This window comes from Oryza brachyantha, chromosome 1, assembly GCF_000231095.2.
Source record: "Oryza brachyantha chromosome 1, ObraRS2, whole genome shotgun sequence".
NCBI classification, from domain to species: domain Eukaryota; kingdom Viridiplantae; phylum Streptophyta; class Magnoliopsida; order Poales; family Poaceae; genus Oryza; species Oryza brachyantha.
In genome coordinates, this window is record NC_023163.2 from 24,658,866 (window position 1) to 24,794,865 (window position 136,000).

General features: G+C 41.3%; 15 protein-coding genes and 2 non-coding genes across 20 annotated transcripts; 11 read left to right on the forward strand and 6 right to left on the reverse strand.

The window, feature by feature from the left end:
• Window positions 1-4,756: 4,756 nt before the first annotated feature.
• LOC121053283 lies at window positions 4,757-5,621 on the reverse strand. Its single transcript, XM_040520012.1, has one exon. It carries the CDS (start codon window positions 5,450-5,452, stop codon window positions 4,874-4,876), a length of 579 nt encoding a protein of 192 aa, XP_040375946.1. The 5' UTR covers window positions 5,453-5,621; the 3' UTR covers window positions 4,757-4,873.
• Window positions 5,622-10,459: 4,838 nt separating this feature from the next.
• Window positions 10,460-12,197, forward strand: LOC102710349. Its single transcript, XM_015840275.2, has 5 exons — window positions 10,460-10,770; window positions 10,888-10,983; window positions 11,077-11,202; window positions 11,326-11,365; window positions 11,447-12,197. Exons 1-5 carry the CDS (start codon window positions 10,627-10,629, stop codon window positions 11,497-11,499), a joined length of 459 nt encoding a protein of 152 aa, XP_015695761.2. The 5' UTR covers window positions 10,460-10,626; the 3' UTR covers window positions 11,500-12,197.
• A 2,383-nt stretch (window positions 12,198-14,580) lies between these two features.
• On the forward strand, window positions 14,581-18,421 carry LOC102710638. Its single transcript, XM_040520241.1, has 3 exons — window positions 14,581-15,207; window positions 16,640-16,827; window positions 17,549-18,421. Exons 1-3 carry the CDS (start codon window positions 14,661-14,663, stop codon window positions 17,993-17,995), a joined length of 1,182 nt encoding a protein of 393 aa, XP_040376175.1. The 5' UTR covers window positions 14,581-14,660; the 3' UTR covers window positions 17,996-18,421.
• A 1,759-nt stretch (window positions 18,422-20,180) lies between these two features.
• On the forward strand, window positions 20,181-24,351 carry LOC102700111 (RNA-binding protein 1-like). The gene is made up of 2 exons (XM_006646295.1): window positions 20,181-20,471; window positions 23,704-24,351. The coding sequence occupies exons 1-2, from the start codon at window positions 20,181-20,183 to the stop codon at window positions 24,349-24,351; spliced, it is 939 nt and encodes a 312-aa protein (XP_006646358.1).
• Window positions 24,352-28,048: 3,697 nt separating this feature from the next.
• LOC102700396 (probable xyloglucan glycosyltransferase 1) lies at window positions 28,049-32,453 on the reverse strand. Its single transcript, XM_006646296.3, has 5 exons — window positions 31,722-32,453; window positions 30,694-31,002; window positions 30,305-30,595; window positions 30,097-30,210; window positions 28,049-29,482 (listed from the first exon to the last, which is right to left on the reverse strand). Exons 1-5 carry the CDS (start codon window positions 32,451-32,453, stop codon window positions 28,862-28,864), a joined length of 2,067 nt encoding a protein of 688 aa, XP_006646359.2. The 3' UTR covers window positions 28,049-28,861.
• Window positions 32,454-38,866: 6,413 nt separating this feature from the next.
• On the reverse strand, window positions 38,867-44,658 carry LOC102710923 (protein CROWDED NUCLEI 4). Its single transcript, XM_006644704.3, has 8 exons — window positions 44,242-44,658; window positions 42,970-43,179; window positions 42,089-42,342; window positions 41,627-41,897; window positions 41,460-41,543; window positions 39,772-41,381; window positions 39,448-39,661; window positions 38,867-39,352 (listed from the first exon to the last, which is right to left on the reverse strand). Exons 1-8 carry the CDS (start codon window positions 44,416-44,418, stop codon window positions 39,233-39,235), a joined length of 2,940 nt encoding a protein of 979 aa, XP_006644767.1. The 5' UTR covers window positions 44,419-44,658; the 3' UTR covers window positions 38,867-39,232.
• Window positions 44,659-46,371: 1,713 nt separating this feature from the next.
• On the reverse strand, window positions 46,372-50,266 carry LOC102700675 (lysosomal Pro-X carboxypeptidase). 2 transcript variants are annotated; one of them, XR_001550081.2, is made up of 11 exons: window positions 49,836-50,266; window positions 49,536-49,722; window positions 49,241-49,374; window positions 49,049-49,161; window positions 48,842-48,965; window positions 48,483-48,632; window positions 48,225-48,380; window positions 47,895-47,974; window positions 47,719-47,768; window positions 46,627-46,850; window positions 46,372-46,528 (listed from the first exon to the last, which is right to left on the reverse strand). XR_001550081.2 is itself a non-coding variant. In XM_015836438.2 (10 exons), the coding sequence occupies exons 1-10, from the start codon at window positions 50,232-50,234 to the stop codon at window positions 46,681-46,683; spliced, it is 1,563 nt and encodes a 520-aa protein (XP_015691924.2). In that variant the 5' UTR covers window positions 50,235-50,266; the 3' UTR covers window positions 46,372-46,680. The 2 variants fall into 2 exon arrangements, 1 of the variants encoding a protein (XP_015691924.2); XM_015836438.2 differs by having other exon boundaries at window positions 46,372-46,850.
• A 2,837-nt stretch (window positions 50,267-53,103) lies between these two features.
• TRNAT-AGU lies at window positions 53,104-53,177 on the forward strand. The gene has a single exon. It is a non-coding gene; the product is annotated as a tRNA-Thr (tRNA).
• Window positions 53,178-53,239: 62 nt separating this feature from the next.
• TRNAQ-CUG lies at window positions 53,240-53,311 on the forward strand. Its single transcript has one exon. It is a non-coding gene; the product is annotated as a tRNA-Gln (tRNA).
• A 3,683-nt stretch (window positions 53,312-56,994) lies between these two features.
• Window positions 56,995-60,537, forward strand: LOC102711202. Its single transcript, XM_006644705.3, has 3 exons — window positions 56,995-57,248; window positions 57,405-57,755; window positions 59,464-60,537. The coding sequence occupies exons 1-3, from the start codon at window positions 57,117-57,119 to the stop codon at window positions 60,259-60,261; spliced, it is 1,281 nt and encodes a 426-aa protein (XP_006644768.1). The 5' UTR covers window positions 56,995-57,116; the 3' UTR covers window positions 60,262-60,537.
• A 737-nt stretch (window positions 60,538-61,274) lies between these two features.
• On the forward strand, window positions 61,275-73,568 carry LOC102700953 (DExH-box ATP-dependent RNA helicase DExH6). The gene is given in 16 exon segments (XM_015834520.2): window positions 61,275-61,313; window positions 61,315-61,654; window positions 62,870-62,960; window positions 63,124-63,433; window positions 63,637-63,711; window positions 63,997-64,041; window positions 66,754-66,844; window positions 66,935-66,993; window positions 67,138-67,299; window positions 68,349-68,401; window positions 68,488-68,521; window positions 69,041-69,130; window positions 69,214-70,215; window positions 70,356-70,914; window positions 71,631-72,112; window positions 72,508-73,568. Coding segments are annotated over 16 exon segments (3,819 nt in total). The 3' UTR covers window positions 72,895-73,568.
• A 7,131-nt stretch (window positions 73,569-80,699) lies between these two features.
• Window positions 80,700-84,531, forward strand: LOC102711481 (BTB/POZ domain and ankyrin repeat-containing protein NPR2). The gene is made up of 4 exons (XM_006644706.3): window positions 80,700-81,569; window positions 82,128-82,878; window positions 83,076-83,270; window positions 83,839-84,531. The coding sequence occupies exons 1-4, from the start codon at window positions 80,910-80,912 to the stop codon at window positions 84,096-84,098; spliced, it is 1,866 nt and encodes a 621-aa protein (XP_006644769.2). The 5' UTR covers window positions 80,700-80,909; the 3' UTR covers window positions 84,099-84,531.
• Window positions 84,532-85,059: 528 nt separating this feature from the next.
• On the reverse strand, window positions 85,060-89,764 carry LOC102711751 (TLC domain-containing protein 4-like). Its single transcript, XM_006644707.3, has 9 exons — window positions 89,501-89,764; window positions 87,972-88,134; window positions 86,882-86,970; window positions 86,669-86,804; window positions 86,497-86,571; window positions 86,271-86,392; window positions 86,107-86,182; window positions 85,670-85,729; window positions 85,060-85,580 (listed from the first exon to the last, which is right to left on the reverse strand). The coding sequence occupies exons 2-9, from the start codon at window positions 88,110-88,112 to the stop codon at window positions 85,452-85,454; spliced, it is 828 nt and encodes a 275-aa protein (XP_006644770.1). The 5' UTR covers window positions 88,113-88,134; window positions 89,501-89,764; the 3' UTR covers window positions 85,060-85,451.
• Window positions 89,765-90,562: 798 nt separating this feature from the next.
• Window positions 90,563-93,020, reverse strand: LOC102701228 (uncharacterized protein At4g15545-like). Its single transcript, XM_015834526.2, has 9 exons — window positions 92,730-93,020; window positions 92,514-92,582; window positions 92,346-92,399; window positions 92,169-92,232; window positions 91,977-92,057; window positions 91,601-91,849; window positions 91,271-91,316; window positions 91,085-91,163; window positions 90,563-90,978 (listed from the first exon to the last, which is right to left on the reverse strand). Exons 1-9 carry the CDS (start codon window positions 93,018-93,020, stop codon window positions 90,886-90,888), a joined length of 1,026 nt encoding a protein of 341 aa, XP_015690012.2. The 3' UTR covers window positions 90,563-90,885.
• A 5,051-nt stretch (window positions 93,021-98,071) lies between these two features.
• Window positions 98,072-106,293, forward strand: LOC102712032. Of its 3 annotated transcripts, XR_005811935.1 has the most exons (9): window positions 98,072-98,221; window positions 98,331-98,445; window positions 99,035-100,083; window positions 100,886-102,534; window positions 102,635-102,741; window positions 103,393-104,189; window positions 104,606-104,718; window positions 105,102-105,507; window positions 105,641-106,293. XR_005811935.1 is itself a non-coding variant. In XM_006644708.3 (8 exons), exons 1-8 carry the CDS (start codon window positions 98,114-98,116, stop codon window positions 105,382-105,384), a joined length of 4,221 nt encoding a protein of 1,406 aa, XP_006644771.3. In that variant the 5' UTR covers window positions 98,072-98,113; the 3' UTR covers window positions 105,385-106,293. The 3 variants fall into 3 exon arrangements, 2 of the variants coding, with proteins under 2 accessions (XP_006644771.3, XP_040380540.1); XM_006644708.3 differs by having other exon boundaries at window positions 105,102-106,293; XM_040524606.1 differs by lacking the exon at window positions 105,641-106,293 and having other exon boundaries at window positions 104,606-104,669; window positions 105,102-105,253.
• An 8,812-nt stretch (window positions 106,294-115,105) lies between these two features.
• On the forward strand, window positions 115,106-121,932 carry LOC102701783 (protein PAT1 homolog 1-like). The gene is made up of 5 exons (XM_006646301.3): window positions 115,106-115,542; window positions 116,172-116,326; window positions 117,650-117,706; window positions 118,395-118,464; window positions 119,139-121,932. The coding sequence occupies exons 1-5, from the start codon at window positions 115,479-115,481 to the stop codon at window positions 121,220-121,222; spliced, it is 2,430 nt and encodes an 809-aa protein (XP_006646364.2). The 5' UTR covers window positions 115,106-115,478; the 3' UTR covers window positions 121,223-121,932.
• Window positions 121,933-123,621: 1,689 nt separating this feature from the next.
• On the forward strand, window positions 123,622-126,825 carry LOC102702064 (lipoyl synthase 1, chloroplastic). Its single transcript, XM_040521531.1, has 7 exons — window positions 123,622-124,027; window positions 124,185-124,366; window positions 124,565-124,655; window positions 124,750-124,907; window positions 125,780-125,951; window positions 126,033-126,143; window positions 126,440-126,825. The coding sequence occupies exons 1-7, from the start codon at window positions 123,734-123,736 to the stop codon at window positions 126,524-126,526; spliced, it is 1,095 nt and encodes a 364-aa protein (XP_040377465.1). The 5' UTR covers window positions 123,622-123,733; the 3' UTR covers window positions 126,527-126,825.
• The last annotated feature ends 9,175 nt before the right edge of the window (window positions 126,826-136,000 follow it).

A 136,000-nucleotide genomic window follows, 5' to 3' on the forward strand; every position in this document is an offset into this window, starting at 1 on the left:
GAAGGCGCGCAAGTCATTGTCTTTGCTTATTTCCTACTCCTCTAAACGACGAGAAGAAACAAAGAAACAGACATTCTAGATTGACAATTATTCAAATGGTTTATGTTAATTAATCCGAGACTCGTCCAGTACGGTACAACGACACGAAGACGAACGGGCGGCCGGCCGCTGGTTTTGAGTAGTACGTCGGACAGGGACCCTAGTGATGACTGGACGATCAATCATGGACAGATGCAGGTTTAGGCCGCTTGAGTCAATGAAAATTTATTGGAGTTCTATAGAATTTTATTTCTATAAAAATTTTTTCTATAAAGTCCTTTAAAATATAGGAATTAACCCCATAAAATCCTATTAAATTTCTACTAAATGTTTTTTTCTATACAAGTTTTGGAGGAAATTTAATAAAAGGCAGAAACTCATGAAAAAAAAAACTTTTGAGTCTTTATCTCTTCTCAAATTCCTGTGTTTTTCCTGTGGTCTAGTTAAACGGTTATTCCTATATTTTTTTTATTTTATAATTCTCGGTTTTACAGTTACATTCTGGTCAGAATTCTTTTATTTTATTTTTTTATTTTTTTATTCATACGATTCAAAAGGATCTGACGAGCACTTGAAAAAGAAAACAGCTAGCGCAAAGATGGTACCATTTCAACCGAAAATTATCCGAGTTAGCTAGGGGTGGTACGGTACGCAGCGGCGAGAAATGTCGACCACGTGCCAAGAAAAATGGAGCAGATAAGATGCCTACGTTCCGTTCATTTTGAGTTGATCCATTCGTCTCTCCTGACTGTCTGTCAGAAGAAATGTAACCCATGATTGTTTGCCATCGATCGAAATTGTTTCAATATCCGTCGCTTCCAGAATCATGGGCGCCTTGTATTAGATATATAATTAGAGTAGAACGCTTCACGTTGAAAGGGAAAAAAAATGCAAGTCGTCTCCAAGTCTTCGCCCCATCACCGTAGTGATCGTTTATTCTAGCACCGTAGTAAATCAATCAATCACAATTTAATGGTAATTACATACTACCTCCATTCCAAAATAAAATCATTTTTCAGTTTTTTGATACAATAATGTTTTGACTCTTCGTCTTATTTAAATTTTTTACGATTAATATTTTTATTTTAACTAGATGATAAAACATGAATAATACTTTATGCGTGACTAACTTTTTTATGTTTTTTTTTATAAATTTTCCAAATAAAACGAATGCTCAAACGTTGGACATGGAAAAACGAAAAATAAAGTTAGTATGAGACGGAGGTAGTAAATTTTTCAATAATACAAACAAATAAGCATGTGTAAATGACGATATCTATTGAAATATACATCTATTTAAATACGGATGGAGGAGTACACAGTCATTTATCATATGTGCAATGATTTTACACTTAGATTCAGTTGTACCAATTATTTACATGCTACATAAAAATAGTTATAGATTTTTTTAAAAAAAGGTGGCAATGATTAAGCCTATATAGAAACATGCCAGATTAAATTTGATCTATAACTAGAGAATTAAATTTGATCTATAACTAGAGAATCAAATACCATAAACCTGATTGCAAATACTAGCATAATGCAAATAAAAATTATTATTTTTGTTTTTTGACACATAGATCGAATTGTATGAAACTTTTACACAACCACTTAAGTTACACGCATCTGGTGAAAAACTTTCTGTGTATGATAGGCCGAGGCAAGGGGATAAATTGGCATGTTCCTATCCATACTTTGACTGATAATGACTAGTAAATTTGAGCACCAAGGTTAGTGTTCATCTAACATTCTGCGCCTGGTTTAGGGGGAATAATTAATTTTTTTGCCAGTCTTAGAAATGGTGTTAACATATTTGCCATTGGGTCCACATGTCATAGACATATGAGGACCCACATGTCATAGACAGCAGATGGCAAATATGTTAGGTACAATTTTTAATAGTGGCAAAAAGTTAAATGCTCCGGTTTAGGTGTTTTTTCAGATAACACAGTAAATGTGAATCAAGATTAAACTCTGCACTCGTTTTTTTCAAAAATTAGGGTTGTACTCGGGAATATGCGGTGGATTGAGCGCATGGCAGGGTCCATAGAGGTCCATGGGACCGGACCATACTGAATATGCATAATTTTACAAGAACACAAAGAAATTTCTGTCGATTTGTTTCTTACAGTATCACAAATCGCAGAATTTGAATTATCACAACCGAATGGTTAGTACTTCTGGTACCATTAGTACTACAAGTATACGGAGAACAAGTTTAGAAATCGCAAGATCCGTGGCCGTACAAGCAGTTCAACTAAGTGCGAGAGCATGACACCATTTCCCTTGTACCGCCGCTTCAACCTTGCTTCTTTTCTCTTCCTTCCCGAAGTCTCATCGAGTACTTTTCCAGTTGCAAATTGCAATGAACTTCTCTATCACATTTCGTGGCCTACAAACAGCTTCTTCCCTGCGGTTTTCCAGACACAATATAAATTTTCAGCTGACGGTACTAGTGGACTACTTGCTGGTCAACTAGTCTAGGAAATACCCACACCATTAAAAAAAAGGGTTTATTTATCATCCTTAAAAAGTATCTGAAGGTTTCAAGAATTTTAGTACAAATTTTTAGTAGCACAATATTTTTTACAATAAAAAAGGTGGTATCTTAAGATACCTTTCAAGAACAGTAAAAAAACTCTTAAAAAAAGTGTAGGATTGTACCTCTAATTCAGGAGTGTCTAGATTAAGGGAGCGTTTGTTTCCCCAAGACTTATTTTAGTCTCTGTCACATCGAATGTTTGGATACTAATTAGAAATATTAAATATAGACTATTAATAAAACTTACCTCATACTCTGGACTATTTCACGAGACGAATATATTGAGCCTAATTAGTCCATGATTAGTAAATATGATGCTACAGTAAACATTTGTTAATCGTGACTTAATTAGGCTTAAAAAATTATCTAATGAAATAGCCTTTATTTATGCAATTAGTTTTGTTATCAGTCTATATTTAATACTCTTAATTAACGTAATGTGACAAAGTACTTAAGAAAAATCACTGGGTCCAAACAGCCTCTTATTGTTTATAAGAAGACTCGTAGTTTTTTTTTATAGAGAGAGTAAGGCAATATACTTCCTCCTGGCCTCCATAGCCAATAGAATGTTGGAAGGTGTTAAACTAATTGACAACATGATTAAGCTTAACACTTGATGCAGCCTTCAGTGACCCTTCCTCCTTTAGGGCTTCTTTTCCTCATATGATGTTAGTAGACATTGAACAGATAATTCTCGATGGCTTGATATGGTTGGGCATTGATACCCACCGACATTGAACGGTGGTGAACGAGCCGGTATATATGTTGAAAAAAAGGCTCTTCGACAAAATTCGCCCCAGCTGCTTCATGCCCATACCGTGAAGCGGATGAGCTTTGGTTTGTCAGCAAGCTAGGGTGATAGCTTTGGTTTTGAATTGGTGATTTGGTTGTGCATCTTTGCCGGCAGAAAAAGCCATGGGCTCTTTTTTTCCTTTTTTCAAGGGTATAACTCGGAACGGACATGAATACACACTATAATCACACTATAACATACGCGTGTGTGTCCCTATCACACGTTTAGAATTTTAGGGTGAGCACGCGTGTGAGGGAAAAATCCTGGGGTGAGACGTGCAAGTTGCGATCCCAGGATCGAACTCGCGTGGACTGCTCGCGTACCCACGCGGCTAGCCATCCGAGCAGCTCGGTTCTCTTTTTTTCTCTCTTAAATCATATTAGCGGGTATGTGTGTGCTCAACGAGAATGCTGTGATCTCCTTTATTTCCTCTTGGCTACATTCTGTTCTTATTTTGGATTTTAGATTTTTATAGGTACGTTTCCCTAACTCTTGATCGGTTTTTATGTAATAATTTTCAACATAAAGTTTCTTATCTGGCATTTGAAGTAAGATTTTCACCATACAGTAGTTGAGCCTCATCTGACATCTTTAAAGTAAGATTTTCACTCTATAGATTTCAGCTAGCACATAAATTAGATAAAAACTCGTTCCTAAAATCTTAGTTATCGCAAATACCCTAAGTAGTCTATAATCTAACCATCCTATATGGCAATCGCTCACCCTGGGTAATCACCTTTGAAGGGAGTACTTCAAGTTAGGCTATGTTTAGTTCCCAAAATTTTTCCTAAAAACATTACATTGAATTTTTGGACATCTAAATAAAAAATTAAATATATATAAATATTAAAACTAATTACACAGTTATGGAGGAAATAGTGAGACAAATCTTTTGAGCCTAATTAGAACGTGATTAGCCATAAGTGCTACAGTAACCAATATGTGCTAATGACAGATTAATTAGACTCAAAAGATTCGTCTCGTGGTTTCCGGACGAAATCTAAAATTTATTTTATAATTAGACTACGTTTAATATTTCAAATATGTGTTAAAATTTTGATGTAATGTTTTTGTAAATTTTTTTACAAACTAAACACGGCCTTATCCTCCACAGTCTAACTTCAATTTTATCGATTGAGATCAGCTGCGGCTGTTACTATCACTTCACCTGGGACATCCACATTTTGATGGGAGGGTTCATATTCAATTTATAAGACAAATGAAATAACATTCTTGTTGCTTCCGTTTTATATTTGGAAACTTTTAGCTTTGGCTAGATTAATCCATTAATCGAAATATAAATTTCTATATATATATATATATATATAGATTCACTGATATATATTTGAATATATATAAATCTAGAAAGTAAAGGTTTTTGTATGCACACATATCCATTTACACTCATCGTCGGATCTCAAAGTTAATTATACATTGATACGAAAACAGAGAGAATCTTCGGATATATGGGTGTTCAAAAGCTGACTATACATCATCGCTCAGCGCGCGAAGGCCTCGGTCCCCACCTTGATGGCGCCAAACCCGCCGGCGCGAGCGGCCAGGCCGTCGGCCGTGGCGCCCCGCCTCACCGGCGCCGTTGCCTTCGTCATGCCGTCCGCCGCAAACTCGCACGGCGCGTCCTCAGCGATCGTCCCCATCGCCACGCTCTTCTTCCGCGGCGCCGGGACGGCGGGCGGCGTCTCGATCGAGGGCCCATTCTTCCTCGCCACCTGGACGGCCGCCGGTGCCCCGCGGTAGTGGCCCTTCTTGCCTGCCCCTGCGCCCTTCCCCGCCGGCGGCGGCTCGGCCGCCACGCGCCGCTGCCTCGACGCGGCGCGGACGAGCTCCTCGACGTCGCGGCGGGTGGCGGCGTCCGAGCTCACCCGCAGGTGCATCGTCGTCGTCGTCGTCGACCTGCCGAACCCGCGGCCGACCGCCGCGGCCGACATCGCCGTCGGCACGCGGCCCACGCACCCGGACATGCCGCGCACGTACAGGTCGCAGGCCGAGCCGCACGCCCGCGACAGCGCCCGGAACGGCGCGCAGAGGCACCCGCCCTTGTTGCCCTTCCTCTTCATCTCGCCCTCCGCTCCGGCCGTCGAATCGGCTTCTCTCGCTGGCACGAGGAAGAGTGGCTCGTCGTCCTACTACTAGTACTAGCCTGCTCGGCTGCAGCGTCGAGGCTTCCCGTTTTATAGAGCAATGTCAACGGGGTGGCGTGACGTCGGCGAGGGAGACGAAGGCGCCGCGCCATCTCCTTCCTTGGCGTCTCCACTCTCCACCTGGTTGCAGCGCTTTGAATTGGCAATCCGCCCCGCGATTAGTCGGTGGGGCCATGGCGGATTTCTCGCGGAAGCGGTCGGATTTCGCATGTTTTTTTTGCTGGGACGCCGAGCGATTTTTTTGTCCACGGTTTTGGGATAGGATTGCGATGCCAAACTTTGAGCTGGGCAACGGCAACCCCGTCGCGTGCTTCGTTCGATGGCTCGTTCGCTTCGTGTGCGTCGGATACTTGATTATTTTATTATTCAGCCGCGTCTTAAGCTAATATTTAAATTTTTAATTTTATATCTAAATTTTATTTTAGATTTTTTAATCGTAGTTTATTTTTTTAGCATTCGTTCTTAAATAAAAGTTTTATTTTTAAATTACTTTTGTTTGTAAATACGACGTCTCGCTCTTTCTCAAGAAAAATAAAAAGATGATCTCCATTGTGTTTGGCTCGGCCGTCGCATTTGCTTGTTTCAGCGCAGCAAAGTGCAGAGGGTAAAAAGGAGGCATCAAATCGCTTGGAAAAAATAGCAAAGATATTAGCTTTTTATGCTGGTGATCTTTGGCCCGTGAGAGAAGTTACCGTGATCTGGCCTTTAATCTTGGAATTGCAAAGGCCTACGACGAAAATTGGCAGAAAAAACACACTGCCGTCACATCATGTTAGAGCGAAGAAGCGTTAAGCGCGTTAAGAAACGGACTATGGAGCTACTAAGTGATAAAGTGAAGCTTGCTTTGCCAGGGCAGTTTCATTTTGTGCATGTTTTGTGAAGACATTTTGCTTCGATGATACAGACAGTTCTAGTTTTGAGCATCGAATCCCTTCTGGCACTTGATATCTGAGAGCATTTATAGTAGCTCATCTAAATTTGATTATTTATATTACAATTTGATGGACATCTTAAATAAATTCTCTTTTCGTATTGGTTATCGTTTTAACAGAATATTCATATTACATCATCTCTATATATTTTATTAATATTTTATAATCAACTAATCTCGTGAGATTGGATGTTAAAGTATGAAATGAGTTGAGAGAAACTCTAAATATATATTTTCTCTTTTTATATAGAGAATGCTCGGTTTTTAATGATAAGATGAATACTCTATTTTAGGATCAAGAATATGATGGAGTATTTGTATGAATGTTCTAACATTTTACACCAAAAAATCATCGCAATTGTGCTAGTTAAGTTTCCCCCACATAGAGAGAGCGAGACTACGTAGATTGAGAAAACATCTGAACTCCTATCCAAATGAGTTGTCTATCGTTAACTCTATAGCTATAATTCACAATCAAAATTTAATTTTAAAGTTGTTTTGGTTTTTTTAATCTTCATTTTTAACATTTGTTTTCAGATAGTCAATTAACACATATAAAAAAATAAAATGTTTACCCACAACCTACTCTACCATTGTGCCTTTCTTTCTCACTGTCTGCCCGGCGGTTGTATCAGAGGGCATGTGTTCCTCGTCAGATTTCCCATGTATTTTTGCCTGGACGCCACCGAGCGATTTTGTCCATGGTTTTGGGATAGGATTGTGATGCCAAACTTTGAGCTGGGCAACCGCCACGTGCTTCATTTGATGGCTCGTTCGCTTCGTGTGCGTCGGATACTTGGATTATCTCGATCAATCTCACCTTTTTCACTTTCTTTATGCATGTAATTTAAAATTTAAATTTTTAACCTTAAATTTAGAATTAATTTTAGAATTTTTCGGTCTTTGTTTTTATATCTCTAAGAAATCCTTCATATCTATATATAAACTTTTATTTATAAATTATTTTGGTTTGTAAATAATACATTTGGCTTTTTATTAAGAAAAACAAAAGCATGACCTCCACTATGTTTGGCTCAGCCGTCGCATTTGTTTGTTTCAGCGCTGCAAAGTGCAGAGGACAAAAAGGAGGCATCAAACCGCTTGGAAAAATAGTGAAGATATTAGGTTTTTCCTGCTGATGATCTTTGGCCCGTGAGAGAAGTTACCGTGATCTGGCCTTTAATCTTGGAATTGGAAAGACCTACGACGAAAATTGGCAGAAAAAACACACTGCCGTCGCATCATGTTAGAGCGAAGAAGTGTTAAGCGCGTTAAGAAATGGACTATGGAACTACTAGTGATAAAGTGAAGCTTGCCTTGCCAGGGCAGTGTCATTTTGTGCATGTTTTGTGAAGACATTTTGCTTTGATGATACAGACGGTTCTAGTTTTGAGCACCTGACCTCTTTTAGCACTTGATCTCTTGCAACATTCTCAGCAGCTAATTTAAATTTAATCATCCATATTATCATTTAGATGGTCATCTAAAATATATCTCTCTTCATATCAGTTATCACTTCAATAGAATATTTATATTACATTATCCTTATATTTTATTAATATTACATAAGCACCTACTCTCATATTATTCTTGTTCTTTTTTCTTGAGATTGGATATTAAGATATAGAGTGGAGAAAGAAAAACTCTATAAAGCTTCTTCTTTTTAATATGGAGGATACTCTATTTTTTAAGGATGGGCTTGCCACTATGCATGAGCTCGCCTAGTTGCTGTTGTTGTATGGCACGTGGGCCATGGATTAATATGTAAACGTATAGATGATGATTTTTACTTATTAATAGTTAAAGCCTTGTCTTAATCATTGTAAATGTAATTGGCAATTTTGAATCTTTTTTACAAATATTTGCTTCATCGTTTACAATTTCGAAATTTTTAGGCAATATAATGTCAAAATTTTGTAAAAAAACAAACAAAACTATGTCAATTTTGTTTACCAATTTTTTTTAAAAAAATTTGTTTAAATTTTAATCAAATGTATTTAAAATCTTAAATTTATCAAACTTCAGTCAAATATCAATCAAAACCGACTCAAATCTGTTAAATACAACTTAAATATTACAAATATTTCTTAGACTATACACATGTAAAAACAGGACAAAAATACAAATAATACTAATAAAACAGGATCAAATATGCAAGGGTAAAGACGTCCATTTTTTTCTCACTTAACACCGTTAACCTAGTTTAACGGAGTAGAGTCAAACGGAAGCTTCAATTTCAAAAATCGGAGCTAAATATACAAAGTGAAAAAAACAGGGCTAAATCCACAGTTAGATTCTAGAGTAGGCTTATTTATGCAATTGCCGTTTGAAAAATTACCAATCGAAGGAAATGGAAATAGTTGGCAAAACAATAAGAAATGGTAAATAATACATGAATGATTTTGCTATTTACCAACCGTTTTATTGGTAAACGGTATTATTCCGATAATTATCATTTACAAATATAGAAAGGTACATTTTTTTCGCAAGGCCCATACCAACCCAAAACCAATTGCTCAACTATGATTTCTCCTAACACAATGTGATAACGGCACAGTCCATAAGCCCACATGCCATAACTTAAATATCTTTTTTTTATTTACGTGCTTTTACTTGCATAATTTTCTATTCTTGTTTTATTATGGTTAATGGACCTACCTCTACCTATTGTTTAATTCTTGAATCCTCAAATTTATTAACAATTTAATATGAATGTAGTTCAATTTCCGAAATGAGTTACGATTTGGAGTTTTCCAACCGTTACTCCGATAAAATAATTGCATTTCCGATATACCGACATTTTCGATACCGTTTTTATTCCCGTTTTATCTTTTTTTATTCCGTTTCCAAAAATCGATTATATATATAAAGTAATAAAAAAAAGGAGGCTTCAGCGTTGTCTCTCACGGTCTAGAAATTCTGAGATTAATCGGAGGAAAATAGGAGAAAAAAAGAAAAGATATTTTTTAGAGTTAAGAACGAAAAAAATTGAATCGGGCAATGAGAAAGAAAAAGGAAAGAACGGCAAACTTGAATCGGATAACGAGGAGAAAAATATTTCTTAAGAGATTAATTGAAGAAACATAAAAGAGAAAAAAATATCAACCAAGAGATAAAAATAGAAGTGCACTGGGCGCATGTGACCTCCGAGAAAAAAGAAAAAAATATTTTTTAGAATAAGACCAGGAAAGAAAAAGATCATTTAAAATAAATAAAAACAATAATAATAACAAGACTCCATGTGTATTCAATTTTAGAAAAATCCAAATCTCGAATATAAAGAAAAGGGTCCATGTGTAAATATACTTTAGAAAAATCATCTTGAATTAAAAGTTTTAAAACAGTTGATACTGAGGGAAGAGCACATCTATAAATGCAATTTAGAAAGATCCAAAATTTTGGTTAAAAATAGAAAAATTAAATAAAGATAAATAATAAAAAAAGAATCCATGTGTAAATAAATCTCGGATTCAAAAGTTTAAAATAATTGATATTAAGGAAATGGTCCATCTATAAATACAATTTTAAGTCATCTAAAATTTCAGTAAAAAAATCAGATTAAAAATACAATTTCAGAATTAAAAATAAAGAAAATAATAAAAAGAGTCCAGGTGTAAATACAGTTTAGAAAAATTAAATCTTTAAATTAAAATTTTTAAAATAATTATAATTTAGGAACATTTAAATTCAAATTAAAAATTAAAAAGTAATTATTATGTAAATAAGAGATGTCAATTTATAACGGCTAGCTGCGCAATATGCGCGGGCATCCGTGCTAGTTTATATGGATATGAAAATGATTTACCTATTTACCAGCCATTTTCATCCCTAAAAGTACCTTTCCGGAATGCTAATAATGTTTGCGGTACCGATTTGGTCTGTTTAGCATCCGACGGCGCTCCGCTTCCTAACCCGCTCGATACTGGGCGGTGGGCCCTTTCAGTCAGTCACCTCCACCTTCGTCTCCCTTTTCCTCTTCCGGTCTTCCGGTCCCAAATTTGAACTCCACCGCCGCCATCGAGGTCGCCCTTGCCAATCTCCACATTCGGCCGTCGCGGGGGGTCGTCTACGCCGGATTGCCGCCTCCGTCGCCGCCGCAAGGTCGTCCGCACAGGGCTCCGGGGCTCCTCTGCTGTCGCTGGGCCGATCTGCGCGCACGATGGCTGCGGATCTGAGCGGCCGGCTGCCGAGACACCACCCGGCGGTGAGCGATCTGCTCTCGACTCTTGCCGCCGCCAACAGCACCCTCGCCGACGTGCAGCGCCGCCTCGACGTCGAGTTCCGCGCCGCCTACCCGGATCACGTCAGTATGCTAACCCCCTGTCACCCCCACCCCTTCTCCTTGGAGGATTCTTCCGCCGCGCTAGGCTGACGCGTTTCGCGGTCTCCGCGCGTCGCGTGCTGTGCCGTGATGTTTCAGGCGAACCCGGCGAAGCTGGTGGCGCGGCTGAAGCGGATCCAGGAGGAGGTGGCGGCGCTCAAGGGCCTCTGCCGTGACCTGCTCGCCCAGAAGCAGGTCGCCGAAATTCTCCACAATTTCTCCCGATCGCCAAACGCACTGTTCCGCCTTTGTTTCCGCGACTGACGCCTAGTGCTGCTGTGTGCACAGGAGCTGATCGACACAATGCGGACGAGCCTAGCGGCGCAGCGCCGCGCCACGCAGCGGCTGCTCGCCTCCTCCGGGCTGCCCCCCATGTCTGACAAGGAGGAGGCTGCCTACGCCAGTCTCAACCAGGTGACCTCATCCCACCGTCCTCCACTCCTCCCCCACCCCCTGCGCTTGGTCGCCTCGCCTCTCCTCTTCTCTCCTCTCATCAAGATAAGCTAAGAGATCTGACCAAATTGTGTGCCGATGCAGATCATCGATGAGTGGACGGCGCATGTTGGGCCAGCCACAGGTCGTCTTCTACCCCTCGCTGCTGTTCGTTGCAACGCTTGTTACTGCTCGCAAAACTGACTGTAACCGGTCGTTTTTACAGGAGACGGGAAGGATGTAGACACCAACCAGATCTTCTTCTCCGCTGTCGTTTAAAGCGAATCAAGAGTGGCCGCAACCTGAGCCAGGATGTCTCCCGTGCTGCCGTGGCGCCGTTCATGCCATTGTTTTGTGTCTTGGCGAGAATAGTTGCTTGCGATGTATCGTACGGTCATAATATCGTGTGGTAGATCCATTTCTGCGTGAGGATCACCGTTTGGAGTTTGGAGCTGGTTGCACTGGAGATTCTAATTCACACGATCACGCACCAGCTGCTGCTGTGGAGAGGATGAATTAGAAAGTTTTCTGAACAAGTTGTAGGCTTTGGTTGAATTGAGGTGTGCTTACTGCTTAGGAGAGTTTGTGCAGCTATAAGCTCCCTCATGCTCATTTTCGTGTTATCTTACTTCCCTCATGCTCAACATCTGTAGAGTCTTCATTGCTGCAATGAAGATCATCATTCTGTAGCTGGTTGCGTTGGTGATTCTACTTCACACACCTGATTCTGTTGTGGGGAGAATGGATTACAGAGTTCTCTGCCTCTCTGAAAATGTTGATGGCTTTGGTTGAATCGCAGCGTGCTTAGCGGGAGAGTTTCAGAAAGTAGAAAACGGACATCTTGTTTCTCCATGCTCTGTAACTACACGCTCCCATTATCTTGCTTTCATTTTCATTCTATGAAGAATCTGCTTTCGAATAATACAGAGTGAGGGAGACATTTTGCTTAAGAATTAAAAATAAACTTTCCAGGCTTCGTATAAGTGGGTCGACGATGAATATTTTTCCTTTTTATGGGGGTAACGATTGGTGATGAGTTTGTCCACAAGGAATTGCGCTGTTGAGTAGTACATATGAAAAGTTCAGTAACGATTTATTGGTTTCGATGTTATCACAAGGGTTGTTTGGTTAATTTCAACTAACTTGATAGTTATTTGGTTGTAGCACAGATTTGGCTCGAAAAATTGTGGCAAGATCTTTTAGACTTGTCAATTGTCATGATGTGATGAAGATTTGATAACCTTAATTTATGCAAGTGTGATAAATTGATCCAAACAGTCCTTGTGTGCTTGTCATCTATTTTCAGTTCTCGCTTGTCTTATGAATAAACCAACTGGGCAAAAACTATAAAATAATCGCATTAGCTTGAATTGATAGAATACACTAGAACACTTCTTTTTTAGAAAAAAGAGAAAAACAAATGCGATACACGAGAATGTGTGGCTCCTTTGTTAGTATGCATATCCTTTATGTTTACTGCACAATACTAACAACAATTGCACGTGGGCATACCGGATGCTCTCATCTTTTCAGTTATGCTTATATTTATAAGATAAAATTTAAATTATCGACTTTAATGTAGAGTTGATTTTGGGGTTTTTTTCACCGAACTTTATTTTTCAGTCTTAGCTTTTGGATCGCTAAGAATACGTATACAAAATTTTTATTCACGTATTATTTTTTCATTTGTAAATATATCGTTTATCTTTTCCACAAAATACCAAACAATCACCCTTCAAGTTGATTTTGAAGTTTTTATTATAGTTTATTTCTCAGCTTTTAGATCGCTAATAATATGTATATATAAGTTTTACACAAATTACTTTTTAATCGTTAATAAGCGGTTTCGCTTATGCTTTCAAAAAGCATAATGATGAGGCTGGTATGTCCTTTTTTCCTGCAGTGTATTAGTACCACTCTACTAAAGGCTATCAACAGCATTCTCAACCCGAACAACATAAAATTCTGATGAAAAATTGGTTACAGAATAAATGTAAGTTATAACAGTAATTTATCGTCAAGAGCCCGTCACAGACTCACAGTATAAAAATGCCATGAGAATTGACATGCATTCGTGGGCTCTTTTCTTCAAGAATCGTGATTCAGTTTTCTAACAGGGAACATAATCATTGAGTACCCTAGAATCATTATCCAGCTTACCTCATGCTGTCACTCAAATAATTCAAACAGAGTGAATAAACTACAAGTTTCAGAACTGCATTTTGCTATGGCAATTAGAAGAAAGTCAAAGGTAAACAATCATTTACGTAATAACCGCTGGCACTCAGTTGTTTTCAACCCTTGAAGCAGCACTTTAGTACACCACCACCGTTGTTTACATCAGATGTTCAGAGACAATGTAAGGGAGCTGCAGCAAAGAGTTCACAGCAGCAGAAGGCAATTGAAATGCATGGAGCAGCAAAGGTTGGATGGATCAACAAGGCCAAGATTACAGTTTGCAGCGTCAGCGTCCAGTGGCCAGCAGGCACAGATCCTAAGACCTGATCAGACTCCTCGTGCGGTACCATGGCCTGGGAGGAAGGGGAGGCAGCACTAGCAAGGGAGAGAAGAGGGACGGCGCCGGTTCGCCGGAGCGGGAGGAGATGGTGTACTGTTAGGAGACGATGCGGCATGGGCCGGCGGTGTGACCGTGTCGACCACGGTCACCGGGCCGTGCTCTGATGGCAACAATTTGGTATAATAAACATTTAAGGGATTATTCGCTTTGAAGCAATAAGAATGGATAATCATACTAATTTATAAAATTCTTCTAAGAGGTTAGAGCGGACGTAACTGTTTATTTTCTCTCTACATTTTTTATGAAAGAAAAAAATTCCTTTCGTTGTTTCTTTTGTACTTCATTCGTACCAACAGAATAATTTTTATATAAAATTATTTCTTAGGAATTTGCACAATATCTTTTCGCTTATGCTTACATTAATAAAACATAATTCAATTTTTTAACATTAAATTTAGAATTAGTTTTTGAGGTTTCTTATTGAAGCTTATTTTCCAGTTTTGATGGTTAGATTACTAAGAATTCGTATATAAATTTTTTATTTACAACTAATTTTTTTTACAGATATGCTATTTGGCTTCACCCCTTTAAATTCTTTGTTTTTCCTCTACCCAAACCATTTGTTTTTTAACTGATAGCTGCGCCGGTTTGCCTACACCCCCTGTTCCTGATTTTTTTTAAAGAAAAAACTATTTATTCGCATGATCCAGAGTTTAATCCTGTTTTTGATAAAAAAAAAACCCCTTATTTTGCATCGCTAATTCGCTGTCAATTATCCAATTCTAGCGAATTTTCAGAAAGACCCTTGATAGCGATCTGCTATGCGATGTTCATCCTTCCCGAGTCCCGACTCTCTTGACTCCTGAGCACGCACTCTCGCCGCCGCACTTCACCGCCACCGCCGCAGCACGAGCTCCCAGCGATGTCATGGCTCGCGCGCTCCATCGCGGCCACCCTCTCGGCTCAATCCGACGATGACGACAGCGACGACCGCGAGGCCAGCCCCGGCGGCGACCATAAGGACGAGCAGCTGGGCACCCCGGGCGGCGGCGGAGTCAAGGGCGACCTATCGGAGCTGACCGACTCGCTCGCCCGCAGCCTCTGGGGCGTCGCCTCCTTCCTTGCACCGCCGCCTCCGCCCGCCGAAGCCGAGGAGACTTCGGCGGTGGCCGAGGGTGATGATGGGGAAGGGGCTCAGTCACCACGGATCGCCGGGATCCGGAGCGACCTGGCGGAGATCGGGGGCAGGGTGAGGAGCGGCATCTCGATGCTCTCGAATGCCAACGCCGTGGCTGAGATCTCCAAGATCGCCTCGTCCTTGCTGCCTTTCGGGCCCAGGGAGGAGGAAGACGACGGCGCCGAGGCTGTGGGTTTGACCGAGGAGGTGGTGGTGTTCGTGAGGCACATCTCGGCCCATCCCGAGACGTGGCTCGATTTCCCCTTGTTCGACGACGACCGGCATGCGGATGGTAAGAGGCAGTAGCATGAAACTTCTCTGCTGGATTTCGTCAGAGCTTGTAGTGCTTCGGTTTGCATGGGATTGGTTTTCTTGGTCTATTATGGATTGATACACTCATTTATTGGTTCCAGTTGCTTCAATGCTTTGGCTTGTATTGTTGGCTCTGAGACTAAGATTGCTGGATGAAAATTAGGTTTTTATTATAAATTTAGCAGTTTGGCTCCAGTCATGTTTGCTTTCTAAGGTTTAATGGGGGGACAGTAGTTGCTTACAACTGATAGTGGCACTCAATGCTTAAGATTATGACAGTACTTTGAAATTGGGTGCATCTTTTTTACATTTATAAAGGTTTGACAAGGAATCAATCCATGTTAATGCAAACTTTTATTACTCTATGTGGTTGCATTTGCTGGTTTTAGTTAGACAGAGTAGATACATGAACTTTTTATGGGTTAATCGTTCATTTTAGTTATTACTCTATGTGGGTTAATCGTTCATTTTAGTTATTACTCTATGTGGGTTAATCGTTCATTTTAGTGTAGTTAGACAGAGTAGATACATGAACTTTATGTGGGTTTAATCGTTCATTTTAGTTATTACTCTATGTGGGTTAATCGTTCATTTTAGTGTAGTTAGACAGAGTAGATGCATGAACTTTATGTGGGTTAATCATTCATTTTAGTTATTACTCTATGTGGGTTAATCGTTCATTTTAGTGTAGTCTTGCTAAGGCTTTAGTTCAAATTTCGACGTTTTGATTGTATTAATTCTGATGGATAATTAGCAAATAAAGAGTCTGTTCGCCAACATGAAAGAAAGAGTAGGATGGGCTTGTAACAGAGGAAGGTTTTAAAGTATCAAACACAAACTCCAATGACTCCTTCCAGTAATCTTTATTGTTCTAATAATTTCTAATAAAACTTTCATCGCTTGACATGTAAGAACTATATGAAGTCATTGTTTCTGCTGCCTCAGTGTTATGAACTTTATGGTTGTGTTACCTTGATGTAATTGGCTGAGTTCAATAAAACTTCCATTATCTAAAGAAAACATTTATAATAGTAGCTATATCCATGGAATCAACATCACTAATGGTGTAATTACATGTGCAAAATGTAATGGGACCAACTATATTCCATCCAACATATTTGTTATGCATTACCCTTGTACATGTATTTAATATATGAGTTGCTAATGTCCTGTCGTTTATGGCATGATCACTTCTTTCCCCTGCCTCCTAAAGATGTAGATTGTGTTTTCCTACATTTGTTGTAGTACTTTTTGGTCCTAACTTACCTCATACTAGTTGGTAACAACTTTTTGGAAATTACTGGTTACTGGTGGCCATTCATGTATCCTGTTCCATCATGTTAGTCAGACCTTACTTGTCATACCTGACTGATTTCCTCAATTCCTTTGCTTATTTCTATGCTTCTGTGTAGATTTTGAACTGTCAGACACACAATATGGACATGCATTGGCTATAGAGCATGTTGTTCCAAGCTTGTCATATCTCAGGACTGAGCTTTGCTCTACCAATATGAGTGAAGCATGCTTTTGGAAGATCTATTTTGTGCTTCTTCACTCAAAACTCAGGAAGCAAGATGCTGAACTACTTTCAACGCCACAAGTATATTCCCTGCTCTTCAGCGTATTATTTGTTTATATAGGAAAAAAACTTAACTAATTATGGATTATCATTTCAATTTGTTGCAATCCATGCTAACCTACATGTAGCCAGATATCCCCTTTTTTCTGAGCAAAGTGTTTTAAGTGTCTATGCGTATATGTCACCAATGGTATAGCTTGTTTCCAAGTTACCAACTATTAAAAGTCCTTGTTGATATTTCTATTGTGGAAACATTTGGCAGTGCTGAAAAACCAGAACCTTCCAAAGGGAAATGTTAGTTACACTGTATAACTTCTAACCAGACACAGCAGGAGGATATGTTTTAGAGTTTCTGTGGGTTGCCATTTTGAACTGCTTTTATATTTTTGTAATTATGCATCTAAGCATGGAGATCTTCATTGCCAATTTAATGCTGTATGGCTGTGTGCCACCAGCACATGTGAAGGCTGTGAAACATTACACTGCATAATATCATTATAGTCAATATATGCACACCCATATAGCTTATATTGAGAATACTATCACATGTGACAGACGTACAGATTGTGGATCAAATTGTACAGTTCTTTGTTATGTTACTATTAGCATATACACACTAGCAATTTTCTTGTAATAATAATTGAACATAAACTCCTTGTTACATCATTTTTACTCCATTGGGAAGTTCCATTGTGCACGCATTTTGCTTGATTTCACTTTCTTTATCTTTTATTCCAAGCAGATCTTGAAAGCAAGAGAACAATTGCTGCAAAGTTCGCCGAAACAGAAAAGGCTAGGGTCTGAGGAACCTAATGGTTCATCACTAAACATGAATGTTCCCGCTACCGAAGGTGACAGCAATGGAATGTCTGAAGCACCTTCATTCGAAGAACCAACTCCTGAACCGATCTGTGTTATTGAAGCTGACAAACATCCTGTTTTAACCACTGAGGTGGAAATAATTGACAAGCCCGTAATTGAAGAAGAGTTGGTTGTGAAAAATGAGATCAAGAGTATACCCTCTGACTCTGAGAAGACTCTGCATACCACCACGGAGGATGATGACAAAGAAGTGGAGGACTGGCTGAAGGATGTGGATCCTGTGTCCAGCAAAGCAGGCAACGTCAATTCAGCAGGGCAGGAAGAAGATATATCCTTCAGTGATCTGGAGGATGACGACGACGATTGAGATTGAGAGGCGGTACTGGTAAGCAAGCACGGACGGTACTAGTAGACGTGTTTACATGACACAAAACACAAAGACAGTGGCTTCATTCCATGGAGAGCATCCGCTGTTGCTTACGGTTACTGATCAAACTCTGCAGCTGCAACGAAGGCAGGTAGGGACCGTGGTGTTACGGAGGGAAGGATTCATTCCATGGCAAGTGAGCATGTCTCTGGGGTTAGCGTTGTGTTGATCCTAATTTCATCGTGATGTGAATGTATTTATCTTCGCTCCATTTTTTGTACATAGATACAGCATGCCACCGTGTGTATAGCCACAGTCGCGTGCAGCACTCTCATACGTACTACCTGACTCTGAAAAGTAAGATATCCACTCGCTTATGCTGTCGGATACTCGATCGGATGGGAATGTATTGCTATGAAAGATTTTTTTTATAGTTATTTAATAGTGTAAATGATGAAATTAGCTACTATAAACTTAAAAATCTATTTTAGATAGGTAAGATGATGGATTTTTATATATAAATATTTTGTTAAAAGTACACCGTAAAAGTTGAGAAAAATACGAGAGAAATGGGAAGCGTCCTCCTCGTTTCTATCCTCGTGAGGCCCGTTTAGTTTGTGAAAAATAAAATTTTTGGATGTCAGTTCGGATATTCGAACAGATAGCAGTTTAGTTTGTGAAAAATAAAATTTTTGGATGTCAGTTCGGATGTTCGAACAGATAGCAGATTGGGTTTTTGATATGAATGAAAAAAAAACGGATCACCATGAGACGAATCTTTTAAACTTGATTAATCCATCAATATCACATGTTTATTACTTAGCATTATGGCTAATTATGGATTACATAATCACAATTCCCCTCTTAATTATATAATTAATTTATTTTCATTTATGTTTAATACTTTATTAAGTTATCTAAAGATTTAATGTGATGTTTTGGGAGGGACTTGGAAACTGAATGGCCCCATGTTCAAAGTTCATCCCTCTTCCGTGCGTGTTTTCCCTGAGTTTGGAAAACCGCGCCATGAAGCTGATGCAACCCGAAAGCTCAAAACAGTTTTTAGCAAACGAGTATACGTATACCCGTGTGCTTACATGTCATGTAAATAGTTATCAAAAAATATAAAAAAATTTAACAAAATAGATTAATATGAGTTATATCACTTCACAAACATGCAAGTTTAAATTCAACTTCTACAAGTTGTAGCAAAAAAAAACTAACAAAACTGAAACTAAGTATACGCATATTTATAATTGTTTTTGTTATTTTTACTACCACTTGTAGAAGTAAAATTTAAATTTGCATGTTGGTAAAGTGATATAACTCATATCAAACTATCTTATCAATTTTTTTTATATTTTTTGATGATTATTTAGATACATATGTGCTAAAAAACTTCTTCGTATGACCTCTACCACAAAATTTGAAACTGGTGCTTATCTACGCGTCTTCTGTCTGTAGTTTCTAATAGAAAAAAAATACTCTTTTATCTCTGAGACTTTGACTATACGTTTCGTCATCTTCAGTTTCTAAACGATAATAAAACTCTTGCTATACATACAGGTTGCCATCTACGGCTCAAACAGGCAGCCTAATCAACTCGACCCCAATCCACTGGCTACTGCAGTCAGCCAGCCACTCAGTACTGCCATGGCGCGCGGTTGACCAGAAATCGCTCGAGGGGCCGGAGCCGGACGACCGACGAGCCCACGGCTCACGATTCTCGCCCCGCTGCCGCTGCATGCATGCATGCACGCAGCACCGCCGCGCGGACGGCATGACGCCACCGGCGCTATGCTATCAAACCGCCGAAACGGCTCTAGACGACGCGCCGGCGCTGACCCTGGTCCCCCCCCCCCCACCCCCTCGCGTTTCGCGTTCGCCCCCAGAACGCCGGCCCCACCCGTCATACTCAGGCGCGCGGGGGAGGTGGGGGGGGGGGGTGGCGCTAGCTGCGTGCGTCGTGTGCGCGCGTCAGCGCCGCGGGCTGCTGGTGCAATCCTCTCTCTCTCTCTCTCTCTCTCTCTCCTCTCTTTATTACTGCCACTGCAAAACTTGTCTCTAGCTGCATTTGCCTCCCCCTCGCGCTTCCACAATCGGGGTCACACACCCTCGGTTTCTGGCCACCGTCACGGACCCCGCGCGCGCGTACGTTTCGTTCGACCAGCCGCCGGTGACGGAGATGGAGACGGCGGTGAAAGAGCAGAAGGGGGCAGCCGGGCGGGAGGTGATCGCGAGGACGAAGCTGGCGAGCCACGGGAAGCTGTTCGTGGGCGGGGTGCCGCTGGGCACCAGCGAGTCGGAGCTCCGCGCCCACTTCTCGCGGTTCGGCAAGGTGGCGTTCGTCGGGACGCCCAAGGACAAGCAGACGGGCGCGTCGCGCGGGTTCGCCTTCGTGCAGTTCGTGAGCCCCGACGACGCCGCCGCCGCGCTCGCCGCGGGCCACCAACGCCACGTCCTCCACGGCACCACGGTATACATACGTAACACGCTCTCTCATCCTCGGAGATCCCTCCGATCGATCACACGCTCGATCTCTCTCGCCGATGGATCGCTCCTCGAACGGACGAACGATCTCTCTCTCCCCGGCCGCTCTCTCGATCGATCGGGCGGATCATATCTCACTATGGCCTCGATTTTACATGTCTTTTACTCCTCTTGCATGCTACCTTTGCTTCCCTGCCGGGTGCAAGTGCAAGCTAGAGCTCGCGGTGATATTAGCTTTTTTTTTTTTCTGGTTGTTGTTCTGCTCTGTGTCATGGTGTTATTGCGTGGTTTTGGCTTCTTGCATGCCGTGCTAGCTCGAACGCATGGTTTTGCTTTGTGCCATCGGCGTCGTTGCGGAACAAAATTTATACCTCTTGATTGAATGGTGGTTAAAGCTTGCAATCATATATGTTGAAGTGTGGTATAGTGATCGATAGAAGTGTGGTTTGATTTGTTATGAACTGAATTGAAATCATATATTTAAGTCGTTCTTAAATTCTTTTTATCCTAACTATAACTCTAATTAGTTCTTATACTATAAGTCTCGATCCATTAGTGACTTACTGCCTATGTGTTTTCCGTCCACAGCAGTACATGTGCCTCCTATAGAGATTATTAGCAAACTAGATGACAGTCCACGCATTGCTACAGGAACTTTAGGGGAAAATGGGGATGAAATGTTTTTTTGTAAACAAATCAGAAAGAATAATCAGCAATGACTACATTTATTGGGCATTAAATAAGCCAGATTGGAGATTTATAACAATTAATATGGGACAATAATTACACATAATGTATCAATGGTTAAGATTGAGCGCATGGGAAAAATCTAATGGCTCATGCTGTGGCTTGACGCATGTTGAGCTTTTGGTTATAAAAAGAAAGGATTGGAAATTTGAATTGGTTTAATTTTCATGTGCTGTTTGTGTTAAGATGAACCGCATTCTACTTTCATGCTGTACCGGAGTATAGATCGATCATATCATGATAGGGAGTTAGGGTGCATGAAAACGTAAGGGCTAGGGTATTCTAAATCCCAAGATCATGCAAGAGAGTGCATGCATGGCTGACAGCGGGTGCCTGGGCAAAAATTAGGTCTAAATTATACATCGAGCATAGACCATCTCCAACCTCTTGTAATCCTGTTCTAGATCAGGAGGTGCGAGGCTGGCAATTTCATGTGTGTGCACCGAAATCTCATTTTCGCCATCGAGAGCAAGTTAGCAGACTACCGTTATCTTCAAACTAATTAAGATAAAGGTTAGACGTGTAGTAGCATTTTTTTTGCGGGGTATAACCGTATAAGAGAGATTTATTGATTAAGCATGAAAGTTCACTGCCATTTTTCACTTTTTTTTGGTCAAATAAATTAAATTATGATATTTTTGGTGCATATAGATATATACATAATACAACCATACTGCAGCAGTGTCTTGGTGTCTTTCATTATTTTTAATTTAAAATTAGCTTGTAGATGCATGTGCACTATTTAAATTACAAGTCATATATCATCCTCATCTTTTCACTTCCGCTTATGCTTACAAGCCAAAATTTGAAAATTTTCAACCTTAAAATTAGAGTTGATTTGAGAGTTTTCTCATCCTAGTTTATTTCTTAGTCTTTGCTTTTAGATTACTAAGAATACATATATAAAATTTTTATTCATAAATTGTCTTTCATTTTCAATTTACCAAAAAAAAACAAACAATCACACCCTATATTTAAATCCTAATGTTGTAAGAAAAGTTGAATATGCAGTATCTGATTTCATTTCAACTAGCTATTATTTGTTCTGAAAGAAGGTATATATTTCATTTTCATACTAATATGTTGGTAAGTCAATGTATATAATAACCGGACGCGTAAGACTTCTTAAATTTGGCTCAGCCAAACTGAGGCCAGTTTTTCTGTGAAGCTTTCTGACATATTCTCTCTTTCTTAGCAGAACTAAACTATAGTATGAGCTTGCATTGTGTATTAATTAGATTTCTATTATGATAGTCAAATACAAGCTGATGTTGCAATCCCAGCCCATGCTTGGCAGCGCTTGATATAGAGGCAGCTGGGTCTAAGTGGATCTTGATATTGCTCATTTCATTATCCCATTCTAAGCGCACCTTATATTTTCTATTGTTATTAAGTTAATGTATAATGTGTATTTCTCCCCTGTTACTGAAACATCATATTTCAATATTGTTCTTGCATAATAAATAGATCTAATTTGGTATAACCAATTCTGGTCTTTGCTGCAGGATCTGGTACATTTTTTAAAGTATTTTCTGAAAAATGTGGACATGAACTGCTAATCATGTTATGATGGCTTATAGGGGTTGATACCAATATGATACCTAGTTATATAAACTTTTTCTTAAGAGATATGTTTTCTTTTATATCATCTAGACAACTATCAAAATTTTCGGTTAGTAGCTAGCCTAGCTTGAGCAACACACACACCTAACTATCAAAATGGTGCACATGAATACTATTTTTTACAAAAGTTAAATAATTGAAATACTACCAACGTCCTTAAATATAAATTGATTCTGAAGATGAACTTAGATGTGCACTTGTCTAGATTCATTCTTAGAATCTCTTATATTCAGACGGAGGGATACTACAGAAAGTTTTGTTCCACCCAAAATGGACCTTCAATTTGATATATAGCCTGCTTGCATAGTTGCAATTCAGGATTGGCGACTCATACGATTACAACAGGATCATCAACCCTCACACATGTCATTCAGATATAATTAAGTTGGCAAAACTAAATCTTATGTTTCAAGAGGAGCAGCGAACTCTAATCCGTTTTCCTTCTCTATTTGGTAGAGGGTATGTGAAAGTTTCGCCATCAGATAACAACTAAACTTAGGGATAGAAGTACAGAGAGCAATGTACTTCTTATATATATTCCTATATTTCCTCTTGCATATTGTAAGTTATATTTTGGATTTGTACTAAGTCAAACTTTCTCAAATCTAACAACTTTATAGAAAAAATGTACTAACATTTACAAGATCAAATTAGTTTATTAAATTCACCGTCAAATATATTTCTATACTATATTTATTTATATTCAAAATATCGTTATATTTTCCCATAAATTTGATCAAATTTGAAGATGTTTGATTTAAGACAAACCCAAACCCAAAGTGAGCTGTAATATAAAACGGAGTGAGACTACAGTCAACGTAGCTTTGCTGTTTTTTGTGTTTTCACAGATGGATGTCAAAATAGCCGAACCGAAGTCCTGGGATGGTGTCCCACCACTACTCTCCTGCAACAAGAAGAAGATCTTCATAGGCGGCCTGGCTCCGTTCGTCGGCGAACAGCAGCTCACGGAGTACTTCAGCGCGTTCGGCGAGGTCAGCCGCGCGATCGTGGTCACCGAGATTTTCACAAACATGCCCAGGGGCTTCGGCTTCATCGAGTTCGCGCTGGAGTCGTCGGCGGCGAGAGCGCTGCGGAGGGAAAGGCACCGCCTGTGCGGCCAGTGGGTGGAGGTGAGGCTCGCCATGCCCAAGCACCTGCTTGCGGCTGGGGCGCCGGATCAGCAGGATGCCGCTGGTTCTAGCAGGCTGTCGGTTCTGGCTCCCCCATTTTATCCGGCTAGATCAGCAGCTGGTTTTTCCTCTTCTTCTGCTGCTGCTGCTGCTAATTATTCCACCAAGAACGCTCCTGTGATAGAACCTGTGACGTACGTCGTCGGTGATAGCAGTAACCCTAATATCGGCTACGAGATACCTGGGGTACTGATGAGCCCGGACGTGGCTGAAGCTGTTGCTATGGCTAATTACCTGCGAGGTGGCAGCTGGGCTCCGCCTCTAGTGGCAGCATATTATGGTGGTGGAAATGTGAAGCTGTTCTAAGCTGTGACTAGCAGCTAATTAACTATCAAGTCACATTAGGTATGCGGTTACTCCATTCTTGCTTGTTTGTTTAATAGTTTCAGCTATTTGCTCTGATATACGCACTCACAGTCTCACACTTTCTCTGAATTTTTCGGGCTTGTAATAGTGAGGTAGCTGGTCAGGAATTTGATTTCTTAGCTGTGCTAGCTGTTTGGTGTTTTTGTCCCCAAAGCTCATATATGCACCTTTAGTTTAGTTGTTTGCTGTACATATATCATGTTCAGCTAATTAATCAGCTAATATTTTAGAACTTAATTAATTTTTAATTTTGAAAATCATGTGCTTTTATTTTCATTCATTTTTTCAAAAGTTCTTGAGATTTTTTTAAAAGAAAATTAAAGTTGCTGCGGTACATCCATACATATTTGTAGGTTCGTAAGAGTGATGTCCCTGATGACGAGGTACAAATCACTTCGGTAAACAGAAAAGGGTGGCATTTTATGTTCTCCGTAGACTATAGTTTATATGCAGCAAGGTTTTCATTAATCTGAATAGTACACAGTGCATGCTATAATTGATTTAATGCAGATTCAATGTGTTTTTTCTTGTGCACATCTTCATTAATAATATTTTTTCTGTTGCAGCATATATTAAGATCAGCATTGAACCGTACATCTTGATATAAATTGTTCTTATACAATGTTCTCAACATGTTGATTAACTTCTGGCCACTACACCAGAAACTATGGATGTTCATATCTTTTAACTGATTAAGATATACGTTTTCAATGCATAACCCATGCCCATTGGTCTACGTACTCCTGATGATCAAGTCTCATAAAAACTAGCTACCTCTATTAGGTGCTTGTAACTTTGGAATTGGAACTGGAATATCCTATACAGTAGGAATCATTTTCTTATATGCTGCTTAAAAAGTAATGGTCAAATTAGATTTCATATTTCTGTTGGTCAAAATGGACAAATATATAATGTGTCAAATGAGCAGCTGTTTTCTGGCCTCCACGATCACTTATTAGCATTTGTTTATATTAATTAATAACGCATTTGACTAAATTCAATTGTTGAACAGGTATCAAGATGATTGTGGGCTCTCTCTTTTCTCCATTGATTGGCTGTGAAGACTGTTCTCTTCCAAAACAAGAGAAGGAAAAGAAAAATAGAAACGATTTGACTAGCTGTTCGAAGACTAGTTGAGTTCATCGTACTGTTAAAGTTGGCTCCCCTTCTTATTTTCTTTACATCATCATCATCATCTATCTCGACTACTGATTAAAGTTGGCTAGCAACTTGCTGTGGTCTGTTCGTTCAAAAAAAAACTTGCTGTGGTCTGGGAGAACCAATTAGTTCTTCAAAAAAAAATGTTGAGAGGAACCTAAGTTATATCTGGTGGTGTCTGCTTTGTACAGCTCGCTGGATATATATGTTCATGCAGAACTTATTAACCTGGGTTAAATTAATTAGAGAAAACATTTGCATCTAATAGATATATGATACATTTTGAACCTGTTCTTCTTAAGTGTTATCGTTGTGTGTGTGTCAGTGTGTGGTTACCCAGGAGATAGCCAGCTAGCAGGTGGGGGCATTGCTTCTGAAGAAATGGTGATATGCCGACAGAGCAGCTTGTTTGGATAAATTCGATCCATGTCGTTCCAGCTACCTAGCATTGCTCCTGATCCTGCAACGACCCATCTGCAGGTAACTAACTGTCAACTACCATCAGGCGTCGATCATGTGCTTGATGAACCAGCTGTAAGTTCAATTAGTGCAGCCATCTAGCTCCTTTAATCCACTGCACTAGCTAGCTTCATGATATGATCGCATGATCGATCGATCAATCAAGCCATTTTCGTTGATAATCTCTGCTAGCTAGCTAACAGACCGATGTCCTTTCCCCTCTTTCTGCTTCACGGACAGTTAACATGCAGTGTGTTCGATCTATCATGTCCATGGCTATGCATGTCCCGATCGGTGCTTGCTAGATGGCATGCACACGGGAGCCAGATCGATGTGATCGATATGATCCATGGCATGGTGGCGATCGATCGATCGGCGCGCGCGCATGTGCTCGATCGGCTAGCTAAACCCTCGAGCTTATCTGAATCCGGCCGCCATGTGAGCTTTGGCAGAAAGAGGCTCGCATCGAATCTCACGTGCATATGGCCCCGACTGCTGCTGCTGCTGCTTCTGTAGGATTGTTGTCGTTTCATCAGCAGTACGTTCGGCTGTCAACCATGAAAATGCTTTGCCTGCTCTGGTTGGAACGCAAGATCAATTTCACCACCCCTCCCCCCCCCCCCCCCGGCCCCCGCACCCCCAAAAAAAACCCAGAATTTTACAGGAATTTCGTGGGCTGCTGCTGCTGAATGTACTGACTGCGGTTACGAATGATGAAAGCTCTATGTACTGATCCCGTGTAGAAAATCACGAGAAAGATATATACTGAAGCCAAATAAGGCGACGACGACGACGACAGGAGTCCTACCTCCGTTTATGTAACGTAAGATGTATAACTTTTTTAATTAGACCATTCGTCTTATTCAAAAAGTTAATGTGAATATAAAAAATAACAAGTCATGCTTAAAGTTCTTTTTTATAATAAAGTAAGCCAGAAAATAAATGATATTTTCATAATTTTTTAGATAAAACAAATGATCAAACATTATAAAAAAAATGGTTAAATATCTTACGCTATGAAACAGAGTAAGTACGTACTAAGATGTAGCACGACGCTTTCAGCTCACTTTCTGTCGGTTTCGCACCCTGCGAGTACGAGCGCGACGGCGCAAACGAACGCCAAGACAGACGTACGTACGGCACGCACCACGCAGACGCAGGCAGCACAGCAGCAACCCAACCGGCAGGCAGGCAGATGAGACATCGCTGTCCAGTTGTACACATACTACAACGGGAGGATACGCAGTTACGTACGCAGGCCAAGGCCACGATGTGATTTCTCCCGGGGAAACAAGGAGAGGGCCCTTTGAGACCTGTGACAGATCAACTAGAGCAACGAGCTCGATCTCTCGAGCTGGATCATTTGGATCAACAAGTTGTACCACGTTTGTGGTTACTGCCATATATCTCAAAGGTGTCATCAAACACGATCGGCTGGCCAGCTTTACAGGATTTTCAGAAGAGATTTGAGGAACTAGTGCACAACTAGTATCGTTATAAATTGAATTATATATGGATTTTTATCTTGATATTGATTATTTTTATTTTTTAATTTGAATTTAAGATTTTTTTAAATTATATTCTATGTATATAGCCTTATTTTTTAATTTTTACTTGTATTCTTAAAATGCACTCATCCATAAAATCTTTTTTACATAATATTTATTTCTAATCCAAATTTTAGATTCTAAATGTATTTATACGTCGACTCGTTCTCTTAATTTTACTTATTTTAATGGATTTTTTGAAACAATTTTAGGTATTTCCAAATTACAATTATAAATGGACTACTAGGTACTTCTAAATTTTTGTATTTATAAGTCGATTCTTTCGCTTAGTATTACTTATTTTTACACGTGGACTCTTTTTTGCTTTTCTTTATTTTTAATCCTGAACTTGTATTTCTAATCTGATTCTATTTTTTGTTTTCCGTGACTAATTTTTGTGAACGGTGACTGATAGATTAGGGTATAAATCTCATTTGCGGAATACTTGATTAACAGAAGTATAATATCGCACTGCAAGTGGAGGACACGTTAATTACCATTAGTACAATATCATAACATACAGCAAGTGGAAGGCCACAGCATATGTCATATCTGCATCAAGATGATGCAGGACAATAATCATGCAGTAAATACCCCTATTTGCATCCACATGGACTGTTGCAAATGCAAGAGACAAACCCCAGTATTTAAGCTTAGTTGTCCTCGTCAGGACAGTGACACAACAGAACTCAAACAGAACTTCGACACTGAAAGTCTGAATGTAGATTACAGGGGTAGAAGTACTGAATTATAGTAACCCAGCCATACAGCTTTCATGCGTATCAGGCACATGATACTCCTCGAATCCCATGCATACTTCATACTTGCAACATTGCATTCACAAAAATACATGCATACAGTGATACAGAACACATTTTTCATTGCTGGGTTCTCAATACTATATTTCATCCAAAGGTTTCCAAAGGTGTACTGTTGAACAAGTACCACAGTATGCATTCGTAGTAATAGGGCAGAGTACATTTAAAATAACAGTGTCTCCATTTGAAGGTAAACTGTCAGGTAAGTAGAAAGAACCCATTCTAACCACTGAAAATTCTTACAAAAGAATGAGACCACCATCATTGCAGGCCGAGTCCAAAGCCATATATCTACACCCCAATAATTCAGTGTCCCCGATGAACTGTAACCCGCCCCCCCTACTAATGGGAGCAGAGCTTCTTGTGTTTGCATCAAATTGTGTATCATTTTCCCTTTACCAGAAGTGATCTTTGATTCCATATCACCCACCAAAGAAAAAAGAAACCGATTATACCCCTTGTATTCTATCACTCGACTTGCTCGCCAATCAAATCAAGACCAACAACCAAGAATGAGACCCCTTGGAACAGAAGGAAGTAGAAATGTATGCCCTGCACTGAGAGCAGGCTTCGAGCAGCTGCTGTTAATAGAAGGAAGGAGAGTGCTAGTTCCTTCTGGTATATCCTATTGTGTTTTTTCTTTTTCGAATCCTTTTTAGGACGAGACTCCTTCGCTAGGGAATCAAGATTGGGTGCAGACCCAACTCTCTGTTGCTTAGGCTGCTTCTCAACAAGAGCAACAAGATCACCCTCGGAAGAACGGCCTGATTTCTTGGTGACAACCCACTCGTAGGCGCTCCCAAGCTGGAACAGGCCAGAAATCATGGCGTTGAATTTCGTCACCGACATGGTATTCTCAAACAGAAGGTAGGGAACAATGAATGGAAAAGATTTGGGGGCTGGGAGGATGTTCAGCAAGGACATGGTTGCTGGAATGTAGCACACAACCCATGCAGGGAGCTCAGCTTCAGGAACAAACATTGTCATGGGAAGGATGATGCAGAAAAGTGTGAAGGAATAGAAGGGTAAAATGAGTTTGCGGAGGAGAAAGAAAAGGAAGATGAGGTTGAACTTCTTCCATACTCCAATCTGCAATTGAGGTAAGTAAAGTTAGCAACCAAACAATAATTTTAAAAAAAATAGATTTGTACAGTTTCATCGACCAGACATGTGAAAACATTGATAAAAGCTTTGTTAGTGTAAAATTTCAAAGTCCATTGTTGCTGCCTTGATACAAATGGAGTTACTCTACAGCATCAACGATCTGCAGGTAGCCAATTTACTTGCAGAGTACTTCTATTTATACCCAGTCCTTATTTTCCCAAATGAAGCTATTTAGTCTTAATGTTGATGTCATGAGACATTTGACTAGATGAGCTGCAGGTCCATTTTACTAGTGAAGCAATAAGTAGCCTATGAAGTTTATGCTCTATAATTATTTTATAAAACTTCAAGTAGAACAAAGGTTCATGTAAATAACTGTTTGGTGTTTTCCCATGTAAATACGCATGCACTGGTAATACGTATGCATCTTTCTGATGCTTCTTGGCAAAACAACTAATTGTGCTAGTTATCCTACTGAATGCAGCCAAAATCTTATCAACAGAAAACAAGGAATGAACCTAACAATGTGGGAAATGGGATCCTCACAGTTTGCTGTCAAAAATAGCTTTTGGAATATACCTATAAAAAAAGGTCCATACCTTTGATTTAATGATGTCAACAAAACAGAGTCTAAACAACTGCATGGGACCAGAATGCCATCGATGCTGCTGCTTCCTGTATGCTTCATATGACTCTGGCAATTCACACTGGCACTGAAAGGATAATTGTGTGCAACAATTTGGATCGTCAGTACAAATTTCAACACAAAAGAATGCCCAAAAGCCACGAGGAAATGCAGGCAAGTACCTCAACATCATTAATGTACAGAAACTTCCACCCCTTGAGATGTGCTCGGACAGCAATATCCATATCCTCCACAGTTGTCCTCTCCATCCATCCTCCAGAGTCCTCAAGTGCCTTAATTCTCCACACGCCTGCAGTTCCGTTGAACCCAAAGAAATTGAGGAAAACCCCATTAACCTGCTGTTCCACCTCAAAGTGGAAGCACAGATTAATGTTTTGCAGCCTAGTTAGCAAGTTCTCATCTTTGTTTACAAAAGACCACCTTGCTTGAACTAATCCAACATCTTCATTGCCCTGGAGGTCCAACACACAACTAGTCAGGAAATGGGATTTTCATAGCTTTAGACCCAGATAGAGAATGTACCACAGCATCAGAAATATTTCAGCTATACCTTGAAATGGGGAACAGTTCGCTTTAGGAAGTCTGCCTGTGGTTGGAAATCAGCATCAAAGATAACAACAAACTCATAATCTTTGACATAACTGCAGTTCATGGCTGACTTGAGATTTCCAGCCTTGTAGCCATCACGGATCACCCGGTGTCGGTACAATATGCGGACACCTTCTCGCTGCCATTTCTCCACCTCCTCCTTAATAAGAGAAGAGGTGGCAGCATCGTCAGAGTCATCTAGTACTTGTACCAGGAAGTTTGACCTTGGCCAATCCAGGTTGCAGACAGCACCAATGGATTGCTGGTACACCTGCAAAGATAGAAATTAAAAGGAATAAGCTAAATTTAATTGAGGTTTTACAGTAATTGTTCAGATTAGTAAAAAAATACTTGGTTTAGTACTATTTAACATGAGTATTCTGTTAATGTTATCCCCAAGCTTACATCAATATAAAATCTGATATCTGTTATGTACTATAACATTATTCCTTTTTATGTTTTGATGACAAGAGCTGAACTTTGGAAAGGAAAAGGTACAAAACTTTGAACACATAAAAGTGTGATCTAAAAACACTACAAACCCTCATTCCCCCAACAAAGGAATCTAAACATTTTTCTTTTTCAAATATTCAAATTCCAAAATCAAATCTACAACCGACCAAACACTTCATATCAGGAATACCCATCCCAGAATGTAGATTATGTAGTGATGATCTACTCTTGGAGTTGTGGACAAGAATCAAAAGGGGCACCCAACATGTAACCATCATCCCAATCCCAACACTCTAGTATAGCAGACAAGTTTTGCCTCAGTGGCACTACGACCAAGATACCCTAATCTAATCTTAGAATTATTCCTATCCACTTGTTGAGTTTCCCCAATTACAGTTCAAAAACCGAATCTTTCGGTCACTGCAACCACATGCGGCCATGGCACTCAACGCCCAATCCTAAAAATGCAACCTTGCGCAAATGCCGAAGCAACAAATCACGCAAACAATTGGAATTATGTTTGTTCTCGCAGCTCACCTCCTTCTCGTTGCACATTGGAATCTGCACGAGGACCATTGGGAACTCGTCGGCGCCGGCCTCGACGTCGTCCGACCCTTTGCCGCCGCCGGCCTTAGGCACGGGTTTGATTCCCTTGAGCTTGATCCATAAGCAGCCGAGGCACAGGATGAGGCGGTCGGCGCTCTGGATCAAGAAGAGCACGACGCAGGCGTTGGCGAGGAACTGCAGCCCCGGCGCGAGGTACTCGAGGCGGACGCGCATCCAGGACGCGTACGCCGCGGCGAAGAACCCCTCGACGGCGAGAAGGTCGGGGACGGCGCCTCCGAGGTGCCAGCCCTGGATGTGCGCCGCGACGTCGACGGCGAGGAGGAGCATGGACAGGAGGAGGAAGGCGCGGAGGAAGCCGTTGAACCTCGTGCGCAGCGTGGGGCTCTCCCCGGGCGGCGCGGCGGCGGCGTCGTCGGAGTCGGTCCTCCCAGCCGCCACCCGCCTCCGCGCTGCCGCGGCCACGGACAGCGCCGCCGATGCCGCGCCCGTCAGCTTCCCCGCCGCCCGGTGCGCCTTGAGCAGCAGCACCCACGTGATCTGCCGCGCGTTCTTGCCCCGCCCCGCCTTCCCCCCGGCCGCGGGCGACCCCGGCGCCGCCGCCGCCGCCGACACCTCAGATATCGCCCACTCCGGGCTCTCCATCTTCACCACCACCGGCGTCCCGCTCCCTCCCCTCCCCTCCCCTCCCCACCACCTCGCCATTGCCACCACCCCACCCAAACCCAAATGCCACCTCTTCTTCCTTCCTCACCCCCACCTCACCTCCTCATCAAACACACCCCCACCCACGACGACGATCCCTTCCCCCACGGACGCGGCGGCGGCGGCGGCGGCGGCGAGCCCAAGAGGAAACAAACAAACAAACAAACAAACAGCTCACCACGTCGTCGCGGAGGGGATCCAACTCTCCTCAGCTCCAGACAAACCTGCTCTTTATACACTCCCCTATGATTACCGCCACCTCCACCCTCACACAAAAAAAGAGAGAAAATTAAAAATCCAATCTTTCCCTCTCCTCTTTCCTTTTCCTCCTCGCGCTCCCTCCAGCTGGAGTAGCAAGTACGGGACGACGGCCTTTATGCTGCTCTGCTGCTGCTCAGCTTAATTAACTAATCCGCCGGAGCAGTCTTAGCGAACAGCAACACAATTAATTAAGCGAGGGAACACAGTGGAGCTCTCGGGATCGGGCCAATTGGCGGTTCCGATGCTTCGGCTTTCTTGGCGGGTTACTGCTCCATTTAAGCAACAGATAAACGCGGGCTTAATCAGCCGAGCGAATGCAACGGGACACGTGAGGTGCGGGCGGGCACGTCGGGGGCCGGCTGATTGATTCGTTGCGTGGAGCGGAGCCGGCCGGGCGCTGTCGGTGGCGACCGGGGTCCCCGCCCCCGGGGGGTTGGTTTCGTTACTGCTCTGCCACCACGTTGCCCTTGCTTGCTCCACCATTGCTCATCCTTCCTACCGCATCATCATCAAGATCTTGGTACTGCTTCTACTCTCATTTTAGTTTAGTTTGTGCATTGCTGGTGAATGCAAATCACTCGCTCACCTCGCGTTCTTGGTGCAAACGAACGTTTTCTTGATGATGTTGCAGGCAAATTAAAGCCGGTGAGCCAGTGACTTCTGAGAATGTTCTTCGGTTTTTTTTCCTGTTGCACCCGAACAGTAGTTATACTGTTCTCCCCTACATGACGATACTAAAGAAACGTCAAAAAGAATAAATTTTTTTTGGGGGGGGGGGGGGAGAACATGGAATTCTGACGTGCCCACCACACTGCCCCCCCAACCGTTTAGCCAGCACTTATACCGACCCCAAAACACGTAGTAGGAGGCACAGTAAAAGTGGGTTATTACTCTCATCATCAGTGCTGCATGCAGCATGAGACGTTTTCAGAATGTGGTTTCTCCCGGCTACCATCTGTCTGAATCTGTAGGATTGTACTCTGTCTGATCCAATAATTAATGAGGTAGAAAGGAGTATGTGGCAAGGCCAGGAAAACAGGAAAGGAAATGCCAAACTTTGGACAGAGAGGCAAAATAATTACTCTCTCTAACCTAAAAATACAATCATTTCTAACTATAAATCGAGATAAGTGCTTATCCAAAAAGTTTGGGCAGACAAGCAAATTTATTACTCCTCTATCTCAATACATAAGCATTTCTAATTATGAATCTAGAGAAAATGCTTTTGCAGATTCACAACTTATAAGTTGTTCTATTTTGGTATAATAAAGTTAGAGATATTGACAAAACTTATAAGTTGCTATTTTTTGGTATGGACGTAGTAATAAAGGCAGAGATATATCCTAAGGTAAAACAATTCCAAAAAGGAAATGCCAAACTTTTGACAGAAAGGCAAACAAGACAGAAAGCTGGAGATGGTAAGACAAAACAAAAAAACCTCCCAAAATTAGCTTTTCGGGGAGAAATGCAAGTATAAAAAAAATACTTTTGTGAGGTCTGGTCCGAGCAGAAGAGGAATAACAAACTGAAGAGATCCAGTCAGAAGAAAACAAGATCAAACAAAGGATCTGTGACAGTACCTGTTTTCAGCAAAATTATTTGAGAGAGAAGAAAGCACTGAAGGGGAGATTAGATCTGAGTATGCTGGCCACTTGGTTTTGCTTGGAGATTTCATGATTATATATGATTAACATGCTTAAGGAATTTATAGAAGATATATAGTGGGATCATGTTTGGTAGGATATGTGCAACAACATCGTCTTGTTTAGTCAAACTTGGATTGCACATTGCTGGATCCATGTGGCACGGTTACTGAATGTTTGAGACCTTCCATATTGTATACTAAAGTCTACATATTGCAGGTAGATTTCATATTCGATTTTGTTATGAGAAGAGGACCGTCGCCATGAAAAGCAGATGAGTTATTTACCCATTTTCAGAACAGTTCATTTCAGCTGTTACAAAGAAGTCAAAAGATCAATACAGCCAAAAAGGAAATATTTCAACACAAAGAAAGCTATGCTATTCTGGTTGCCAAACCCATGTAGATCAATGGGTATACTCCCTACGTCCAGAAAAAAAAATGAACTTTTTGGGATAACCTGAACACCCACCCAATTATCAATATTCATTCTCGAAAGTTGATCCTTTGGAGACAGAGCGTCGCCCACATTTTTTCGTTTTTGTTTATACTTATAAGTTAATATTTGAATTTTTAACTTTTAATTTAAAGTTGATTTTTGGGGGGTCACCGAAGTTTATTTTTCAGTCTAGACTTTATATCGCTAAGAATACACATATAAATGTTTTGTTTACAAATTATGTTTCTTTTATAAATATATCGTTTGTTTTTTCATGAAAAAGGCAAACAATCGTCCTATTTGAAACATGGGCAGATCATTAGGATTTATAAAAAAACTGAAAATATAAGACAGAAAAGAACAGAAAAATCACATTATGCTTCCTTGTTACGAAGCACTAGACGCACATTCTATTTTTGCTATCAAACCCGTATGGCTGCAGCACTCTCCTCTCTTCTGGTTTCTGAACAATGCATTGTCAGGGACATCTGTAGAAAGGAGCAGGCAGAGGCCACCCATGAAAGACAGAACACATGATCAGGAAAAAAACCAATATAGAAACAAACCAAGATCAGATCTGAAAGTGCCCAACTTGCCACAGGTGGGGACAAGTTTCGTTTACGACATCCATCCATGATAGCTGAATGAAAATAAATAAAGAAGAAAGGCAAAATGCCAATCGAATCTCTACGCACGTTACAGAACCTGGGAAGCTCGAGCTGTTACTCCGAAGCTGCACCTTGCTAATCATGCAATTTGCTTCTACTGAACTGGTGTGATGTGACGGGCCCCCTCTCTTCTCTGTATTTCTGTTTGCTGGTGCATCATCAACTTGGCCCTTGTGAGATGCAGGAAAGCTATCGAGCTCGTGTACCAGTACAGCTGCACGAGCTACACTGACCTGGCTGAGATGGAATACGATGATAAGAAGAGTCAATCTCCTCCATTGCATCCGAGTAACCGGGGCAATTTGTTTCCCCTTTGGAGTGTCTACAAGTCTATTGAGATTCAGTAAATCCCTACTTAGTACCATCATGTCACCACTTGGTCAGTAAATCCTGAACAATTATGCTGATCATACAGTGCTACGGCATTGGTAGTAGATTCTTAGTTATTACTAGTACATGCCCATTGCCCACGCGATTCACATGAGGATTAGAGATAACCTTTGATTAACCCTTCTCATGTCTGAAGATATCCATGCGTGGTTTCCCCCTCTTCCCTTGTTATTTCTTCAGATTTCAGAGCTCAGACTTGGGATTTTTTTTTCACTGTCTATCCAGACGATATAATTAATCTCTTTGATGGCTTGGTTTGCTCACTTCACTGACAGATCCAGCATTTAGCATCTCAGAGAGGAACAAGAACACGCATCGCATCGAATCGGGACTAGCATACAGGAGGGCAGCATCGAGCATCGTCAGATTCAGATGTGCTCACGTTCAATGCTGCTTCCTGCTGTACCTTGCTTGGACACAGCAGCGAGGGTCCAGCCATTATTAACTCCTGCTCGGGCTTCACAAAAAAAAATATATAAACTCCTGTTGCTCCAATAGTACGCACGAGTAGGAGAATCATACGCTACGATGCTGCTTGTTATTTAATCCGTTCTTCAGCTGCCATGGCCGGGGAGGAGTGGAGGACGTAAGGAACCATTCCCAATCTGCAGCTCGATCGATCGGTTCCCCCCCATGCTGCCTTGTTCTGATTGATTCCTACTCTTTGATCTGCAAACTCGCGATGCACTATATAGCATTACTCACTGCACAAGTAGGGAAAAGCTATAATTTTTCGTATGGAAATTTACTGGGATTTTGTAGGGATTAGCTCAGTTCGTACGAAAATACTCTAAAATTCCTTCATGACAAGAAAAAGGAGTAATTACATGATAGTATCAGATATTCAGATCTCGGTGGTTTTAGATGGATGTGCCCTGTTCAGTCTGTCGCTGCCAACCTGATGATACAAGGGAAGGGCGCCTGACAGCCGACATTGTCATTCGATCTGTCAACCAACCAACAAAATGGATCACTAAGATGGTGTTTATATGGAGAAATTTTTTAGAAGAAGTATCACATCAAATATTTAATCGGATGTCGGAAGGAGTTTTCGGATACGAATGAAAAAACAAATTTCACGGCTAGCATAGAAACCGCGAGACGAATCTTTTGAGCCTAATTAATCCGTCATTAGCACATGTTGTTTACTGTAGCACTTATAGCTAATTATGAGCTAATTAGGCTTAAAAGATTTGTCTTAAGATTTCTTCCATAACTGTGCGATTAGTTTTTTGGTTCATCTATGTTTAATGCTTTATTTAGGTGTCCAAAAATTTGATGTGATGTTTTTGGAAAAAAAATTTTGGGAACTAAACAAGGCCTGATTCGCTACACAACCGGGCAACGGAAACTTCCCTGCAGCACTAAAAAAATTATACTCCGCGTGTGCTCAGTTTGCAAAATAATTTTGTAAAAACATCGTACCGGATTTTTATCACACATTTAAAGTATTAAACGTAGTCTAATTGTAAAACAAATTTCAGATTCCGGCTAAAAACTGCGAGATAAATCTTTTAAGTCTAATTAATTCATCATTAGCATATGTTGGTACTGTAGCACTTATGGCTAATTAAGTACTGATTAGACTCAAAACATTCTTCTCATGATTTTCTTCATAACTATGTAATTAGTTTTAATGTTCATGTATATTTAAAATTTTATTTAGGTGTCAAAAATTCGACAGGATATTTTTGGGAAAAGTTTTTAGCCCTTAGCCACGGTGTGCTCATCCCAAGAACCGGGAGTGTTTTGTTGTTGCCGCGCCACGAATTCCCCCACACGCATGACTAACAGCCGATTGTTTATCGGTTAATCGTGGGGATTTGTAAGCTGGTTGCAGACTGTTCATGATGACACGTTTGCTCCCTGGTGAGAGGAGAGCATGGAAGAAGAAGAAGGCGAGAATTAACGAGTCGATCTGATTGATTGTTCTAACGGCAAAGTCCAGCAGGAGCTCCCCCGTGATCATCAGCGTACGTGCTTTTGCGTTCAGGCGCACATCTTTATGTAAATAATAATTGGCAGAAGTTCATCGATCTCACTCATCTTAGTATATGTTTGACTAACTAACCTTGAGGTTTTGTTTAAGACGCAAACGGCAACTAATGAATTTCGGTCGTGGGATGCACAAATAGATCGTCTGAACGTTTTCTGCGTGCGTAGACGACCTTACATTGATCAGTAACTTGGTACTAAAAAGTTTAGTAGAATTTTTAGCACATTTTGCTAAAAAATATATATATTGATCTGTAAAGAGAAATCGTACAAAAATTATAGTTATAATAGCGTCTACTTATGCAGTTTACCTAACAGTAAATGGGAAATGGGCAATTGACAATTGACAATTTGGCCAAGGGGGTAACCACTCTCCTGAGCAATCATTTCTAATCTTATGGCAGATGGATAATTGTAAGGGTAAACTGTATTTTGTACTAGGTAAAATACCGGCTTTCACTTTACACTAGGTTGAGCATATACTTCCCCAGAGTTTGTTATAATTCCAATAGAAATTTCTTGAAATTTTGTAAATATAAATTAATCTTCATAAAGCATGGTCTAAATTCGAGAATTTATCAAATTTCAATCATATTGTATAAGATTTTGCTTCGAAATTATGATGCAACTTGGACACTTGGTGCAAAGCAAAATTTATTTCAATATACCTAATACAAAGTGAAACTATATGCTCAACCAATGAAAGATTATGCTTTTCCACCCGTCCCAGGTGGAATTTACTCTAAATGTAATGTGAGCCTCAATTAATCCTCAATTGAAAAAAGATATACTGAAAGCTAGACTGGACAAACCGAGGAATTTGGCACAGCGTTTACATACACTATTGTGCTACTCTGTGTGTTTTTCAAAAAAGTTTTATATAGAGGTTTCCTTTATCTAGAATATATTTTAAATTTTATAATAGTTGTTTCCTTCATTTATATCATTATATAACTATAAAAAGATCATATAATCTTTCATCTATAAAACAAACACAGCCTAAAAACCAATAAGACGATTTAAACGAATAGCAAATAATCTACGTTAACTTTGCTTCCACTTCGCACAATAGCCAAGCGATGCTAACCACGCGAGCATCACAGTGCTTCATTTTTGTTCACAACCACTTTACAAATTACACGTCGAAGAAGCCATAGGGCCAAGAAAATTGAAAAAAACACAGTGGGGGGATTCTTCAACGGCTTCCAAAACTGCCGCTGCTCAGCAACACCACATGCACATTAAGTAGACACAAGCTTCCCCCTTTCAACCCGAGAGGGGGCAAATGCTAAAAGCAGTACAGCTACAGTGATATCTTTATAAGAGAGGTAACTGTCAGCCTACAGTTAGCTCTGTATTATCTATCACAGGTGAAAATAATCCATCAAGTTATTAGGAAACGCCACAGCTTCTTCGCTGACGATGTTTTCTCTTCCTCTTCCTCTTCATCGTCAGAGTCATCGTTGTCCTCAGGCCCATCTACAATAGATGGTTCAGTTGCAGACTGCAAAGCAAAAAACAAAGTAGTAAGTTTTAGGACCAAGGTGCACGCACACTAAAAGCATATAATGAGCATAGTGCAACAGAAAGAGGAATTACCACTGTAGCGTCCACCGAAGGTTCCTCATCCTCAACAGAATCGGAATTATCCACTATCCCATTCACGTAAGGAGCGTCATCAGATGAAGCTGGGTCTCCTGGTGTTGTAAGGTTCTCTGGCCCTTTATCGCCATATTCCTTGCAGGTGCCCGATAAACCAAGTGGGGCTTCATCATGTTCATTCTTCGAGAACTTCTCTTCCAGGGCTGATGGACTGCCACAACATAAGATGATAATTCAATGAAGGGCATGAAGAAAGTTAATATAGCTATGCTACTTTCAAAAATTGAAAACTTGAAATAGTAGTGTAAAAAAAAATCATACCAGTTGGAAGTGATCTCCCCTCCATTAACTTTCTGTATAGTGCTCCTTCGGTGCTTTCGTTTTGGCTCTAAAACTTCAGTTTGATCACAAGAAACCAAATGATTAAGCCTCTTTTGGCCAACTTTTGCGCTGTTAATAGCATGAGCTAGCTCTCCAGCACCATTTCCTAACTGATCAAATTCAACACAAGCAGCACTCTTCTCAGGAGATCGTTTGAATATCACCTGAGCACATTTACGAACCCAAGAAATCGGTGTTGATACTGCTGGTGACAACTCTAGTTTTCTTCCAACAAGCTGCTTTTGTGAAGAATGGTGCTTTTGTGAAGAATCCTGAGCAAAGTCTATCACCTTTATGTTGCTACCAAGCTTTGACTTGTTATATTCAATCAAAGATAGTTGCTTATTCTCAGAATCAATTTTCAATTCTTCCAACACGTTAAGTTGTTGAATTTGCTCTGTAATTGCTTCTCGATCTGAATGTAACAATTTTCTTTGCTCTTGCAGCTTCTCTCGTTGATTATTTAGGGCTTCAATAGTGCTTTTTATCTCAGACAGCTCTTGCTCCCTCCTCTCCCGCTCCAAAGTAGCTTCTTTCCTCTCATCCTCAAGTTTTTGTAATTCAATTGCAACATGCTCCAATTTTGTGTTGATCATCTCCTTCTGTGAATTGATTTGCTCAAGTTCCTTGGCCTTTTTCTGCTCAAACTCTTCCTCCCTTTCCCTCAAATGAGAATCTATTTCCATCTGCCTTGCCTTGGCAGAATTCAGCAATTCCATCCTCTGGATATCGATGTCTCTCTTAAGATCTTCCCTTTCTTGTTGAATCTTACTCAACCAACTCGCATGCTCTTGCTGCATCTTACTCATGAACTCTTTATGTTCACGAGAGAGTGTTTCTGAATTATTTTTGAACAGAGCACGCAGATTATCCTTCTCCTGTTTGATGATATCAGATTCATTCTTGAGATACTCGGTTATTGCTCTTCGTTCTTCAGCAATTCTGATTGCTTCCTTTTGTAGCTCCTCATTCTTTTCATCAATCAGTTCCCATTCAATCTCAAACCTTTCTTTTTCTGCTTGCAGCCTATCAGCATCAGCCATGAGTTCCCTTTTTTGGACTCTGAGGTTGTCAATTTCTTCTTTAAGTTTCATCTGCAGAGTAAGCAACTCATCTCTATCTGCTTGTGTGATTGCTAGATCTTGTTGGGCTTGAATTGCTTCCCGTTTCCCCTCTTCAAAGAAAACCTTTTCTTTCTCCAAATCTGATTTCATCTTCTGTATTTCTTCCCTTTCTTTTTGAAGTTCATTATGTATAGCCTCTCTATGTAGAAAGAGCTTTTCCTCTTCCTCTTTCAACTCATCTGATTTCCCTGCCAACGTATTTTCCTTGCTTGTTAACTCCGCAAGCTGAAGATCAACACTCTTGAATCTTTCTGCAACTGCAGACTCCTGCTCACTGAGAGCTTGTTCTCTCTCATCCAGCGCTCTTCTTTTTGCCTCCATTTCTGTGTCAAAAGACATTTGTTTATTTGCCATCTCAGATTCAAATTCTTGCTTTCTCCTCTCCAAGGCTATTTCTTGTTCCTGGTTCAACCTTTCAATCTCAACCTGCAGTACCAATTCAAGATGATTTAGAAGAGGCCAAGTCACAACACACATTGTCAATAGTGAAATTGGAGACCTTACCCGTTCTTTACATGCAATTGTTTCTTGCAAAATCAATAATTCACTCTCCCTTTTGTCGAGCAGGGATTCCTTCTGAATCAGAGCCTGCAAAAGAAATCAGTTTCTTTAGATAGACAACTTTGGCAATGATATATAGATGCTGATAAAAGGAGAGAAAAAATGCATACTTCCTCCCTTGAAAAAATCGCCTCTATTTTCAGGTCCAATTTATTTTTCTCCTCTAACAAAACCTTCCGTTCAGCTTCAAGAATATTACTTTCCTCTTCCACCCTTTTCTCTGAGTGAGTAACGTAAGCTAATCTCTCAAGGATGTTCTCATCTCTCTGACCGAGTAGGGCTTGTTCTTTCAGTAATACTTCCTCCTTTTCATGCAAAATCTTCTTCATATCATCCAACGATTTCCTCTGGAGGCTAATTTCCTTCTCTTTGGCTTCATTCCTGCATTAGCATGCCTGATTTAGGGAAAGGAACAAAATTGTCGACTAGACCATGCAACAACGTCTTACAAAGTACACAATTTATAAAAAAAAACTAAAAAGCACCATGCCAGAGTGATTTACTGAACCAAATTAAGCTAAACCACCTAAGAAAGACAATTCAATTGAAAACGTTAAACATAGAACACTCACTCAAGTTCACAAGAAATGCGATCTCTTCTAAGCTGATCTTCACGATCATCAATGTCAAGTAAACTTCTTAGCGCTGCATTACGAGACTGTACGGATTCCGCCTCCAGAGACTTTGCTACAAGAAGCTTCTCTTCTGCCTCATCAAATTTTTTATGTGCACTCTCCATCAATTGAAGAGCTTCAGCCAATTTCGATTCATATGAAACTTTCAATTCAGCTGTTTCCCCACGAATATCATGCAGTGCCTTTTCAAGCTACCAGAAGATATAGAATAAGCGTCACATTATCATTGTTATACATGAACAGAATAAATAAATATCAGAATGCCTCATGACCGGAAAATAAAGACACAAGGAATTATCATTTGCTATTAAAACACCATAAGAAACTGTTTTTCATATAATAAAGAATAGCCGATATTCTGTTAAAGCAACAGTTCAATTTACATAGTAAACACTGTCACAAAAGAAATACATTATTTCAAACCCAATTGCAACTTGCTGCAATTTCATATGACTAATCATCAACTGAACAATAGCATGGTGCCATGATTTAGTACTGACGTTATCTATTAAGTTTTGAAGCTTAGCTACCTGTTGCCTAACCACATGAAGTACTTCAGTAATTTCCATTGTTGACTATTGACGTCCAAAAATCAAATAAAATGAGCTTAACATTTGGCAATTAGTATAGACTAACATATATGAGAAACTATCAATTTCAGACAATTATATGAAAAATAACTTCAGGGGCTTCATATTCTTTCTATAGTTTTCATTCCCCATTTAATATTGGTGAATTCATTTACAGTGTGTTTTTCTTTCTCAAAGGAATGAATGACAAATTCTGCTTTCGTGCTATTAACTGGAACAAAAACTCACATTAGCAACACATTCCTTCTGAATGCCCAAACTCTTTTTTAGGTTTTCATCCCGCTTCCTTGCTTCAGCTAAAGCTGACTGCTGGGCCGCACGTTCACGCTTGTGCATAATCTCAGCAGTCTCTGAAGCAGCTCTCAGTTGCTCATACTTGGATGTCAGTTCCTTGCGCTCCATCAAAACAAGGCCAAGATTGTGCTGGTATTGATAAACCTACAACAAAACAGAAGCAAAAAAAATAAAATAAAGCAGATATTATTTTTACCATTCTTCAGCAGAGCAAAACATGTAAAGTTGCCTTCTGTTACAAGATGTGTAAATAGGTCATAAGCACTATAGCTCAGGGTTTCACTTATCGCGATAATTGCCCAAGCCGCTAGGACACAATAACGATATGCTGCGGTTTTGTTTGGCAAATATCACAAGAATTCAAAATTTTAAAAAAAAATTGAAAAGAAATCCGAAAAGAAATCATGGTGGTATATCGCGATAATCATGACATATTGCACGGTTTTCACACCATAACCGACACAATAATCACCTGATATCGCACGATTATCACTTGATATCACACAGTTTGACCGGAGCTGCTATAGCTTACAACAATGTAGGCATTTAACATTTGGGCATGTGTCAAGGGTGCATGTGCTGTTGTTGCATTTGAATAGGAAAGCAAGTATATTGTTGGGTATATAAATATAATAATAGCCGACAAGCTCCCCCAGCATACTGCGTATGTATAGTTGCAACAGTCTACCCCGACTCAAAAGCAATAGATAAAACAGTTAAATGTAAAAAAAAAAGAAGCAAATTTAAGCAACTCCCAGTTCAGCCACTACCTAAACTAAGCGCCCAAGATTCAATTGGCAACCCTTCCAACATGGTGTTTCTAAACACCTAAGCCAAAATAGCATCTTGAATCATTAAGAAGATTATCCGGCATGTCAGTTGTACCCAAGAAACAAAGAAACGAGGCACCAGAGAAACCCAAAATGCAACACTTGTCTGATAACTCATGGCGCACCAAGCTCGACATTAACCACATCAGAAACCACGCGACGAATGAATCAAAGAGGAAGACTTCTTCGGCATCCCGCCAACTCTTTTCACCTGTCGATCTTTCTCCTCTCCTAGAAGGAGACCCACCACCAAGAACTAACTACCGCGGAGTCAAACCATCAAACCAAGAATCCAAAATCCGGCGCATCTAACAGCCAGAGGAGAGATGGATGGAGAGACGGACAGACAGCGAGAAAGTGCGTGCGAGGGTGGTACCTCGGACTCGAGCCTGGAGATGTAGGCAATGAGCGCCGCCTTGTCGCGGCGCTTGAGGGACTCCTCGTCGAACCCGGCCTCCCGGAGCTTACTCCAGATCGCCTCATCCCCGGCGGCGGCGCCGCCACCACCACCTCCTCCTCCTCCGACCCCACCGGCCGACCGCGGGCTCGCCATGGCTCCTCCCGCCGGAACCCTAGATCTCGACGGCGCGCGGCGGGGCGACGCGAGGCGGCCCCACCGTCGTCACGCTCACGCGTCCCTCGAGCTCAGTGCTTTCCCTGTGAGTAGTGGAGGTCTCCCTCCTCTCCCTCTCCCTTCTCCCTTCTCTCGCCCACCTCTCCTTTCCCTCTCTAGCTTTTCTCTCTCTTCTTTTGGGCTGCTCGTGCGAGCCGGAGGGGTTTTTTTACTCGGGTTGGGAAACTTGGGATTTCGGTGGAGGAGGGGGAAGGGGTTTGGTTCGATGGGTGGACGAGGACTTGGGGTGAGGTGTGTGGGGCTCAGGGTGGACCGGGTTTATGGGCGTTTTGCCTTGCCGTAATGCACTCTTGAATCTCTCTGATTATTGGCAGATTCTTTCTTTGTTTGCTTCACTTCCCATTTGTGTCCTTTTAAATTTGGAGTTTTTTATTCGAAACAGAGGCTTTCCTAAACATCCCCATAATTGGCTAGCTGTAGCCAGATTTTACAAGAAAATATTTTTTGAATGACCTTTTCAAAAGCTATCTTGAAATCTCAACTGTTTGGCCTGCCGAACTTTTTCCTTTATAATTGTATAGATAAAATGGTTTTTTCTCCATGTTTTTATATGACACCGTTAACTTTTGGATCTAGATTATTCAAAAATTTTATTCAAATATATAAAATTATAAATTATACTTGAAGTTTATGTAATAATAAATCAAATTATAACAAAGTAATTAATAATTATATAATTTTTTCAATAAGATGAATGGTCCAACGTAAACATAAAAGTCAATGGTGTCATGTAAAAATATGTAAGGAGTATTACCTTGGGCCGTGTTTTTTTATTCGATTTTTTGTATTTTATCCACACGATTTCCAAAGAGTTAAAACATATAATTTTTGCAAAAAAAATTTACATATATTCATTATCTTATCGATTTTCAACTTTATTGTGGTTACCATTATAGTTTATACTGTTGATTTATTAAAATTAGATAGTTTTTTCGTCATTCAGCTTTCAACAATAAAATACAGCCTTCATCGAAGTATATTGGAAAAGATTAGACAAAATTATTAAGTTGACAGCAATGCTTTCGGTTGGCATAAATAAGGCTGCGCACACTGTAGGCTTGGTCCACGGAAGCATCCAAGGAAGGAGGAGATCAGGAGATCTTTTCGGCAGTACATAAAAAAAAACCCACTAGGTTTAACGAATAAGCATGACACGTAGGGCCAAAGCACCCGTGGCCCACACGTCAGTCTCTCCAGCTAGTCAAGCCCGGCTGCTAGGGCCTCGCCTTTACGGCTGCCAGCGACGCGAGGAGCACCCGCCTCGCGAAGGCCACCGTCAATGACACGTGGGACAGGCAGCATAGTGGGGCCCACATGACAGCCTCACAGGGCGGGGTCGTGCGGTGGCGGTTCGGCGGATTCCGGCGTGGCGCGCAGCGCGTTTGAGCTGTGATTGCGATGGCGGAAGAAAAAGTGGGAGGCCGGCGGCGTCGCGCCGAGTGGATACGGCTTTGGACGAGGGGATGAGGTCAGCTCGGGAGTGGCGCCAGGGAGGACGCATCCGAGGTGGTGCCCCTGGTTCGTGGGCCCCACCAAAAAATGAACCTTGACTTTGACAGTCCGTTTTGATAGCCGCATCTGTGGAAAATAGAGGGTTACTGAAAGTTACAGTCACACTGGAACTGGAGAGCTATACTGAATTTTTATTTTGTTTTCTTCGTACTAGTATATACTAGGCAATTGTCCATGACAATATGATTGGTGAGAACTTCTGTTCCTACCTTATCAACGGTGTAATAATAATGTACTAGTCTTAATAGTCTATTAGTCACATCTTTTTCTCCTGCTTATGATTATAAACCAAAAATTAAATTTTTAATCTTAAATTTAAAGTCAATGTAGAGTTTTTTCAACGTAATTTATTTTTCAGCATTAACATTAAATGAGGAATGACACATATGTAAAAATTTTATTCATAAATTATTTACATTTGCAAATATATCGTCTGTGTTTTTCCCTTGATAAGCCGATCGATCACCCATATACGTCATGGCCAGCTTGGAGAACTCCATCGAACAAAAGGCATCAACTGGGTAGTACATTATTGGTTAGGCACGGCCGCACGGGGATGCAGCTGCAAAAATCAGCGTCTGGTTGGGAGTCTGCAAAAATCAACTGGTAGTACACCTGGACAGCTTGTTTGTTGGTGGAGGATGGAACTGGAACATGAGCCGTTTTTCTTTAGGAAGCAGCAGAATTTACAGGAGTTGCGCGCTGGAGGAGATCCCCTCTCCTTGCACCGTAGTAATCCAAGAGCCAGCCCGATATTATGTCGAGTTCTGATTTTCTGATACTAACTAGCCAATCAGGATCCGCCTTGGTCGCAGGGCGCAGATCAATGTGATGGGCTCCTGCAAAAGCAAAGCACAGAGTCGGTATACTACAACACAAGACGAAGCAAACCAAAGGATTTAATTCAAAGGCCCTCGTTGTCGGTTTTTTTTCCTAAAAAAGTCAAACCACATATTTATAAATAAAAAATAATTTACTAATAAAATTGTTATATGTGTTCTTAAAAAAATAAAAATAAAGTACAATAAAAAAATTAACTCTAAATTTAATGTTAAAAATTTAAATTTTAGCTTATAATGCATAAGTAGAAGCGAAAGGACGAGGTTGGAGGTCTCAACGCCATCCAGTCAATCTTGCCAAAATATAAACATTTTTGGACTGTTTAGAGTGATTAACTTTGAGAAAAAAAAGACTACAAAGTCTCTTAATAAATGATGAGAAATTGAGGGGGTTGAAGACTATAATGCCCCTTATTAGATGAGAAATTAACAAGGTCATTGTTTGGTTTTATCTGAATAAACCTTTTATATATATATGTTATTAGCGATAAAAGCTAAGACTAGAAAAAATACGATAAAAAAACTCCAACATCAACACTAAATTTAAGGTTGAAAAAATAAATTCTGGCTCATAAGCAAAAGCGAAAATATGAGGCTGTGAGGGGGTGGAAGGATGGATATGGTTAAAATAATCTTAAATGAGAAGTGATTGATAGAAAAATTAGAAAATGTTAATAGTGACAGAAATGTTTATATGTTGAAATAATATTCAAATCCCTGAAATGATTATATTTTGGAATAGAGAGGGTATATTGAGTCTAGTACTGATTTCATTGTCACCCACTATGGTTCTAACACTACAACTCCGTACGAAGTAATGTAAGATCACGAAGCCAGTGATGAATGAAGGTGCAGGAAAACAACATACCTAACGGAGCCACAATGGCAACAACACTCTCCGATATATTCTTCAGGACACTGTATGTTCAGAGAAGGATAACAAGAAATTGTCGGGTAGGTGACATCATTATCATAGGACTAAGTTAAATAATAATAGACCATTATCACTTATCAGGGAGAAAAAGGTAAGTGAAGTTTGTTTACCCTCCGCCGCTCCAAGGATCAAGAAGACCATTGAAAAATATGATATTACTACCAAATCTCTCCAGAACTAGACTAATATTCTGAAAAAGAAAAACAAATCAACAAGTCACTAAACTCTCTCATGTGTATATTTTGGCTGAAAGACAAACATTTGAAGAAATAGAACATAATTTAAGCATTCCATAACATCTCTGATGAGAAATGATAATAAATATTTTCTTAACTGACAAACTTTCTGTCGATGACAAATCATCTAGTTCAGCAAGTTGTTAAAACCAAACTTATATGCTTTATGGAAACTTTGAGATTTTTATACATAATATAACTTACATGACCACCAAACTCTGTAGTAATCCATTGAGGTCTTGGTCTAACACCAAAACTGCTGATGCAATCGTTCTCATATGAAGCGTAGTCGAATTTATACGCTGGAAACATACTCCCATCTTCACTATATGACATTGGCATAACCATCTCGGTACAAGCCTGTTTTCAGCAAGAATGGCAAATATACCATATCAGATAACTCAGGAACCTTAGCATATATATCCAATGGATAGGAACAGGATAAAATTTTAGTTGCAAGACCTGCCAGTCCCATCCACCCATTCCATGGGGATCATCATTTAGATCAAAGCAGTCAAAAGTGCCGGTGTAGTTGTAGTATATGTTTACTCCTGCGTATATGCGCTCCAGGATACTAGTTCCATCTGGTTGACTGTCGATTTTTCTACACACCTGAAAGAGAAACCAGATAAACTAGTGAGTAGTGACAACATCCAGACAACAGAAGATGGTAGGGCTTCAAAGTGTTACAGCAAACAAAACTATCATTCTGAAATAGTGATACTCTTGATAATCTTCTTTGCTGGGTCTTCAGAACACAAAGTAAACAACGGGTGCCGAACACAATTGTACAATAAAAATTATCACAAAAAGGAACTAACTTCCTTTATTGGATTGCCAGGCAAAGGCATCAGAAAATCTGATGGCATTGGGTAATCCACCATGGCCAGGTAACTGTACGCTGAGCTCAACCAATCTGACAGTTCCCGAGTGGTTTTTATAGTCCTGCCAAACATTATTCATACACATATGTTTACCAACTACTAAAGCTCAATGTAAAAGATGTGGTGGATAGAAAAATTACATACTGGCATAGATGGAAAGTTTTGCTTAGTTTTAAAAGACCCTCTTGCCCATTTCCTTGATCTTCCAGTGCTTTCCAGGAGTCTTTTATTGTCTGAAAGCAGCTTAAACTTTCCCTCTGAAACACAATGAAATAGTGTTACCTAACTCATGTACATTGAGAATAATAAGTAACAGAAAATGTTGCAAACAAATACCTTGAAATCATTTGACACGAGATCGTAGAATATGGTAGAAGGGACAATATCTTCAAATTGAAGGATTGGAGCTGACGACGCGAGGGCCCCAACAGCAATATGTGGGTATTTAAGTCTCATCCAAGCAGCCAACACTGCAGCAATAATACATTCAATGGTATCAGTACAGAAGTACAGATTGAAGCTGGAGACCAAGGACCAGTGGACCAGCAAGCCACAATCACGGCGAAATTAAAGAAACCCTGGTGATTTTGCACAGCACAGGCAACGTGAATGAGAAGTCAAGAACCCTTACTTCCACCGTATGAGCCCCCGAAGAGCACGACGGGGCTGCCTTCTGACGACAAGTTCTTCTTGAGGTCAGTGAGCAGTACAGCATAGTCAGCAAGCGCTTGCTCAGCGGTAAGATACGCCATGGACTTGGAATTGTTGTAAGCTTTCTCCTTGCTGCCGAATGGCATGGACTCCCCGTAGTAACGATGCTGCAAACGAACAAGCAAACGAATCGGAGCTCGCACGATCAACACACACCGCAGGCAAACGATGAGCCTAAATGGAGAACACTGTAATTGGGTGTGCAGGGTGTGAGAGTTGCCTCGGCGAAGACGACGAGAGCGGCGAAGCGCGGGGCGGCCTCCCACACGAGGCCTGAGTTGGGGGCGAACCAGGCGATGTCGCCCTCGTTGCCGCAGTAGAAGAAGATGGGCGCGCCGCCGCCGGCCCACTCGCCAGCGCGGCCGACCAGGTACCGCTGCTGGAAGAACCCCTCTCCCCCCTCCTCCTCCTCCTCCTCCTCCAGGAAGCTGAAGTGGTCCAGCCGCTGCCGGAAGTACCGCGTCTCGTACTCGTACCCCGCCACCGCTCCGGCGGCACCCGCCACACGCCGCGGCCGCAGCGCGTGTGGCCCGGGGAAGCGTGGGGGCGGCCGCGGCGCCAGGGCCGACGCGACGGCGGGAAGGACGCCGAGGATCAGGAGGAGAAGGAGCGGACGCATGGCTGCTGAGCGACTGAGCGAGCCGCGCCGGAGGAAAGTGGGGGGGGGGGGGGGGGGGGCGCGAGCTCTGACGTGGTTCGTGACCGCGAGCACTCGACTTGTCCACTCCCGCGAGCCGGCGAGGAGGCGGCGGGTGATCTTGCCAGGTGGGCCCGTTGATTTTCTGTATGGGCTCGATGTTGCTGAGGCCCATGAATAGCTTGTGCGCATGTGTACACGGACCGGTCTCGTGTTACGAGCGGAGTTCCGGTCCGTGTCCAGATTGGGCTCCTCCGTGTGTTCACTTGTTGGAAAAAGTTCACCAAAAGTCCCTAAACTTCAAAGCGAGTCTGTTTTTCGTCCCTCAACCGGAATACCAGAAATGTGTACCCCTAAATTCCTATAATCCGTTTAAGAAAGATCCCTTGGCAGTGTTGACTTATTTTTTGACTGGTTTTACTAAGGTGGCATCCGGTGGGTTCCACATGTTAGAATTTTTTATTTTTTTTTGTCTCTTCTCTCCCTTCCTCTCTCCTCCGCTCCTCTCCCGTCTTGGCTGACCAGCGCCGGCGAAGGCAGTCCGGAGGTGCAGAGTCTAGGAGCCACCAACGGCCGGCTCGCCGAGCAACGGAGCAGCTCCAGAGCACGGGAGCAATGTCAGGAGCCTCGAGGCGGTGTTGCCTTGTCGGGTCCGGCGTGCTACAGTTAGGCCGTCGCCATCTATGTGCACCTGAGGTGGAGTCGCCGTGGTCGTCGCGCAGAGGAGCATCTCCGGAGCACGGGAGCATGTCAGGGGCCTTAGGGATGGTGTCGCCTCGTCGGGGGCCGACGTGCGGCGCTATTCGCGTGCACCTGCGGTGGAGTCGTCTTGGTCGCCGCACTGTGTGAAGTACCTTGCCAATAGCAGAGGCCTTAACCACCGTGGCTCCTTCCCTCAGATCGTCGCCCCAACCTGCAAATGTAAATGCGCACGTCCATTCAACACACCAACCCAAGACGCCATTCTTACCTTCAAACAATTTTAGAAATGAGAGGTTCCGATCACTGCCATGCCATGCTCAAATTGCTTCCTCTCGTTGAGTCACAAAGAAACCAAGAACAATGTACCAATCAATCCATGAAATACAGGACAAGAATCATGGCGATTTGGGGTGGAAATTGGCAGGAGTAGCAGACCAAGTGATCACGAGAGAATGTGCTCAACGGATGAGCATATTTGGAAAAGAGGAAGAAGAGAGACATTTCCGGAGTCAATGCACTGCCTCCGTGGATGGCGAGCTGGGGTGGCCAGCGAGCTGCGCGCGGCCTACGAGCTGCTGTCTCGGTTCCCCTTTCTCTCCGTTCTAGCGGCGACCAGCGAGCTGGAGTGGCGGCAGTGGCCGGCGAGCTTTGCACGGATGGCGGACAGCGGCGCGGGCGGGGCCCAGCGACGACGGTCGACGGGCCAGGGATCCCCCTGCTGCCGCTCGCCCCGCACCGCGAGGTGACCGGTGGTCACTGAGCTGGCTGAGCTCCTCCTGCTACCGGAATAGGAGAGGAGAGAGAGAGATTTTTTTTCATTTTTTAATCCTATTTTCCTGACCGGTAGGCCCTACAAACTTTGTAAGACTTCTTTTGCTTACTAGGATGTCACATAAGCAAAACCACCCATTCATACTGCTTAGGGACTTATATTAGACGGGATATATGAATTCAAGGTCGATCATTTCTGGTATTGGGGTTTAGGGACCGATTCTGAAACTTGTCGTCAACATGGGGAATGTAAAGTGGACTTATTCCTTCACTTGTTCCACATGCGCGTTCGGGGAAACGGAAGGCGGAGTTGACCGTCGTCGACGGCCTCCTGGCGATTTATTTGGCCAAGGACCTCGTCTCGTCGCGCGGCAGTGGCGTGTCGACTTCCCTCCATCCTGTTCCTACGCATGGTGGAGCCCTCCACCAAGGTGAGGTGCCTCTATGAGGCGTTGTTAACCTTGTTTAGACTTGGTTTAGTTCCTAAAATTATTTCATTAAAACATCAAATCAAATCTTTAAATATCTAAATAAAGCATTAAATATTAATGAAAATTAAAACTAATTATATGGTTATTGGGAAATCATGAAACGAATTTTTTGAGACTAATTAGTGCATGATTAGCCATAATTGCTACAGTAATCAACTTGTGCTAGTGACGGATTAATTAGACTCAAAAGATTCGTCTCGCGATTTTCAGATGGGTTTGAAATTTGTTTTATAATTAGATTACGTTTAATACTTTAAATGTATGACCGTATGTGTCGATGTGACTTTATCTCCCAAAATTTTTTTTAAAGTCTTAGATTGCTGAAAGTATTTCTTTAATGACCTCATCGATACCATACCACCAACACTTTACTGGCACAGCCTGCCGATCCAGATTCTTCTGGAATTTTTGACCACCTGATCTCTGAGCTCAATCAGAACATATACGTAGGACCTGTTCGGAGGTACTTTTAGTTTCTTACGTAAATTTCAGAAGTCAGAAATTCTTCCAAACAACACTCAATTTCTTTCTACATATATATCTTTCTAAACATATAGAGTCGTACAATCAAAAAATGAGCTCCTACTAGTAACTTCTATAAATCTTAAGTTTCTCGAAACATGACGTTAGCTTCCTAACAATAGGAATTGCAGAGCTGATTTTTGTTTCTTTTTATCTCTGGTACCTGACTTTGCGCTCAATCAGAACATAGGTGAAATTTCCTACCAATAGTAATAGTAGAAGAACTGATTTTTATCTTTTTATATCTATCAGCTGAATCAGGAGTAGAATTGATTTTTATCTTTTTATATATCAGCAGCTCTATAAGTATAAGTTGTTTCATGTAAACTGTAATTGTAGATCTATTTTTTGACTGCACCAAAAGAGCTTTCGTAGCTCAGTTGGTTAGAGCACCCGTTTAGTAAGCGGGAGGTCTTGAGTTCGACTCTCAACGAAAGCAGGTTTTTGGATATCTCGGGCAGAAAATTTTTTATGTGTTCGTTCAGCATAACTGTCACAAATGGTCCCATGGTCTAGCGGTTAGGACATTGGACTCTGAATCCAGTAACCCGAGTTCAAATCTCGGTGGGACCTTTTTTTTTTGTCCTCCTTATTACAGGAAATTTCTGTTGTGCCTCATTGACATATCAAATACGCCCGATTCTGCTTTTGTGTTGGTTAATTTATCTTGTGTGAATGTTGCTATGTTGGTAAATAAAAGATACTTCCTCCATTCATAAATATATACACCTTTCTCATTATTGAAGTAAACACTAAGGTTTCTAAAGATTTCTTATCAACCATTTTAGGAAAATGTCCATTCGGTTTGGAGAAATTTTAACCTAAAATAAGAATATAAATATATGACCATATTCATCCATAGAAATTTTTCATCAGGTTTGAATTGATGGAAATTTTTCTTTGTTTTTTCCGGTACAGTATGTAGGAAAGGAATTTTTCATTTGCTTTTCTTATACTTCATTCATACAAAACAAATATCTTCTGTATGAATATAATCCTTATAAATTCAATCATTTTCTCCAAACGAATAGGCTCTAGTTAGTGGTCATTTTTTAAGTTTTTAGTTGCTTAGGTTCTCTAAACGCCTTACTGTCTTAGCAATCATTAAAATGGTTGATATCTGAGGAATCAATATACATATGCTTATATTATTGTATAAAAATCAGATTCTAAAAAATCTTATGTTTCGTAACTTCCATTCCACAGTAAGATGCTTCATAACCTTATGTAGATTAATACGCATGGTGATAAATCTTTACATATATAAAACATATAGATTGATCAATGGATAAATTTAGGCTAGGTCATAAAGTCTTTTCATGTGAAATAGGGCGAGTATTATACAGTGGTTCCATTTTGCTGTCATTGATTCCTCATCTTCACTTGAGTGATGGGTTGGCCATGGTAAATAGGGATAGCAATCATGCCTGACTACCGGTTACCTGTGGATCAAAACCCGCACTTGGTTCGCCCGTTTAGCGTTCTACTAGTCTACAAATGTTTTAATGTATAGTTAACTCAAAATTTGATGTATATCTTGCACTATGATATGGCCATTTTAAGTTAAACTCATGTTTAAATTGCATATAATATATTGTTGCTGGTAGTTAATCCATAAGTAAATTTTTTTACTATATAAAATTAATATTGTTTGTATCATGTGTATATATATAGAGAGAGAAATGTGTAATCTCATGGCATGTGACGCTAGTGAATAATGAGCATGGATAAAATTTCATACATATCAAGGGCCATGGATATACCAATGGGCACAAAATTACCTCACGGACATAGACTTGAGTATGCACTACCCGTGCTGGCCATGCCCGATCACCATCCTAGTGGTAAATGTTCGTCAAATAAAGTTTACATCTATTCAAATATTTTTGTTTCAAAAAAACGTGTAAGGAATATTAAAATAGAGAACTACCTTCTTATTTTCATAATTCTTGTTATCTTGGACAAATGTTTGATTAAACTTTAAAACTTTGCCTATTAATTTTAAAAATTATCAATCTAGATAAAGTTTATATTATTATATACAAAGGAAATTGAAATACAATACACCTTACCATCTCTGATTACTATACTCATTTATACCCATGAAAAATCATACTACCTCCCAACCTCGTCAAACATTATGCACAGGGTGGGAGTATTATTTTATACCCGGTGAAAAATTGTATTATTTTATCTATGGAATTATGAGTCACGAGTCGATCCGAGCCATAAGCTTCGAGCTTTTTTATCCATCCCTATTTAGATCCAATAAATAGAGTATATTGCTATATCTAACCAGCAATTATTAATATGATCACAAATGTCTCGATACACAACCTAAGACCATGTCCAACGTCACTAAACAGATTTTCATCTCTACTGCTCGAAAATGGAGTCGTTCGTTCTGCTTATCACCCGATACATGAAAGATTATCGCTTTCAGAAAAACCAGAAAAATATAAGTGTTTCGTTAAGAGAAAATATTTATTTTCTCTAGTGGCATATGCAGTCATTATTAGTTGTACGAGCGTATTACTAGTAATACGGGAAAACGACGCTAGACGACGCTTTGTTTGGCCTCGACGCTGGGATAGGACCAACTAGCTATTTTGGTTACAACTGCAAACTGAGCAGGTATGGGAGGTAGTTACTAACGTGAAGCATCCATCTCATACTATTTATGTTGGATGATACGTGCTTTTGCTAAGGTGCCTAACCGTTTTTTGCTTTCTTTTAAGCATCCATCTTAACATGCAGCATAATTCATCCAAATTTAGTCCTCGTATCTCCATTTGGATAATTACAAAAAAAACTCTTCATATGTATTTGTACTCCAACAAATTATTCATATTACATCATCGTTATCACACCAAACTATATTTTATTAATATATTAACTACCCATTCTCCCCTAGTATATATACCACTTAAGAAATGATTCTTACATCCTCATTTAGAGTAAGGAGAGAGAATTCCCAAATTTAAAATTTCTCTCTACTCATATTAATGATGGCTAAAATAGAGTATGTTTTGGAGGAACCTTTAGACCACATTTTTTATTCTTTATTTTATAGATAAAGTATGAGATGGATGAGCTACTGGATCTGCTTTATCTTTATGTGGGATGGTACTCATTTACAAGAGTTTTGGTGGCTTGAAACACATAAAGCTCTGATTAATAAAATAGTATTTTTAATGCCAATATTAAAAACCAATGACAATTCTCAAAATAGGGGCAATGTATTTGCCTTGTCTATGTCGAGTATTTTTCATTACAGAGAAAACTGCCATTAGATGGAACAGTGACGTAATTTTCCCTATGGCTTTTAGGAAATACAATTTGAATAGAGATCACATGAGCTTTGATGTTGGCTCGTCTTACCTGATAGCGTTTGTTTTTACAAATTTCATATGAAAATGGTATACATGACCATAATTGTTTCAAAAGAAAAAAAAAACTCTCTGCGATCAGCATGCATTGACGGCTGTGTTCTTTTAATTGATAAAAGATAATAAATTATTTATTTCTTATATTTATTTAATAATATGAACAATAAAAGTTAAATACACTAAAAGTTTAAATTTCTCTATATATATATTTTAAAAATATAATAACGTTTAAAGGTGTTGTTTATATTGAGAAAATTTTTACGAGAACTGTCACGTCAAATGTTTGATCGGATGTCGGAAGGGGTTTTCGGACACGAACGAAAAAACGAATTTCACGGCTAGCTTGGAAACCACGAGACGAATTTTTTGAGCCTAATTAATCCGTCATTAGCATATATTAGTTATTGTAGCACTTATGGCTAATTATGGGCTAATTAGGCTCAAAAGATTCATCTCAAGATTTCTTTCATAACTGTGTAATTAGTTTTTTGATTTATCTTCATTTAATACTTTATTTAGATGTCCAAAAATTTAATGTGATGTTTTTGGAAAAAAATTTAGGAACTAACTAGGCTAAATGTGACTCCAAAAGAACCAGCGTACTACCCTCTTTGACGGTCATCAGGGTCAGCACGGCATCGAACGGCGAAGCCCGGCCGCGTCCACGCAATCGTTTGCTCGCTCCGGATTGGTCCGATACACGTTTCCCGTCGTCCGTCGAACCGAACCCACGTGGCCGCGCTCTAGAGAGTTCCACGTAGCTCTACGTGGGGCCCAACGATAGGCGGGCCCATGGCTCATCCTCTCCCGACAAATCGTTATCTAAACAGATAAAAAGCGAAAATTTCGCCATGTACAGAAATTAGAGAAAAAAGTTAGTTCAATACCGTTCCTTCTCTTCTTCTTCTTCTCCGCCGCGGTGTTCTTCCTCTTCTTCCTCCTCGCCGGAGAAAAAAAATTGCGGTGGTTTTTATCGGCCACAGGCAGCAATGGCCGCTCGAGCTCGGTGGCGGATCCTCGCACTGCGGCTCGCTCTGCTCCTGGCGGTCGGGTCGTCGCCTGGCCTCGTGTGGCGGGTGTCGGCGGCGGCGGCCAAGCCCCCCGTCCCCAAGGCCATCTCGGTGAGTTACACACGAAGAAATCTCTCATTCTCTCCTATTCCGGCCCCGATTGGGCGATTCTTCCTTGTCCGCGGGCCGCGGGCCGCGGCACGGCTCTGATCTGTACGGTTGCCGCATGTGGCGGATCGGAATGATTCGGTGATCGATCGGGTGCAGGACCTGCGGGAGGCGATCGTGAAGGGGCTGGGGTTCCAGTCGGAGGAGCTCAAGGTGTCCGGGTTCGACGTGCGGGACGCGCTCGTGGGGCAGGCGGTGGTGTACGAGTTCGACATCGAGGTTGGGAGGAAGGCCGTGCCGGTGCGCCTGCTCGAGGACGTCAACCGGTGGGACTTCGTCGACCTGCCCATCTTCCGCTCCCAGGCCGACGCCGACGACACGGCGCTTGCCGAGATCCGGCGTGGTAGGAGGGGGAAGGGAACCTTCGACCCAACCCTGCCGCCGTTCCAGCTCGCGGGGCCCATGGAGCTCTGGATACAGGACGGCGACGACGTTAGGCTCGCCTTGCCGGTAAGAGAAAAAATTAATTTTTCTCTCGTAAAATTGTTAAAAGATATTTGGCTATTTGCAGTGCAATGCTTTTGTTCGGTTTGTGCTTAAAAACGACATTTGTTCCCTTTAGGAAAAAAAAGAAAAATAGAAATGTACAAAATAGATTGGGTAACAATGCCAACAATACATCTATAGTTCATTTTCTTTTGCTTTTTTATAAGCACTAGAGAAACGGCTTATTAACTATTAAAAATAATCCATGCGTAAAACTTTTATATACATGTTTTTTAATCTAAAAGCTTTTGCTGGAAATAAACTGTGATGAACCCCCTCCCCAGTCAATTCCAAATTTAAGTTTAAAAAATCAAATTTTTGCTTATAAGCAAAAGTATAAGCGGAAAGATGGGGCGAGCTCAAACATCAATTATGACAGCAGTTGGGAATCGAGGTTGTAGAGTATAAATTCAGGTTTGTTATTTCATTTTGACAATAAGACAAGGTATTAGTGGATGCTGATATAAGCTACCTTACTAGTCTTATCTGTCTTAAATTCAAATTGGTTTGCTGAATTGATGGAAGTGCATTTTTTGGACTGTGATGACAATTTGCCTGACATAGTACACTCTGAAGTCAGAACTTTGTGTGCTTTAAGACTTTGCATCACGAATGTTGGCTATGTTCATGTTTTTTTTAGATATAATGAATAAAACTCGGCCTTGGCTTCAACAAAAGCTACAGCCCTTTATTACAAATTTCTTTTCAAAGCACTACACATAAGTACATAACAGAAACTAACAAAGGAAGAAGATAAGGCACACTCAAGAGTCACTAATACTAAGGAAGAGGCACAACTTTTTTCAAATAGCAACCCTATTAGTAAATCCCCATCGGAAATGTTCCTAAGAAGAACCATCCGAAGTTGCTGAATATTTGCATGAATGGAATCCTCGTCCTCTTCACGCCTTTGTAGCTGGGCCCAAAGGCGAACGAAATGTTCCTTAAAAAAATCTCCATCTGGAATTGCTGAATACTTCCATGAACGGAATTCTTGTCCTCTTCACACTTTTGTAGTTGGGCCCAAAACTGACTATGTTCATTTATACAAAACAACGACTTGAATCGAGATTATATGTTCATGAATTGTATGATTTTGTTCAATAATGAATATGAGGATTTCTGTCCTGATCAGTTGAAGAATCACTGGTCAACGGCAGTAGCTTCTTCATTGTGTATTGTACACCAGAATATTTTCTCATTTCAGCATTATTAGCTTCTTCATTGTGCATTCTGCTCTGAAATGATGTTGAGTAGATTTTTAGCATATATTGCTCCCTTTCACAAAATGGAATACCTCAATCTGGAAGTTCTATAATTCCTACTTAGCTGTAATATACTGCTGTAGTATTGTGCACTAGGCTTGAACACTGAATATTGACAATGCGTGGTTTTATAATTTCTATTCTTTAGTTACTCGGCATTACTTTTCAAGGCATAGTTTAATCGTTTAGGAAATTCTTAATGGATAAGTTAAGTTGGTGGTATGGACTTCTCCATGCTTTCCAGAATGCTAGCACCTTCTGCAGTCTGCACCTTTGCAGCTTTAAGATTGTTCAGTGGTGTATTTGAACATGGGAAGGTTGATATAACCATTATGTTACATACATGAATTGCTTTATGTACTTACTATGTATTAAATATAAAATGCTAATACATTTTTTCTCTACAGCATGATGTGGAAGCAGGAACGCTGAAGAAAGTAGTGCTCTCCGATGGCGCCGTGGTAACAGTGAAGGGTGCCAAGGCCGTGAGCCTTCGTCTGCCACTTGAACTACCGCTCCCTCTCAACCGCACCACCTACAAGGGCCGCCTGTCGAGCCTGCTGTCCATCGCGCAGGCGCTGCGCGGCGCCGCCCGGTCAAACCGGAAGCCCCTGCTCTCCCTCCGCATCGAGGGCCCGACGTCGCTCTCCTCGACTCCCTCCATGTCTCCCAACGGCAGGCTCAAGCTCAGACGGCTGGCCCCGGGCCAGGTGGAGCTCTCGTCGCGGGCGATCCCCGCCGTTACAGACGACGACGAGGAGGAGGCGTCGTCACGCGGCGGCGGGCTGTGGCCCGTCCTGTCGCTGAACGGGACGGACGGCAGCCTGCGGGGGGTCGAGGAGCTGCTGGCCTCGGTTCTTGGGAAGAAGGCGGCCGGCGAGGGCGAGAAGGGGACCTTCAGGCTGGTGCGAGCACGGGCCTCGGCGCAGACGTACGTCAAGATGGGGTTCGCGGTGGAGAAGAGGATCGCGGATGGCGAGGTGAGCTGGTCTGGCTTCCCGGAGTGGAAGACGAAGCCCCAGAAGGTGAGGGCGCACTACGAGGTTCTCGCCCGCGTGGAGGGCGGCCAGGCGATACCCGAAAGGATCGCCCAGGTGCAGCCCTTTGAGGCCGACGAGGCCATGGCCGAGAGCGTGCTCACCGGGAACGTTTCGATGTCGAAGACGGAGGTGGTTCATCCGCCGCCAGTTTACTTCAGTCTGTGAGCGGCAGGAAGCTCTCTCTTTTTTGTTTTAAGTGAGCTAATCACGGTAGATGGAGATGACAAGCAGTAAAAGCTTCTTGTCTGCGAGTAATATTGACTGCAGTAGCATGAAAATTGTTGTACGTCATACTGGCCACATCTGTAAATTACCAAACGGAATAACGAGTCATTACAAGGAAAAAAGAAGTTTGCATCCGTAGGCGATTGTACACCTTTTGATATGCCGACTGCCAAATTTTCTCTTTTGAATACAATGTAGGATTCCATGGTCTCGTGTTGTCGGTGGCAACAAAGCCAAGAACGTCCTTTGTCATTGTCTTTTTCTTTTATCTATGCTTATAAATTTAAATTTGAAATTTTAACTTTTATTATTTATATTTTAACTTAAATTTTTAGTTGATTTTAGAATTTTGCATTGAAGTTTATTTAGGCTTTTATAATCACAATTTTGACCTTTTAGATCTTTAAGAAGATATATATAAACATTTTATTCATAAATTATTTTTTATCCGTAAACATTGTAGTTAAATAATCATCCCTTGTCACATGTGTAACGGGGTCTGTAAACATTGTCGTTAAATAATCATCCCCTTGTCGCATGTGTAACGGGGTTGATTGTTCGTCCCTGTTAGTAAAACCAAACGACATATTTACAAATAAACAATAATTTATAATTTATAAATAAAACTTTCATATACTTAGAGATATAAAATATACCATTAAAAAATATTTTAATAAACTATAATAAAATATTTTAAATTAAAAATTAAAAATTTGGTTTATAACTGTAAACGACTGAAAAAATAGGATGGAGTACGCATGCGAATATTCTCCTTGAGGATCAGGAGGAGCAGCAGCCTCGTATGAACCCCCACCTCCCATGGCTGCGGGTAGCAGCCGTGTGGCCAGGCTGCTTGAAGAAACGCCTCCCGGACACGGTGCACGCAGCACGGGCGTGGACGTGGCCCGCTTCCACACGGTTCCACGGACCACGGCCTCCCCTCACCGACAGGGATGGCCCACATGTCAGGCGGGCCCGTCCGTCTAAACCTGTCCATGGCCCGCCCGCCCGCCCGCCCGCAACGCGCGGCCGCCGCCATCTGGGCCTAGGTTTTCCTGGAGAGCACAGCAGCGGCGCGGAAGCAACGAAGCGAGGGGCCGGCGGCGCGAGGACAGCCGAACCGGCCGCGCCGCACCGGACGTCGTAGACGCCAAGCCACCCGCGCTCCGGGACGAGGCGGAGGAGGAGGAGGAGGAGGAGGGAGGAAGGATGGGGAGGAAAGGACGGAAGGGGAAGGACGCGGCTGACGGCGCCGGCGCCGGCGCCGTGCGGGAGGCGACGTTGGTGCGCGTCTCCAAGGTGCTCGAGGACTTCCAAGCCTCCGACGCCCAGGGTTCGCGCCATTCGTTTCCTTCTATATATATTGGCTGTTCTCGATTTCATTCGTAGTGCCTGTGATCTCTCGTACCGGAGTTTGTGCTGGAGCTGGGTTTAGTAATACGCTATTGGGGTGCCGCGCGCCATTGGATGGGAGCTAGGATTTCATCCAACTTCAGCCAAGGGCTTGAGCCTTGTCCAGTTTGCGCCATTGGGTGTTCTCACTAGTCACTGTTCAGTCTGTTATGTTGAATATTTTACCTGAATGCAACAATTGTGATTCCGCGGTTATATTTAGTCACAAGTGATTTTCGTTTGCGTATGTGTGATTTGACTCGTTCTGCTATCCTTTTACTATACTGATCACGAATGTCACCGATGTTTCTAGGTTCACACTACTTCGCAGCTAGACCTGGTCCTGAGTTTGGTAGTAAGGGAAGAGGAATAGCACATTTTCTCGCGATCCTTGTGACATGGTATTTGCATGGTTGTCCATTTGTGGACAGTCCAGATAAAGCTAGTCTGTTGTTTGACTAAAACGCATTTAGGTTGTACAATGGCATCTGACCTGACAATTGAACTTGAAGTGATTTGCAACAGTAATCCGAGAGCCCATTACACTGCTATGTAAAATGCCTGAGAATGAACACTTTATGCCGGTAGGGCTGATATTAGTGGGTGCAATTTAATCTCCTGCATAAACCCCAATGAGGAGCCTCAAGCATGGTTGTACTGTAACTGGACTTGGAACTCCGCACTCCCCCAACAAATAACTGCCAAGATTCTGTTAGTTCACACCCTTCTTTTAGTTGATTTTCTCATACTGATGGTGGCATAGTTTCTTGGCCAATATTGTTTTCACATGCTTTGGACACCCCCTGTGGAGCCATTGCTTGCTAGGTTGTAATATTGGTGTGGTGTCTCTCTTACCTCGTGCTGTTGGTCTGGACTGTTTTTTTAGCACAAAACTGTCCATCATGATTGTGCATGGTAGCTGACATGTTTAGGTTCCTTTGGTTTGCGGGAACTTTCCCGTTTGTGCACAGTTCTTGTGAAAGTCCTGCATTTCAAATGAACTCTTGTATCAATGCCTTCTGTATTACGTGTCTCTTTGATCACTGTTTATTGGAGCACACATGTTTTTTTTCTCTTTGATCACTGTACAACTTGTCTCTTTGATCACTGTTTATTGCTAGAACAAGTGATGTATCTACAAAACTTTACCTTGCAGTTTACAAATTTGAACCTGGCATATCCAAACAAGAGCGAGCTGCGATACATGAGATGTGTAGAAAATTGGGCATGATATCCAAGAGTTCTGGGTGAGTGAATAGACTGAGTCTAATTGGCAACAGGAATATGATGCATTCTGCACACTTGTTCTAGCGAAGAGTAATAAGGATAATTTGAATTTCGTTTATCATGGCAACTGTTATCAAACTTTCTGTATTTGATGTTATTCTTGAATGTGTTCAATAACTGTAGGAATGGGGAACGGCGATGTCTATCTGTTTACAAAAGAAAACAGAACCAGTCTTCTGAAATGGAAGAAGGACCTAGCCTTCTTGGATTTTCTGGGGAAGCAAGAAATGTTTTGCAAGATTTATTCACGCATTATCCCCCTGTTGATGCTGAGCTAAATGGGCATACCGTCAGGAAGGCTAGTGATAAGGCTACAAAGATTCAATGGACGCCAGATGGTGCATTTTGTAGACCAGCATTGCGCAAACCGGATATACTGAAGAAGGTGGAGATGCTTGCATCGAAAGTAAATAAATCCGATCAGTTGAGAAAGGTTGTATATTCTGGTTGGATATGGTTTCCCTTTTACTATTTAGTTTAGCGGACTCCTTTTATACCTGTTATATTAGATAGTTTTTCTAGCTGAGCTGAGTGTTGATATGGTTTCCCTTTTACTATTTAGTTTAGCGGACTCCTTTTATACCTGTTATATTAGATAGTTTTTCTAGCTGAGCTGAGTGTTGTACATTTATGCAGATTGTCCAAGATAGATCTAAGCTTCCGATTTCATCGTACAAGGATGTAATTTCGTCAACTTTAGAGAACAACCAGGTATCGTTCTTTGTGCTTTCATGGAAATGAAGTTGCTTCACTCTAACCTGATGCATACATTCAAGTTGGTGCTGGTTGTCTTTCCTGTTGGTAGCTGGGGTAATAACAAGACAGTCTATAGGTTACATTGTAATACTTCAACACAAGGCTAGAAATTGCTATTGTTTTCTATTTGGTGGTTTCAATTCTTGGTAGGCTTGACTGCTTTCCAGTGATGGATGGTTCTCTAGAATGAACATTCCTTTCAATATCAGCTGATGACAATTTGATCTTCATCCCTATCAGGTGGTTCTTATTTCAGGAGAAACAGGATGTGGTAAAACAACCCAGGTGCCAGTTCCTTTGACTTTTGTTTTGCACTGTTTTGACCATGAAACAACCATTGCATAGAATTAACTTCACTGGGACATTTCCTGCAATAAATTCAGATTTATCTTTTCATACTACTATTCTATGTTACTTTGGTTGATTAGTTGATCCAATCCATGCCTATTTTCTGCTATTTTTTATATTTAACTTTGTGCTTGTGCTTCGTTGGTATCTTAATATACCTATACTATTACGAAAACAAGAGTGTTTCCATTATACATCAATCTGATACGCGAGCGGTGTCCCCACACGGTGTGAGCCGAGGCTTCCTTTGAAACAACTCGAGTTTTGTTGTTTGTCTGTTAGTCTGATAAATTAGTCCACCATTCATGTCCTGTGCACATAGTGTGGGTCATATATTCGTCCTAGCAATCAGTGCGTCGGTCTGGGTTTGACTCCTAGCACACTTGAGATTGCATTCCTCTTAGACCAGTTCAATCGGATTGGATACCTAGCACCCGAGCCAACTACTAGCAACTAGCATCAATGGCCCACCCCTGCGCCACTGGAGAGCATTCTCGAGCAGCGGTCGCACCTAGACTGAACTATCGCATGCGTGAAGTGGCTCCTAAATGGCGACCCCTAGACGTAGAGGTGGACGTAGAGCTAGAGCAGTAGCTCCCCCTCCGCTGCCGCAACACACAGTGCATGGACAAAGAACCGCAGGCCTAACCACGGTAGCCAACTCCGTGTTGAACCGTTAGAAGCAGTGCTTCTCGGCCAAGTTCATTGCCACGCGGTTGGATCAGCGGCCTCCTGGCGGACTCGCACTGTATTTGGTGGGAAGGTTGGATATTAATTAGTGAGCTCATACTCAGTGAATGAACATAATGCAATTATAACTGGTAATTAGTTTTTGTTCATTTAATGAGAGAATGCATGCCTGGTATTCTTATTAGAGATGAGGGTTGCAAGCTGCAGAAAAGTTGGTATTCTGATTACTTTCTACAACATGACATAGCTATTGAATCACACTTGGCATGTGTTGGGTCTTGTCTACGATTAATATGTTCGCCTTGCTGAGATTGAGAATGCATTAGTTGTTCATTTTCATTGGAATTGCAAGGCCTGGCTAGAACTTCATATTTCTTAAGAACAAGCCCTACTGGTTATAGTACGTATGTGTGGATGAGGCAGACGAATCCAGCAGAATGGACCTCTGAGCATCTAGATCCGACCGCATTGAGCTTACCCACCACGCCGGATTGCCCTTTGCAAAGAAAATGACTAGTGAGAAATCAACACAAAACTTGGGGATATGGAAAAAAACCTTGGGGAGAAAAAAGCTAGAGAGAAACAAACTGATTCTTCGAGTTGGATTCACGGTGTCCGCACCTCTAGATATGGGAGAAGATGACTAGCAACGGCGGCCCCTTCGGCCATGCCAGTGACCGTCGCAGCACCTTGAAGGTCAATCCCAATTGATTTGGAGGCATGGCTAGTGCCTGTCCTCAATCTGCACTATCGTCGGTCATCTGCCTAGGGTCCTCCCTAAGATAGCCATGTAAGGTGGGCGATGACGCATCCTTGCCCGACGAAGAAATGAGAGGAGCTCCAACGAAAAGAGAAAGAAAGAGACTACGAGGAATGAGAGAAATCCTCGACTGCCACTGCATTGTTGCCGTCGCTTGAGGCGTCTGGATCCGACTGAACAGACCTTGGGACAGCCAAATCCGATGGCATCGGAGTCATAGACCATGTCGGAGCACACCCTCCTTCTGCAGCTCCGGCAAAGAAGCAAAAGGCTCATGTGTCGAGAGCTAGCTACAAGAGAAAGGGGAGAGACTAGAAGAAGAGCAACAGGCTCACATGCCCCTTCCATTTTCCTTTTATTTCTCTCCATGTCCCCACTACCTTTTCCCCTCTATCAATTTGTTGCCAAAAGAACCATAGGAGTACCATGTAATTATATTTGCCATTGAATAATCTCCCCAGTTTTTTTATTTGATACCATTGACATTTGGATCTCCATTTGACCATCGATCTTACTTAAATTTTTTATGCAAATATGCAAAACTAAGTCATCTTTAAAGTACATTTAATAATGAAATAAATCACAACAAAATAATTAATAATCATGTTTTTTTAATAAGACGAATAGTCAAATGTTGATTTTTCTCTCTTCCCAATTGAATTTTCCCAAGAAATCGGAAACATAACTACAGTAACGAAAATAATTTGGTATTAATCAAGATCTGGAAGCCACAATAGTCGGTAGCAAATTACAGTAATTATTTCACCCCAAATCAACCATATGTTGAGCACAATTTACTATTATCGATTCTAGGCTTCCTTGTGCAATGCATCGACATACGCGCATGCTTCCCGAACGGCTGAACGTGTATTTTTTATAACATTTTTCTGTACTTAAGCTGCTTTAAAAATTGTATTAATCCATTTTTCAAGGTTTTAAGCTAATACTTAATTAATCATGCGCTAATGCGTGGAGCACAATTTACTATTCTCAATTCTAAGCTTCCTGTGGCAACGCACGGGTATATTTGTTAGTGTATACAAACATCCTGATTTGAGAGATTTGACAAAATCCATATTCAAATGTACCTCTTGTTTTAGTGCCCAAGTCATTATGTGGACACCTTTTTTTTTTTAATTATGATGTCTTGGAATGATATTCTGTTTATCTGGCTGACTAACCATACCATTCACATTTAGGTTCCTCAATATATCTTGGATCATATGTGGGGCAAGGGTGAATCATGTAAGGTTGTATGCACTCAACCAAGGCGAATATCAGCTATCTCAGGTAATTCTGTCAAATGAATTTTCTCATGTTGCTATTGTTTTGTCTTAGTAGCTGTCTTTTGGTAAACTGTGCTCCATCTTATGTACCCAGTTGCTGAGCGGATCTCTGCGGAAAGAGGAGAGGCTGTGGGTGACACCGTTGGGTATAAGGTATGTCAGAATTATAGAATTGTCTATGCACATAGCTGTTCTTAAATTTATAAAATTTACTGTAGGGGCTTCTGCTACAGTTTCCAGGTAAAAATTTAGAATCTTCTATGATGCATTTGTGGACTGAAATCATGCTTATTGCAGATACGCCTGGAGTCAAAAGGAGGGAAGAACTCATCAATCTTGTTCTGTACAAATGGCATTCTTTTGAGGGTATTGATAGGCAGAGTAACTAATATTTCAAAAGAACAAAGTCGGAAACGCTCATTCGGTGATGCAATTACAGAGTTAACACATATTATTGTGGTAATAGTTTATTTTTAAAAGTTTCAAATGGCTTGATTGCAAATTATTGTAATCTGAACTGCGCATATTTTATGCTCCTTTTTGCACCTATACTACATCCATGCTGTTAGTTCCAACAGGTATATAAAGTTAAAAATGGCATTTTATGTACAACGGGGGAAAGAGAGATTTAATTGATGCTTCAGAAACTTAACGTTGATGCTCTAAGGCTGTGTTCTTATGTCATTATGGATTGTCGATTTTTGCGGGCATGCTTTTCAAACTCCTAAATGGTGCATTTTGTGCAAAGCATTTCTATGTAAAAGTTCCTCGTCTGACCTTTCTAAATCAAGATTTTTACTTTTTATAGTTAATTCAGTTGTTTACACCCTCAAATAGCTATCACAAAAATCAGATAATCGAAAAATCCAAAATCTTCGTCACTTCCAAACGGGGTTTGAGTAGGCCTATGCCAACTAGAAGCTTTTTTCCATCTAGGGTGAACTATTACCTTAATATTATAACTGTACGTCTATTTCTTATGTAGTTTTCTTGAGCGTATTGCACAAAACATTTACCAACTGTTACCTTGTAATTTTGTGAGGGCAGAGCATTGGGTGGGCTTTAGTTGCAAAATGATTATGTTTTACACCAATGCTTCTGTTAGATCATGCTGTTTACTTAGTACTATATTATCGCCCCTTATCATTGTCCATAAATATCCACTGTAGTTGTCATTGTGAACTGTGGCAACTCATGCATTGGTTAGATGTAGAGTTATTATGACAAGTTAGTATTCTATTGGTCGATTCTGCAAAAAGAAAAAACTGGAAAGGAAATGTATGCTTATTTATTGTTGAGCTTACAATATCATACTGTGCTATGTTTACCTTTTGGTGAAATTCAGTGTTATTCTTAATCTTGGAAACCTTTATAATATATCATTGAGCCACAGAATTGAAGCCTTCTACATGGCATTTAACTTTCTTATTGGATTGCTTTTCAATAGCATCTAATGCAACTATATATTTTATTGGTAATATGAGTTGACAGTCTTTTTCTCTTTTTAGGATGAAATCCATGAAAGGGACAGGTTTTCAGATTTCATGTTGGCTATTCTGAGGTATTATGCTAAATCTCGTCTTGTCCACATGTTGCTTAGATTGAATTTTTAATGCTCTAACGATCTTCTGCCAAACAATTGTGTAGAGATTTGCTGCCATTGTATCCTCATTTGCGCTTGGTAAGAAGTTTTTTCCTTCCAATCTGTAAGGCTCTCTAGTAATAATTGGTTGAAGACTGTTGTAAATGCAGTAGTTAACTGGTTGAGGATTTGTAAACATGCCTTTCTCTGGGTGTTATTACATGTTTTGCTCCTCTGTACTTTGCACTTTAAACTTTTTTGAAAGAAAAAATCTTAGGTGTATACTACATGTTAGATCATGAACGCTTGCAGATTTAAAAAAATGTGGTTTTTGTGTTTAAAAAGGACAAAAGTTAGTACACATATTTTCTTAGTTTATCTGTATTATTATTTTAGCACATTGTATGGTCATGATTTTTTTGCAAAATTTGCAAGTTTACATGCGACTTTTCATCTACGAACATCTTCTTTTTCATTTTAAGTTTACAAGGCACAATAGGGTAATATCATCATACGCCAAGGACCACAAAAGCCATGTTCATTCCATATTTGAAGTATATAATTTCTTCTGTATGTGTTTGTTTCCATTACATGAGTATTAACTCATTTAATAAACAGGTACTCATGAGCGCAACAATTGATGCTGAGCGATTCTCAAAATATTTCAGTGGATGTCCAGTTATTCAAGTCCCCGGGTTTACCTATCCTGTTAGTAACACATCATTTTCATTTTATTATTGAAGATATTGAAGTTACTGATGGCAACATTGGATCTCTTTTTTTCTCCACAGGTCAAAACTTTCTATCTGGAGGATGTGCTTTCTATTTTGCAGTCTGTAGGTGACAACCATCTTAATACTACAACAGACGATCTGAAACAGAGCAGTTTATTAACTGATGATTACAAAAGCTCAATGGATGAAGCAATTAACCTAGCTTTGGGTAGTGATGAATTTGATCCTCTCCTTGAGCTTATTTCTACTGAGCAGAACCAAGAAATCTTCAATTACCAGCACTCAGAAACCGGTGTGACACCTTTGATGGTTCTTGCTGGAAAAGGTCAGGTTGGAGATGTTTGCATGCTTCTATCATTTGGGGTGGATTGTTCTGCACAGGATCATGATGGAAAATCTGCATTAGATTGGGCAGAACAAGGGAATCAACAAGAGGTTTGCGAAGTTATTAAGAAACATGTGGAGTGTAGTTCAGCAAAGTTAACTGAAGAGAACGAGCTGCTCAATAAATATTTGGCAACCATCAATCCTGAGCACATCGATACTGTGCTAATAGAACGATTGCTCAGAAAAATTTGTGTTGATTCTAATGAAGGAGCTATCCTGGTGTTTCTTCCTGGGTGGGAAGATATAAATCAAACACGGGAAAGGCTACTTGCTTCTTCCTTCTTTCGAGATTCGTCAAAGTTTCTTGTGTTGTCACTTCATTCTATGATCCCTTCATTGGAGCAGAAAAAGGTTTTTAAGCGCCCACCTGCAGGAGCTCGTAAAATAATCCTCTCAACCAACATAGCAGAGACTGCTGTGACAATTGATGACGTTGTATTCGTCATAGATAGTGGGAGAATGAAAGAGAAAAGTTATGATCCATATAATAATGTCTCAACACTTCATTCTTCCTGGGTTTCAAAAGCTAATGCAAGACAACGTCAAGGGCGTGCTGGTCGTTGTCAGCCAGGAACATGCTACCATCTTTACTCTAGATTTCGAGCAGCTTCATTGCCAGATTACCAAATCCCTGAAATAAAGAGGATGCCTATTGAGGAGCTATGTTTACAGGTATATTCCTAGCTAATAGTTTTGTAGTTTTATTTCTTCTAATATCTCGAGAAATCAACACTGCAATGTTTCTGTTGGCTCTAATAGGAGAGGCACTTATTTAGTGATAGCTGTTAAATATTTCAATCTTTATTGTGCAGGTCAAACTGCTTGATTCGGACTGCAGAATTGCAGACTTTTTAAAGAAAACTTTGGACTCTCCAGTTCCAGAAACTGTAAGAAATGCTATTTCTGTACTTCAGGATCTTGGTGCTTTGACTCAAGATGAACAATTGACAGAGCTAGGGGAAAAGTTGGGTACCCTTCCAGTCCATCCATCCACAAGCAAGATGCTGCTGTTTGGTATATTAATGAATTGCCTAGATCCGGCGTTGACATTGGCATGTGCAGCAGATTATAGAGATCCTTTCCTCCTTCCAATGGCTCCAGATGAGAGGAAAAAGGCTGCCGCAGCCAAGGTTGAACTTGCTTCACTGTATGGTGGCTACAGTGATCAGCTTGCAGTTGTAGCAGCTTTGGACTGTTGGAGGCGTGCCAAAGATAGGGGCGAAGAATCTCAGTTTTGTTCTAAGTATTTTGTGTCTTCAAACACCATGCATATGCTATCAAACATGACGAAACAGCTTCAGAATGAACTAGCTCAAAGAGGATTTGTTCCTGCAGATGCTTCTGCTTGCAGCTTAAATGCTAGAGATCCAGGTATCTATGTTTCTATTAAAAATTGAGCCCTGAGACAGATCATTTGTTCATGTGGTCTTTCTAGCTGTTTCCACTTTGCTACGCTTAACTATAACGTATGCAGGGATGAGGAATATACATGGTATTATGTTAGCAGTTAGTAAGGTTATTAGTGGACCTCTAGTATAATATACTCAGTGAGAAGGGTGTTCCATTTCAGGATTGCTAAGTGGAGTTTTCCATGGTTACATTGAAAATCCTTGTGTTCCTATGAATTAAGGTCTTGCAATAGGTACACAACTACATTACTAGTCCCCATTTGAACATATGTAAGGGATACTCCCTTCATCCCCTGATTAGTTGTATTGCACACTAGCAGTTCCTTAAACTTACACACAGAGTGTAGATGAATAGAATACTGTAGTTAGCACCAAAGATTTGCATCTAAAGTTAGTAGCTACTAAGTTACATATGTTAATCACTGGATTGTGGATTTCTCCATCCTTTTCCAGTTCAATCTTTTTTATTTTCTTTTTTAGTTCTAATTCATGAGCAAAGCATCCTTGCCTATTCTTTGTAGTAAATATTAGTTTTAGAGTATATGCTTGTTTCTATGTTAACTCATCAGTTGTCACCTAACTTTCAACAATCTTTCCGCAGTTCCTTAACAAATTCTGCTTTACTGCACCAAAATTTTAATTGATCGCTTTTACTTAACTGACTTCTAATTTTGGTAGGTATCATTCGTGCTGTCCTTATGGCTGGTGCTTATCCAATGGTAGGAAGATTGCTTCCCCCTAACAGGAATATTAGAAGAGCGGTCATTGAAACAGCAAGTGGTGCCAAAGTTCGGCTGCATCCACATTCTTGCAATTTTAACTTGTCTTCTCGTAAGACTTCTGGGAATCCATTAGTAACATATGATGAGATTACTCGAGGCGATGGTGGAATGTACATAAAAAATTCTTCTGTTGTTGGGACCTATCCTTTAATAATTCTTGCTACGGAAATGGTTGTTGCTCCTCCTGATGATGATGATAGTGATGATGAGGATGACACTGACAAAGGCACTTTGGGACAACAAAAGGAGATAATGTCTTCTCCTGATAACTCTGTTTCAGTTGTTATTGATCGGTGGCTCCGGTTTGATGCTACAGCTCTTGATGTTGCTCAAATATACTGCCTTAGAGAGCGCCTAGCATCAGCTATTCTATTCAAAGTAAGATTTTTATATCTTGTATCATCTTATTTTAGCTGGACTAATGCAATTTAACTTATTCCGTCTGTATTCTATCTTTTATCAAATGTTTTCTAAGATGCCATGCATGATTGCCAGCATAGTAGCAAACTTATATGTATTACATTTCAGTCTGCACATTCCCCATCCAACCCTGAGTATTTGTTTAGATATATCATGATGATTTTCTACAGTTCAGAGACCTGGATAAAGCATATTCTCTGAGGCATGACTGTTTTCCCCCATTGTTCATTCTGAGTTGTCTCAATCGGATAATGGATGTGGATCATTGGATAATCATACTGCTTTCTGCATCATTCTTAGTCCCTTTGTAGTCCAATTATTTCTGATAAAAATTGAAATAATGTTTTCTGCAGGTCAAACATCCACAGGATGTTCTCCCACCTGATCTTGGAGCAACAATGTATGCTATTGCGTGCATCCTATCGTATGATGGCTTGCCTGCTATGGTTACAACTGATGATGCTGGCACAAGTAGGGGTTCAAGTTCAACTGAATCAAGCAGATTCGCTCAGGGTCGTCGAGTGGCTTATATACCTCCTGGCGGTTTCCTCATGTCTTTGTTATCGGACAAACCGCTTAATGCTCCTCATTTTCAGAAGTCCTTTAACCACCGAGATGGTGCTTCAGGGCATATTCGGCCATCAAGGGCCTCCATCGGTAGATTTGATCAGTCACGGCGTCCGCAACGTAATAATTCTGGACCAAGGACTTTCAAAAGACAGCGCAACGGTGCACAGTGAGTATGGTCTATATGAACTGGAGATCCCATTTTGCAAATCCTCCAGCTGTGCTGTATGATAGGCCTGTGGTAGAAGTACGGGATTGCTTTCTTGGTCGAGAAATTAACAAGGGTTTGCAGCCTTCCTTTGTTAAAGGACGAGTAGAAGGTCTGGCACCGTGTGATGCCTTGAGCTGAGACCATAACAAGTTGGAAACGCTGTTTTGCCGGTGACCCATCCGCAGTTCAGTTCACGTTGCTGTTCTGTTCAGCTCTTCCCGTCTCCTTAATCGTGCGTCGCAAAGTTTCCTTTGTAATCTGATGGCAGGCCACGCCACAGTCCACTGGTACTTAACCACCAAATTGTCCTAGTTGGCAGATGAGTGACCCATAGTCTGAATTCGAATTCTGATGTCCCACACACAGGTCTAGTTTTGTAACCTGGAACACTCATTTTTGCGCTGATGATGTACGTGAGGAAGTAGAATGTTCCCATCTTCAGCCTATGGTTCTATATGAAGTAATGAAAGGAAGCATAACGCATGTGCTTCTGAATTCTCCATGTCGTGTGCCCTGTCACCACAGTGATGTGATGCTGCGGAACACCTTTTGTTCGTGTAGAAAAGAAAAAAAATTATCGAAAAAAATGATCGGGTGAAATAGTTTCTCGTACTACAAGCGCCAAAAACAGCACTGCAGCAGCCATGTACCCCGTCCCCGTGAAATAAACGTGTTTCCTAGGACCACCTGTGTGTGTTTGCATGGCTAGCAGGTGCCCATCGGCTGGTGTGGCACATGGATTCTGCCACGGCCATCACGTTGCACTGCTGGCGGATGTCGACGTGTTTTGAATGGTCCAAAGGCAGGTTTAATTCCGTGAAAACGGCTTTGCGCCCTTGTACGGGCAGCGCGATCAGGCGGCGCACCCTCACGTTCTTGCCGTACATCGCGTGTCGCCCGGAAGTATTTCAAGTGCTCATTTTTTGAACTGGTCGGATGGATAGAACACGCGAATTGCTTACCAGTATACACCGATTTGACCAGTTGTGTCCTATTGTTAGCAGCGGTTGTTGTTTTAATAGTTAATATTTTTTATTAATTAAAAGAGTTCACAGACATGCACGTAGCCAAAAACGATATAGAGTGATGGTAGAGATCCCACTCCCTAAATAAAATGATCAACTAATTAAAAAGCCAAGAAAAATCAGATAGAATCTTTTGCAATTAACAAAACATTAACTATTGGCGCACAAAAGGAGACAACCAGAAAATATGTTTCGTACATGTGCTAACTCTAATCAGAGACGCTGATCAGATGGAATGTGAACGGAGAATTAATTAGCCTGTAATTATGAAGAGTCAGCTCGAAAGACAGTCTTTGTATGAGGAGTTTTTTCGACTGACATGGCTTGACATAGAGTCTATAATAAGTTCTACCATTGAATATGCCCCTTAGGGCATGTTTTCGTTGTGTTGTCAAAATAAATATAACTATTTATTTATACCTTACCAAATTTTGGTGTAATTATGTACATAGAAGGTTCTGGAATTACCATTTTTTGGTACAGTTTACTAGTAGTAATTAGTAAAGTTCTATTGATAACATCATAGTATTTACACACATATCTTTTGGCTTCTACTTATACTTATAAACCAATATTTAATTTAGAGTTAATTTTGAGGAATTTTCACTAAAGTTTATTTTCGAGCCTTGACTCTTAGATCATTAAAAATACGTATATAAAAATTCTATTCACAGATTATTCTTTAGTTGTAAATATACCGTTTGATTTTTTCATGAAAAGCCAAACAATCACCCTCTAGTTTCTTCCCATAGCAAGATTATGGTACGGGCTATTGGTAGTAATCAAGTGAAGAGATAAACTATGCTTTTGACCACATTTTGAGTCTAGTTGCAATTTGACTATTTTTTCCCAAATTTGCTCATTTGATCCTGCTTTTTAAAAGGAAAGCCTGATTTTATTTCCTAAAGTCAGATTAACGGTGTTAAAATCAAATACATACCGTTTATGCCCTTACTTGTTTTTTTTACCATACTTATGATATATAAAATATGTGATGAAATTTGACAGATCTGCAACAAAATTTGGTTTATTTGTGAAAATTTTGACTTCAATTTGAAGACAACGAGTAAAGACTTAACAAATTACAGAATTCTCTATCAAATAATTATATACGTTAAGTGCATAAAAGTAGATCAAATAAACAAAACAATCGAGACAGTAGAGTCAAATAAGTAAGGATACACACGATGTTTTGGTTGAGTTCAACAACATTAACGTGCTTTTACGGATTTCACCAAAAAAAAACATGCTTTTACGGAATGGGATCAAACGACCACTTTATTTCTGAAAAGCAAGATTAAAAGAGCAAAATTGAAGAAACGGTGTCAAATTGTTAGCCAACTTTCAAAATAAGGTAAAAACACGATTGCCCATAAAGTGAACAACCACTTAGTTTTTTTTTTTTTGGGGTGTGTGATAACATCACCAATAGGTTACTTCTTTATATTATGAAACGTTGCTTCTTTACATATTGTGAATCAGGACTTGCAGTTGCGCACTGCTGACATCCGCGGTGATAATTTTTTTAATGCGCGTGCTGAGCTCGGGTGATGGCGTTAGCCAAAATACACACAATGTATACGCACCGCTGAGTCAACAAATCAAATAAAAACATCAAATAAAATACACGCCAATGCTACGTTCTAAATTAGCTGCTGCCCTTTTTCTTTTATAGTCGCAAGAGGAAAAGGTTGCTGCTTTGGCAGATCGCCAAGCGTAAGCATATATGCTAATCTGCTCCGGTCGGGAGCTGTCGATCCCATCCGCGCGCCCGATTAGAGCACCACTAATAGTTTATTTATCTTATCCTTCATCTTAAAAATAAAATATAAAAATACAAATTAAGCTTCAACAAAACGACTATCCTATCATCTATTTTTACGTATCATCTATTTTATATTTAGATGATCTCTCTCCATCCTTAAAAAAAATACAGAGGATGTTATATATGGATGATATGGTAGAGTAAAAAAAGATATAAAGAATAAAATTATTTTAGATGATTATTCAAATAAAAATATTGATGATCAAATTTAAATAAGTTGTTAGGATACTCTTGATCCCAAGTCCTAACGGCTTTAGGATATTGGCATGGGAGTCCTGATCATGACCGCATCAATTAAGCCGCATTGAAGTATAGCACACTCTCACGAATAAACTACGTATTCCTGCAGCTTTCACAGGATCTTGGTGTGTAGGGCAGCGTCTCCGAGCTCTCATCAGGTATGGACACGGCCACAGATCGGCGGCACGCATACACATTTCGTGACTTGTTTAACTCTGTCACGACAGCCCGTCGGTTTTACCCTTTGCGGCTTTGCCTGGGCAAAACTTGGAGGTTAACGTGCGATTATAGTCGGCAACGAGTATCACTGTAGGCATAAGAAAATTAAATAACTCTTTAAAGAATGAAAAATGGCAGCCAGATTGGCAGGTACGTATCACACAAGTCTTGGTGTTGTGCTCTTGTCCACGGTTAATCTATGCTACAGTGCACTAATTAACTTTACTTATCATTCATTTTCTTCTCCTTTACATCTGACGGCTAAAATTACATTTAGAATTGGGTGGGTAGTTTTAGCTAATTAGTGACATTAAAATAATTGTGATTTTTATATAAGTAGATATATGTGATTTTATAAAATAATTTTATAGATTTTTAAAAAGATACCGTTAACGTTCAACGGTTTAAAAAGCTTGTAAGCGAAAATCGAGAGGTACCCCAGATGGTTTTAGCCGTTTAGAACGGGGTGGGATCGGAGAGAGGCACACGGGCACGGCAGCGGGGAGGCAGCCGACCGGGGCGCAGAGGATCGTGGGCTGCATGATTGGTGCCTGCCTGTGCGGGTCGGTGACGCGGGGTGTCCGCGTCAGCGAGGCCTACCTCCTCCACCCTGACGCAGCGCCTGGCGTCACCCGCGCGACTTCACTCCGTTCCACGCGGCCCGCGGCCCCCACCACCCTCGCGCGCTCACGCCCCTCGTACGACCACTCGAATACAATAGTACTAACCGACACCGCCACCTGCGCCTCGCTCGCTCCGGTTGGCACGAGCCGCGCGCAGTCGCAGCGGCGGCACACCGCGCCACCCGACCGAAAAAACAGCGGAAGAGCACGCGAGATACCATCGCTTTTTGCTTGCGCGCGCGGGGCGGCCGGATTACCGCAGCGGCGGCTCGGCGTCGGCGCGAGACGGGAAGGAAGACGAGCGAGCAAGCAAGCGAGGCTGCACGGGAGAGAGGATGCGATGCTGGTTACCCGTGGCCGTTGGGTTAGGATAACGCTTGTGGGAACGAGAGGTTTGCCTTGCCTCTCTTGGGCAGGACACGACGTGACGGCGTGACCCGGCCCTCTCACCGTAGATGTCACGTCGCGGTAAGCATCCGGCCCGGCCGGGCCGCTTTCTGTGAGGATAACCACGAGGAGCAGCGAAAATTATCCTCACAAAGCTATTACTGTTACTGGTACTTATTTCATTACTACCTGTTTTTCTCATAGGATAATAGTACAAAGTCCAACACAAGACTACGGCCGCATTTCATCTTCGGTTAACTAACCGACGTTAAAAACATAGGTATAAATTAGTATGTAATTAATTAACATAAAAACTACAGAATAGTGTTCTATACGGACGGTGCGGCGTACTGCGGCAAGAGCACGTGGAGGCAGGCGATGTCCGGACACTGGCGAATGCGTGGATGGCGCTCTATTTTAATTATCCCGTACTGTAGCGAGATTCCGTAGGGTAGTCATTCTTATTAATTAATTATTAGTTATAAAAAACTTAAAAATATATGTTATGAATTTTCAAGATAATTTTTTTATAAAAAATTTTATAAAAATATATCATTTAGTAGTTCGGAAAATATATACAAGAGGAAAGAGGAAATATATATGGTAAGATGTACTGCCTAACGTGGCCTACCTCCGTCTTTGGCCAAAAATATATTTACTTTTGAGCGACTATTTGTCGGAGATATAGACCCAGAGGTATCGTTTAGTTTTCTAGGAAAAAGCTAAACAATAAGGACCCAAATTTCTAATATTCAGCCCATGCCTGTCCGCGATAGCTGAAACCTCTTCTTAGTTATTGCTGTAACTTCCGTTCATGCTACTGCATCATCACGTATCTCACCTTTATTTATATTTTAGAGCCTCCATTTATATGTCGCTTGGGGTCTCTAATTTCTAGAGACGGCTTCGTTGGGCCGAGGTTTTTGGTAACTAATTGTCGCCCATGCCGGGATCTCAAACATGAAGTTAAGTCATCAACTTTATATTCACTGCAGTTCTTCTGGGGAAGATGGACTCGAATCTAACTGATCTTTCTCACCAGTGTTGATCTGATAGTATTATGGTACTTATGAGAGGCTTTAACACCGGGGAAATTAAGTTGTTTAGTTAACTAATTAGGGTCTAATCAACAAGAACCTTGCTCATTTAGCTCGACGTATCGATGACAATGACCGGTAACGTCAGGATAAGGTGCCGCAGGCTAGTGGCCGATGAATGGCGTAGATCTCCTTTATTTTTCACACGTACGTTTCCCGAACAGCTAAATGTAACTTTTTTAAAAAAATTTTCTATAGAAAAGTTGTTTTAAAAAATCATATTAATTTATTTTAGTTTTTTAATAATTAATAATTAATTAATCATGTTTAAATCTATTATTACGTTTTCCGCGCGGGATAACTAACCCCCCTTCTCATTTCAAATGGACGTGGCCCTAGTCAGTTTTTAGGGGCTGATTATCCATAAAAAATAATCTATGGATAAAACTTTTACATATATATTCTTAGCGATTAAAATTCAAGGTTAAAAAATAAACTCCGATGAGATAAATTAAAATCAACTCTAGATTTAAGGTTAAAAAATTAAATTTTGGCGTACACTAAAAAGATTATGATGCAGTTGTTCGATCGATCAGTGTGATTGATCATGGATCAGCCTAACATCAGTAGCTCCGGCTATGCTGGAATGCCACAGGAAGGCATGTGAAGAGAGGTTAGGCCACCGTATGCCGGTGAGACGAAGATGTGGATGGCCGCAGTGCACGGGAAGGAAGGGTGCAGACAGAGAGTGGGGCGATGTGTATGGAAAAAAAAAAGAGGAAAAATAAAGATGAAGGAGATATGTTAGATGCTGACCGAACAGTGAAATTTTAAGCTATTTTCTCTCAATAAAGTATCTCATAGTAGATGTCTAGGAACCCCTAAATTTGGATGTGTTGATTAGACGTTGGACACTCATAGCATATGAATGAAATCGCGTCGACAGTTACTAATTAACTAACGCGATAACGCGAAAAACGTAGTAATACGTTAGCATATAATTAATTAATTAATAAATATATAAAGCTAAAAAAATAAATTGATATAATTTTTAAAATAACTGTCGTATATAAACTTATAAAAAAACACACTGTACTAGCAACTCGGCAAGTGTGAAAAGCAATAGAATAAAGATTATTAGGAAGCGGGTGTAAAGAACGCGGTCCTCGCCTGCAATATTCCCTATGTCAAAACAAGTAGTACACGCTTATATCTCAAATTTGAATTAGAAGGGTACTCACTTTAGAATAGATATAGTAAAATATAAGAACTTGAGAGCATATAAAATTTTATTCTAAAAATAATAGTATTACTTGTCCTATCAATTACTCTTAGTAAAAGATATTGTCATCTTATCCCTAATCACCCTTTGTCCATTCATCCCTCAGTTATCCATGCTAAAATCTTTTCTGTTCTATCTCAATCTCCACTAAAACCCTATAACTATTATATTTATATTCTAGAACAGGGGTAAGTACATATTACAAGCTATAAATAATTATATTTTTGAATTAAGCGAGTGAATACATAAATAATTCTTATCACTGAATCTAAACTGCTAATATCATCCATAAATAAATAGACATTTTACGGTCCTAACATGACTACTTATGCTCCCTTCCATTTTTTCTCTTATGCTTATTCTTATAAGTCAAAAATTAAATTCTAAAGCTTAAATTTGATGTTTTCTATCTTTTATTTTAGATTGCTAACAACACGTATATAATTTTTTTACTATAAAATTTTCAATTGTCACGAGTCATTTCGCTTATGCTTAATTTAAATGAAACAACGATGGATTTATAAATATATACTACTACCATCACAAGATAAGTGCAATTAAATTCTATCGATTTTCTTTTCTGTAAGAAATGTACAATTCCCCAGTCTAAATGTCACGCTGCATCGCTTACCAAGTCATAGTGATTATTTTAGTGCTGTTTCCATAGGCATATGATGACGGCAACAACAAAAAGCTCCTCGACCACACCTCAGTACTGCCCCTACCCATCAAAATCCTGGACTTTAAACTACTGAGAAAGAAAACAAATGAACCGATTTTAAAATGGCCAGATGAAGAATTTCTTTCGCAACTCGATCGGAGAAAATTAAAGAGAGGAGGACGGACAGAACAAATCCATCGGTCTCCTCCTCCCTCCGTATTCTTCACTTCTTCCTCGTCGTCGTCTTCGATCCGCTCCTTTTTTTTTTCCCTCCTCCCGTCGCCGAAGAGGAGCCCCCTGGTTTCCGCGCAACTACCGGCGATTCCGTTTGACCCTACTGTTCTTCACCCAGGTCGCCGTCGCTTCCCAATTTCCAAATAGTTCCGGCCATTCGCGGGGAAAGAAAGGAATTTTTTTTCTTCTTCTGACTCGCGCGCTCCAGGCTCGTGGCGCGGGCGGGTTTTGCGACTCCGAGATCCGTTCAAGAATCGGCGGGGGGCTCGAAAGGGTTCGGGAAGGTTGCCCGTGCCGACGCGGATCTGCGTGGAGCCAAACAAGAGGGAGCCCCCGGAATTGGGGTGGTTTGGCCGGGGAGGCGCCGGAAAGCGAGGGCTTTGGATTCCCGAACTCGGCTCCGCGAGCCACTTAGCGATGGTGGCGGCGATTCGGCGCTAGCAGATGCCGGCCTGTAGCGCGGTGGTAGCCATGGAGCCCTCGTCGTCCATCACTATCGCGTCGTCGTCGTCGTACCTCTCCAACGGCACCAGCCCGTGCACCGCCGCCCTGGCGCCGCCGGGGGCGGTGGCGGCACCGCTCCCCGCCGGGGAGGGGTGCGGTGGAGGGGGGAGCAGCAGCGCTGAGGTGGTGGGCCTGTATCGGCTGAGCGCCAACCTCGAGCGGCTCCTCCTCCTCGATTCCGACCTCGACTGCAGCGACGCCGACGTCGACGTGGCCGACGGTGGGCCGCCCGTCCCCGTCCACCGCTGCATCCTCGCCGCGCGGAGCACCTTCTTCTACAACCTCTTCGCGGCACGCGGACGTGGCGGTCGCGGCGATGGGGCCGCCGGCGCCGGTGGCGGTGGAGGAGGGGAGAGGAGTGGGAGGCCGCTGTACAAGATGGAGGAGCTCGTCCCGGTAGGCCGCGTGGGGCGCGACGCCTTCCTGTCGCTGCTGGGGTACCTGTACACGGGCAAGCTCCAGCCGGCGCCGGTCGACGTGGTGTCCTGTGCCGACCCCGTGTGCCCGCACGACTCGTGCCCGCCGGCGATCAGGTCCGTCGTCGAGCTCATGTACGCGGCATGGACATTCAAGATCCCCGAGCTCATCTCGATGTTCCAGGTAGATACAAAGGATTCTCTTGGTTACGACTTAGGACACCAAAAACGGTAGCTGCTGAACTAGAAATTGCTCAGTTTACTTATTAGTATGTTCTATCCAATTTGTCTATTCGATGATGCAAAAATATCTTCAACCTATTTTTGCATGAGAATGGCTTCAAGGTGTAATGTGTCTTATTAAGTCTGGGAGTGGGTGAAGCACAATAGAACATAGACTGTGTTACATAAGCTTCATGGCTCGGAAATATTGCTCCCAAGACCCATCTTCTGCTATTCTTCTGACTAGATTGTGTTATACCTTTTCACATTGTAAGAAGCATGCCGAATCTATGTTGCGTTAGTTCAATTAGAGTAGCATGGACTGGGATATAGTCCTTGTGATGTTTATCATTATTGAAAACTAAACTAGTTAAGTCAGGGTGTTTTGGCTTATAAAATTCAATGGTTTATGAATCAACTTCCTGTCCAATAACTCAAAAGTCTTTTAGCTTATTTATTTTCCATTGCCTGTTGTTACTCTGCTAGATTACTAACCTGGGTCAATATTGTCTTCCCACAGCGACGCCTTCTTAACTTCGTCGATAAGACTATGGTAGAAGATGTTCTTCCAATTCTACTAGTTGCTTTCCATTCAGAGCTGACTCCGGTGCTTGAAAGATGTGTTCGGAGGATTGCAAGATCAGATCTTGATAATATATCGTTGGATAAGGAGCTTCCTCCAGAAGTTTCTGTTCAGATTAAAGAGACCCGCCAAAAGTCTCAGACAAATGAGGGTGACACTGTCATTTCAGATCCTGTACATGAGAAAAGGGTCAGAAGAATCCACAGGGCACTGGATTCTGATGATGTTGAGCTTGTGAAGTTGCTTCTTAATGAGTCTGAGATCACCTTGGATGATGCCAATGCACTGCACTATGCGGCTGCTTACTGTGATTCAAAAGTTGTTACAGAGTTGTTAGACTTGGGACTTGCCAACTTGAACCTGAAGAATTCCCGTGGATACACAGCACTACATCTGGCCGCTATGAGGAGAGAGCCAGCTATTATCATGTGTCTCCTAAACAAAGGAGCGGCTGTATCACAATTGACAGCTGATGGCCAGAGTGCAATTAGTATCTGCCGGAGGTTAACAAGGTTGAAGGACTACAATACAAAGATGGAACAGGGCCAAGAGTCAAACAAAGACAGGTTGTGTATTGATATGTTAGAGAGGGAGATGATAAGAAATCCTATGGCGGTGGAAGATTCTGTCACCTCACCTTTATTGGCTGATGACCTTCACATGAAGCTTCTCTACCTTGAAAACAGAGGTGAAGTCCCTTTCCATGCTCTATATAATAGCACTTTGAGGTGCGGCTTGTTTCAGGTTTTTCATGAACAGCTACAAGGACAAAAATCATACATTTATGTTATAGAAACAAGTGATTCTAGCATTTACCACATTTTCTTTCAACCACACAATAGCTACCTGAAGAATTAACGCTGACACATCGCATTTTCTGTGCAGTTTCATTTGCAAGATTGTTTTTTCCTGTGGAAGCGAAGGTTGCAATGCAAATTGCACAAGCAGATACAACAACAGAATTTGGCGGTATTGCTGCAGCTAGCACTTCTGGAAAATTAAAAGAAGTTGATCTGAACGAGACACCAGTAACACAAAACAAAAGGCTCCGTTCAAGGGTGGATGCACTCATGAAAACAGGTAGGAACTGATGGCATATTATTTATTCACAACCTGTTATGTTTATGAGTAGATCTGGCTGATCACCATCAGAAATTCTCACATGATTTTAATATTTTTCATGCTCAATGCTTTAAATGCAACTAGTTGGTTGTGTGATAGCGTGGTTGATAGTTCAACATCCCCATCTCTTATTTAAAAAAAATCACCCCAGCACGTCTAACTCAGTAACTCTTCACCTTCTCCATGGATCCATAATTCTCCATCTGGTTGATACAAGTGTACATAAAAAATATGGATATTCCTGTTTGAGTTTAACATGTGCATATACAAGTGTTTGGCTAAAATTTTAACCGCTAAGACAGCAGAAAAAAATAATTATTGTAGGTGTGTTATTTGAGGATGTTGCAGTTCAAATTTTTAATAACATTCTTTTCCCTTGTAAAGCAAGCATGATCTATGTTTCTTGCATACTCCATAGTCGTTGATTTTAACTTAAATGTTGATTGGTTTTACTCAAGACCCTTTCCTGAGGGCTTCATGATCATTCTTATGACATATATATATATATATATTTTTCTCTTTTTAGTTGAGTTGGGACGTCGCTACTTCCCAAACTGCTCTCAGGTGCTCGACAAATTTCTGGAGGAGGATTTGCCCGATAGTCCTGATGCACTCTACCTCCAAAATGGCACTTCTGGTGAGCAAAATGTTAAAAGGATGCGGTTCTGTGAGCTGAAGGAGGATGTGCGCAAGGCGTTCAGCATAGATAGAGCTGACAATAGCATGCTTTCTATCTTGTCGTCTTCATCATCATCTTCACCGCCCCTGACGGTTTCAAAGAAATGACAAGTTTTGTAAAACATTTTCCATTCTAAGACGTTACTGGCACAAGAGATATCGATCGATAGACCTGTATAGTCTTACAGTGGTATGACAATTAGATATCGAAGCTCCTCCAAATATTAGAAGGTACTGTTCTGGACTGGAATCAGCTAGTTTATGGTATCCATGCGGTGAAACTGGGAACTAGCTGATTAGAGGCTCCAAAGTAGTGTCTCTCGTGAATATGCTTGTAGCATGCTGTCTTGTTCCGGGACGGCTGTAATGATAATAATATTTTCAATAGATATAGCTCATTTTCTCTCAAGTATACTGCCACTATTGAGAGTGTAGAGGATGCAAGTTTTGTAAGAAAAAGATGGCGTTGCTTATAGCCATCACCACATGTATCTGGGCATACTTTTGGTCTTGGTAATTGCAAGTATGATGATGGGAAACAGAGATGATGGAGAGGTGAAACAAAATCTTTTTATACGAAGCAATTATCTATGCACGGAATGGTGCATAAGTTCTCCCAGATTTGACAAGGAAACAAGAACAGGAACAAAGTATCTAAGCTCTGAAGCAGTAAACTGAATTCTGAAAAACTCCAGCGATCGGTCAGCACTTGTCATCCTTCTAACAGTTCTCCCAACATCTCCTCCAAGCCAGCAGTTTCTTCAGCTCAGGATGCTCCTCTAACCTGAAATGACCCTCCTGGTGACAGTTTTTCGCAGCCTACCTCTGAGGCCCGGGCCTGGGACCTTCCACAACTTCTGAGCACTGTACGTTTCATGGAACGCCGACTCGAATTTTCTCAGTGGCGAGGACTTGTTGCTCCTCCATGCAGAGAGAGAGAGAATTAGCAGATTTCGATAAGCAGGCCAACGGCACGTGTGCCCAAGAAGCATTGAAATAGCTGTCGATGTAGCCTCCACCATCACCTGTAAAAAACCCCACTGGCATCGAATCCGTCGATGGGGAGGGGTTGAGGAGTTCCCAAAAAATTCACAGTAATAGCGATAAGAGTTTCACATTAAAGTTTGTATCTATATACATGGAGGTTTCTAGGTTTATGGGATGGCCACTGCGGCACTATCTCCACATATTAAACTTGAAAAATATGAATCATCTGTTGCACAGATAAAAGCATCCTCAGCCATAATTATACGTGGATGCATACTTACAATGTAGAACGTAAAAGGGTAAAAAAAAATTCGACTATGTTAGAAGACTTCTGCGACATGTACAAGGGATATCTTTTGCTTGCGCAATGAGTTGAACTAAATAGTTAACTTAGAAAATATATGTAGGTGTATACTTGTATTATCACTGTACGAAAGGATGAGTGTAGATGTCCATGATCCACCCGTCCTTTCTTCACTGTCTCTTGGCTAGCGTCTTCTTGAGGCCTCTCAAGATCTTGGCAAACCATATTATGTTCATGGCTAGTAGTGTCGTGGGCACAGCGAATATCAAAATGCAGCTAAAGACACGCATCCGTTTAACCTGTCAATAAACAAGAACGGCTTGGTTTCATATTAGTGATGTTTGTCATGTAGACAGATACCCATGTATCAATCAGAAGAATAAAGCACCTGATCATAGTGGAAGTATATGTGGTAAAACAGGTAGATGAATAAAATTATCCGTGCCACCTGTAGTAAGCAAATGGTGGACCACATTAGAGTATCTAAAAACTTCCTAAACAGCGCCAGAAACAATGTTTTATTGGTTATGAAATTATTATTGATTAAGCACAATTTTAAATAAACCTCCCTCTCTGTGTGAAGCATTCTAAAATATTGTGTGTAAATGATTGAAGAAATCCCTGACTAAAGAAACTTGTAGATTTCAGTGAAAATACACCAAAAGAAAAAAAGCAAGGTTGAATATCGCTATACAGATTCAATGGTCATTCATGTATGCATGTACTACAACTAATAATTGTATGTAACTATTCAATCACCTCCAGTCAATGCATCATTTGATTTTACTTCTAACCTCCAATTACAGTGTAGTAACTTTCACTTACCAGCCATGCAACAAACATTGTAACACCATTGACAACATAGGCTTTCGATCTTTTCATTCCAACGGTATCAAGAAACCTTGATGAAGTAGGTATATAACAGATCAGATGGATCGAAACAGCAGAAATGAAAAGAAAACTTTCATGCTCTTTTTCATGAAGCATACCATCGGAGGTTGATTCCAGGTGTGGTTGTTTCAGAGATGAGAACCATGTATGTGTACAACTGTCCTTCTTCAGAATAAATAGCATAGACTAAAGAAATAATTGACAGCATGTGGTGAAGAACCTGACAATTGTCAAACAGTGATGAATAATACGAATAGTAGCAACCTAGAAAGAAAGCAAATGGTGAAATAAAATAAATGGTAATGACCACATATGTTCACTTACATACTCTACCCCGCCAAGAGAAGGATAAGCCCAGAATATCATAGCAAGGTCAGCAATGAAGTACCCCAGAGAAACCTAATCAATTTTGATTCAGCTAACATGAGGAAAAGGAGAAAATGTATATGTCAGCATAACCCATTATTGAATGCGGATAGACAGTGATATCCATTACCGCCAGTGCAAAATTGGAGAGGTTTGAACTCCGAACTGTTACTGGGCCATCCATCTCATCAGAGAACAGGTTGGAGAAGAATACTAGGTAAACTGACATTAATGTGATGAATATTGCATGGACAGTGGACATGCCCCTAAAACAGGTAAAAGGTTCAAGTTAAAAGATAAACATAGGGTGTTGGACATAAATTCTACAGACACATGGCTTCACCTGTTGTTCCACTCAAGCTTTTGGATTTTTGTAAGAGAACCATAACCCTTGTAATATAATGAACTGATTAGGTGCGTAATGTCATAGACCTGAGAAACAAGCGATAAACTATAGTCAAGTTCTGGTGCATATACATTACACATAGCAAGTTCCATGCAACTGTTTTAGTTTTACATAAATATGCAAATAATAAAATGGCACAATATATGATTATTTATGCCCACTACTAAGCATTGCAGCATATACCTACTAATATGCTATGATCTCTATCGACAAACTTAGTTTTTTTAGGAAAGGCAAAATATATCAGGGTGAATCAAATACAACTCTAGGTACTCAATAATTCAAACAACTGCTCTGTTCCATTATCTTTCAATGCATAAAGCGTTAAGATATGCTGGATCCCTCTCCTCTTTTCGATGGAGGCAGGGATCAAAAGAGCATATGAAATATATGGTGTAAACTTGATCCAGCATATTACATCACAGATTAAACATATATATATCTTATGATGCTTTAATTTCCAGGCCTGAGGTTAGTTTGTGTTAGATTAACCATAAGATGCTCAGTTCTATAAGGCATTAGTAAGATCAAATTACGGTTGATTGAGTTGAATAATCTGAAAATCTCTAATGAGATTAAACTCTACAAATTTATAATTGAAAGAAACAGTTAGAACATATAAACACCTTTGGGATGACAACCTTAGAGCTGGATTAAGATTGCCGCCCCATTGAAAATTAATCAGTTAGACTTGTTTCATAATTTTAATTTGAAAATTAATCAGAATGTGCAGGTATACAGGCAAGCCAAAAGTCCAATCGTATCAAACAAGCACACATATATCTGCACTTGCACAACTTATCTCATTAATTAGATCTAAGAGAAACCTGCTTATAATATAGCCATTACTAGAAAGCAGACCTCACCTGCTCGAGAGGTCTCACTTATCACACAGAAAAAATAAATACAAATCTATCAAACCTACACCAATTTTTGCATTCAGGTAAATGTAACTATCATATGAGCATCATTAATTCACATGTAAGCTGATTATACACATCAACATGTAAGAGGGCACAAATAATACCATCTTGCACATCAGGATCCCACCAAGCACAGCAGTGTATGAAACATAAGAATCTGAAAGAAGGTAGTCCTTAACAAGTGATTCTGCTTTGTACTTGTAAGCCTTAGCAGCTATTACTGAAGTCGTGGACAGATCCATCATCTGATATACCTTGACTCCCAGCCTGACAAAAAGGGATGAGTTGAACAAGTGTAGATTCAGCCATAGAGAGTCAAGAATAATAAATGGCCACTACGACAGAAAGTTAAGAATAATTTAAAGACATCCAGTTATCCACATGAACTCAGAAGAGCAACCGAGAGATGGGTAAATACAACATCCAACTGACCATTAAATGCATATTAGGAAACCATGCGAGCACGAAAATTTAATTTGGCAGATTATTAAACAAGTTGCCGATGTTTAAAATTGTACTTTGAAGCTAAATAAATGTGTTCAATCCCTTCCACACTTCATGTTCATTAATTAAAAAAATAGCAGGTAGTACCATGCAGCAAATATTGAATCCAGATTACAATGTTGAAGGTTGCAGACAATGCAACAGCACATTGCAAAAGGGGAATGAAGTTTCCTATTATTTGGTTCTGTTCTCTTGGTGATGAAAGATTATCTAATTTTCTAATAGCTATTTAATGGTATAAAAGATGAAATTAACTACTACAAAGTTAAAAATCTACTCTAGAAAGATGAGATGATAAAATTCTATATATAAACTTTTTTGCAAAAAACACACATCGTTTAGTATTCAGGAAATGTGCACACAAAAAACCAAGTAATAATCTTGGAATAATTTAATAAACGAATGCAGCCTAAACTAGAGCTATAATTTCAGAGAAGCAGATAGGATAAGAGATTTGACTATGAATCCGAAAAGTTTAGAGCTAATCATATGTTTGACTATCGTTACTACAAATCTATAGTGTAACAATTCAGACAGAGCAACACCGGTCATAATGGAGCATTGATCGAATACAGAAGTAACAGAACAAACCATGAAAAGCATTTTGTACAGTTTTACCTGCATGAATTCTAATCCAAGAAACAAAATCAAACATCGCAGCCTGTACACACGCCGTGTGGCACTCCTGTGGAATGCATTTGATAAACAACTACCAATAGGTGATTGATTGCACGTTCGATAAGCATTCAACAAAACAAGATGAAAAAAAAGTAACAATCCAAATAATTAAAGAATATCACCGACAACGGGAATCGCTGCAGCTTGCTGGAAAAGTCTTAACCACACACAGCGCAACCAAAAAAACACAGAAGGGATCAAGAACACCAAGCACAAATATACATGCGCACTTGCGCAGGAGGGAAACGTTCCGCGGTATCATTCTACTCTCCGGCGAGACATGGAGGACCTAACGTGTGGCATGGGGGCTTCAAGCAACAACGAAATCCGGAATAAACCGGGTCTGCTGGTTGGAGGGGGACGAAATCAAGCCAGGATGGATCGCCTATCTACACAGCCCGATGAATTAGCATGGGAGGACGAGGGGTGGCTACGCGGGGAAGAATGGTACCTTCAGTTCGGGTTCCGGCCGAGATTGAGGTCAGTGGAAGGAGGTCAGCCGCGCGCGCATAGCCTGCTCGCTGTCCCTGCGCGAGGGCAGGGCGCGCAGCCGAGGAGCCTAGTTCGGGCCCGGCACAGGCAACGCGCCTCCGGGCCTGTTCGCCGGCCGCGCGCGCGAGGAGGCGAGGTGGGGTGGCGGTGGCGGTGGCGGTGAGAGCACGGCGGCCGTCCCTCCTCCGGCTTACATAGGAAAAGAGAACGGAAAGGTGGGGGAGAGGAGGGAGGGGAGAGAGAGATGGAGGGAGGGAGAGTATTTTGGTCGTTCTTTATTTTTCTCAATTTTTTTATTTTAAAAAAGTGTGATTAAAATTCTTACAAATTATCCATTCTCAGCCAAACCGTTTTAGGTAAGATAAAGATAAGAGCAATCAAAGCTATTTGGTGGCCATAATCGAAAGCTTACGTCATTTTTGATATGCAACTTTGCTTCCTTTACGTGCACACACCGAGTATACATCCAACATCACACCCACGCTCTTCAAAAAAAAAAAAAAAACCATCACACCCACACCCACGGATACGCTCCCTGCTACACGCTCAAAAAAATTTTGCCAACCAGCAACACATCCTCACTTATTAACTTTCTACTATTAAAAATCTACTTGTCTTTTTTGGGAGTGAGAGAGGGTGAGAGAGCCGAGCAGTGATTATTTGGTTTTTTAAAAAGGCTAAGCTATATATTTATAAACGAAAAATAATTTATAAATAAATTTTTTATATACATGTACTTTAACGATCAAAAATAAATATTAAAAAATAAACTACGATAAAGAAACACCTAAAATCATTCGTAAATTTAAAGTTGAAAATTTAAATTCTAGTATAAACATAAGTAAAAAAAAAGATGATGTGAGAATGCGCAAGTTTGCTTAATGGTTTTTTTTTGAAGTTTTGGCGATTGTTAATTTGTTTATAGTATACAGATGTTTTTTAAAAAAACTGCGACTGTTTCTTGCCTACGTCAAAACAACATATTCTCATTTACTTACGATATTGATTTGGATGATCAGGATGCATTCATTTAATTGTGGTCAAACCAGCTCGAGCTATCCCACATCAATGTGGCTAGTATTCAACACTGTCATAGTGTTTGGTACTGTTTGGATGTCATGCCATGTGAGTTGGATCAACCGAAACAAAACCCATAAAAGCACGGAACTATCTGGACTTCTGGAGCAGCTCTTGGCACGATCAAATGGTTATTACTAGTCTCCAAATGGTCATTACTACTAAGTCTATGTACTACAAGTGAACATCGCTGTCCCAGACTATTACCAATATACCAATCTGTTGTCTGACGCCCATGATTAACCGTAACAACTGGTACACAGCAGCCTACGATAGGCTACGGCTAAGCAAGCTCTGAAACGACATGAACAGATCCTTGTTTTCTGAACCGAAGATCTCGTCAGCTTTCTGTAGAGTCTCCTGCAACACAGCAATACGCACGGGGTGTCAGTGATTCAAGAAACCCGTTTTATCTGAAACCTGAACGCAGAAGAAAAACTGAAGGTGAGAGTTGCAAAATCCCAACCTCTCGGGATTGCCTGTGAGCGTTTAGCTCCTTGATGTTGGCAAGAAAAGCCGCGAACTGTTCGTAGGAGAGACGACTCCTGGGAGAAACACAGAAAGGACAGAAACAGAATTCATCATGATGTGTGTGCAGGTCAGGATGAAATGAAGAAACAAGTTAGATGCAACAGAATGGTGACTAGCTTACCTTGCCTGACGAAAGAACTCCTTACCATCAACTCTTGTTGTGCGCCCTGAAACAGAATTCAGAACCACTTATCAATGGCTTATTATACGTGGTGCCGGAACCAGAAATTTTCTAAACCTGGCTCAACAGCTTAGTATAAATCTTTTGGACAAATATTTACTAAAATTTAGTATTTTTCTAATGCATTTTTTTCAGCCAAACGTGAGGATCAAGCCCAAGCTGACCTACATCTCTACTCCTGCCCATTTAAATCAGTGTAAGGCAAATGATCACGGTTCGCTGGAACAGAAGGAAAATGGAAGCAGGTGAACTCGAAGCAAGAGGAGGAACCTGAGATCGAGTGGCCACGAGGTGGCGAGTTGGCTGCAGAGGACATCTTGCTCGAGGGCAGCCATGGTTGCATGGCCATGTGGCCTTCTAACCGAGGCGAAGTGGCGCTGGCCGCCGCCAGCTTCGGCGACACGGCGGTGGAATATCTTCGAGGGGAAGTGGCGGCAGATCTTGTCTTGGCCGCCGGATCAGACGTGAGCCGTGGAGCGATGTGGGTGACCGCGAGTTTCTGCTCGAACGGTCTCGCCACTGTTTGTTGTTGGGGGAGCAGGAACACGATCGAGCAACAAAAACCCCAGCCGATCAAATCATATCAGTATCAACTTGAAAAAAGATATATGGATTGATGTGTGGTATTTGTGAGCTCTGACCATACCTTCCTGGTTTACACTTTCGATTCCGGTAGATCCATCAGCAAGTGAGGATACAGGATGATGATGGCCGTGTGTCACTCCATCTTCAGAAAATGTTGCAGAGGTGCATCTCATATGAACAGTGTGCATGCAAAAGCAATGCAGCTGCAACTAGAGAAATGGGAATCAACATTTTTCAAGAGAAAAAAAGGTACCTTTCCAAGAATTCGCTTTCGCTACTGATTGCTCGCAGGTTCTGATGTCCACTGTCTCCTGAATCTGTTCGTCGAGACCCACAAAAAAGATTACGACTACTAACAGTAACGCCCACTACATATGATCTATACGGTTCTTGGTTGATGAGGAATGCAGAGAGGACTGAAGGGCCTCACCGGGGGATTATCATCACCCAATGACTGCATTAGGTGTCTCTTGAAGGTTTCCAGCTGAATCAAGAGACAACCATAAAAAAGAAGAATTCGTTATCTCGGTGTAAAGGCAGGGAGTGCAGTCGTGCAGAACTGCAGATGTGCAAGTGTTCATCTCAGCTCAGCCATCACCTTGGCAAGGTCCCTGGCCAGCTTCTTGGACGTGTGCGCGAGTGAGTCCCTCTCCTTGGCAAGCTTGGCCTTCGCCGGACCATGGCGAGGAGAGAACAGAGGAGCAGAGCTCAGCAAAGAGAGAGTGATCACTGATCAGCGACAGAAGAAGAAACAGCAGCCGCCCAGCTCTACGCACCGCAGGCGGTCGAGCTGAGCCGGGCTCAGGGAACGTACATTGTCGTCGAGGACGGCGCGGAGGCGGGCGTCGGAGTCGCGGAGCGCCTGCTCGAGCGCGGCGGCTCTGTCGGCGAGCTCCGCGGCGAGGCGGTCCTTGTCGGCCAGCTTCTGGCGGAGGCGCGCGGCCTCCAGCTCGAGGCGGGACGCCCGGGCCGCGACGGCCACCGCCGTGATCTTGCGTGCCACCTCCAGCTGCTCGTACGGGTCCGGCGGCAGCGCGGCCGCGATGGCGTCGGGCAGCCCCGCCTCCGCCGGCGTGGGCGCCGTCGGGGTGGGGGTCTGCGTCATCTCGGGCGCACGGCCGCGGCGGAGGTTGGCGAGATCCGAAGCGGGGAGCAGAAGGCTCTCGGGGCTCGGGAAGGAAGGAATGTGGAGTGGGCGGCGAGGAGGCCTTTTTTGGCTTTGCCGATGAGCATGTGCCATGCAGGTCGACCTCAGTTCGAAACTTCTTCCCACGGGGAACGGAACGGCTGCACGACTGAACGGAACGACTGCACGACTGCACGCCAAACTGACGGCTAGCGTACGGGGACTCATTTTTTTTTCATTTATTGCTTAGATTTATATGTCAAAATTTAAATTTTTAACTCTTAAATTAGAGCATGATGTCACTTGTCACGAACAAAGTGTTTTAGAAGATACGCTTAGAACAACCACAACCTTTTGAGATATTTCAGCAGTCATATATTAGGATACCATTGAGACACCTCGTGTTGGCTTTATTGGAGCCTGGCGATATCTCTGTCCACCATTGCATGATATTGTGGCCCGTGGTTATCATGTCGAAGAGAGGTAATTGTGTCCATGTGTGCCACGGTGCCACCTTTGTCCATAGTACCCTAGTGAAGACGCATTCAAACAGTAAATGGTTGGTTGTCTTGTTTGCTTGGTCATAGAGAATACATGATGGACTATGGGGCCATCCTCTAATGGCTAGGTTGTCCGTCGTAAGAATTCTCTGCTCTCAAGAACTTGCACTTGTCAGTGGCGAATCTAGGATTTCAACTAAGGGTATGCCCGAGCAAAAATTATTCTATACAATTCAACTACTGCCTAGTGCTGACATCTTTTTATTGGGGAAGAAGGATACTTACGGTTTATTTACATGCACTGATCAGAATTTCTTTTATTTCTAGCATCTTTTCAATATTTATTTTTTAAAATAAATCATCAACAAAATTATTTTCTAAAATCTATATCATTTGACCACAACATCCCACGTAGCCTAACAATATATTACTGTCAAAACATAATATATTATCATGGTAATATTTTTTTGCCATGTCGGTTGAGATGACATGGCAAGAAAATGTGTTACTTGATCTTTATGTTGCTATATTAGCGGACTTACATGTTAAAATGGTGTAGATTTTAAAAATAACTTTTGAAATGGTGTAGATTTTCAAAACTGAGAAAGAACAAGAAGTACAGAATCATACTATTATCGGTCCTCACTTTGGTTAGACCAGTTAATAGCGGAAAAGCGACACCGACGCATCTGATCTGCCGCTGCGACTCCCGGGTGGGCCCCATGGATTGGGACGTTGATTCAAGCAGGCGCGTTGCGCGTGGGCTGCTCGCAGCTCGCCTCCGTTCTTTCTTGCCTTCCCGCCCATCCGACGGTCTGAGAGTATATCAAGTCATTTTTTTTAAATACGTATATACGGGTATATATCATCGGATTACAGGGTATGCCAGGCACTTGCTTTCCGCTTTGGCTTTCCACACAAGCCTCAAGTGGATAATGTTGGTTGTCTCTTCGAATTGTATTTTGTATGTTGATTTTGTCATGTAGATTTCCTTACCATCCCACTTTTAGGTGTGTTTGTTAGGTCCGGACGGAGGACGACGTTGGAGATCAAGGACCACGGTCCCAAAATTTCAAGTAGCGTCTCCTCCTTCGATAGGTTGCAAAGCGTGTTGTCTCGTAGTTCTTGTTGGATTGTTCTATTCCCTCCGCTTGTAGGGAAAACAGTCGTGGGGCTAAGTCATGTGGCATCGAGTTGTTAAGCCCTTTTGACTTCAAAACTTTGTAGTGCCGCCGTTTTCCAAGGTGATGGTCATGAAGGTGTCAAAGAGGGTCTAGACAGAATGATTAATTGGAATATCGATCCCTTGCCATACCCTTGAGTCGTCGGTCCACGACTTCCATTCCCAACGTAGCTTAAGGACGCAATTGAATTTTTGAAGGTCCTTCGCCCCAATCCCCCTAACGCCTCCGTTTGGCAAATATTACTCCATCTCACTAAGCAATGTCCATCGTGCACTTTATCAGTGCCCTTGCAGAGGAATACACATCACAACTTGTCAGTTTTCTTCATTGCCTAAATTAGAAGATGTATGGCCATCATATGGTAGACTAGGATCGAGCAAATGACTAAGTTGACCAAGGATAGGCAGGCGTCCAGTGTGAGCATCTTCCCTTTCCATCCTGAAAGGTGGCCACCAACTTTGTTGATGAGGGGTTATAGGTCGACCTTGCAGATAATCTCAATCAAGCACTGTTTCGTTCGCAGAAGTCAAAGACCACACGGGCCCACGCTGCGGCGAACCGGCGACCGACTCCTTGGCACCAATAAATTACACGTCAGGAAACACAAGTCCATGGAATGTGTGATTACGTGCTTAAATTTCTCTCGCTGTCCCTCACTCCGGTCCGTTCAAATCCACCCGGTCTCAGCCCGCGTAGGCGTCGTGCTCACGCAAATCTTCGAGCTCTCTCTCCCCCTTCCCTCCCTCTTCCTGTCGCGGCGCAGGATCAATTCAATGAGAGAAATCGTACAGCTGGATGGGTGAGTGGCTGCCTCGTCAACCGCAGCGCGCAAAGCCCACGCGGCTCGGCGGCTGGTTAAAGGCGTAGCCGAATTAGCTTGGCGGAGCAGGAAGCAGTGAAGCACACACTTCGCCGCCTATAGCATCAGCGCGACGCGCGAGCGAGCGGCGGCGACGGCACATCCATCTGAGCATCTGCACTGCACGTCGGTGGGTGGAGGTCGATCGGCCGGACCGAGCGCGAGGAAGAGATGAAGGCGGGGTACGTGCCGGTGCTGGTGGGGAAGGGCGGCGGCGCGGCGGCGACAAGGTTCCTGCTGTGGGTGGGGCTCCTGAACGACCCGTGCATGGAGGTGCTGCTGGAGCTCGCCGCCGACGAGATGGGGTACGGGCAGGAGGGCGTCCTCAGCATCCCCTGCGACGCCGACTTCTTCCGCAGAGTCGTCACGGCCATCCCGTCGGCCTCGGCCAACAAGGCAAACCTTATCTGTTGCCCAAACTGCTAGTGCATGTTTGTTGCGGATATCACAGGAGAAACGCGCGCGTAGTTTCTGTTTCCATTTCTTTGCCTGACAATTTCACTCTGAAAATATGCAATGCGAAAGAGGAGTGCATAGACTGCTTTTTTTTTTCACGTTACAATGAAGTGGTACAGAACTACAGATCAAGATTATTCAGTTGTGCAAATGACTGCTGCGTGTAATGTTTGTGACACATAAGCGCACTTTGTTTTTTTTTAACTCAATTATAATGGCAGATAAGCGCAGTGTCAGATGAAGATCAGTTCAACGAAAACCACCTATAAAACAGTTGAGAGAGACTTTTGCATTATGCTAATAGTTGAAAGAGTCGTTATATCCGGTTTTATACTTAAGAGATACAAATGAGATCCGACCAATAAATGAGATAATCAATTGCACTTAGGCCGTGTTCGGCCACCCAATAAGATATCTAACTCCACTCTTTTTCTACGCGCATGCTTCCCGTACAAATAAACGGTGTATTTTTGCGAAAAATTTTTATAGGAAAGTTATTTTAAAAAATTGTATTAATCTATTTTATATTTTTTTAATAACTAGCATCGTGGCCCGCGCAGATTGCGCGGCTAGCTTCGTTATGAAATTTCTTATAATATCAAATATAGATTCATATTATATTATAAAATATAAATATTAAAGTGGCAATATAGTTTTAAACTCGGACTTAATTTAGATCATACTTTTACATTCACGTTTTTTTCCTTGTCCAATTCAGATTAAAAAATCTAATCCTTCCAAAAAAATCGAGGTTCTTTTTTATCCAAAAATCATATTTTTTCTCCTTTTTTGATCCAGATTATAAAAAATGCAATCCTTCCAAAAAAATCCACATTCTTTTCATCCAAAAAATCATGTTCTTTTTTATCCAAAAAATCACGTTTTTTCTCCTAAAAAAAACTCCTTGTCCAATCCAGATTCTTAAAAAAATCCAGGTTCTTTTTTATATCCAAAAATCACGTTATTTTTTATGCAAAAATCAAGTTCTTTTTATTCTAAAAATCATGTTCTTTTTAATAAAAAAAATCATATTTTCCCCTTGTCCGATCCAGGTCAAAAAAATCCACGCTCTTTTTTTATCCAAAAAATCACTTTTTTTCTCTAAAAAACATTTTTATCTCCTTGTCCGATCCATATTAAAAAAAAATCCAATCCTTCAAAAAAAAATCCACATTCTATTTTTATCCAAAAAAATAATGTTCTTTTTTCTATAAAAAATCACGTATGTTTCCTTCTTGTCTGATCCATATTAAAAAGATCCAATCTTTCCAAAAAAAATCCACGTTCAATTTTATCCAAAAAAATCAAGTTCTTTTTTCTCTAAAAAAACTCCTCCTTTTTTCCTATGATTTATCTACACCGTTATAATTTGGATCCACCATGATCTAATGGTGCATATTTTTTTTTTCTCTGATTTATCTACACCGTTGTAATCTGGACCCACCGTGATCTAATGGTTTATATTTTTTTCTTTTTCTCCGATTTATCTACACCGTTATAATCTGGACCCACCGTGATCTAATGGTTCATATTTTTTTCTTTTTCTCCGATTAACGTGGTAATTTCTAGCCGTGAGAGCGAACGTGGAGCCTTCTTTTCCTATTACTCTAGATATATAATAGATTAATAATTAATTTATCACGTACTAATATATTATTATGTTTTTCGCGTAATTTTGCTTAAGATAACTTACCTCCACCCCTCCTAGCTAACGGGGCCTTATTCCCTTCCGTACCCTCTCTTCTCGTAGCTTCGAAAGCACGGCCCAAACTGCGAAAACTCCAACCACTTGGGCCTCGACGGTTCCCCTACTATCGGCCCACTTCTGCTCGTGTCATCAACTCGCTTACCCCGGCGGCCGTTTCGTTCTCGCGTAGGCCTCCTCCACGTGCCACGCACGAGCCAACAAGCCGCTGCCCTCTCTTCCCCACTCTCCCTCCACCAGTCCACCGCCTTCCCCGCTCTGGAAACTGGCGCACGCAGGCAGAGCCCAGCCCATCACCCACCACACCACACCACTCAAACCCTAAACCCCTCCCCCCACCTCCGTCCCTCCTCCGCAATCTCGCCGCCATGGCGGCCGAGCCGTCGGAGCCCGACTCCTCGCAGGATCCCGCACTCGCCGCCCCCGCCCCGGTCACGGCCACCGCCATAGGTGGTCCCAACCCGTGCTGCGCCAAGGTAAACCAGCCCCTACCGTCCCAGCCACTTGTGAATTTGCTGCGGTTCTGTCTGTGCTTCGTCTGTACGTTCTGATGGGCGATGTTTTATTTTATTTTTTTCCGCGTAGCTCTGGAAGAAGTACCAGAAGGTTGAGGCGAGCCGCACGGCGCTGCGCGAGGGGGTGAAGCTCTTACAGGGCGCGAATGACAAGCTGATGAAGGAGCGCTCCGAGCTCAACAAAGGTACCTAATCTCCCCCGCATAGAGTTCCCTGAATTGTTTTTGCTACGCTGCTTTGGTTGGTTTCTACTGCATTGTGGATTTGTGATTCTAATTAGAAATTGAAGTAAAAAAAATCACTCGCATAGAGCAAATGGGTAATATAGCTTTCTAGAAATTACAGAACACAGCGTGCCATATTTAAGCCAGTGATTGACGGGATGTATTCAGTAACATGAATATTTTGGCCACAACATATTATAGTACGCTTATTCAGGATTGTAAACAATACCTTCTTTCTCACCTATAAATTTGCCAATCTTACAGAAGACTTTTCTCTGAGTATCTAATGCTCTGAATTCTAATTTAATAGCATGTTAGTAGCATGCCAGCAGGAATTTAACAGAAGGTGCCTATCCCAGAGAAGATGATCATTTGAAAGTATGTTTGTTTTCTCTGTAGCACTTCTTTAGCATATTATTATTGGCCATTTAATGCAAAACTAAAAATTGTTGAAGGTTGCGGTCATGGTTTTACTGCATCTCCATCTTGAAACTCTTATGTTTGTCATGCATTGATAAGTTTTTTTATCTCCACTTTTGTGGAAGAACAGTGTGCAATGAGGAGCGTCTCCGAGGTGATTCAGCTGAAGCAGCTAGGATATCTGAGTCTGATGCCAGAGATATGTTAGAGAAAGAGATAATTGAATTGAAGGCGCAGAACTCTGCATTGCAACAGTCACAGAATGTCTGCAAAAATGATAATGAACTTTTACGCATCTCTGAGTTGGAGGATGAAATTAGAAGGCTCAAACAGGTTTTGGGAGAAGAAAGGAAGAAAAGTAGCTCTGAGAAGAAAATTGCCGAAGAACAAAAGGGCAAGGTTTTAGAACTACAGAAGCTACTGAAGATGGAAACAAACAAGTCTGAAGAGTATAAACGGCTTTCTGATATGGAAAGAAAAGCAGCCAATGGTTTGAGGGCATCATGTGAAAAATTGAGGAGAGAAGCGAGTGAAGCCAGAGAAAAGTTGGCTGTTCAGGTGAAGAAAGCAGAGGAAGCAAATAAAAGGGTTCAAGTAGAGAAGCAGAAGGCTGCCATAGAAAAGAAATTTGCTGACTCAGAAAAATCATTAGTAGAAAAAAACAAAAATCTGATTGAAGTTGAGAGGAAAAGGCTAGCAGAAGAGAGGAGCTGTGCTGAACGTTTACTTGCAAAGTTAGAGGAGCAGAAGAAGTTGAATGAAGATTTACTTGTTAGCGTTGAGGTTGAAAGAAAGAATTCAATGGATGCGAAAAGCCATACGAACCATCTATCCAAGAAGTTGGAAGAGGAGAGAAAAAGAAGTGAATATTTACAGAGGAAGTTTGATGATTTAGGTGCACTTAGGGATACAACTTCGTTTGGCAAACATGGACAGCAACGCATTGATGTGACTACTGAAGGTGCAAATATAAGGCTTCTCAAGGAGAAACTTAAGCTGAAGAAAGAACAATTAAAGCATGTGAAAAATGTGTCAAAGCTAGATAAAGCAAAAAATGCTTTGATAAGAAGAGAGCTTCAGCGCCTTAAACAAGACTGGATCCAATTGCTGAGCCGATTTAACATGCTTGATGACCATCTTGCTGCGGATGGTGTCGAAGGTATTCATGTGTTAACAGAGGTCTGTATCTGCTATTTATACTATCATCAACTATACTTATGAAGGTAATTTTAGTATAAATTAGAATGTTATTGTAAAACTATCTTTTTAGTAAATAATCTTAGCATGCTAATAGAGACAAAGCATTTCTCATAATCCACCTTTGTACGTATCTGGCAAATCTACCTGCATCATGGCTTTGACTGAACTTTTGGTATTGCTGCTTTCTTTAGCCAGAAAAATGTCAATCATTAGCTTTGAGGTTGTTTACTTATTCTTGTTCAGTAGCAGTATTAGAAAAGAAATAGTACAAGAGGATCATGTAGACATGCTAAGTGAAAAAGGTTTATTCCGATTTCCATGGCTAGTAAAACTATATATTTGATCACAATACAGCCTACAGAAATATCTATAAATCATCTTTACCTACCAAATATGTTTCTTTATTTTCATGTTCTTTGTAAAGTGTAATATCTGGACTTGAAAAATATTCTTTACTAGCATGGTGAATGTGCACAGCATTGGTTGTCAAACAAACACACATTAGATGTTCTAGTCTAAAAATATCAATATAATTACCTCCAAGTCTGCAACTAAATAAAATATTGTCAATTTGACATCTATATATTTCCATAGAGCATACTGTCATCATTACCAGCTCATCTATGTAGTAGAGAGTGCAAATTGATGTGACCAAAACAATATTAACTGATGTGTAAATCTAATTGCTATGCTGCACATGCTTTTAGACATGTTCATTTAGACCTATAATTCTGTTACCTATGCAATGTAATAATGTGTTCTGATGTTATCATCTTGGCAGTTGAAACAACATCCAGAGAATCTGCTTCCACATAATCCAATCGCTGCCCCATATTTCGGGTTGCAGGGTGGGATAGTTCCTTTCAGTTCATCTGTACCAAGGGACTACACTTCATATCAGTTACCCAGAGAAAGCTGCACAAGACCAATCTCAGGTACTAGTTCTGAATTAGAGCCTCCTGTTGGTAGCTCTCCCAGAACAGAGTCAAAACGTGCACACAGATCTTCATGTCCCACATCCTTATCTGATAAAAAGTTCATGGGCTCACAGGGTAAGGATGGGCAATTAGTTTCTGCATCACCAGATATCAGAAGAAAGAAGAGCTCAGTGGCTCCTAAATTAACCAGTAAATATAGTAATGATGCAAGGAAGCACGATGATAGAGCTTTACCTGTGGTTTCTGGTGATTCTTTTCAAAAGAAGGCACTGTTCCTATCTGGTGCTACAGAAGTTGCAGATAAAAAACTCAGAGGGGATAATAAGAGAAAAAGGACTAAAATGTCACTAAAATTAACTGACTGTCTTCCATCTAAGCATAATCGGCTGCATTCGGAAATGAATGCTCATAATGCCACTTCAAATGGCATTTCAGCGTCCAATGATGATCGGTCTCGTGTACACCAAGGAAATAGCATCATGCCTGTTGTGAATGAAGATGACATGCAAAATCATAGGAGGAAGTGCCATGTTAATGCTGAAAAAACTCCTTCATTCAGTGCTTTTTCTGAATCAAGAAATGCTCATGCTGTTAGCAAATTTGTTTCAGTACTCTCTTTTGAGGAAATGATCAAGGGGGACTGCTTGAAATTACTCAGTTTGGATAATGGTGCGGATGAGGAAAGATACAGAAGGGCGATGGAGAGACCTCTTTCACCAGACCTGCCCATAATTCTACCGCATACAACTAAAGCGCAAATACATGGCAGCTCCCACCATTTGTCTGATAGGATGCCCAATGCTTTTGAATATGAGAGAGATTCTCCTGCCTCTGGAGCCAATGCCACCGATTTGGAGACACGGCCCAATATGCTGGGAGTCAGGGGACCTGCAATTCAGAAGTTGACTCAGAACACTAGCAAGCTTGAACCATCCTTTAATAGGATAGACTGTCGTGATAATGTTAAGCAGCTTTGCCCAAATGATAAATCTAACTCAGAAGTCAATATTTCTTGTAGCACCAAGTCAGATGATGCACCAACTAACCCCTCTTTAAATTGCATGTTGCATGTGGATCAGGGCCAAACTATTGTAGCTTCCCTAGCTGTTGTGGCTAGCAACACCAGTAGTAGTCAACCACATTCTACTTTGCATTTGCAGCATTCATGTAAGGAGGCATCTAATGGAAACAGCTCAAGTCAGATGCATAGCTCGTCCATATCGGATTCTGGACAACAGAATGTTGTGGGTGGATGTAAAACAAAAGCAGTTGGGTCAACTGATTTGAACTCTAATATAATTGGGCTTCATCATGGAAACAAAAAACGTCCTATGTATTTTGTTGGTCTGATAAGAATGAAAAAAAGCAGCACAATAAGGATATTTCGATATTGGGAAACCCTGATTGCTGAAGCTAGAGAAGTTTCCGAGGAAGCTTTTGTTGATTCTCCATTATTTGAAAGAATATCAGCTGAACCATTGCTCCCTTTAGAGTAAGTTTGTTCGCATTTAACTCCCGCTCTCTATTAGCAGTACCCAGCATTTTGATCATATTAGCGTCTGCGATCATATCTAACAGTTTTTGTTTTGCAGGGAGAAGGTAGCACTGATTGTCTCCCTACTGTTGTGGGATATTTGTAGATTTGTCACTGCAGATCCTGTTGTAGACGGGAATTTTTCATCTGTTTTTTCCTTGACTGGTAAGACAGCTGACAGACTTTTATTTCACATACTCATGGCTCATTTCTTATCCCTTCTCTTTTATTTGCAGAAAATGAATTTAATGAATTTAAGTTTACACTTTGTTCAATTGGAAAAAAACCCTTATGTTTTAGCTGCTGCATCTTGCTATACAATTGATAATTCCCTACTGATTGCATGTAGAAAATTATGCAATCAACCCAGGACAGCAGCCTTTAGTCCTAAGGAACTTGGGATAGGCTAGAGATGATACCCAGATCAAGCCACACTAACTAAAAATTTCATGTCATTGTTCTGGCATGTTCATCACCAGTGTTCACACACCCCTGTCCGAAGTCAAATCTGTGGATACATTCCATTCCTTCAAATTTTTGAATTTGTTTAAGAAAAAGTTAGCTAGCAAGCACCAAACACAATCTGAAAGCAGTTATACCAAACAAAATTACCATAACATACAAGTGTGCCAAATGGATTTGGAGCCTGGACCCTTTTTCATTATAAATATTGAATCTACTTTTGTGTGTATTTCTCCTATTACTGCAAAGTTATCAGTTATGCAAGCATGTTGCAAATAGGTGCTCATTAGTCAATTGTACCATTATATAGTCCTGCTTCTGATTGATAATCACAAGACATTATCTTCCTTGCAGTGAAATCTTACATGGAAACAAGATGGGCATTTCTGAAAAACAATCAGCTGGATTTTCATGTCTCCTTAATTGAGGATTTTCTCGTGAAAAGAGAAATTGTGGTCTGCGATAAAATGGGGCATGCGATTCCTGCCGTGAACAAATACAGTCCCTTGGATGATGAGACTGGCATACAAGTGTCTACTAAACCTGCCACCGTAGATCAATTCATCTCTGGTTGTGCTCTGTTGGCTTCAATATGCGTTAAAATGGAAACGATGGACATTGTTTTAGAGGTTTCATACAAAGTTCTTCTGATGGGAAAAAGTAATGTGTCATGGACACTGTTGGCTCTTCATGTCATTGGTTCTCTGTGTGGCGATAAGTTTCTCTCTTCAAACAGTTGCAACTTTCTCATGACAACTATACGGCTGGTTGTCCTGCTTCTTGAGGCCACAGACAATTCTTTGTGCCTTCTGTCATCATATATTCAGTCAAATGGGCGAACTGGGTTTCCAACTTGTGCACATTGCCTTTTTGATGTGGATACTGTTTCCATAGATGAATTTATCTCTTCTCTGCTGGATGAGCTGGATTTTTGTTCTCAGCAATGGAACAGTTATTCTACCTCAAATAAGATAATTGCAAGAAGCAATCCTCATTTGGAATCAAGTGGACTGGATATCAACTGTGGTGAACCTTGCTATATCTCCAAGCAAGTAAATCTTACTGAGGATAGTCATCTCTGTACTGGAGGAAAGGACTTGTGCTATTTTGCGGAGATAGTTTCTTTGCTGGAATTGTTTGGAAGTTACATGGTATGTGCATCTTTGTGGTCTTTATATTGGTTCCATTTTCCTTGATTGATGTCTTCTCTAAGTATTTGAGCATGTTGGTGAATGTTGATATTTACCAGCAGGCATAACTTAATGCATTCGAGACATTTTAATTTTAATTTTTTTTAAAGCTAAGCCCTTAGTCTTGACTTTTAACCAGATTTGGAAATGTTGCAATAGAAAATTAGCTAACTGATGCTGCTGTTCTCTTGTCAGTCCAGAATCTGAAAGGTGGATACTTTATTGTTTCTAGTAATGAGATTGTTTTGTTTTACATTGCTTAACTCAAATATATTCATGCTATTAATATCATTCACGGAATCCTGTTGAAGAATTTACTGTGCAGTTTTACACACAATCTGTTTAGTGTTGGCTGATTGTGCTGTGTTCATTTTCAGAGCTGCGAATGGACATACAATAATGTTGTTGTTCGTCTCCTGAAGATTTTGGAGTCATGCACATGTGAGGAGCATTCTGCTGCTCTCTTAATACTCATCAGCCAACTTGGAAGGTTTTGTCTGATTTGATGCCCCACTTCTTTAATATACTTTCAAGGAACAATGGTTTAATGTATTTCATTGTTATATGGAAGCATCCTTTATCTTTTTTCATAATTTTTTTGTGTGACGGGTAACCTCATAAATTTCCATGCTAGAATATTCTTCAGGTGCATGTGTTATTTTTCTTTTTTTTTTGTTATGGGTAACCATATAAATTTTCATGCTAGAATATTCTTCAAGTGCATGCGTTATACTATGTACTGTTGTGGTGTGTGTGTGCAAGTCTAGTATAACTATTGTTTTGATTTATATAGATCAGCTTGTTCTTACTTTTAATATGTTTATTGTAGTATTTTGTTCTTACATTCTTCACAACTCATTTGTCATTTTATAGGTTCTTTGTTGATGATGCTGGTTATGAGCAGAGAGCAGTTAGTGACCTGAGGAATAAATTGTCAGTGCTAATGAAAACAAAATTTTCAAACTCAAGAACTATACCCGCTCAGTTTTCTGCTGTTGGGGCATTGCTTAGCCTCCTCCCATTGACATTTGACAAAATAGTTGCACATTCTGGACAATTTCCAGATCTGTATGTTTTGCAAGCAAGGCAGATCTCTGAATGGTTTGGTCAGTTAAGGAAGGAGCATCAATCTTTAGCTTGTTCCTTTTTCAGTTGACTTTGTAGATACTGGTGAATTCAGGCAGTCAGTTTCAACCACTATGTTAGAGTTGCCTCATGATTTGGCCTTTTACGGAATGTTGAAGAAATATCATGGTGTTTTTTTGGTTGCTCCTTGCTGGTATGATCCTGACATAACAAAACCTTTTAAGATAACCCCTCACCATGGCAGCATATAGATGAGAATGTTCATTCGCTTTGGAGACTGATTTTTTTTCTTCATACTTCAATGTCCTGTTGCTGAAATGTTGCAGGAAAAGAGACAGTGTCTAGTTTCTTGACTTGACGTGGAGATGGAAAGAACCATGAAATTTTGACTTCGACTAAGAATTGGATTTCAAGTTGGCTCAGTAACATCTGGGGTTGTCGAACCAAGGACTCCAATCATTGTTAAATCAACCCAATTAACCAAACTCATTGTGTCTTTGCAAGGATTATGATCGCCCTGAGCATCTGATATGCCTGGTCTGAGAGGCTGCATGACTGCTATAACCTAGATGGATGGAATTTTGCATTTGTTATAGTTGAATATTCTCTCATGTAGCTTCATTTCAGTGAAACTTGGTTGTACCAAAATCAACGTGCTTGGTGATTGGTACACTGGTTCCGTTTTTAGAGAACTATATAGGCTGGCATATTGGTCTACTTCACACCTGAGGTAGCTGGGTATGGCTAGGCATTTTTGCTAATGATTTTTTGCAGGGAGGTAGTTCAAATTTTTGTGACCTCACCTTCCTATCTTCTCATTTTGTTGCCCTTTCTGACTGTAGAGGTAGATTTACCAAGGATCAAAAGAAGTTTTTTGCCCAATGCGCTGGGCGTGTAACTTGTGTAATTCAATTTATGAAGGCAAGTGATTTTCATGGTAGCATCTCTACAAATCTGAGTCATAACTTTCCCAATTTCTGTGGCGGCAATAGATTCATCGAATTCTGTAGGATAAGTGTTTCATCGATTCTGTATTTCTACGATAGTTTCCCCTACAGTCAAATGATCCGCTTACTTTCCTGTCCCTCCCTTCAGCTAGAGATTTGCATACAGATTTGCAAACGAAATGGACGCGATCCTGTTGTGGCCGGACGCAAAGTCCCAAAGTAAGCTATTCGCAACCTGCGCCATTTGCTTATGGTCAAAGGCGTTAGCTTCTCTCTTGGGAAAGACTGTAAGCTAACTCCAAACATATTTCAAGGAGACACGTGATAGGTGGGACTAACACATATTTTAAGGGGGACTAACACATATTTTAAGGAGAGAAGATGAAGTGACATATGATAGGTACACGTGATAGGTGGGACTAACACATATTTTAAAGAGAGAAGATGAGGTGACATATGATAGGTGGGATATGTTAGTACATATTTTGTAGGTAGCTATACTATGAATTCTATGAATTGACTATAGATGAATTGGAGTTAGTAGTTGGTTATACTATTAAAATTGCTCTTAGAGGTGATTGTTTGGCTTCAATTCTTCAAACAATATATTTGTAAATAAAAAACAATTTATGAATAAAATACTTATTTGTGTATTATTAGCGATCTAATGTTAAAATAAAATACGGTGAAAAAACCCTAAAATCAATCCTAAATTAAGATTAATGATTTAAATTTTAGCTTTTTAACTATTATAACTAAGGTGGTGGTGTTTGTTTCTAGAGGCTAAACTTTAGTCCCTAGTCACATCGGATGTTTGGATACTTATTATAAATAGTAAACGTAGTCTATAAATAAAACTCATGCATAATCTTGGACTAATTTACGAGACGAATCTAATGAGCCTAATTAATTTATGATTAGCCTATGTAATGCTACAGTGAACATTTGCTAATTATAGATTAATTAGGCTCAAAAAATTCGTCTCGTGAATTAGCTCTCATTTATAAAATTAGTTTTTTTAATTAGTCTATATTTAATACTTTAAATTAGGATCCAAACATCTGACGTGACATGGGAAAGGTCACATCTAAACAACCCCTAGACATAAACGATGAGCTGTCGACACCGTCACTACCTGGAACTGCGTGATTTCAATGCGAACCGCGAACAGCGGGAGTGGTACGCTGGCAGCAGGCGAAACGCGGATGCGCAAGTGTGGCCTGTACTGTAGCCGGCCGAGCAACGAACGATCCGTCAACGTATGCATGCATTCAGGAGATCGCCACATAAATATATATCGATCCCGTGTCGTCGCGCCACTCTGGTCACAGTACGCACCGTTGCCCAATAGAAAGAGGCGTCCAGGACCAGGAGCAGAGGAGGGAAAACACCGGCCAGACCGACCTTTCCCCGCGCCGCTACCACGCGGCGCCCCCCCACCCCCCACCCCCCCCCCCAACACCCGCCCACCACGTGCAACGCGCCGGGAAGTTCGGCGACGCGGCCGCGCACGTTGCTGTACTGGACTGGAGTACCAGTGCTTTTTGCTGGTGGTGGACACGGCGCTCGCGTTCCGTTTTGGCCGGTGCCCCATGCGGTACGTGTCCGCGCCTCACGTGCGTTGGCGGCGGTGGGGGCGGGGCCGGCCACGGAGACGCGTCGCCCCGCCCGTTGCCTCCCTCCTCTTCGCTCGATCCGATCCAAAACATGAGCAGCGCGGCTGCGCGTCCCGCGGGCCGCGGAGCAGCAGCGCGCGTCCTAAAACAAGATTGACAAAAGAAAATTTTACTCGAAAATAAATGATTGTTTTGAAAAGAAACCAAAATAAATTAAGGGAATATATAGTTATTACACATCTTTTCAACTCAAAAGCGCAGTAGACAGAAACATGTATGCTACTACCTATTTTACTTTAGGTATTAGTTGCTCTAAGATTAGTTAAAATAGTCTCTTATTTTACGACGTGAAAGTATTAATTAAGGGAGAAGCGCGGCTCCTTTTTCCGCCGCGCTTGCTTATGTGTCAAGCAACAACACGGTGGGACGGTGGAGTAGTGTAAGGTCGTGGTGGGGGTCGCCGATCGCCGATCGGGCGGCCCGCGCGATGCCGTGCACTGCGGGAGATCAGATCCAACCAACCCCAACGATTACCGACCATAATGAGCAGTTTAGCACCGGTTCTTTGGGCGGCTAGCTATCAATCAAAAACTGTCCAGTTAACTTGCGTGTGGTCACAGCCACTTCGCACGTAACTGTCAGGTTGGGCTGGCCACCTATGACAAAAGAGTGTTTAGGTGGGGAAATTAAAATTTTTAAATGTCAAATCAGAACGTTTGATTAGATATCAGAACGAGTTTTCGTACACAAATGAAAAAATGAATTTTATGGCTTGGTTAGAAACCACGAGATGAATCTTTTGAGCCTAATTAATCCTTCATTAGCGCATGTGAGGTTACTGTAACACTTATAGCTAATCATGAACTAATTAGGCTTAAACTAATTTCCACGTAACCGGCAATTAGTTTTTTATTTTATCTATATTTAATATTCTATTTAGATGTCCAGATATTCGCTGTGAGCCGGTGATGTGTTTGAGTGAAATTTTTTTACAACTAAACAGGGCCTAATTAGCCCCGATACAGGTGGTTACTCCTGTTCCTCCACCTTTTCATCATAGAGATTTTTCACCCGCGTCACAGCGAGCGTTGACTCATGTAGTAATTTAGGTCAAGTTTAGTTAGCGAAAAGAAGATTTTTATTGTCTCGTCGGATGCTTAATCGGATATTTGAAGAGGTTTTTGGTCACGAATGAAAAACGAATTTCATAGCTCCTATAGAAACCGCGAGACGAAACTTTTGAGCATAATTAATCAGTCATTAGCACATGTAGGTTACTCTAGTACTTATGGCTAATTGTGAATTAATTAGACTCAAAAGATTCATCCTACGATTTCTCTCTAACTGCGCAATTAGTTTTTCTATCTATGTTTGATGTTTCGTTTGGGTCCAAAGATTCGATCAATGTTTTTCGAAAAAAAATTTTAGGAGGTCCTTAGTGGGTGTTTGGATCCAGAAACTTTTTTTTAAGTCCTTGTCACATTAGATATTTGAACATTGATTAGGAGTATTAAATATAGACTGATAACAAAACTAATTGTATAAATAAAGGTTATTTTATTAGACAATTTTTTTAAGCCTAATTAACCCATGATTAGCACATATTTACTGTAGCATCACATTCAGTAATCATGGACTAATTAGGCTGAATATATTCGTCTCGTGAAATAATCTAGCGTATAAGATGGATTTTATTAATAATCTATATTAAATATTTTTAGTTAGTATTTAAATATTCAATGTGATATGTATTTAAAAAGTCAGCAAAAACAACCAACCTCGGTTTCACGCGGGTCGGAAAACGAGATGGCCGGAGCGCCGTGGGTGCTGGAATCCAAGAGAGTGTCGTGCGGCGCCGCGTTGTCCAAAATGAGAAGGAAACGCAACAAAACCCCGTCTCGATCGGTGACCGGGCCGTGTCACGTTGGAGAGTAGCTAGCGCCGAAAACGACACGCGGCTGGACGAAACGGATCGTGTTCGCCGCCGCCCGCCGCCCGCCGCCGAGACAGCGGAGACAAGACGTACGGCGGCGAGACGGGGGATGGATCGACCGACGCGCGGCCCTCGCAACCCCCCCCCCCCCCCCCCCCCCCCCCACCACGATCCGCTCGTTCGATCGATCGTCAGCAGCTGCAGCTCTCGGCGTTTTCCCCGGCCACGCGCGCGCGGATAAGCACGCGGGGAGATCAGCTCGCCTCCCTTCTGCCTGGTAGAGTACACAACAACTTAAACGCGTCGCTAGTGCTGCTACGTGTCACCGGCTTTTGACTGTACATGGAGAGTAGCAGTACAAGCGGTCGTCTCGTCTGGTCTGTTGGTGACCCATCTAAAAGCGAAAGCGGCAATTAGGGAGTTGGGGAGGGGAGGAAAAAAAAACGCTTGGAGAGTCGCCCGCAAGTTTATGCTTTGTCATACTTGTGTGCTTCTACGTTGACGTATCATGTTTTAGAATTGATCTTTCGATCCGTCTGTGTCGGCCTCGATAGAAATTTCTGTGTCGGCCTCGATAGAAATATGGTTTACATTTGATGATATTTTACGTGAAGCTGCATTGAACATTTGGTTGGTATATGTATACGTGCTATGTATCTAGCCAACCATTAGATATTCCTCGTTTGCTATATCACCGTACCTTTTCACTTCTAATTATATTTATAAGCTAAAAATTAATATTTTTATCTTAAGAGTTTTTTAATTAAATTTTATTTCTAGCCTTGGCTTATTTATATATATATATATGGGCCCTTTTATGGTACCTTTCACTAAGATGGTAAGTAGTGTAGTATGATCAAATCTAACCGTTAATTGTGATGGATATTTTAGACTTTTTTCAGGAATATGGAAGGGTATTTTAGTCTAGTCTTGTGCTTCTAATCTCACGGAGGCAAAGCAGGCAGGTTCACTCGGCCCAACTCGATAGACACAACCATCTCTAGTTCTGAACATGCCAACCCCTGAATAATTCCAACAGCAATGGAATATGTTGAGTGTGGGTGCCGCTTTGATCTCTATGTTCAATTTTTTAGAAAAAAAAGCTCTGCTATTTAATTCACCAAGTACACAAATAAGCATATCATCCATCCTTTAATTAAGTTAAAGAGAAGAACAAATCCAAACATCAGAGAGATCTCGTCAAGACACGATTACTGTTTAGGATCATCGATCACACCAACGTCGATGAAGAACATGACGTATGTTTAGCTCTAAACCAATTGTGGGCTAGGCTTATTGGCCCGTGAGGGATTCCGAACAAAATTTTGCAACAGCACAAATTTATAATAATACCATATATTATTTTTTCCAAAATTACCCTTCTACTGCTCATACTACACCCATTAGCACATGTAGTAAGATTAAATCTTATTCGTTGAATCTAACTCTATGGATGGCTCATACGCATCCAAAGGTACTGTAATAATATATATATATATATATATATATATATATATATATATATATGTTTTATTCATAAGTTATTTTCATTTGTAAATACTACCTTCGTCCCTAAATATTCGACGCTATTGATTTTTTTATATACGTTTGACTATTCGTCTTATTCAATTTTTTGTCAAAAATGTAAAACTATATATATACGTAAAATTATATTTAATAATAAATTAAATGATATAAAATAATTAATAATTACGTAAATTTTTTAAATAAGACGAGTAGTCAAACATATATAAAAAAGTCAACAGCGTCGAATATTTAGGTACGGAGGGAGGATGTCGTTATACCTCACCGTAGATTCTCTAGAGGAAAATCACGTGAACTTGATCTTTATATTATATTTGCTTCAAAATTTATGCACCGTGTACATAAAAAAAGCGAGCGCAGATGAACTCGGGCGAATCCCAACTCAAGAAAATCCCAACCATTCGGGCGAACCTCGTTGGCGCTGTTGGCGGCTCTTGGTACCTATAAACACTTCAAAAGGGAACTATCACGTGTAGCATGAGCCTTACTGTACTTACAAGATACAAGCCCAGCTTCGAACAGTACGTTACATGTTGCGTATTGCAGCAGGCACAATCTCCTCCGATGATTGATGCATCTTCAAGACATGCGCTTTTGCCATCGGCTGCAGTACTCGTGTAGCCAGAGGAAGGCAACACGTACTGGAGTAGAAAGCAACCGTTGACTCAATAGAAGCTCCCCTTTGATCCCCACAGATTACTGGCCAGCCCAAGGTTTCGTTGTTCGCTGGAATTCAGAGCCTCTGATGGTTTAACCAAGCTCCTTGGAACATATTCCTCCTAACCATCCCCATGACGAAGAATATTCCACTCACCAATAATTCTATCGTCTCCCATGGCAGCTGAAAAAGAAAGGAAACAAAAAACAAAAGCGGTCTTGCAAAGTGCCATCCAAAACACAAAGGCACCGGGAACGAATACTTCTATCCACACATCTCTGCTTTGATCTTTTCTATAAAAAAAAATGATCGTTCCTTTTGGTACCTGACAGCTTCGTCTAGATGGCGTTTGAGCAGGAAACTTTTTGATGATTAAAAAAAGAATAAGAAGAAGAAGAGAGGGCTAAACAATTGGAAGGGCAGTGGCATGTTTATGTTTATACAAGGAGGAACGACAAGGAAAGGGAGGGGACAAAAAAATAAGGCACCAACAGATGAAATGGACCAAATGGTCACTGTGCTTGCTGGATCAACTGGACTGACTGCTGGTAGGGCATATGGTGTTCGGTGCGCGATGCTAACGCCTGCAGCGTCAAACCCACACGGGACGGGGGAGTGTGGCGCCCAGATCAGTTGCAAGTTGCGAAGTGTGTACTGATGGAACACCGAACAAAAGCGCGCCACTTGCGTCTTCTGTGGAAAACGATGTTCTGCTCCTCGGTTGTACCTGCATCCTGACCTGACCCAGTGACCCTACCTGACTGAGGACACTGCATGAAAAGATTGCAAATATTGGCTTGTTCGAAATTTACGGTGTGGGCCTGCTGTGTTTTACTGACAAAAGATCAATCGAATTTATACATTTATAACGTTAATCAGTAGAAAAAGTTTTGACATCTCCGTCTTTTCGTTTGTGCTTATACCTATAAGCAAAAATTTACTTTTTTACTTAATTTTGGGGAGTTTCATCGTATTTTATTTTTCATCCTATGTTTTTTAGTCGGTAAAAAACATGTATATTAAAATTTTATTTATAAGTTTATTTTTTTATTTACAAACATATCATTTGACTTTAAAAATAAGCTAAACAATACTCTGGTTCCCTGGCCTTCTGGCGAGAAACGGCACGGATATTCAGACTTTGCTCTATTATATGTTTGTTTATTGATGTACGAAATTCTGCGGTGAGATACGAGATCCAGATAGTTTATTTATGTACAGCATGTGCTAAACTTAGTGCTATATACATAAATGGGAGGGTAACATATAAGTGATGGAAGGAATTATATTGCGTGTCAAAAAATGAGGGACCTTGATGCTCAGGTCCAACCCGAAGAAACTGTTGTGTCCCAGTGGAGACAAATTTGAGATCTTTTGTGTAGAAAATACCAATTAAAAAAAGAGCAAACTTTACTTTAACCTATGTATAAGGACAAAATTCACATGATCCAGGACAGCAAGAGCTATATCAAAGTAACTCGTCGGCTGATAACGGTGGTGATGATATGTCTATGTGAGAATGGAATAAGGAGTTGTTTGGTTGGTGTTCTTGCTCGAGAGCCCTCAATCATGCATGTGCATCCAATCGCAGAATATAAAATTAGACGTCCGAGATTGACATCTGATTTAGGCACAATTTTAATGGCACCAAGCAAATCACGTGAAGACGCAGAAATTCAGTCCTAACTAAGCGGAAAAAATAGAACCTTCGGTGCTTAGAACATACATTTAGTTGTCATCATGAGCTTCAATTCTTTAAGATGGTTATAATTATCATAGAGCATTTGTTATAGCTCAGAAAAGCAACCCCGTTCTAGCTGAACAAGTGGGAAGAAAAAAAGTTTTTAAAATAGAAAGAAGTATTAAAACATATTTAAAATGCATTGGCCTTAACTAAATAATAAAATTTAGAACTTTTTAAAGGTAGAAAGACTAGAGTGTTGGGTTCTGGTGACAAAGATAGAGCACGATTGTTAACCAAACGGTATATTTACAATAAAAAATAATTTATGAATATAATTTTTATACGTATCGTTAGCGATATAAAATTCTTCGCTAGAAAATAAACTACGATAAAAAGTCCAAAAATCTACTCCGAATTTAAGGTTTAAAATTTAAATTTTTTTTATAAACATAAACATAAACATAAACAAAAAGATAAGACTACTAGCGTCCAACACTTTACGGTAAAGTTCGCTCTAACTGTAGGGATTGATATATGGATCCATGTCATATATACAATTCTTACCTACAATGCATTTTTCTAAAATTATTATAACTTAATTGTATTTGTGATTTTGTACTATTCATATTTTACAAATGTAAATATTTGAAACTTAGTTACAAAACACACAAAAGCAGGCATAGGATCGTCCTCTCTTATATCCTCGGTACCTTAAAAACCTACCACCACCGCAGGCAATTAACAATTCCTCTATTCACCAATAACCAATTGCTAACCGAGTGCCAAATCCACCTTATACCATTATCACTGTGACAGATAATCATAGGAGAGAGAAGCAAGATAAGTAACACCAGAATAAATTTAAGAATCAGACCTAAAAAAGCACCGCGAAAAGAGGAAAAGAGGGGAAAAAAAAGCAAACACAAAAGGAAATAAATAAAGATTGAGGTGGTGTTTAGATTGAGAAAATTTTTGGAAGAACTGTCACGTTAAATGTTTGACCGGATGTCGGAAGGGGTTTTCGAATACGAATGAAAAAACGAATTTCACGGCTAGCCTAGAAACCGCGAGACGAATCTTTTGAGTCTAATTAATCCGTAATTAGCACATGTTGGTTACTGTAGCACTTATGGCTAATCATGGACTAATTAGGTTTAAAAGATTCGTCTCAAGATTTCTTACGTAACTGTGCAATTAGTTTTTTGATACATCTATATTTAATATTTTATTTAGGTATCCAAAAATTCGATGTGATGTTTTTGAAAAAAAAAATTAGAAACTAGACCAGACCTAATTAACAGACAAGCCAAGCTAAAGTCTTTCCTCTCTCTTATCAATAGCTCTAGCATCTCATCTACCAAGTACCATCTCATCTACACTGCTAAAATCTCTCCTCTCTTCTCATCCTCCTTTTTTTTTTGTCGCTCTGGATTATTTTGTGTGCCTTCCAAGGGAAACCCTAGTATTTATTTCTCCTGTTAGAAAGAAAAAAAAGACTGTGTTTTGGCATTAAATTTTCGTTCTTGATTTTTGGGATGCATAAATTCTCCTCTGGTTGCAAAATCCCAAATCATTTTTATTTAAGGCAGGAGAGAGAAAAGAGGGAAGAAGTAAGGCAGCAGCACTGAGGCGAGGCCCGGCCGCCGAGCTATCCTCCATCTCGCGCAGGCGCAGCAGCTCTCTCAGATCCAAAGCCGGGGGGAGAAATCGCCGGATGCGCTCGGCCGCTTGCCGCCGCCGGTGCTGCTGCTGCTACTGCTACTGCTAGGGTTCTTGCGGAGATGCGGGGCGCCGAGTCGGACGGCGGCGGCGGCGGCGGCGGCGCGTCTTCCTCCTCCGCTGCAGGTGAGGATTCCTCGCGCGGCTGAATTCGGTGGTGCGGTTGACGCCTTTGATCAGCAGGAGTTAGGGAAGAAGAGATCGATCCTAGTGGCGAAGGAGGAGTTCATGTCCTGACCACCTGGGTCCCGGCGGCGGCGGCGGCGGCGGCCTTCCTAGCCGGCGGCGCGTGCCGGACGCCGCTGTTCTCCCTCTTCTCCGTTCCATCCCCTCCCCTTGTACTACGCTATGGCTCTCTCTGCGCTCGGTGGTGGTTGCTGGCCTGGCAACTCGGCCGCGCACCACGACGGAGCAACGCCGAAGAGACGGCAGCCTTCGTCCATCGCCGTCGGACCTCTCTTCCGCCCCCTTCCTCGGCTCCCCGCCCGTCTTGTCTTGAAGTGGCGGCGCGGCAGGCCTCTCCCCCTTCTCCGCCTCCTCCGGCCCTCCGTCCAGGCACTCGGGCAGTCGGGCTCCTCAGCCTGCCCTCTAGATTTTGCGGGTGAGGCACCTGCTCCGGTGCTGGAGGGCTGGCAGACCAGGCGTCTTGTGTTGTTCTTACCGTGTTCTTGGTTACGGCTTGTAATTTGAGTTAAAGTTATCGTTTTTTTATGCTGGTTAATATGATTTGCGCCATCTGACGCTGCTCCATGCAGGTAATTTTGATGCCGGGCAGTACGCCTTCTTCGGGAAGGAGCCACTGGAGGGTCTCGATCTCAGTTGCTTAGAGGATGACGGTGGTGATGGCAATGGCGGTGGATTCAGTGGGCCAGAAGATGGGCTGTATCGGCTCTCTTCTGTTGGAGAAGAGGTGCCGATTCCGGAACCTTCATGTCCGCAGCTGCCGTTTTTTGTTATGAACTATCGTCCTCTTATTCGCTTGTGTTCTTGGTTCACATGCATGCTTTTATCCCTTTTCCGATAACAAGTCCTTTCCTCATGGTGGCAACTGATAGTGGAGGCTTAGTGCTAGGAGGAATCAAGAATAAATCCACGTGGGCCTGTAGGGTCTTATTAGTGGAGCTGAGGTTCACATCAGTAGTATTGGAGATGTGGCTATGGTGGAAAGTTTTGTGCTCAATTGTAGGCAGATCCTTTACCTTGATGTGTGTGGAATGATCTTATTCATCAGTTGTATGATAGATAAGGTTCCATTTTAAGGCTGGAATTGCATGAGACAGGGATGGAAGACGAATCTTGCTGCAGCTATACTGTTGCTAAATGTATGAGTTGAGAATCACTAGAATAGAGGATTTTTTTTGGGGGGGATAAATGATAGTGAGTTAGTGACTATGAATGTTTCATCTGGATATGTGACAGCGAAATAAATAATGTTCAAGGTAGCCTTTTGGCTGTTCTGTCACAAGCCTATTCTTGGCTTGTTAAGTTTAGTCGTAATTCCTTTTGATAGTCTATCAAGCTATAGCTTTATTGTTTGTGGCTACGGTAGGATTTTGGTTTGGTTGGTTTTCTGTCATACTTTTCTTGGTGTGCTTGGCCTGATGCTCATTTGCTTTGGAGCTTGAAGAGAGCTGTTTCTGCATTTTGGGATCAATAGACAATGGGACAAAAAACCATATAACCTACTTTGTTACAGAATGTTAGAGTTAGTTGTTCTTGCATTCTCCACTGCATTATTGGTACATTCTAGATTGTATTCCCAGGGCTTGCTATTTAACAAACTCGAAATATTATGAGATAATTTGGATGTTCTATGGATCAAATGATGTTTTTTATAATCAGTATCATGTACACCGAAGTTTGTGCTGGTTGTTGACCTGACTAACTTTCAATAATGGTAATTTATAACATCTTTATACTTATGCTGGTTGGATGAAACAGCTTTATGGGAGTTGAATTTGATTAGTTATTTGTGTTGGTCTAAACAACCATTTGGATTAGGGGGGGGGGGATACGTCTACCATTACATCAAAATTGACCATCAATCTTTGACTTGTATCATGCGGAAGCTAAGGCTCTACAAGGAGTTAGGGATTCGTACATGTTTGAGCAGCTTATCCTATACATGCCATTTTTTCAGAGCTTTCTATCTGTACTTCCTAGCATAAATTTGGATTTATTATCATCCTTACTGTTGTGGAGTTATTCTAATTCAACCTACTATGTTATGCAGATTGATAATCTGAGTAACTTGTCCGAAATTGATGATCTTGCGAGCACTTTTGCAAAGGTTTGTTATATTGTTTCACAAGCTTCAGTGTTTCAAATTGAGGTTTCGTTATAAAAAAAATATGTGGCTTCACTTGGATTCGCTTTGCTGTAGTCCTTGAAGTATGAGATATGTTAAGGCCTGTTATGCTTTACCATTGGTTACTATGACTTCCATACTCCATTGTTATATCGAGAAGTCAAATATATTGCCCAGAAAGATTGCACGTTCAGGCCACATGTTGATAATACATGCAATGCACGTGCAAATCCTAAAGGTGCAATATTTGTGGGGGCATATAACTTGTCCCCCCTGAAATATCTATATGTCAACTGCAGTTTTTATTCATTTGTAATTCTGGCTATCTGCCTATTTCCACAACAAGGCTGACTGCTGCCCCAAGCATTTACTGGATAATTGACACATATTGGTCAAGCCTTTAGGATGAATCTAGCTGCTTCTTTCATCGCGACAGTCTGTTTTGCAATCTGCAAGTATTTTGCCCCATCTAAAGCCCATATCACATCCCTTTGTCCCAAGGGACTGGATACTCACTATTGAGTCTTCAACTTTTATCTATACCTGACATATTGCTTGCATATGGATCGTAATTTGTATTAGGCTATTAGCCTCAACTTTTGTTTTTGTTTGCTGTGTGTACTTGTTCTGCTTTTGCACACTGATTTCTTTATTACATTTTTATTGCCAGTTGAACCGAAGCATTAGCGGAACACGGAACCCTGGTGTTATTGGTGACAGACGATCCATCTCAAGAGGAAGTAAGTCAACATTTATGATCTTATGTAAAATTATTAGTGATGAGCATTGTGGAGTTTATTTTGTGTATATCCCTATGGAATTTGCTGCACAATCTTAGGTTTCCAAAGATGTCAGCTACAATGTTGACAATATGCATCTTCTGTGCATGATAGTTCATTTTTAAATATGTTGAAGTCAACCATTTTGTGTTTCACTGCTAATTGTTGGTATACAGGTGTGCTCATTTTAATATGCATCTTCTGTGCATGATAGTTCATTTTTAAATATGTTGAAGTCAACCGTTTCGTGTTTCACTGCTAGTTGTTGGTATACAGGTGTGCTCATTTTGGTATAATTTTGACTTAATACACACAGTAGTGGATTTGTGTATCACGGCAACAGTCTGTTGGAAAAAAAAAACACTATGAATTGTTTTTACTAAGAGAGCTCTACACTGTAGCTTTTGTTTGCATCTTTGTTGAAAGCTATATGTAATCTCATTTATGAAATGCTTCCATTCTGCATTACTACACATGTTTTCAAAATTTTAATGCCATCAATGTTGACCGGAAGAAAGGCTATTTTGTCTAGTTACATGAAAAGCAACTATGCTATTAAAACTGGGGTGTAATCATAGTCAAATGAACACCTAAAGGGTCGACTTTTTACTGAACTATGCAAATGATTGTTTCAGGTTCTCTTACCGTTGATTGGCCTGAAGATGTAGAGTTTCCCAACTGGGTAGATCAAGATATATTAGAGGATGAGGAATTTCAGGAAAGGCAAAGATGGTGGTCACAGTCACATTCTCTCGGACAGCAAGGGGATGCCAAACCACTGAGCCGAACATCCTCATATCCTCAGCAACCACTGCAGCACCGTGCAAGTGAACCTATCGTTGCACCAAAATCTCCTTCATTTACCTCCTTTCCACCTCCAGGTGCTAGATCACCTTATACTTCTCAAGGCCTTACACGCCATGGAAGCATACCATCACTTGGTGCTGGCCTACAAATGGGTTCTCCAAGCATGTCGCTTTCAGGTTCTCCATATCATATGGCTGGACTATCTCATGGACTACCATATGGAGGAAGCATGTCCTTTGGCACTCCGCATCTTCCTGTAAACAATCCAATGCAAAGTGATTGGCCAAACCCAGCCAACCCGTACTCTGGGGAGCAATTTAATCTACTGCCAAACATGTTACAGAAACAAATATCACTTCCAAATAGCCCAATGTCGTCACTGTTATTTTCTCAACAGCACCAGAGATTGGCACAGCTTCAAGTCCAACCACCCCATCAGAATTACCTCAATTTACCACCTCAGCTATTTTACCAACATCACTCCCCAGAGTTAACAGGAAGATTTGATTCTGTTAGCAGTGCTCCTTCACTGAGAGACAAAAGATCAAGGTCAGGAAGGGGAAAACACAGCACACGTTTTTCTCAACCAATGTCTGATACTGGTAGTCAAAATGGTGATAGTGGAGGACTAAAATTCAGATCTAAGTACATGTCATCTGAAGAAATTGAATCCATCTTAAGAATGCAACATTCAGCAAGTCACAGCAGTGATCCTTATTTAGTTGATTATTATCATCAAGCTTGTATTGCAAAAAGGGGTGCCAATTCTAGGCAAAAGGCCACTTTCTCTCCAACATCAATGAAAGACTTGCCTTCCAAGTCCCGGTCCAGTGGTGATCATCATGCATATCTTCAGGTTGATGCTCTTGGGAGAGTTTCCTTCTCTTCCATACGCAGGCCTCGGCCTCTTCTTGAAGTTGACCTTCCTTCATCAGGCGATGGTTCTCATGATCAGAAGTCTTCTCTGAAACCCCTGGAGAAAGAACCGATGCTGGCTGCTAGAGTTACTGTTGAAGATGCCCTCTGCCTTCTTCTTGAGGTGGATGATATTGACCGGCTATTGCAGTCAAGCCAGGCACAGGATAACAGTTTCCAACTGAGGCGAAGACGACAGGTCCTCCTTGAAGGTCTAGCTGCATCCCTTCAACTTGTTGACCCTCTTGGAGCGAACAAATCAAGCCATTCATCTGGATTGGCCCCTAAGGATGATCTTGTCTTTCTTCGCATTGTTTCTCTTCCTAAAGGACGCAAGCTTTTGTCACGTTACCTTCGACTTCTTACCCCTGGAAGTGAGTTGACCCGTATAGTATGCATGGCTATTTTTCGACATCTGAGATACTTGTTCGGGGGTTTACCATCAGATACTAGTGCAGCAGAAACAACAGTTGCTCTTGCGAAGACTGTCTCATCCTGTGTGCACCATATGGAATTAGGTGCTCTTAGTGCTTGCCTTGCTGCTGTGGTCTGTTCATCTGAGCAGCCACCTCTGCGTCCTCTTGCTAGCTCTGCTGGTGATGGGGCTTCTCTTATTATTAAATCAGTACTGGATCGAGCAACTGAGTTACTGACTGACCACCATGCTGCAGCCAGCTATACAGTGTCAAACCGAACTCTCTGGCAGGCATCCTTTGATGCTTTCTTTGGGCTTCTGACAAAATATTGTCTCAGTAAGTATGAAAGTATAAGGCAGATGTTTGTTATGCAGTCACCATGCTCGGTAATTGGGGCTGAAGTCTCCAAGGCAACCAGCAGGGAGATGCCAGTTGAGTTACTACGTGCAAGCCTTCCTCATACAAACGATCAGCAACGCCAGCTGCTGCTTGATTTTGCTCAGCGAACTATGCCAGTGACTGGTTTTAATCCCACTGGTGCAAACGGTGGGCACGCCACCTCTGAGTCTGTTCCTGGTTGATATGGCTGAAGTGCCAAAGATTAGATTGTCAATGCTTGAAGGACTCGATGCACTTGTCTCGCAGATGGTAATTCTTATATATCTGGAGTCGTGCATATCCCGTTCATAAGGTATGAGCTTTGGAGGAAGTTCCATTTGCTCAGGAAAAAATAGCCTTTTTCAGATTGTGACTTTAGGTTTCAGATTAATCTCATAGACGAGCGATCTCCTTTCTGTGGGTCATTTATATAGCACCCACCTGATATGCATATGTACGTACTGTTGTAACACTATGCAGTGATGAACTAGCCACCTCGTTGGGGGCAAATTTAGTTTTTAACATTCATGTGCTCCCAGTGAAGAAGACATCCAAGACTAGTGGGCGTAGCAGTTGGTTGTACAGGTTGGGGTACGACTGTACTAGGGCCTTCCTGTCTGTCGTTTTACTGGTGTGGAAGGTGTCTAGCGTCAAGTACCTAGTAGTCTGGTCTTAATCTGTTTTAATTAGGACCAAAGTGTGTTGGAATAATGAAGTGCTGTTTATTTAGGTTTCTTGGAAAGATATTTAAAATGTCATGGAGATGCCATTTTTCCAGTTACCTACTGACACTATAGTAGGAGTACTGGAAACTATGGGTATATCTCTTATTTATACATTGTTACAATTTGTTCTCATTTTATTTCTTTACTTGTTCATGTTGGCAAAGGATTTTCTTCTTTTAGCATTGTGCAAATATAAATGTTTTGTTTGTTCATTACTCTGCCTATAATTTTGTCTAGAGGAAACTCTGGTTGCATTATATGCTTTCCTGCCAGGATTGAGATTGCCTGTCTTCGTGTACATCTCTGCAAGTTATTACAGCCCTAAAAGTGCCATTTGAATGATTCTGTTTACCAGCTTACAACTGGCGTGGTACCTAGATATTGGTATTGATTTCAGATTTGCAGTTAACCTCGAGTAATGGTTTGATGATGTACCACTTTGCCTAAATATTGGTCTTAATTTCAGATTTGCAGTTAACCTCGAGTGATGGTTTGATGATGTACCACTAAGGGTGAGTTCATTTGAGCAACTCGAGCCTTACCAACTTAGCTTATGCTGAAAAATGCTAAGTTACTAGCGCATCGCGTGATTAATTGCGTAAGAATTATTCCAAACATAAAAAATGTGTTTACTTGATTTTTTAAAATAATTTTTCTGGTCAGTACTCCCTACGTCCCTATATATGGGATTTTGACTTTCTATTTATAATTTGTATTTATAATTTGTAATGTTTTGTAATGTTTGACCACTTGTTTTATTTAAAAAAATTTGAAAATATTATTTTTTATTATTATTTTGTTTATTATTAAAAGTAGTTTAAGTATTACTTATAAATTTTTATATTTGCACTAAATTTTTAAATAATACGAATAGTTAAAAATTGTAAGTGAATAGTTTCAATCCCATATAATCTAGGACTGTGAGTAGGTTGCACCCTATCTTTTTTCATGATTATAAGCTAAAAAATAAATTTTTAATCTTGAATTATTGAATTAAAGTTGATTTTAGAGTTTTTTATCGTAGTTTATTTTTCAGTCTTGGTTTTTAGATTGTTAATTAGATTGTTAAGCGTATGTATATAAAATTTTTATTTATAAATTAATTTTTGCTCATAAATATATAGTTTTGCTTATTCGTGAAAAAGCGAAAAGATGATCGCCTTGAAAACCACGCATGGAAAACGAAAGAAGTTGTTTAGCTCATTTAACTCAAACGACAAACTCTCCCTAATTCTAATTCATTATGAAACCCTGAGCAATTTGTTAACCATCCAGGAAAAATATGATCGGTGAGACATATATTTCAGTAAACAGTACTGCAAGCGTTCTTACACATTTGCAACGGAGAAATTTTGTCAGAACTGAGTTATTAAGGGGCTGTTTGGATTTAGGGATGTTTTTAGTCCTCTGTCACGTCAGATGTTTGAACCTTAATTAAGAGTATTAAATATAGACTGATAATAAAACTAATTGTATAAATAAAGGCTATTTTATTAGATAAATTTTTTAAACCTAACTAAGCCATAATTACCAAATGTTTATTATAGTATCATCTTCACTAATCATGTATCAAATATTCGATACGACGAGGACTTAAAAAGTCATGGGTAACCAAACGGGCTCTAATTCTTATGACATTACAGTGTCCTGATGCTGATCATTTTGACGTTGTCAAGATGTCAAATAAATTAAGGTGGTGTTTAGTTTGAAAAAAAAATTGCAAAAACAATTTAAGCTAGCTAGCGGTGGTAGGGTAGCAAACTACTGGCAGCAGATGAAAAACTAGCAGAGCAACCTTGGTATCATCGCCGGCTAATTGCATAATTCCCATTCTACCCCTAATCCCTCCAGCAAAATGCAGCCGATTTGCGGCCAAACCAGCGGGGGTAAAATCGGGAGGAGCGAAATCTTTAAGCCTCGCTTCGAACCCATCGCCTCGCCCGACGGCGGCGCCACGGCTGCGCTGCGGGGGCTTGGGATTCGTCGGCCATGATGCAGAGCTCGCTGCGCGCGCCGATCCGGCCGGCCTGCGGGGGCCCTGGCTACCGGAGCCGGCCCGGGTCGGTCTCCGTGGCCCGGTGCCACGCGGAGGCCGCGCCGCCGGCTACGGCGGTGGGTAGGGCCACGGGGCCGTACACCGGCAGGGACCCGGAGGTGAAGAAGCCCGCGTGGCTGCGGCAGCGGGCGGCGCAGGGGGAGAAGTACGCGCGGCTGCGGGAGTCGATCGGCGAGCTCAAGCTCAACACGGTCTGCGTCGAGGCCCAGTGCCCCAACATCGGCGAGGTACGTACGCCCCCACCGCGCTCACTGGCTCGCGCGAATGCTCCCCTTGGTGTCATTCGATCGTACGGGACTAGAGCAAGCTGATTCGCTCGAGCGATTCCTGCGAGAACAAAAGTGCAATTGATTTACAAAATCCGTTGCTCCTGGGGGGGCGCAGTGTTGGAACGGAGGGGGAGGGGCGGGCGGGGAAGGCGACGGCATCGCCACGGCGACCATCATGGTGCTCGGTGATACTTGCACGCGCGGCTGCAGGTTCTGTGCCGTGAAGACTAGCAACAAGCCTCCACCACCGGACCCCCTGGAGCCTCTGAACACGGCGTTGGCTGTTGCAAGCTGGGGGTATGACCACTTTGCCTGTTTGTTCGATTAACCTTCGATGGCTTCTCAATCATCTGAGTTACTGATTGATGGAGCGATAGTTGTAGGAAAAGATATAGCACTGCATTTTGTTGAAGTCTGGATATCAAAATCAATGCAAATTCACTTGTTTTTTTGGAACCATTGTACACATTGTCTGACAAATGATGTTCTTTCCAGAGTGGACTATGTTGTACTCACCAGTGTTGACAGAGATGACTTGCCTGATGGTGGTAGCAGCCATTTTGCTCAGACAGTCAGAGCTTTAAAGGTTCACCTCATGCCTTCTGCTGGCAGAAGTTGGCGCGTTTATTGGATTGGTACAAGTTCTGTGCTGAAGTTTTAATGAATTTCATGTTCTTCAGGAGCTCAAACCAGGGATACTGGTGGAGTGCTTGACCTCAGATTTTCGAGGTGACCTGGAGGCTGTTTCAGCTTTGGCCAACTCTGGTCTAGATGTATTTGCGCACAACATCGAAACTGTGAGGAGCCTGCAAAGAATCGTCAGGGATCCTCGAGCAGGGTAATGTGATTCACTGATTTTATGAGTACATGCATAATTTAGAGACCAGCGCCCAAATTCACTCAAGGCATCACCCACCTCGTACTGGAAGGGAACATCTAAACATCTGAACTGTACCTGGCAACACAAACATGCTGCATGCACTTGTCTGTTAAAAGTTAAAACTACAATTATTTTTACTCTATTCAATATAACATCTTATTGGAGATTCTTTCAAGAACAATGTACCTTGTCAATAACATCTTATTCAATACTGTGTTTGAGTATTCTGTCCCTGGCATCAATTCTACATCTTGACTGTAATGTATCAATATGATCACTCTCAGGTTATTGGTGTGTCTTAGTCTAAATGATTCATCTTAAATTCATCCCATGAACAACGGTGAATCTAATTAATATTAAGCTATTATTACCTTACAATACAAAATTGCTGCTCCATAAGTTGCAAATCGTCGTCTCTGAACTATACTGTGGAGTGTATCATTGCATAGTACAAACAGCTACATAGATATTCTCTCTGGTGATCTATTTACTCCTTGCTGTATGTACAAGAGACCTAAAATAGTTTCAGTTAAGAATATAGTTTTGCAATCTGTTGAATTGGTTAGTTGCACTACTCTTTTTTTATTCATTTCTGAATGTTCCTCGCATCATAATTTTTGGAGATGACCTATTTTACCTGGTCAACTACCTTTTCTTAGAATCTGTTTGCTGGAATTTATCTGGCATAGCGGTACGATATAGTTTATCCGATGATGCACAATATATTTCTAGTATCTTGTGGCAATGTCCAGTTAATAACTTGTATTATGATCGGTTCTTTTTCTGATGGCCTCTGGCACCATAAGAATATGTTTATCTCATTCTTACAGATATGATCAGAGCTTAGCTGTTCTGAAGCATGCAAAAAGTTGCAAAGAGGGTATGATAACTAAGTCCTCTATCATGCTTGGTCTTGGAGAGACTGATGAGGAGGTGAAACAAGCCATGATTGACTTAAGGAGCATTGGTGTTGATATCTTGACACTGGGCCAGTACTTGCAGGTTAGCCCAGTTACCACACTTCACAATTAATCCAGAATGAGCAGCCAGTATTTGGTGTAAACCATCTGCTTGATGTTGCAGCCAACCGAAAGACATTTGACAGTAAGGGAGTATGTAACTCCTGAGAAGTTCCAATTTTGGAAGGAGTATGGAGAATCGGTGGGTTTCCGATATGTTGCTAGTGGACCCCTGGTAAGTGCTACATCTAATAACTACTCCTTTTATTCAGTTATTGCCCTATAAACTGTAAATACAAACATGCCTATAAACATGAACTATTCAGTTATTGCGCTATATGAGCTGCTCTGACCCATATGCAACTATGATGCATAACTCAAGTTTTGGAAATTGTTAGTAAGAAACACAAATACCAGTTCTTTTATTATTATCTGTTTGATTCTGTAATGGGCTCGCACTTGGAATGTTGGATACTGCCCATGTCGGTGTCTTACAGGAGCTTATTCTCTATCTTGTCTTTTTTTTTCCAGGTTCGGTCTTCATATCGTGCAGGAGAGCTCTTTGTCCAAAACTTGGTCAGGAATAACAAACCTAAGCTTTCACCTGCTTCATCTTAGCCAAATAATCTTCGTACAAAGTGAACTATCGGATTCTTTCTGTGCCTATATTTGTAGCAGTAGAACAAAAGGAGGGCAACATAATCATTCTATTCTTCAGAAAGTCTATCCCTGCCTCTTTCTGGGTATGCATACTACACTCTTGTTTTTCTACTGTAGTTACCCTCCTGAATAGATTCAGAGAACTCGAGGACCCAATTTCCAATTTTCATTGTTGTATTATTTCTTTTGACGCCACACACACGGAAACAATTGTAAGAATAGTAGTCAGAATGAAGCTACTCCCGTGTCGTTGATTACTCGGTGCTTTATTCATCATTTGGTAAAAGGAAAAGAGGACAGAAACAAGGGCAAAAGCCTGGAGGAAACAAAAGGTGCAAACACTTTATTCCCATATCCATAGCTAGGATGATTTTGATTCATGACAAGCTTCAGACAGTCCGCATCTCATGATAAGCTCGCCAAGAGCCCAAGATGGTAGAGACTAGAGAACATGAAGTCTTCTTTGCATCTCGCATTGCCGGCTATAGGGTTCTGAATTACACGAACACAGGTAACCGTAATAGTCACTACTCACCGCATAGCATGCGACAAGCATGCGAATAAGCAGAAAAGTATATATGCTTCCGTTTTGCCCCGGTGTCTTTCAGATCTACATGTCACAAAGCTGGTATACGTTACTCCCTTACTCCCTCTGTTTCATAACATAAGATATTTGACTTTTTCTTTTCTTATAATGCTTGACCATTTATCTTATTTAAAAAATTATAGATATATTATTAAAAGAACTTTAAGCATGACTTGTCATTTTTTTATATTTGTGCTAAATTTTTAAATAAGACGATTGATTAAACGTTACAACCAAAAAAGATAAACATCCATCTTATAATGTGAAACGGATGTAGTATATGTATATCGAGTAATCACTGGCTTTTTTTTTTAGATCAGAGAGTAATCACTGGCTTACTGCAGTAACGTCTCTACGCTTCATCCAGCGGGCAGCAACAGAACTTACCGAGGTGGGGAACAAAAGTGGCACTGCCATTGTTGGTTGGCAGTTGGTACTTGGCATTTGGCAATGTGCGCATTGCCAGGTACATGCGTTCGTGGGCTTGTGACAGGTCAAGCTTGCATAAAAGGCTAGAAAAAAAACTCGTGATAGTACAAAGAGGTAAACGAAATCACTGTGCAGGACATGGCGTTAACTTATCATGAATGATGAATCTCCTCTTGCCAACGAAATGCATTGGCATTGTACTAATACTGTGCGTGAGAGAGTTTTGTGAACCTGAAGTTCTGAACTGGCCCCTATTAAAAGTCACAGCTAACAAGAGGTGGCTAGTTACCGTGCAAGAGTGCGATTTAGATCGTGGCCGGCCACTACACGGTCGTACGTACTGTGGACGATACCGAAAGTTGCTGCTTCCTTTACCGTGCTTGTTTGCTTCCTTCTTTACTGTTACCAGCGACCACATCTTGATCTTGTCGGTTTCACGCCTGCCTGCTACGGCTACGCCACCCCAACCGGTCCAGTGACGACAGCAAGGATCTCCATATAAAAACGATCTATCACGTCACTAAAAAGGAGCTCGTGACATTGGCACGAAAACGGTGCTCCTTCCGGTCAGACAACAGCGCGGTGGCATGGCACCTACGCCCCGCGCACTTTTTTTGGCCTTTCCCTTCTCGCTTCGTGAGACTTGTCAGCTGCCCACTTCGCCAGCGCCGCGCGAAGAGGACGGACCACTGCAAGTGCGGGTGCGAGTGCGAAGATCATGGTCCACGCCGCGCTCGGCCGCACCGCGCCCGTGATCGAGTGACAGACCAGGCGAGCGTAGTGGAGTACCACGTGATTCTTTTTTAAAACTTATTTTTGTAACAAACCTTAGAGCAAGGCTAATAATATAGCCAACAAACCGTCTATAAGACTTCTTATAGTCTTCTCTTAATCCACCCATATACTAGTTAGCTCTTTATTATTAATGTAGAACCTACATGTCACTCTTACAGAGTTTCTTGGTTCATGTGTCCAAATTGGCTACAAGCTTACAACCTGCTTACACTCTCTCTAATCCTCTCTCTTCTCCACATAAGCATATAGCCAGCTTATATCCTGCTATTATACTTGCTCTTAGAGAAACTTAGCCCAATCATAATCCTTTCTCGACGGCAGGTAAATGGCGATGGGATCTAATGTTTTAACGCCAATAATGTTGTCGTCGACACTCTTAGGGCCTGTTTGGGCTTGTTTTGGACTGTTCTGCTTCAACTTTTGCGACTCCGCTCCCAAAACAACTAGCCAAACAAGCTCAGCTCCAGAAACTCTACTCCAAGAAAAAGGTGGAGCTAAGGCCTAACTCCACGTTTTACTTGGAGCTCCTAAAGGGGTACTCCACGAATCAGACTTTTGTATATTCTTATGGAGTTGGGAGGTAATTACCCTCAAATGCCACCGCTTACTCACGTAACGATTTGTTCTCCTTTGTTTTTGCCATCCACAAATCGATGACGACGCCCCCTCTGCGTTGCTCGCTCCTCCCCTGCGCCACTCACATACGCCGTCCCTAGCCGTGCCGCCACCAAATCCGGCTAGGGCGACGGCCGTCGCAAGCGCTGTGGCGGCGCCCGTCCGAGGCTCTGCGGCGGTGTCCGGCAGGGGCGTTTGGGTGGCGACCGACAGGGGCGGTGGAGCTGTGGCCAGCCGGGTGAAATTGTTGAAGCTGTTGGTCGCTGGTGAGGAATGCAGGAACGGTCGTCGACCAAGGTGCATGCTGCTTCGGGCGGCAGCTCGTCGCTCGACTACCTCTTCGCCGGCGCCGGCGGCAGCAAGTGATGGAAGAAATAACATGATTATTTTCTACCTGCTCTGTGTAGATGTCGTGTGTGTTCTTTGTTTGTTGTGTGATTTATATAAAAAACCTGACTAATCCTGCCAACTTCGATGGCTGTATCATGCTATCAGATACTGGACACTGGTATAAATGTTCAGAAGATGTTAGTAGTGTGCTTGGTTTTACTTTCCAAGTTGTGCACTGATGCAATTATATTAATCTACATCATATTATAAAATCTTATAATATTATATATCATAGTACATCAATTACACAAGTTCCGCATATATCAAAACAGACACCAATTACTAATCAGAGGCATACTTGACCTTTGTCAGATAAATCTAATGTTTCTGGAGCTAGAGTTATACTACATGCCAAACAGAATCACCAGCTCCACAGACTCCTCAGCAGAGCTGCTCCTAGGTGAAGCTAGTGAAGCAAAGCAGGAAAAACCAGAGTAGAGCAGTGCCAAACAGCCCGCAGCCAAACAATGACGTGGATGGGCTAGATGTCAAGATTTTTTTTAAATAATATACCATATACAATCAAAAGGGTTAAAATTAAATAACTTATTTTATAAATTTGTTATTGATGTCGAGGATATTGATACTAATGAACTATTTATAAATAAGTCCTCGGTACTAATCTCTCTATTGTCGACCCTCTTCCTGCTATGGCGAGAGTGTTGGCACTAGCAGCTAAAACATTGGAGTGCCAATAACTTCAACCCTGAGAAAAAAAATTATATTCTTGAAATAAATTTATTTAAATACTACCTCCGTTCCATAACAACTTTATTTTATCGTTTTTCCGTGTCACCATTTGTCTTATTTAAAAAAATTATAAAAAACTTTAAAAAATTAGTCACACATAAAATAATATTCATATTTTATAAAATATTAATTATTAAAAAATTTAAATAAGACGAAGAGTTAAATCATTATATTAAAACTGAAAAATGTAAGAAAAATCAGGTCGCGCCCCTACTCCTCGCTAGCCGCGCGCAGGCAGGCAGGCCGCGTCTCCTGGAAAGCTGCCACCGGGACCGGCCGGGCGATGCGTCGGGATGCGCGTGAGAGGCGACGCAACAAAAATGGCCAAGATTTGCCAGCGTCCGTGCGACGTGCTCGCGCCCACCCACCCCCACCTACCCACCTCCGCGCGCGCCGGCGCTCTCGCGAACCGCGAAGTGAGGTGAGAGGCGGCTGGTCCTGGCGGTCGTGACGCGCGCAGAGGCTGCCCGCGCTCACGGTCGCAGCTGCGCAGACGAGCGAGCCGCCCCGCGGCGCGACGCGACGAGGAATCGGGGATTGGCTCATGCACGCGCGTACAAACAGCCCGGCCCGCGTGCCGCGTCATGTCACGTACAGGCCGGCCTCCGGACGCACCGCGCACACGCAGGTACTGCCTACTCCCTCTGTCAAAAAAACAAGAATTCTTCCGTATCCAACGTTTGACCATCTGTTTTATTTAAAAAAATTTTAAAAAAATTAAAAAAAATTAGTCACACATAAAGTACTATTTATGATTTATCATCTAATAAAAATAAAAAAATCAATCGTAAAGTTTTTTAAATAAGACAAATAGTTAAAAATTGAAGATAAAAAATAAAAAAATTGGTTTATTTTAGGACGAAGGGCTCTCGGCGATCACCGGCCGGTCGTACCGTTGTGCTACTACGGAGCCACATGCCGTTAGCGGTATCCTAATCCCGACCGCTTTGATGGTTAGACACGTCTGACGACTGTTTGGAGCGAGAGATTTTTTTATAGTCACCTGTAACATCGTATATTTAAACGTTAATTAGAAGTATTAAATATAGACTGATAATAAAATTAATTGCATAAATAAATGTTATTTCATTAGACAAAATTTTAAAGCCTAATTAAGTCACGATTAGCAAATGTTTACTGTAGCATCACATTCGCTAATCATGTACTAATTAAGCTCAATAGATCCGTCTCGTGAAATAGTCCAGAGTATGTAGTAGGTTTTATTAATAATCTATATTTAATACTTTTAATTAGTATTCAAACATGACCCAAACAGGGTCTAGATTACAGTTATTAGCTGCTTTTAGCGGGTCCGTGCCACCCAACGGTTACCTCTCACAACGTCTCCCACGCGCGCCCACGCGCACTGCACTGTTGGACAGCCGGTGTACAGTACCAGTTCTTCTATTAGATTATCACCGTTGGTGGTGTTTAGATTGAGAAAGTTTTTAAAAAAAGTGTCACGTTAAATATTTGACTGGATGTCGAAAGGGGTTTTCGGACACGAATGAAAAAACGAATTTCACGGCTAGCCTACAAACCGCGAGACGAATCTTTTGAGCCTAATTAATCTATCATTAGCATATGTTGGTTACTGTAGCACTTATGGCTATTCATGGGCTAATTAGGCTCAAAAGATTCGTCTCAAAATTTCTTTCATAACTGTGTAATTAGTTTTTTGGTTCATCTATGTTTAATACTTGATTTAGGTGTCAAAAATTCGATGTGATGTTTTTGAAAAAAAAATTTGGAGACTAAACAAGGCCTAAAGCCGAATTCAAAGACATTCTCCTCCGTGACCAAAAATCAGCAGCAGCATCGCTAATTCCTCCGCACGGAATCTTCACCAGCGCCAAGCCAACGCCCCCACACCCCCACCGCACCGTACGTCTGCACCGGCCGGAACCGAGGAGGAAAACAACGCGGCGCACCTGCAAAGCGGTGTTGGATGGACGCGGGCGACGGCGTGCACCGGAGCAGCCGAGTGCAGCTTCGGCTAAAACAAAGAAAAAAAATGCCCTGTGGATGCGCATGCCGTAGTATAATCTGCATCCGAGTGAGTGCTTGCTATGATGAAGTAGGAGCAGAGTATACTACTACTATACATCCAGAAATTTGCAAAGTCGGTAGCCTGCAGATATGAAGGAATCTTGGCCGATGGGGCGATCATGTCGAGCGTGCAAGCCAGCTTTGTTATGTTTAACATGATCGTATTCTGCAGCTACGAATTTTGTTTTCCCGTTGCGTATGATAAACTTAGACTTGATTGCTAGTACCAAGCATATAATATACGCATTGTGGGTGGATGAGTGATCGGGTGGTGTTTTTTATCTGTAAATATATCGTGTTTCCGCCGGTGTACGTGCTTTCCAATAATTCATGCCATGAACAATTGCCGGGCATGATTGGCCATGCAAGCTTTAGCCGACTCACAATGCGCAATAATTCCAGCCCTTTAACCAAACCCCTTTCCTCCTCGTCTCCTTCTGCACAGCTAGCTAGTTGCCCATCTTTCGTCAGAACACCTCACATCTCGATCGATCGCGAGTCGGTCAGATTGGAATGGACCAACTCAGGTTATCATCAGCTGCTGCTAAAGTCTACCACTCGTAGCACTGCAGTACATAGTGACCGGGCAAGCTAGCAGAAAGCAGAGGAGACACAGCAGTAAAAAAAAAAGTGAGCTTGCCGCCTACCACCGTAGTTAAGGGGGGTGTTTAGATTGAAAAATTTTTTAGAAAAAGTGTCACGTCAAATGTTTGACCGAATGTCGGAAAAGGTTTTTGGACACAAATAAAAAAACGAATTTCACGGCTAGCCTGAAAACTGCGTGACGAATCTTTTGAGCTTAATTAATCCGTCATTAACACATGTTGGTTACTGTAGCACTTATGAATAATCATGGACTAATTAGGCTCAGAAGATTTGTCTCGATATTTTTTCCGTAACTGTGCAATTAGTTTTTTGGTTCATTTATATTTAATGCTTTATTTAGGTGTCAAAAATTCGATACGATGATTTTGAAAAAAAAATTGAGAACTAAACAAGGCCTCGGTACTACTACTCCTGCCCCCCAACGGAGGCCATGAAATGAAGTGTTTGCACTTTGATTAGGACCACAACGAAGATGCAGCAGCTGCTGCAATGGCGATGCCAACCACCCTAGCAGTGCTGGTCACTCGCTTTTCTCAGTTTTATCTGGTTGACCGGTTTCAGTGAGCAGAGCAATGCTGGCCCAGGTGACCGGCCAGGAGCGCATACGTAGTTTTGCTCATTGATCTACTACTACCTTGCCATCACGTGATCACGTACTCCAAGTTCTTGTGGTCTGTGTTCTGTCGCCATCGGTTTATCTTTGGATACATGTAACATGCCTCACACTCTCCCTCTTATTTCTTTATGACAGAAAAGAAGGAGAGATGGACAAAGGTTCTTGGATTGTCTCATACAGGATCGAAGACATTTTTTTTGTTTGGGGAGGCTCGAGAGCTTCGTTTTTTCTTGCAGCCGCCTTGCTATGCCGGCCCCCATTTTCAGAGGTAGATTGGCAGATGGGACGGCCTTGATTTTAGGGTATTCGGTTTTGTGCTTTGGATCCATGAAACCTTTTGGTGATGATCGAAGAGCAAGGCTAATAATATAGCTAACAAGTTGGCTATAAGAAGTCTTATAGCTTTTTTTTAGTCCATCCATATACCAGTTAGCTCTTCATCATTAATGCAGGACCCACGTGTCACTCTCATAGAGTTTCTTGGTTTCTGTGTCCAAACTGGCTACAAGCTTACAGTCTGCTTACACTATCTCTCATCTACTCTTTCCTCCATATAAGTATATAGCAGCTTACAGCCTGCTATCATACTTGCTCTTATTGGAGGTGTGCACATTCGGAGCAGATGATCCATGAAATCATGAGCTGCCGGCGACTACTGAAGCACACCACAGTTTTTTTATAATCAGCCATCGACAAAGTGCAGTCAAGGTGCACACCGGGTGGCATTATCAAATGGGCATGCTTGGTCTTGTGCTTCAAAGCTCAAAGGGGCTAATTAAAGATGAACTGGGGCCGGAGCTGAACGTGCCCAAGATCCTTTACGGTTGGGGAATTATAGTTTTGTTCGATGTGTCCAATGGAGAATTGGGACTTTGAAATGGTGAATAATTTCACTAGCAGTAGAATACTACGTAATTGGGAAGTTCCCAAGGGGAACAATGCATTAGCCGGTGGTTAATTAATACTGCTTCCTCCGTCCAAAAGCATTTAACTTTTACCAATAGAAATAAAAAACTAGAATACCCCCTATTTTATTAAATTTTAATACAATTGTCACATATTTTAAATAGTCTTATTATATTTATTCTTCCTTTTTATAAATTTAATATCTATTTTTTATTTTTATAAACTTCAATATAATGATGTTTTAAGATGGTTTAAAGACTTATTCTAAGATAAATAAGAAAAATAATATTATTTTATTTTATGACGGAGGAATTACTTTTACTGCTACACGACAATAGGAGTTGGAGAAACAAAAGATTCCTAAAAACCTGCACTTAGAATCTGGGAAAAAAAAAGAGGTGATTTTGGAGACAAGGCAGCATCACGTTAAGATCATTACTCCGCTACTATTCCAGAGGGATTAGAAAAATGTTAGAAAATTCTAATGAGCCCAGAGAATTGACCGTTTCATGCGCACGGATGATGGGCGGCTCTGGGCCGAACCATTTAATATTCCAATTAAATCATGGGGTAGGAATTTTCCTTTTGTGATATCACAGTACAGCAGTACCGTTCTTTATTACCGATTAAAATGGAACGGAAAAATGCATCGTCCTACAGTCCCACTGGTACTGTTCTACAACTTGTCAACTCCAGTCCCCTTGTGCTTTGCAATGAGCATACTACAATTCCTTTAGTAAATTTCAAAACTACACGTGATTTGATAAACTATCATAAAACTTTCATGCGTAACACAAAACTGCACTAACATTACTATTTTCACAAAATTACTGATTTAAGGCATTAAATCACAAAAATACATTTTCAATGCTAATTTTATCACAAAACTATAATATTTTAACTTTAAAAGGGTAATAGTGAAAAAGTAAAACATATAGTTTTTGATAGTTTCATGACTAAATCTATAATATTTCCTACAAGATCTTAAATACGTAGTTTTCTAAAAAAATTATGCTAAAAGCCTAGTTGTGGAAAAAACTAAGGACTGGATTATTAAGTATTAATTCCTATGAAAGATATTCAGTTTATAGAAATAAAATATGAGAAAAACAAAGAATTTTTTTCTACAGGTTACAGAAAGAAAACGTAGGAATTTTTATCCATTTAACATTTTAGAGAGATTCCTACGGATTGGTGTATGCTTTCCTGATCCTTAAACTTTTCTATTTATTTTCCGAATATACCATACATCTGTAACTTTATAACACAATACGACTTTAAATTCATAGTTTTACCATAATTTGGCTAAGTACCGATAGTTCGGTGAAATGTACTCATCGTTTTCCATGGCGGCAATGGCCATCCTGATGAGACGTGCGTGAGTAACAATTGTCACGGACTTCACGATCCATACTGAATTACAGTACAGACTACAGTCTTGTACTCTTGCAACAAGGACGCGAGGTGCGTACTCATACTCATACTCCTACTGAATTTACAGTAGCAGTACGCAGGGACATAGCTAGGCAAATTCTGTCGTCCGAAACGCCGATAAAATCTCTGAAGCCTTGGGAACTTGGCGCTGTGATCACTGGTCTCATGTGCCCCCCGAGCAGCAATCAATCTCCCCGGCTCTGGTACCAGCACCACCGGAAGGAGCAAGATCTTTTCACCATCTTTCTCCCTTGCA

Coding starts and splice junctions, on each gene's coding strand:
- LOC121053283 (XM_040520012.1), bottom strand. CDS start 5,452: ATGAAGAGGAAGGGCAACAAGGGCGGGTGCCTCTGCGCGCCGTTCCGG.
- LOC102710349 (XM_015840275.2), top strand. CDS start 10,627: ATGGCTGCGGATCTGAGCGGCCGGCTGCCGAGACACCACCCGGCGGTG. Junction 10,984..11,076: donor ACCTGCTCGCCCAGAAGCAG/GTCGCCGAAATT, acceptor CTGTGTGCACAG/GAGCTGATCGACACAATGCG. Junction 11,203..11,325: donor CCTACGCCAGTCTCAACCAG/GTGACCTCATCC, acceptor GTGCCGATGCAG/ATCATCGATGAGTGGACGGC.
- LOC102710638 (XM_040520241.1), top strand. CDS start 14,661: ATGTCATGGCTCGCGCGCTCCATCGCGGCCACCCTCTCGGCTCAATCC. Junction 15,208..16,639: donor CGACGACCGGCATGCGGATG/GTAAGAGGCAGT, acceptor GCTTCTGTGTAG/ATTTTGAACTGTCAGACACA. Junction 16,828..17,548: donor AACTACTTTCAACGCCACAA/GTATATTCCCTG, acceptor TATTCCAAGCAG/ATCTTGAAAGCAAGAGAACA.
- LOC102700111 (XM_006646295.1), top strand. CDS start 20,181: ATGGAGACGGCGGTGAAAGAGCAGAAGGGGGCAGCCGGGCGGGAGGTG. Junction 20,472..23,703: donor ACGTCCTCCACGGCACCACG/GTATACATACGT, acceptor GTGTTTTCACAG/ATGGATGTCAAAATAGCCGA.
- LOC102700396 (XM_006646296.3), bottom strand. CDS start 32,453: ATGGCGAGGTGGTGGGGAGGGGAGGGGAGGGGAGGGAGCGGGACGCCG. Junction 30,596..30,693: donor GAACTGTTCCCCATTTCAAG/GTATAGCTGAAA, acceptor TTGGACCTCCAG/GGCAATGAAGATGTTGGATT. Junction 30,211..30,304: donor TGTACATTAATGATGTTGAG/GTACTTGCCTGC, acceptor TTATCCTTTCAG/TGCCAGTGTGAATTGCCAGA.
- LOC102710923 (XM_006644704.3), bottom strand. CDS start 44,418: ATGGCGAGCCCGCGGTCGGCCGGTGGGGTCGGAGGAGGAGGAGGTGGT. Junction 43,180..44,241: donor TCTCCAGGCTCGAGTCCGAG/GTACCACCCTCG, acceptor GTTTTGTTGTAG/GTTTATCAATACCAGCACAA. Junction 41,544..41,626: donor CGATTTTTTCAAGGGAGGAA/GTATGCATTTTT, acceptor TTTCTTTTGCAG/GCTCTGATTCAGAAGGAATC.
- LOC102700675 (XM_015836438.2), bottom strand. CDS start 50,234: ATGCGTCCGCTCCTTCTCCTCCTGATCCTCGGCGTCCTTCCCGCCGTC. Junction 49,375..49,535: donor CGGGGGCTCATACGGTGGAA/GTAAGGGTTCTT, acceptor TTATTGCTGCAG/TGTTGGCTGCTTGGATGAGA. Junction 47,769..47,894: donor GATCCTTGGAGCGGCGGAGG/GTAAACAAACTT, acceptor CTGAACATACAG/TGTCCTGAAGAATATATCGG.
- LOC102711202 (XM_006644705.3), top strand. CDS start 57,117: ATGGCCGCTCGAGCTCGGTGGCGGATCCTCGCACTGCGGCTCGCTCTG. Junction 57,249..57,404: donor CCGTCCCCAAGGCCATCTCG/GTGAGTTACACA, acceptor GATCGGGTGCAG/GACCTGCGGGAGGCGATCGT. Junction 57,756..59,463: donor ACGTTAGGCTCGCCTTGCCG/GTAAGAGAAAAA, acceptor TTTTCTCTACAG/CATGATGTGGAAGCAGGAAC.
- LOC102711481 (XM_006644706.3), top strand. CDS start 80,910: ATGCCGGCCTGTAGCGCGGTGGTAGCCATGGAGCCCTCGTCGTCCATC. Junction 82,879..83,075: donor TCTCTACCTTGAAAACAGAG/GTGAAGTCCCTT, acceptor TTTTCTGTGCAG/TTTCATTTGCAAGATTGTTT. Junction 83,271..83,838: donor GGATGCACTCATGAAAACAG/GTAGGAACTGAT, acceptor TTCTCTTTTTAG/TTGAGTTGGGACGTCGCTAC.
- LOC102711751 (XM_006644707.3), bottom strand. CDS start 88,112: ATGATGGATCTGTCCACGACTTCAGTAATAGCTGCTAAGGCTTACAAG. Junction 86,393..86,496: donor CTCTTGGCGGGGTAGAGTAT/GTAAGTGAACAT, acceptor GACAATTGTCAG/GTTCTTCACCACATGCTGTC. Junction 85,730..86,106: donor CAATGTTTGTTGCATGGCTG/GTAAGTGAAAGT, acceptor TGCTTACTACAG/GTGGCACGGATAATTTTATT.
- LOC102701228 (XM_015834526.2), bottom strand. CDS start 93,020: ATGACGCAGACCCCCACCCCGACGGCGCCCACGCCGGCGGAGGCGGGG. Junction 92,233..92,345: donor TGGGTGATGATAATCCCCCG/GTGAGGCCCTTC, acceptor CTCGACGAACAG/ATTCAGGAGACAGTGGACAT. Junction 92,058..92,168: donor GAAAGCGAATTCTTGGAAAG/GTACCTTTTTTT, acceptor CATTTTCTGAAG/ATGGAGTGACACACGGCCAT.
- LOC102712032 (XM_006644708.3), top strand. CDS start 98,114: ATGGCGGCCGAGCCGTCGGAGCCCGACTCCTCGCAGGATCCCGCACTC. Junction 98,222..98,330: donor CCAACCCGTGCTGCGCCAAG/GTAAACCAGCCC, acceptor TTTTCCGCGTAG/CTCTGGAAGAAGTACCAGAA. Junction 104,190..104,605: donor AATTGTTTGGAAGTTACATG/GTATGTGCATCT, acceptor GTTCATTTTCAG/AGCTGCGAATGGACATACAA.
- LOC102701783 (XM_006646301.3), top strand. CDS start 115,479: ATGCGGGGCGCCGAGTCGGACGGCGGCGGCGGCGGCGGCGGCGCGTCT. Junction 117,707..118,394: donor TTGCGAGCACTTTTGCAAAG/GTTTGTTATATT, acceptor TTTTATTGCCAG/TTGAACCGAAGCATTAGCGG. Junction 118,465..119,138: donor ACGATCCATCTCAAGAGGAA/GTAAGTCAACAT, acceptor TGATTGTTTCAG/GTTCTCTTACCGTTGATTGG.
- LOC102702064 (XM_040521531.1), top strand. CDS start 123,734: ATGATGCAGAGCTCGCTGCGCGCGCCGATCCGGCCGGCCTGCGGGGGC. Junction 124,367..124,564: donor TTGGCTGTTGCAAGCTGGGG/GTATGACCACTT, acceptor TGTTCTTTCCAG/AGTGGACTATGTTGTACTCA. Junction 126,144..126,439: donor ATGTTGCTAGTGGACCCCTG/GTAAGTGCTACA, acceptor TTTTTTTTCCAG/GTTCGGTCTTCATATCGTGC.